Genomic DNA, 144,179 nt, shown 5'->3' on the forward strand with positions numbered 1-144,179 from the left:
TGATGTTATTATTGAAAAATATTATTTTCTTTTAAATGGTCACATTTAAAAGCCCAATAACTTGACTATTGAATCAACACTGCATTTGTTTTGACCATACAGATTGTGAGTTAATATAATTATTTTTCCCCCTTTGATTTACCCAATATTAATTGTTTGTTTTTTACCTTATTTGGCCTTGATTTTTTCAACGTAGTTATCAGTAATGTTGTGTTAGTCCTTATTTATTCGGCCAGCCCAGTCTTACGTATGGTTCTTACGACCCTCGGTCCATCGGTCTGTCAGTACTAGAGCTGATTAAAAAACAGAAATAAAGTTTAGTCACTTGTATATATATAAAGGACTGAACTTTATAAGTTTTGGGATTTATACGGAGGACTGTTCTGGTTCGGAACCAGACTGAAACGGACAGGACTGTAGACTTAAATAAGGACTGACACAACACTACTTATCATTCGTTAATATATCTAAGGAATAAACTTGCATTTCATTAATTATTACTCATAAGTGTAATTTATCTATCGACATTCATTTCTAGGGATGAAAATCGCGTGTATTTGGGGCATGTTAAAAAAAAACCCCGAAAATCTGGACAATTTGATTTTTTTTTTTTTGAAGAAATCATCTTTTAATCAGCTGTGAAAAGGGAGGAGGGATTAAAGGAAATAAACAAGGACATAAGCAAGAATTATTCCGATGTCGATCTCCATTTAACTCTGAGTCTAAGAAAGACTTATAGTTATAACTCCACAACAAATTATCAGTGTTACTCTCCTTCTTTTATGAGCACAAACGAATGTTCAATCATGTTTTCAATATAATTGAATGTAGTAGGAAAAAGAGTTCAATACTCAGGAGTTAAATAATAACTACAGCAGCTCAAGGTAGGAAAATTAGCTATTGATAATACCATCTTCAAAAAACAAGCAAGCTAAAAAATACACCCGATTTTCATCACTACTCATTTATAATTAAAGTATCGGTGTAAAGATAAAACTAATTTTAGTGATTAGAAGAAGAAAAACGGTTGTTGCGAGTGCTGTTTCTTCTTTCTTGGTCATTGTTTAATAGGTCATCGTGGATATTAACTTTTGCCTCTAAATTAAGTGTTCTCGCCTATCTTTTGCTGTAACTTGTTTTAAAAATGAACAATAAAATAAGTTTAATAATATTTGCCCAGCACTAATGTTACTTTAAATGTAGAAGGTTTTCCTGTTTATCGCAGTAATTCCCCCAAAAAAAAAAAAAAGATTTAAGAGGCAGCTGATATGAACAAGGATCTTAATTCAGTAGCACCATATGTTTTAATCACGCCTGCTCCTTGCACTCTTACAAAAATCTAATCTCTACTCCATTGATCATTGACACCGGCTACGACACATGTAATAAAAAAAAAGAAACTTGAGAGTAAATAGTTTTTCTTTCCTTCTTCCCCTCTCCCTAAGTATAAAGTATACATTGGATATAAGAAAAATCCGAATATACTCAACTTCTCGTCCAAAAAATATCAGTTTCATTCATTCAGATTAGACAATATATTAGATTAGAATATAATAATAATAGGTTGGGGAAAAAGTAATTTCGTATTTTTTGATTTATTTTAATGCTTTATAAGAAGTGTTACAATCATCCAATTGAAGGTAAGTATACCCTGTCTAGTTGGATAACTGGTTACCAACAAGAAAATAAATTTAGTAATGCTCTTCTCGTAGAATCCCTCGTCCTCATGGGCAAATAACTCAGACAACCAATTTTCACAGGACTCTACCGAGGCCAAATTTTTACCCCCGAGTGTGTTGGCCATAGATAGAAAATGGTGGTCGTGCCTTAGTGGCAGTGTCCGCTTTTGTTCGATCATCAGCTTCTAACAGCCGAGTTGTTCACAGTAGAGAACATAATTGAGTGGAAAAATAATCTCTCGAACTGCATTTGTGGAATACGAACTGAAAGAGTATCGACCTCGTATATAGTGCAAATTTTCTTGGTCACTTTCGACGCATTTTTCCCTTTCAGGAAGTAAAGATGTAAAATGTACACGAATTAATTTTTTTGAGACCTCCATACTCGACGCACGATAATTCACGACTGAACTGGTCAAGCGTGATACTGTCAAAAGTGTTTGTAGTATATACTCACACCTTTTTAAATTGACCTTAACACTGAATTGAATATGGAAAGTACTCCTTTTTTTGTGCTTAAAGGCATAATAATTTTGTCATGTTAATAAAGTAAATGCAGTAAATTGAAATCTTATACATTAAAAAAAAATGTTTATGTAGAAAGTTTAATAATTCAATAATGACTATGACTTAGGGCTTTTCGATATCTCCTGCTACTAGATATGCAGTATTTTCTTAGAAAATTCTGTAGCTTTCCTTATCATTAATAGGTGGGGATATTTTAATTTCATCTATCCACTGCAGTTGTCTTCAATTTTGAGATAGAAAAAGAAAATACGACGTGCAGGCAACAAACTTATATAATATACCTTATTTACAATATACAATACGAGTATTACACAATAAATGTTCATGCCAATATCGGCAAATGAGCGAGTCCAAATCAATATTAAATCAAAATAGTATGATTTCAAAAATCGTCATGCTGTAATTATCACCATATCATCACTTTTTCCAATCAAATTGCATCAAAATTCTTAATATTTAAGCTACTAATTTCGTTTTCTAAAGATGGCAGATAATTTCATGCAATTTCAAATTTATTTCAAACAATGGTTCAATTGCTATTTTTTTCCAAAAGTTGAATTGAATTGTGAATTACCTCTATCTTATCTTCAGTATTAAAATGTATATTGTTCATAATATATATTTTATTATAAAATTTGAGTTGACTTAAAAATATTTATACATCCATATTCTATATTAATAAAGCAATGTTTATCTATGTGTACAGTCTGGAACTTAAGAATACACTTGTATTCTATTGATTTGAGAGGTTTTGTCTGAGGAAATTAAAACTATCTGTAATTTTATAGGTAGCTATGTATCTCCAGTCCCTGCTGCTTTTTAAATTTTTAAATCACACGAGAAATGACAAGCCAGCAAGAATTAAGGTTTAGGGCATCAACTCTTTTTAGTGCGGGTTACACTCAAACACAGGTGGTCAGGTTGACAGGAATGGCTCGTAAGACCATCTAAAATATTTAGAAGAGGCTATACCACAGCAACACCATAGAGAGGAAGAAGTGCTTAGGAAAAAAGCCTTGTATTAATGCAGATGCCCTCAAGAACACCATCAAAAATAGTTAAACCAAGTCTGTGCGCGCCGATGCATCTTACAGAAAAACGGGCAAAACCCCTAAATATTAATTTTGTTGAATTAGGTTTTTTTAAATAAATAAAAATGTCTCTATATTTTTTGTTCAGGCATTAAAAAAAAATTTAATGAATAGTAATATTGTTTTTTTATAACTTAATTCCCGAGTATATTATAATTATGAGAATATAACAATTATATACTATAATCGAGTTAAAGTTTGAAGGCTATTTAGAGCTTCATACCCAATTTCAAATAAAAATATGTGAATGCATTAATTAGGGGAAACTATTTGAGAATATTTTTTTGTTAGTTTTATATTTATATATAAAAATATATTTTTTTTTGTTTTTTAAACATTTTACTATTTTTAAGATTTAAATGCATAAAATTATTTATATAACTAATGTTTTAGTATAGAAGAACAAGTTTGGACAAAAAAAAAAACTCTCCGAAATTAGTTAGATACATCATTTAAATAAAAAAAACCTGCGTGTATTGGCGCGCTTTGCCAAAATAAAGATTTGGCTTGATAGGGTACTGCAAGAATGAATTATCCAGAGGGTGTAATCCAAAAAAAAATTAAGATAGCAAGGATTTAACCATGGCGAAGTTTGCGTCTTGGCAATAAAAATGAAAGTAGATAAATATATAGGGGATCCCCCGACATCCCCTCTCCTTCCATTTGTCGCTCAAAGGTTTCCCAATGTTGTAATTTTTTTTTTGTTATGCGTCATTTAAAAAAAATCTATTTATATAAAATCTATTTTTATTATGATATAATGAATATTTTATCCTATTAAAAATATCATCTAGGGATTTCCGAAGAGCTTAAGAAGCGAGAAAAACTTGCGTGTCGATATGAAAGGTAGGTGGCCCAAAAATATATATATATCTGTGTTCATTTCTATTGCCAAGACGCAACTTGACACAACTTTCGTCATAGTTAAATCTTTCCTATCTCAATTATTATTTTGGGACGATACCCTTTATAATGAAAACGTTTCCATCCTCTAGTTATTCATCCCATATTTCTATATACGTTATGCCTCCATCTACCAATAAAGTCTTTTTGCATGAAAAATAAGTAATTGAGTCATCTGTGTTTCCGATCGGGCTTTATTCTGAAGAAGCTGGAGAAGCATTTAATTAAGAAATTAGAAATACCAGACTTAATCACTCAAAAAAATCATCAATAATTAACACCCTGACAGATTAGATTCACCATCTGCTGATGAGCAGCGAGCCCTTAATATATCACCTTCGAAAATATCATTTTTAAGGAAATAAACAAAAGTTATTGGCAGATACTAGATCAATATTTATATTGATAAAGTAAACGATGAATCTGATGAGATAGATTAAATCCATGTTTTCGTTTAATTGCCCTGTAGCAACAAATAAATTATATTTCAATTACTTTCATAAACATAAAGATAAATGCTTAAAAAATTATATGAAGTCAGTTGAAGATAATACATTTTTATTAAATAATTTATATATAACTTAAATTACAATTGGAATTGTAAAAAGTTTTTTTAGGGAAATATAGCACTGTGCAATTGCAATAATCTCAACATCAGTTGTATGACCGTGTTTAAAAATGTAAAAAAAATAAATTGATTGAAAGTCCCTGGTAAGGTTGGAGATGATCTTCCTCACAGACACCATCAATATGACACATCTTCAACGTTTTTAGGGACCCCTCAACAACATGAAGAGTGCGGCGTACTAGAAGACTTTTGACGTTGAACCAGTCCACAAACGCTTTAATGACTGTTATGACAGCATCACGGCTAGTACATCTACGTTTTCAAAGCTAATCTGCCCCAGGTCCAGGCAAATTTCCCCTACACCAACGTTGTCATTCAGCAAGGTGGGGCCTCACTCACGCTGCAAAAGTTCTTACCTTCTTAGCTAACCATATTGTTTTCTGGTACAAGAGAATGTGGTGACCATACTGTCCGTATGACAATACCCCCGACTTTTCTTTCTAGCCACAAATCGAGAGGAGGGTCTGTAGAATACTACACTCAAACATTGAAGCTATGAAGGCCCTCGTTGACAAGGAGTTGGCTCCCATACACCCGAACTTCATTTGCAACTTTTTTTACGAGAGGCTTGTCCCCATCTGTGAGGCTAATAGCGCCTGAATATAATAAATATATTTGAAATTGGCTATGTATCAGAAAAATATTTATAAAGATTTTGTTAAATGTATAGTTAAAGAATGGTAGAATGGTTTTTCTTTCCAAGTGTGTAAGTTTCCAGTTTTCTACGTGCCAGTGTTCCCATGAAAAATGAAGAGTCACACCTACGTTGTGGAGGAGTTATCTCATATATGATCAAAACAAAATTTGTATGTTTTTACGACTCCTAATAACTTTGGGCAATGCCAGGTACCACCGCTAGTATTTTTTGTTCAAGTTTATCATCAAAAAATAATCATAAAAATGTCAATTCAAGGGGAAGGGGAAGGGGAGAAAGAAAGCAGTAAAGAAGGGGGAATTCAGAGATTCCCCATTTAATTATCAATGTGAAGATAATGTTTGTTTAATAGTTTCTACAAAGAATATCACACGTTCACAAATTTTTATCCTTTGATTAAGACGTTTGTTTTTGGTTGTTTCTATCTCAAAGACATAAAAATGAGCTTTATAGCCCAAAATATTTATTTTTGTAGCCTAGAAAGAGCAATATTTCATACAAAACATGTGCTGAAAAGTCCCGGACTTAAAAAAGAAAACACGTTGTTTTTCCTCGTTCAAAATTTGATTTTTTAATTAATTATTTTTTATGACTTGCTTTAAGGAGCTTAGTGCCCATAATATTTTTCAAGCCATTACTTAGCTTGAACAGTACTTTTTTCCATAAAGAAGCAGTGTAAAATTAAAACATGAAATCGATTTTGATCTATTGCTTCGGAAATAACCAAAGTAGCGTCACACTTAGCATAATAACCCAAAAACGAAAGAACAAAATTTCATAAAATTTTGACAGTTGCCTTTTGAAAGTTGGTGTCTAACTAAAAATGAGGTGAAAATCTATGTGTGAAGACCGGGACATTTCAGCACGTGTGTGATATTTTTTCAAGATTTTTCAACTTACAAAAAACTATGATTTTTATCATTCTGATCAAAAAGATACATTTAATAGATTTCGAAAGAAAGGGTCAATTTTGTGTAAATTTTGTTTTACTTACAGATCATTTTCTCTGATTTGGAAGAGATACAAAAAAAAAAAATAATAAGAATCTGGAAGCATGTACCTACTATATAAATGGTTAATGTTCTTTACCTTTATTTACATCTTTTAAGGCGAAAAATAAAACAAAATCATATAGATGTTATAAAAAATATTTTTTTCAAAAATCAATATGTAAACCTCAAAAACAGAAATTTGGATTAAGAAGGTTTTTTTTCCTCAATGGTAAAAGTAATCAGGAACACATTATCTCAATCCAATGGCAAATAAGTTGTAATTTCGATTATTAGTGTTATTAATCATAAAGTTATTTGAGCTTCGAATTTGTAATATTTAATTATTTTATTTGCGTGAAATAAAAAATAATTAAAATACGTTCCATACTTGAATTTTATAAATTTAAACTTTTCCCATTATTTATTATCGATATATAAGCTATATTTGATTATGCAATATCAATAAATAAGCCATATTCTGCCTTGAACAATATAGACGGAAAATAATGTTAATAACGATTGATGAATAACATTACGGCATTTTAAAGATGTGTAATAATATTCAAATATAAAAAAAATGTTTTGAACACACAAATATCCCACATAGATAAATATAAACTTGATATCCATGTAAATATCTCTCAATGTATTTCATATGACTCTCCAAGGGTCAGAATGATTTGAAAAAATCATCTTATGAATAATCCCTTGCACCTGTAGTTTCCAACATCAAGGTTGTCAATTCTAACACATTTAGCGTGATATTAAAACAATTTTCCTCTCTGAAGAACGATTTATAATACATTATTTGCAAAGCTTAAATCACAAAAACTTTCAACTGAGTGGTTCTATAATTTTTATACAACATTTAATTTTATGAAATACTAGCTCTAGTACATAGTCTTCGACAGACAAACTTTGTTGTATTAATATAGAAGATAACTCCTTAGCGAATTCTTAGTGTTACTCTTCATTTATCACATTCACCTATAGTTACTCAATGTTATCTCTTCAAGAACAAAAGAACAATGATAATAGCTTTGAAAAGTATAAAACATTTTTCATGTTACCAACGAGATCAAAACTGGACAATAAAATATGCTTAACATTTACCAACCTAAATTACTAATGTTTTCCATTGTTTTTTAATATGACGTGTTGATTGATGAGCTAAAGAGTATTGAAGTCTCTTGTGCGCTTCTTGGTTGAGTTGTTGCTACAAATACTCGTTGCTGAAGCTCATATAAAATCAAATTCATCATTATATACAGTGTTTCCAATTTTCTTTTATCATGAGCATTAGCTACACACGTTCGTTGTTAAAAATGATTCCTTAACTCATATTTTTTACAGCTCTTTTTAGTTTAGTGCTATATCAAATATCAGTTTACCAAAAACCTTCGTTATTTCGTTTCTTCTTACATATACATTTACTCCCTTTTCTTAATATGGCACGCATGCTCAATGGTATTGCTATTTTTTAGATCAAGTATTTGTAGACCTAAGATTAACATAAAAATCCATTTATGGAAAACTTAGATTTATAATCACTTGTGTTGAGACTCTGTCCAACACCAAATTTTTTTCGGTTTGGTCTTAAGTGATTTTTTCTAGACCGATTTGGATCAATTATTCGGTCTGACTTTATGGACCAATTTTTTTTTTTTCGGTCTCAATTTATAGATCTATTATTTTTCGATCTCATATATTATATGAATCCATTTTTTTTTCTAGATACACCGTCATTGATTTTTTGAAAAAAATATCAAAAGTAAAGGGTATTTTCTAGAAGAAATACTGTATAATTATAATATCAATTTAATCATTCGATTTTACAAAAAAAATTAGTTGAGTACTACTTAATAAGTCGTATAAGTAATAAGAATCCGTTTCCTCGAACATTAGTTAATTTATTATCATATTAGTATAGAATTTTTATCCAAAAAAAGCGTCTGCTGATAAGACTATTTTTCTATATTGTTCAAAATCATAAAAAAATACTGGAAGTTCAACATCAACCTGATAAAACATATTCATTCTTGTGGTTTGGATAAAATTTCAAGAGCCAATCAAACCAACCTTCATTCAAGACTTTTCTTTACCAACTCAATATCAAGCATCCAAAAAAGAGGAAAGAAGAGCTCAACATAAAATTAATGACAATGATTTCAATTTAAAGTATATTGGATGTTATGCACATACGCTAGCCTTGTTGTAAGTGCTGCCATCCTGAATGTTGTTGATCTAAAAAATCTAAGGGCTAAGTTATCAAACATAGTTAGAATAAATAAAAAATCAATACCAACTAAACTTGACTTTCAGAGAGCTCAAATTAATTATGGACAACATCAACCATTGAAAGTTTTAAAACAAGATGTACCAACTCGCTTGAATTAAATTTACCTGAGGATGATAATAGTTTTGGCACAAAAATCCGCGATAAATTTTGTTCTTTAGTAACTTTAGAGACAATATAAACTTAGTTTCTGTTTCTTCCAAAGAGTGATTGGACATAGATGATTGTGTAAGATCCCCTTCAATTGTTCATTACGTGACTTTGGAAATATGTGGAGAAAAAGGCGTTACTTCATCTTAAAAAAAAATTCATGACAAAGAAAATGTTGAAGTCATATAACAATATCTGGGAAAACAATTCATTCCCTGAGAATAGTATTGGACTGAATTCAATTAGAACTCTAAAAACTGAATTGTATTCTCGCTTTAAAACATTGAAAATGTTAGCTCATTACTTAGAGCGTCCATTTTAGATCCAAGATCTTTTAAAAAACGCTTGAGGGATATAAACAAAGCGAATGCTATTTATCAGTTAAAACAGGGTTTGATTTCCTTGCAGCCAATTCCTTTAGTTAAATTCGAATATGATACTGATTTTGAAGAGATATATGGCACCGAAAGTGCAAAAAAAAATTGATAGCATTCGGTATTTTTTCTTTGAAAAAACTAATAATTAATGAAAATTTTCAAAAGTTGAAACTATAAAGGGATCCATTCACTTTCAGATTCATATAAAAGGCTCTGGATGTGAAATATAAAATAAAGATATGTTAATTATGTACTACTACAATACAAAATTACAGATACAACAAATGGGACAAATCAGCCATTTCAAGTCTGAGAATCGGTTATAGGAATAGGCACAATACTGGCGATTCTACCAATACCTAGGCATACATATTTAATAATTAGCTACATTATAATTAAGCACCAAACAAAAATATTTCTCTACTTTAATAAATTTTATTATTTTAAGAGGTCAACCAATAAAAGGAGGTGTGGATCATATTATAGACTAACCTATGTTTAAACATTAGGGATTTTATATGAGGGGCCTCAGATAAAATTATCTTTTATTCAATTTATACAATAATATATTAGAAGTTAGCTATAATAATAGACCTAAATTACAAAATTCAAATCATGAGGTTTATATTATTTTTATTATAAGTCGTAAAACACGAAAATGACCTTTAAAACCTTCAACAGATCCAGGTTTGGTATTTAGAGCATTTTTGAAAATACTAGTTTTCAGGATGTTTTTACGATTAAAAACTATATTCTACCGTAAAAAATCAATACAGAAATCAAAGTTAATAACGATTGATGAATAAAATTACACCATTTCAAAGATGTCTAAAAATATTCAAATGTTAAAAAAATCTTTTGAATAAAAGAATTATTACGCTTAGACAAATTTAAACTTGATATCCCTGTAATACCTATCTTAATGTATTTGATATGGCTGCCTAGACTGAATCCATAAATGGGTCAGTAGGATTTGAAAAAACAATCCTATGAATTATAAATGATCCCTTGCACCAGTAATTTCCAACATCAGGTTTGTTAAGCCTAACGCGCCTAGTGTAAGATTCAATCAATTTTCCTCTTTGAAAATTTTTTATTTGATGTTTGTGACCTGGATTATATATTACCCGGTAAGACAAACTCTGATCTTGAGGAAAGAAGATTTGGATTGTACAGATAGCTAAATGGTTCCAACTTCTATGTTTCCATTCGTCAATTCTTCGTGTAAAAAAAAAAAAATACTGTTAAAATCTCTCATAAGATTGAACAATATGGAATCAAAAGAAATACAATTAATGCCTCTCTTCTTGGAAAGATGATTATTTCTTAAATTTTTATGATTTAGAATAAATGAAGAACATCATTTTTTAGTGTACAGGGAATATTTATCGTTCACTTTTATTGAAGAACTAATGTTTCAATTGCAAAAATTTTTTAAAACAAGATAAGGTTGTGGTGTTCCCTGAAGAAATTGATCATTTTAATTTTTTCACAGATTTAAAAAAAAATGGGAGGACTGATTTATCCATCAGATCTTGTATTTTGACTACTCTTGCTTCTGTAAATTAAAAGAAGATATATTTCGGGAAGTAGCCACTAAAGCATTATTTTTTTATTTCCAAAATCCAGGGGATATATTCACAAGGTGTTTCTCAAATAGGATTGAAGAATCTAACGGTTTACATTGTTTACTTTCCACATTTTGTAAAGAAGATAATTATTTTTTTTAATTTATTGAAGAAATCGCTAAGAAAACTATAAAAAAACTTGGTATCTTCTGTGAATGACAATGTAGACGAGAGAAGGAAATACGGAGCAGAAAATGATCCAGTTGCCAAAAGGTGAATAACAAAATCATCTGAATAAACTTTTAAATAAATGGTTGGTGTCTTATATTCTAAATATTTACTTTTCATTCTTAAAATATCTTATCAATAAATATATAAATATTTCAGTATAAGTAGTTGTTTGATTGATAGTTTCATTTCCATTATACTTATTTCGTGAAAAATAAGTATAATAATCTCACCTTCCTGATTCAGGCTCGATTTATTTATTAACATACCTACATGTTAAATCCCTTTTTTTAAATACACAGCGAGGAGAAGCGATAACGATGTTTTTCTTTACTTAATACACATCATCCTTAGATGACATTTATGAGAGCACTCCTTTATTCGAATATAATATACTGCGTTGTAGTGGAATCCCCTTTTTCTGAACTTAAGTTCGTCTTAGTATTCCAGGATTACTCTATAGTCCTTATGCTATCTTGTCCGAGTTGAATGTGATTCATGAGACTTAGAGTGGAAGTCTTTAATAAAACGAGACGAATAGGACAGCTTGAATGTTATCCAACTTGATAAAAATGCATGGAGACAATATCCCTTAACACACACAAAATATCACTTCACTACAATGTAGTCATACCATAAAGGACAAATACTGAGTGAGATATCTGTTACGCCGCTATGATATCGTAATTATCTCCTTATTCACTTAATATATATCTATTCACCCACGAATTGACCACGCACACAATACATCATCCAAGCCATGCACATGTATCTTCAGACGGGTATAGCACATATTTTTCAGAGTCCAATTCCCAATGCTCCGAGTCCGATATGAATCCAAGTCATGATACCTCTGGCCTGATAAAAAATACTAGGATGGAGTAAAATACTCAAAATAGTATAAAAATAAACAACTGAAGTTCTCCTTTTCCCCTCTATTGGTATTAAGTAAAAAAATGTCCCTTCCTCTAACTATAGATTTCCTAGAATATATATTCCTAGAATATCACAATTAAATTTGTGGAGAAAAGTGTACTATCATTACTATCAAACTCTAAGCAAGAAGATAGAAAATTTGGGAATTCAAAAATAAGAGATAAAAGGGATTTAGGAGATATTCTGATCAAAATAAAATTTATCATGAAATACTAAATTCCCCACTTATGACATTTCGGTGCAGTCTAATATTTATCATACCAGCAATGGATCACTCGGCATTACTTGGGTCAAGGAGGAGATTAAAAATCACATTGACCATACAATTGTAAAAACTATGTTTTATATAAATTGTTCAAGAATAATATTGTAATATAGTAGATGAATAAGTTTTTATTAGGGAGTGATTCATACATTTAACAACGTTGAAGAATAATAATATAATATAGTAGACTAGGACGTACTCGTATCCTTTTATATATATATATATATTATATAAAGAAAAAAATGTTTATTTCAAGACAATATAATTGATTCTAGTAGAAATTGAATTTGACTCCCCATAAATTCAATAATAATGACAACAGTTAAGTAAAAGGAAATTCATTCTTCAGATTACAAATTAAAAAAAAACGGGGCTCTAAAAAATACATACAATTTACATCACTATTTAAGCTTTATCAGTAATCATTGTAATACTACAATTTTTACTTAAACTTAATCAGTGCAACTCCATCTAACCATTTTAATAAATTTAAAAAATATATATTTACATCACAGCTTAACACATTAAAAAGAAGAACAAATAAGAGCTACGAATGCTTGTCCATTAGTGAATAGTTCATCTGGTAAATAAGTTTGAATTAGGGGACGAGTATAATGTTAATTAATTAGACACTAATTACAAAGTGGACATATTTTATTTCAAATTATTTTATTAATGATTTAAATAACTCCAGAATTTAGTCAAACTTGTCGATGTACAACATTTGAAGTTATTTAATCCCTTTGGACATTATAATTAGAAATATGTTCCTCCTTCAACCATAATGAAGATACATACAAAGAGCAAGTATCTTATCCTGTTCCTAGTTCCCTTTTTTAATTGGTATTTTTCTGATGTACAATCATTCGTTTGTTGGATTTTGAATTTTTTTTTTTGGTGCATTTTCGAATCAACAGCATACCTTAAAAAATCCGTTTATTAGTGAAAAAAACAAATTTGCCCACCAGTGCCCAGAAATCTGGTCGGCTCAGAATGAAACAAAACTTTAGGTACGTAACTCTGAATCCTGAACAACTTATAACTTATGTCTGAATTCTGTATCTGTCTCTATTTTTGAAACAAATTGCCTACTCGTTTTTATTAGAGGACATATTATATTGATCTTGATCGTCATTTGGTGTGGATGACTCAAAACATTTTATATGTATTTCTATAATTGGCATCAGTACCAACATCTTCCATTAATTTAATGATGGTTCCTCGGGAAGGGATAGGTTTACCCGTGTATTTTTCCATACATTTTTTGAACGTAGATGATTAGCAATGGATCAGGGTATATACATGCAATAAGCATGTTTGTGAGATCAGAGTTAAAGTCTGACTTGATGTATTCATTATTAACTTGATTTTTTAGATGAATATCCATGCTCTTGATATGAAATGAGGATAATGAGTGGCGTGGAATTCTAGACAGGGGACTAAAGGCACATTTATATCGACAAATCCGACAAGCTTTCTGATCCAGTAAGTATTTTCCAAATTTCTGGGCCTCCATTTTCAGAAATCCAGACAGAAGGCGACGTTATTTTAGGCATTTTATTCAGTTCTCTATCAACTATCAGCATCTAATATAATATTAATATTGAATAATAAAGGCGGGAATGACTTTATTTTTTATTTATTTATTCTATTTTTTATGACTTGAACTTATTTTTTAATATTATAGAATAAACAAGGAAAATAACCTTAATATTTAATGTGCGATCTACCTCCCGTCCATAAGTCACTTTTTGTTATGAAACTGCCTTCATACCTCTATGTATTATTTCTGTTTGGATAAGGTATTACCAGATATTAAAATTACAGTTTATAGAATGATTAATCAATGGGATTTTTGATGATTCATCCCATTAATAAACTTCATGATGTTGATGATATGCAAAGTTTTATTTGATCATATACATACCAGGTATGCACCTAAGAAATGAGACTTTTTTGAAAAAAATTGAACTTTTATAGTGAAAAAATGGTTACAAATTTAATTTTCAAGTATGCACCTTCGCTAGCCACACATTTTCCCCATCTTTCAGGCAAATTATGGATGCCTTTCTAAAAAAAAATATTCATCTTTACCTGCAAACCAGCCATCGATAGATTTTTTGGCTTCAGCGTGAGAATTGAAGCATAAATCATTGAGTGCATGGGCCATCAAAGCAAACAAGGGATAATCAGAAGTCGCCAGGTTTGATGAGTAAGCTGCATGAGCAAGAAGTTCCCAGTTGTACGATTTAACTGGCTGTTGGGGGGGTGCAATAGAGCGATGTGGTGGTGGGTTGTAATCAAGGAAAATTACCTTGTGCTGCCTGGCTTTACACTTTGGGCGTTTTTGGCGTATAGCATGATTCAAATCGGCCATTAATTGTTGGTAGCGGTCACCATTAACGGTTTGATCGGGTCGTAGAAGGTCATACCATATGCAAAACTTGCAATTCAGCGTCTTCAAACTTTTTTTCGGTGGCCGGCCGCGCTCTTCATTCTCACGTCAAAATCACCACTTTGGAATTTTTCAAACCACCTTATGGGCTTGAGAAGTGTGTTTCTTCAATTGGTAACAGAAATTTTTTGACATCCAAACATCGAAGTTTGTATGCACAAAATTAGACATTTTCCCACCGAAAAATGTACGATGTTAAATGATACAAACAATTAATAAAATATTGTTGACACATGTCGAAATAAGCATTTAGATTTTTGTACCGGTTTATAATGTCTAACTGGCGACACCTAGGGATCTATAGCCAAAAGTCTCATGCCATAGGCGCATTCCTAGTATATACTAAATCAGCTGAGTGGCGAGAAGGTGAGATTCACCTGAATTAAAAGACTCTTGGTCATATCAGCTGTCTGTTATATGATTTTTTTTTTTTTTGGGGTGGGGGAGAAAAATTCTACATTCAAAATAATGCTAGTGCAGGGAACATATTTAAATTCATATATATTTATTTTATTATGCATTTTTTTTAAATCTACACCAAAGATAGACAACGATTCATACTTCAGAGGGAAAAATTAACACCCCGAAGACCGATTAAATTTTGAGCTAAAAGAAAAAAGAGCAGACACAACTTTTTCTTTGCTAATTTTTGAAGATCACCAACTTATCAACTTCACTTATAGGTATAGAAGAGATGTGCAAAAGAAAAAAAAGTTAACGATTAGAAAATTAAAAACGATTGATGCGTGTGCTTTTAAAGGATATAAGGATTTTTGAGAATAATATGAAAGTTGATCGAACAACAGATCAACGATTGCCGCTTGAATATTTTTTCTTCACTAAAACTTATAATCTCCTTTGAAATTTTTTTGCAAAGATACATAACAACATACAGTGAAAATAATTCTTAAAATTTTATGGTCTTTATTTTTTTTTGTTTGATATAAAGTAGTCGTTTGTTATTCAAATTATTCGTTTTTAGATCAATGCTATTTTAAGGCCAATATGGCCTTGAAAGCCAAAAAAATGTTACTATAACCGTCTCTGGAGCCTTAAAAAGATAAATAAAAAATTTCAGCAAAATCCATTTATTGGTATGGCCACAAATCCCGGACACACAAACACATACATTCTCATTTAATATAAAGATTATATGTTTGATTGACGATGTACCAAGTAGTCCATTAAAATCTTAATCTTATTGTTCGACAATTAATTAAATTATAGAATTTCAACAAAATTAATACAATAATAGATGTGTGTGTTTGAGCCATCTTAAGGTAGCCGCCTTTTGTAGCAATGATGGCTTCCAGGAGGCGGCAGAGGCCTGGCACCCAGCCAAGATGTAGTCTTCTGTCATCGCACACCAATGCTTGCTGAAAGTGGGTTTGAAGGCATCGGTGTTTGGATAACGTACACTGCAGGCACCTTTTGGTTGTATGGGGGAAGGAATCAGAGCATCAGAGCTGTGTGGGGGGGTGTAAAAAGAACTCAAAGGACTAATTCAAAAGAGTCTTACAACGGAAGAGATGGTATTTTTTATTGCTGGTGTCAAAAATGACCTTTTTACCTTCAAAAGGCTCTTTCCTCCCACTTTTTTTATAGCTCTCTGGAAAGTCTGTTATGAAACCCAAATGTTTCTTGTATGGGCTCTTGTGGACTTGAGAAAATTGGCCTGGGGTGGTTTCTTTAAATAATCTGGTTCCATTTTGGCTTTTTAACAAAGCTCTTCTTCCTCTCAAACGTTTCGGACTTTTCTGATAGTGTAAATAGGGGTCCTTGAGAAATACAACGGCCTAGAGTGCGCAAATGGAAATTCGTCAACACGTTCAAGTGTCATTTTTTCGACTTCTATGTAAGCTAGAGAGCTCATTTTTTTCTGTTTTCTTTTGTAAATAGTTTTTTATTTTTTAATATATCGAAATATGTATTAACTTCAATTACTTATCCTTTATTAATTATTGACTAGTAAGGGTTCAGATTTCAATGCACCACCCGGTAAATGGTGTTAATTTTCCTTAGCAATTGTAATTATTATTTAGTTAACTTCCTTTCCTACATAGAAAAATTTCGTATGTGCTCATAAAAGACGGAGAGTAACATTGAGAATTTGTTGCACAGTTATATTTGTAAGTCAGCAATTGGAGTCAGAGTTGATTTGGACATTGGATTTGTTCTTGGCAGTGTCCTTGCTTATTTAATCCTCTCTCTTTTCCCTTATTACTGCTGACTGTAGCTTATCTCCTCCAAAACATTCTTCAAATTGTCAGGGTTACCTTGTTAATTTTTGGTTTAATTTTCTTTAAATGTCCCAAATACACTAAATTTTCATCACTGGAAATGAATATCGATTGTTACATTTATGTGTAATGATTAATGAAATACAAGTTTATTCATTTGATATGTTGATTGAAGTTTTGTGTCAGGCTTATTTAAGACTGGATCCAGTCCAGTCCAGTTCAGTAGAATTCATATAAAACAACTTATAAAGTTCAGTGCTTTATACAGTCATTCAACTTTATACCTTTTTTATCAGCTCTAGTTCTGACAGTCCGAAAACCGACAGTACGAAGGACCGAAGTCTTAAGACCATCCCTAATACTTATTATGATAGTTGACTCACTAAACTCGAATTATACCATATTAAATTGTGAACATATCCATGCCACACAATACAACATAACGCTGGAAAAATATATAAACCGGTATATAAATAAAGTCGAGATCTTTGGTTATCAAACAAAAACAAAATTATAGCCCGGAGCATTAAATATAAATTATAATGTATATTTATGAACTTGTTACGCAATTGCTCCAGTTTATTTATATATGCATGTTCTGTATAATAAATAAACCAAATAAAGAATGTTAAATATATATGTATATAGGTATATCTAATAAATTGTTTTTCTCAAAGGTCGTAATTATCATACATGAAAATACTATAATCTGCAGGTAAAAAAAAATAATGTTAAGAATGTAAACATTGATTAGGAATAGAGCAGCGTAGTTGTCATAATGATACTTTTTTTTTCCCCAAAAATTTAATATTTAAAATTAAATTTTTGATATCTTTAAAAAAATTATACTTATAAGCCTGCAGACTCCCCTGATTCTACAGTGATTCCATGAAGGACTTACACTCATAACTCTACAACAAATCCTCAGTGTTACTTTTGTCGTTCACCCACTAGAAATTACTTTAGCCTTATTTGTTTTCTCTTCAAGAATAATTATAGTAGCTTTGGAACATAAAAAAACATATTCAGGCACAGCTACAAATTATTATTTTAGCCTATGGTAGCTATAATATTGTAAAAATTTAATCTCCACAAAATTATACCTATTTTGAAGTCACACCTCCTTTATATGGAAATTTGACCAAAAAGAAAATTAACAGTTTTTCATGACAATGAAAAAATATTTTAGGATATTCTTACCATTACTAAACAAGTGAAATTTTGAATTTGGTGAACTTGAAAAAATAGGAAACACTCAATATTGCACATTGATTAGTAAATTTGTGAAATAAAAAATGGGAGTTATTTTTTTATAAAAATATAGAACTAACTTCATCGAACTACATTCTTTTTTTCAAACGGGCATCTTTAATTTATTATTATTAGAGGTAATATTTATATTTATATTTTTTTTTTTTGAAAATTCGACTTTACTTCAAATCAAATAATCAAAATAAATTCCCCATCACGTGAGCTTGCAGTTAATCTAATAAAACGTCATGACAGCTAAGCTAATCTCCTGAAAAAAACAAATTAAATTATTAGCATGACCAAATTAATTTTCGGTTTCTTTTATTTTTACATATCGGTGGGAAATATATTATGCATCACTAGCAATGATGTAGGCAGTAGTCACTCTCATTTCGATCCTTAATTTTTCTCTGAGTTCTACAATAACTTACACTAATCACAGTAAAGCTCCGTCATTTATGAACAAGCATCTTAAATAATAGTTTGGGCACATAATAGGATGCCGAAAAGGTGTGAGTTTATAATACAAACACTTTTTAAAAGTATTGGACTCGTGCGTCGAGTATGGAGGTCTCAAAGGAAGAAATTTGCGATATTTTACATGTTTCTAGTGTTGACACTCGATCCAGCACCAATTTTTTCCGGTTCGGTCTTAAGTAATTCTTTGTAGGCCAATTTTGACCGATATTTCGGTTCAGACCTCAGTCTTAGATTGTGGAACAAATTTTTTTGAGGTCTCACTTTATAGATTGATTTTTTTAGGTCTCAATTTATGGACCTTTTTTTTTTGGTCTGACGCTTTAGACCGATTTTTTGTCAAAGTTGATCAAGAATACGGGTCCAATAGAGGTTTTTGGTGGGGGAAAGGTCAAGACTCTGGGCTCTATCAGGTTGTTGGTTTCATTAAATGGTTCTGACCCGGTGGTTCGTAGGTTTATTGTATCTCCTATTGGGCAGCCAATCCTGGGTTTCCGTGATTGCCTAGATTTCGGGTTGGTGAAATTGAGCAATTCCATCAACGCATGTACGGCTGGCGCTTCTACAGAATCCCATGTGGAGATTCTAAAGAAAAAGTATAATATTATATTCGACGACTCCAAAGGAAGTACAATGAAACATACACAAGCAGTGATCCACCTGCAAGATAATGCTCGTCCCCGTTACATCAGAGCACGTTCAGTGCCACTCACACTCCGCGAGAAGGTCGCTGTGGAGATCCGAGAGATGGAGAAGCGCGGTACCATTTCCAAGATTGATTCGTCAGAATGGGCCTCTCCAATCGTTTCAGTCCTTAAACCAGATGGAAGTGTTCGGGTTTGTGCCGACTTTACTCAAACCATATCTCCAGTTGTCAACAAGATGTTGCACCCACTCCCTCATCCAGATGAATTGTTTGCGGACCTTGCTCAGGCCCGGTTCTTCTCCAAATTGGATTTTTCGAGGTGTTATGAACAATATGAATTAGAAGAAAAATCAAAAGAGTTTTTGGTTATAAATACACAGTTAGGACTTTATAGATATAACGTCTTACCTTATGGTCTGGCCTCGGCTCCTGCTATTGTGCAGGCAGCTCAAGAGAGGCTATTAAGTGGTATTCGGGGTGTCAAGATTTATATAGATGATGTCCTCATATTCTCCAGAAGTAAGGAGGAACACTTTCGTATTTTAAATAAAGTGTTCAGTCGAATCTCGAATGCTGGAGGTCGTCTGAAGCCCGGCAAGTGTATCCTGATGGGTGAGGAGTTAACTTATTTAGGGTTTCGCATATCCCAAAGTGGCCGATCCCTGGATCCAGAGTTGATTCGACCGGTCCTGGACTTTCCTGTTCCTGCATCGTGTACTGAGGTGAAATCGTTCTTGGGCCTTGTACAATACTATGGTCATTTTATACCACATCTATCAGAGGAAGCTTCTCCCCTCCACGAACTGTTGAAGAAGGACATTGTCTTCTCGTGGTCTGAAAAAAGACAGGTGAGTTTTCAAAATATAAAGTCTGCTATAGCTAACTCACCTGTTCTCACTCATTATGACCCGTCTCTGCCGTTGGTGTTGTCGACGGATGCCTCCCTATTGGTCTTGGAGCCGTTCTAGCACAGTTGGAAAATGGTATGGAGCGCCCGGTGGCGTTTGCTTCAAGAAAGCTATCAAAGAGCGAAGCTAACTACTCGCAAATTGACAAAGAAGCAACAGGAATTATTTATGGGTTGAAGAAATTTGAAAGATATTTGATTGGTCGTCATTTCAAGATCAAGACGGACCACAAACCACTCCAATATATTCTCAACCCATGTAAAGACTTGCCAAGTGTCGTCTCTGCCCGTCTCGCTAGATTTTCAATGTTGTTGTCGACGTTTGATTACTCAATCGAACATGTGAGAGGCATCGACCATTCCCACGCGGATGCTTTTTCCCGCGTACCAGTCGACGATCCTCCGTGTCTGGATGATCCCACGGAATTATTACAATGTAGAGCTATCTCTAGCTCATGCTCTTCTGAATCGTCCCTCCTGTCTGCGTTACAGGAAGATCAAGAGCTTTGCAGCGCTGTGGAGGCTGCTAGAACGGGTGTATGGGACAGTACCACCCTCAGGGCCTACTCCCAAAGGAAGAATTGTTTGTCCCTCAAGAATGGCTTGTTGTTTTGGGGTATCCGCCTCATCGTCCCTCTTCCCTTGAGAAGAAAGTTTATGCAAGAGTTGCATTTGACGCATCGAGGCGTTGTTAAGATGAAATCTGTTGCTCGAAGTGTGATTTGGTGGCCCGGCTTCGATAATGATGTCGAATATTTTGTATCGGCGTGTCACACATGTCAGGAGAGTGCTCCAGCCCCGGCGTCACAATTCACTCCCTTTTCACCTGCAAATGTATGGGAAAGAGTCCACGTGGATAAAGATAAAGGGCAAAGATTTTTTAATACTAATGGATGCTGGGTCCAAGTGGATAGAAGCGGCGTACATGTCAAATACTTCGTCAGAGGCTACGCTTAGGCAACTTTTTGCGTGGTTTTCGCGTTTTGGATTCCCGAAGAAAATACATTTGGACAATGGCTCACAATTCGCTAGTGATTTTTTCAAAATAAATATGTCCGAATGGGGGGTAGCCCATTCCTTCTCTCCCCCATATCATCCACAGTCCAATGGGCAGGCTGAAAGAGGAGTAAGAATTATTAAAAATGGAATAAAGAAGAACATAGGAGCTTCACTTGAGGAAATCTTGTTTGCCTACAGGGCAACGCCGTTAGAATGTGGGAGCACGCCGGCTGAGCTGTTGGGCGCACACTGCATTCGCACGCAATTGGATGGATACCTTCCGTCTCCTCCAACTCTTCCTCATCCTTCTTCTCCTTCTCCTCCTTCATCACGAAAGAAAGAATTTAAAATCAAAATGACCGTGTGGTGCCGTTGGTACGGCCTTCGCCAGCCCAAGTGGGTAGCTGGAGTGTTACAAAAGAAGATTGTAGATGTGCTGTGGTCTGTTCAGACCCCCCAAGGAATTGTTAAAAGACACATTAATCAACTTTGTCCTCGAGTACAAGTTGAATGAGGGGTGTTGTTATGTATTGTCTTTTATTTACTTTTAAATCATGACGTAGGGATTTGTTTTAAATAGATAGGTAGGTACCTTGTGTTTTACGAGTTTGTTTATTTTAATAGTCAAATGTATGTACATCCTTTTAAATGTTATCCCTTACAGAATATATGTTTTAGTGTATGATTGTACCCCCAATCCAAAGGTGTTCTTATTGACTTTACTCCGGTCCGTTGCTTCCGTCTGTAAGTGGTGTTCGTGGAACATTACAATTTCATAGATATATTATGAGAGACCAAACTTCTTTTTTTCTAGATCGACCGTCATTGATTTATTAATTATATTTAACAGAGAAAAAATATCTGGATAACCTTGAAAACCTCAAAAGTATGATATTTTCTAGAACTACTACAGTATATACATAGATATACTACAAAGTCTGAAAAAAGTCAAAATAACAATTTGAAAAGGGGCTCTTACGTTGGGTATGGAGTGGTTCTTCCCATAACTACCTCAATTATTGAAATTATTGGTTATTTACTGAAAAATCTGGAGATTTGTGGTAAATAATTTTATCCATCTTCTCCTTGAATTGCACGCATTAAGAACTGGTTTCTTAACACTGGCGTATTAAATATGACGCACGGAGTTTGTTATTATAATCTCACTCAAATTATGTTCTTCTACATTTAGGACTGTCGTAGTTTGAATAATGAAACCTACACTTTCCTAGATGTGATGTGTACGAGATTCAGTGGCCGGAAAAGAATGAGTATAACGCAAACATGACACTCCTCTCATAATTTTTTTAGCACCTACAAACTATTTCATCTCATAAAGAATGATGCTCTCAATCAATTTATATATTTTTTTCAATAATAAATAGAAAAATGTTTAAGCTTCCTTACGTTTAAAAAAAAAAATCTATTAGTTAGAAGGGTCATTATTGGCCCAAAATGTCAAAGGCAATTCGGAAATCATTTTAAGTTATTAAATGAAGCTGTAAATTGCGGTTTTTTCTTGAATTTTTGCAATGTCAATATAGTTTAAACCCTCTAAACATTATTAGGGTAAACTTTTTGTAATGCCTTTAAGACAAAGTCCTCAATTTATGATTTAAAAGATGTACATATTTATGGCGTTTTATACGTCACAAAACTTATTATCGATCAGTTGTTCGAGCAACTTAATGCGTCGGGGGAGAAAAAAATATTAGAGCTCTCCCTCTTTTGTAACATATCTACGGTATACATATAACATAAATTTATTCATTCGATTATACAAGCAAATCAGTTGAATTTAAGTAATAAAAATCCGTTGTCATTAGTTTATTTTATTACATTGCGACGGAAGTATGAGTGGAATCATGACGTATCATTCTGATCCAGCGATTATGAATGACGGAGTATATATTGATCAAGAGTCTTCCATTGAAAGTCTACAGAATGATCCATCATCATCGAGTGTTCCATGCCTCCCCTTCGATTTATCCATGAATACATATATTACGGATACATCAAAGAAAAATAGTCAATCTTTAGTATATGATTTTTATAAAAAAAAATAACACCTGGTAACAAGACGGATTTGTCTATGGTATTGTTCAAAATCTTACAAAAATAACAGAGGTTCACTTCAACCATGATGAAACATATTCAGTCTTTTTATTCGGATAAAATTTCAAAATTTGTCAAGAACCAATCAAATCAACCTTCATTGAAGACTTCTCTTCAACTGCCTAATGTCACCCATTCAAAAAGAGGAAAAAAACTTGACATAAAATTAGCGACAATGATTGCAAAAGACTTCAAGCCAGCTGATATGGTCAATTGTGGAGGTTTTTCGGGATTTTTTTATTCCTTGGATTAATTGTATGAAATTCCTTCAAGAAAGACAATCAAGAACTAACTTTTACCTAAACTATTTAAATAGGATCGTGATGCAGTTAAATCAGAAATTTGTATGGCCTAATCTGTTTGTCTAACATCCGATCTATGGGCTAGCAGGGCCAATAATCATGTCTATATAAGTTTAAATACATATTATATACTAAAGGGTAATTCAAAACGAGTGGTTTTTGGATTGTAGAAATAAAACACATAAAATATTATATTATGGTCAAAACTTTATTATGAACCGAAAAAACAATCCTTTACAATTATTTTATTTCTAGAAAATAATACCCTTCATATGTTGGCCGCAACTGGCCTTTATATGGTCCACTCTTTTGCGCCAATATTCGATGACGAGTTCCAGCATTGTGACCGGAATCTCAATAATAACTCGCTCAATATTTGCTTCCAATGCTTCAATCGTCGCTGGTTTATCCCCATAGACTTTTTCTTTTACGTAGTACCAAAGAAAAAAGTCCAAAGGTGTGATATCACACGATCTTGGTGGCCAATTCACCGGGCCAAAACGTAAAATTAATTGCTCACCAAAATGATGTCCCAATAAGTCCATTGTTACGCGTGCTACGTGGCAAGTGGCACCGTTTTGTTGGAATCAAATATCGTGGAGACCATTTGCTTCAATTTGAGGTACCAAAAAGTATGTTACTATGGCGCAATAACGTTCACCGTTGACGGTAACTTGTTGGTCGGCAGCGTTATGTGCGAGCTGTACGTAGCCTACCAGACAACAGGACATCCCAGCAAGTTGCTGCCCCTTGAATTTTTTCGATTATTCTGCGAATTGTGGATTCTGAAGGTCGATTATGTGGACCATTAGTTGGACTTAATTTGCGAAAAACTTATTTCACAGAACGCTGATTTTCATAGTACTATTGAACAATTTGTATACGCTGTTGTGGCGTATATCTAAAGTTGATAATATTGTAGAGAAAACGCGTGCAAGGAGAAGGGGGAAAAAATACATATGGTATCATTGTTTAAAATACTTATGTGATTATCATCTGCCTGCTTTATTATGATTTTTGAGGGTATAACGAAAGTATTTATTAGCAAAATGTTTAATGAAGATATACCCTGTATAATTGACTTCGACGTTTTTTATCTGTTACAGTAGATTTTATAACGTCACACTCCATGAAATTGTAATTCCTTATGAATCTTATTCTCAGAATAATAGCTAATGAAACGACAAAGTAGAGTATTTCGAAATATATTTGAAGTTCCAAGTTTAAAAAAGAAGGCTTTAATTAAATATATTCTACATAATAAAAAATATACCATCATACATTTATGTTAAATATACAAAATTAAACAATTGGAATCATATAACTAATAACAAAAAATTATATATACAGAATATTGAAATAATAGATTGATCCAAATAATATTTTCTTGTTCTGACACCGGAATCCAGTTAAATATGTCATAACTTTAGGTTGCAAAACACAAGCGAGACGTGGAGTTTAATCAAAAAGATAATCACCCCTCTTCTTCATGTGGAAGTTGCTATATACAATTGTGCACAGGATAGGTATATCTCTATCGAGGAAATCTAACTAACTATTAATAATAAAGTAAATGTCAAAATCATAAAATTAGAAAATAAATTTACTAATAAAAAAAATGTTACAAATAAATCCATCTTAAAGATTTAGAGCAAAAGCTAATTATGTAGTAATGTCCGGTGATATTACTCTTTATTAAGAGCATCAAAAGATTTTTTCCCCGTTATTTATGCTTGTATAACAACATACTATTATCATGAAGGATATACACAATTGCTAATTATAATGCTACGCCCAATGTAACTACCCCCGTTGTTGTGACCATTTAAGTAGTTGTTTTTTTCTTTTTATGAGTTTTCTAAACACCATTTCTTGGAGCCTATCAACCATAGCTAAGCCTTAAGTGATAAAAAAAAGTAATATTTATTGACTATGTAATATTGGAAAACCTAATGATCATACCCAAGTCTTTAAGTGAGGAAACTAGTCTCAGACAAACTAGTTGCGAACCATCCAAAGCTACTACCCCCGTTGTTGTGATCATTTAAGCAGTTGTTTTTTCCATTTAATGAGTTGTGTATAATAATTCTTGATATGTTTAGCTAAAATAGAATCATATTTTATGGTTAGATTTTTTAAAAAACGAATACTTACTGTTAGATATTACAAAATTCAGAATTCCATTTCGAAATTAGTAAATATTTTATACTTTTTACTGATAACTTCATCGTCATTTGGTGTGGATGACTCAAAACATTTTTAAATGACATCAGTACCAACATCCTCCATTAATTTAATGATCGTTCCTTGGGAAGGGATAGGTTTACCCGTGTATTTCTCCATAAATTTTTTAAACGTAGATAATTAGCAATGGATAAGGTTATATTACATGCAATAAGCATCTTTGTGAGATCAGAGTTAAAGTTTGACTTGATGTATTCATCATTAACTTGATTTTTTAGATAAATATCCATGCTCTTGATATGAGATGAGGATAATGAGGGGCGTGTAATTCTAGACAGGGGACTAAAGGCACATATATATCGACAAATCCGACAAGCCATCTGTTTCTCAGCCAGTATTTTCCAAATTCCTGGGCCTCCATTTTCAGAAATCTAGACAGAAGGAGAAGTTATTTTAGGCCTTTTATTCAGTTCTCTATCGACTATCACCATCTAATATTATATTAATATTGAATAATAAAGGCGGTAATGATAACGTTCTAGATTGATAGAAGAAGATGTATATTATTTTATCAATGATGCCATAAGTATTTCTTCTCTTCTCCTCGCACGCTTTTCTATTCTTACCAAAATTATCACCCTTACGTATATCTTTCTATGAAGAATTGTAAAACAATATTGAGTAAAAATGACGTATGAATTTGACAGAACTCGCGCACGCCTGTCAAAAAATCCCTCCTAGAAAAAACATTTCGTTTTGAATCACCCTTTAGCTAATGGTTAAGAAAATATTCAATTCCTAAAAAAAAATTGTAAATGCTGTTTTTCTTTTATGCAGAGTCATACTTCTGTCAACATAAATTTTTTCATTGAAAATACTATTCTTGAGTTTCATATACGAGAAAAAGTTATTAATGTAACTGCAGATAATCCCGCTATGAAAATATGAAAATTCATAAGAATTTAGTTTACAGCATATTAAATATAATGCAAATTCACTTAACCAACCTTGCTGTAAGTGTTGTCATCCTAAATGTTATTGAGCTAAAACATCGAAGGGCTAAGTTATCATACATAGCGGGGATCAAATTGTCGCCAAAATATTTTTCTACAAAAAACAACACAAAATATTTTTTAACTTTTTTATTGAAAATCAAAACTATGACGAGCATATAGGTATAGAGTAGCCATTCATTCGATATAATCACCGTTGACATCAATAACGGCCTCTGAACCGTCCGCAGGCTCTTCTGACCATCTCATTGTCCATGTTGCCAAATACCTCCTTGATGGAGTCCATCAGGCTGGCCTTGGTGCTATGGGGATGTCTGTTGGTATGTCTCTCGACATAGAGCCCAGACAAAAAAGTCCAAAGGATTAAGGTCGGTTACGACGGCATAACAGTTCTCGGTTAACCACTGCATGGAGATTTTGGACACATGGCAGGGTGCTGAGTCCTGTTGCCACACCCAGGGCCAGTCTCCGGCCACCCCTTGGATCCAGGGCAGAACCACCATCTCCATAACATCTAGGTAGACCTCTGTATTGACCTTTAGACCCGTTTCAAACATGTGGGGAGGCATAACATGACCTTCACTGCTGACCACCCCGAACACCATGACCGTTGCAGGGAACTTGGTCTTCATTACCTTCCTCACATGGCTGGTGCAGGTGGCTATCCACCTGTTGTTCTCCTTGTTGACCTTCTGATCTTGACAGAAATTCTTTTCATCAGAGAAAAACCACAGCATCCCAGGCTGCTTTGGGTGCTTGAGAATGTTGAGCAATTTTGTTGAGTTCATCAGCCTGTTGTCCTTTGCCTTCTGGCCCACCTGCATCTTGTAGCTCCTGCACCTTAAATCCTCAGATACACAGTCCCTTATTGTTTTCTCATGGCAGCCCAGATCCCTCGCCATGGCCTTCATGGACCTGGTAGGGTCATCCTCAACCATCTTCTTCACCTTGTCGACAAAGTCGGTGTCCCTGACCTTCCTGTCGGCGCCCTCCTCCTTGGGTTCCCTCTTTATGGTGGCATCAACATCCCAGGTGTCCTCTAACTTCTTACAGATACGCTGAACAGTCCGTAAATTCACTCCTAAGGTTGAAGCAATCGTTGAATTGGAGATTTAACCTCCATTATTAACCAATGCCATGACTACGGCGGACCTCGAAAGCTCCTCGTTCCACTTATAGCTCTTTATCTTCTCATATGATGATGGCATGATGCTAACTGAACTACGCATTGTCAGCTGACGAGAATAGCTTTCCTATTTGGTAACCGGTTTTTTATTTGATAATGTCGTCTTCAAGTTATCAAGGTTTAAAGTAGGCGACAATTTAATCCCCGCCCCTGTACATTGTTAGAATAACTAAAAAGTCAATACCAAAAAAGCTTGACTTTCAGAGAGCTCGAATTAATTTTGGACAACGTCAACCATTGAAAGTTTTAAAACAAGATTTACCAATTTGCTTGAATTCCCTTTCCTTGATGATGGAAATAATTTTGGAACAAAAAGACGCTATGTGTAAGATCCCTTTCAATTGTTTATTACGTGACTCTAGGAATATGTGGAGAAAAACGTCATCTAAAATTATACCAATGACAAAGAAAATTTTGAAGTCATATGAAAATATCTTGGAAAACAGTTCATTCCCTGAGAATAGTAATGGACTGATTTCAATTTGAGCTCTAAAAAACTGAATCGTATTCTCACTTTAACAACATTGAAAATGTTAGAACATTATCTAAAGCGTCCATTTTAGATCCAAGATTTTTTTAAAGGCTTTAGGGATATAAACAAATCTAAAGTGCCCATTTATCAGTTAAAACAGGAATTGATTTGCCAGCAGCCAATTCCCTATTATCGTGACCAAATTAATTAATTTAACTCAATAATATAGGTATTTAAAACATTAACTATTGTGAATTTATTCTTTCTGAAAACCTATAAATTTGAAATGTAAAAAAATAAACCATAAAGGTGTCTTACTTTTTTTATGATATTATACATGTTCAATTCAAGCCTGTGGTAAGGTATATGATGCACATATTAGGTCCAAAAACGTATAATTTTTGTAGATTTATCAATATTTGTAAGGAAATGATACCATAGAAATACACAAATGTATGAAAATCACATATCTATTTTTATTTTAAAGTAGGTATATGTAAAAGTTATCAATGATATTTGTAGTATGAATTAATTACGCTGGGAACATAAAATTTATACCAATTAAATGAATACGGAATTCCAAATTTGAACATATTATAAGATGGATGATTAAGTTCAAAGTAGCTTCCTTCGATTCCCTCAATCTTTCCTTTGTCCTAACTCTTGGAGAATCTTGAAGCCAACTTCTTCCTGTCTTAATAAATTAAGAATGTGCTTAGGCCTGGACAAATGTCAAATTAAAAGGATATTTAAATTTTATGATTATAGCTTATCTAGCATATTCATATTTTGACAATAACATGAAATTATAGTATAAGCAACACTCAGTCTCTTATTCTTTTCTATTATAATTGAAGTGTCTGGAAGAGGTATGATTTGACATTGACAAATACAACATATGTATTTACCACTAATTAATAAATGTAACTTTTATAATTATTGATTAATAATTATTTAAGATTTTTTTTTTTAGACAAGTCTGAATCAGATTCAACATAATAACACAATTGTATTATATTTTTTATAGAAATTATATAAATGTTAAAAGCAATACATTTTTCTGGTATTATGTAGAATTTATCAATCATACGGTGATAAGCTATAATAATAAAATTTCAACACATTAAAAATAACAGACAAAAAAATTTGAGTAATTGAACACAAATTTTAAATTTATGTCTTGGTTCTAATTAATAGAAAGAAATTGCCTTGCTCTGTATCTCCAGGCAATATACATTGACCAACATAATTTAGCCCTCATGAACTCATGGTTCATAATGGACTCCCACAACTTAGCTATCTGTCACCAGTATTCACCACATAAGATCATAACCAGTTTTTTCTCGAACTCCCCCGATCACCATCACCCAGAAATCACTATTTTTCCTCATCTTTGTAATCCAATAGAAATTCAGTATTCAGAATTCATCATCATAATCTCTCATAGACAATGGAACAACAACAAACAAACGACACATTCATTGCCGCAAGATGTTGCAGTGATCATGAATCTAGTGAACAAACAACCAAGTAAACAATGATCATAATTAGTCTCTGACATCACAGATTGTATCATAAACTAATGTGACACCATCTTGGGAATCTATACTTTATATTATATTTATAAAATCAAAAGGACCCATTAAAAAAAATAACCTTTAAGAAACTTTTGTCAATTGTTTTAATAAGAAAAACGACTCAAAACCTGTATTGAATACAGACATGGGGACTCGAACCACAGTTACTTGTAATATCATTGATTTTTATTACTTGACTTGAATGAAGTGTAATTTACTTGAGACGACTAGACTTGGACTTGAAATTTGTATACTTGTACCTGTCTTCACTTAAAGACGCACTCAGACCAATTTAAAATACTCGATATGTTATATTAAAATTCCACTTGACTTATACAAAAAAAAAGAAATCTTGTTGACTTACACATAGCTGACTTTGTCCCATGTCTGACTGAAGACTATCTGTTGATGATATTATTTTGATAAATTCAAGTAAATGGTTTTTAAAATCCCGTGATAATAGTAATTTTTTTACTATTTATTTTGTTTTTGATATATTAATGACAAAAAAAGTAAAAAAATATATATACAACAAAGGTCATTTTATTGATTCATTTTGATGTCAAAAATGAATGACATTATTAACTCACAATTTCCCAAATCTTAATGCAAATTAGTCTTATATTTAAATTGAATTAGTTAGACCCGCAAGATGGCGGACATCATCATCACATGAAAACACTATATAATAGGTACATTCAAAATATCAAAATAACTTAAATTAGGGAGCTGTAAATAGATTACTTCGTTGGATATAACTTGTAACATTTCGCTGATAGCAAAGTCACATATATTTGTTGGATAACTCCAAAATTATTGGACTTTTTTAAGCCAAGATTATAGATAGTCTCAGGAAAGAGGATACAGACATATCAATGGAAAAAAATTATCACCTTGAATAGTGAGTGGAATAAAATTGTCTACTTGCACTATGTTCCTCATTTGAATCGCGTAATTGTTGAGGACATAATTTTTGTAGATAAATATTTCAGTTTTATACTCCTTGCATTTTACAAATATCTACCATCCCTAGTTATTTTTGATCGAGCGTGTGGGAAGGAGTCAATAATTGTATAAGGTACATGTTTGTTGATTCGTTATTATTTAATCGAGATGTTGTCTCTTTCCTTGGAGTCTCTTCAGCCAAAAAAAGAAAATAATAATAAATCATCACAAATAAATAATGACATCACACGTTCCATTGAAAGGTATGGTTATAAAAATGGAGCCTCTAATACGTTTCTTCTACTTTTTGTATTCTATCACAGCCTTTCAGTTTTTAAAGACTGAAATTTAAGTGATTTATTCATTAATATATATTATAATTAAAAAAATTATCTAATATATTTTTTTTGGCCCTTTTAACATACCAGCAATAACCTCATTTGTATTTTTTTAGTTTTTGCTAATCATTCATTGTGATTACTGCTTTAAGAGAGAAAAAAAAGTCAATAAATATATTTTGCGGGATATGATTTTATAAAACATTGTCAGCTGATAGACAAAAGACTCAAATTTACCGTAAGTGTCTAGAAATGGACAAAAATCAATTTTGTAAACACAAATTTAAGATAGTGGATTTTGAATGAATGAGAGCTATTGAAATTCAAAGTTTATAACTGACAAAAAAAAATAGAGTATTCGTAGCCATAGATTAATGTATTTTCGTAGCCAACTACATTTTTGATTAAAACAAACATTTTGCAAGTCCAATAACGTATATGTCAGATGATATAATTTTATAATAGACAATAGCGTAAAGTTTTTCTGATTCTACCCAGAGATGTCCGAAAGTTGACAAAAATCAAGTTTTTTTAAAACACGAATTGTAAAAAGTCAATTTTGAATGTATTTGAGGTATTGAAATCTAAAATAACTTATTAGCTTGGTTTATGAATAATAGTTAGCTGAAAAAAATAATTATTAAAATTAGCTGAGTAATTTGCAATAGAAGAAGTGCATATATTTAATTATTTAGGAAGAAACATGAAAAATCTCTGGGGGTAAGTCTAATAACTTTGTAGTGGCAGGTGGGTCTTAAAAGTATTTATGTATAATATAAAGTAGAAATCAATAGGACATCAGAGCAAACAAACAAAAAACTCATAGCCACAGAATGGCACAGATATAATTTGTCTAATAAAAGCAAACAACCAAATAAACATCAATCACATAAGACATAAACTATAGTAACTGTTTGATGTACAAGGATAATCACTGGAGCCCTTTCTATCTATTTTAAAGCCAGGCAGGAACTCAAATTTTAAACACTAAGAGGAATTTATGCAATTCTATCTAAAAATTCAAATGACACAATGCCTTCATTTTCTTTTGAAATAAACTTTGCATTGATCTTGGATTTTTCACATTCATAATGTTTTCACTTAGAATTATTTTTTTAAATCCTATAGTGTTTTGAGGATACTAGTACCATATATCTGCAGACTAGTCGTGTCAGATGTTAAACTGTTCCTATAGAGATAAAATATATAGTGTAATGATGCTGAACAAAACCAAGGGAATTTTTTGGAGTCACTAAAAAGTTAGTGGCCTAAAACAATATAAGGTAGTTATTTACCGCTATAATCTCCAGCGGTTCGTTCAAATTAATTAATTAATTTGCAGATTTTAATGATTAAAATACTAATCCTTTGTATTTTATTTTCAATTGGTATGATATAAATTATATCATGAAATTATTTAAAGAGACATTGACGCAGATGATAATTAAATGCCTCTGGTATAGGTTTACCTATGTAACGTATAGAAACATTTAGCACTGGAGACTAGGGGGGCGAGGGAGGTTCCCTCAGATTTTAAATTACTCCAATTCATCTCCCTCAAAATTACTACATTTACGTATTGGATGCACATCTGTGGGCCACCAACATAAAAGCAAAGTTGAGTGATTAATCCTAATCGCACTTATTAAAGTAACGAAAATTTATTTTCACAATAAAAAATTATATATATATTTTTTATCAATTTATTTATACATAATTAGGAATTGGAATCGGCTGACACTTTAGTCTTGGTGCATTTCTCACAAAAATACATTAGCCTTTCCATATATTAGTTTAAATAATGAAGGGGTTTGAAAATAATTTTCCCTACCATATATTCCATATCAGAAATGGAGCCTGTCTCAGTTCCAGTCGCTTTTAAAAGATGCAAAACATTAATCTCACTTGCTCTTCCCACCAAAATTTTGCCCTCATTAATTGGTTAGAATAATTTGTGGCTTTATTCCTTACCTAATTTTTATATCCCGAGTTTATTTGCAGCTTTAGTAAGGCTATAGTTGGATCAGTTATATTGTTTGATACCATTAATTCCTCGACGGTCCTTATTCATTTTTTACTTAACGTTTCAAAATTCATCTTAGTGATAGGAAAGTCAATTATATCTATATTCTTGGACGGGAATAGCGGCACCTGTTTATTTTTAGTTATGTTCTTTATTGCTTCTGCCCAAGGAGGATGGTCATAATAATTATCATATATTAATTCCCTCCACAAGATCCCATCATTTTTGGACTTTTTTTCTCTTGTCATCGAACATGCCATCAGTATCCATAATTTTTACAACCTTTATGTGCAACTAGCAGAGTATTTGAAGAGTTTATCAAAATAATTTATAAATTGAAATGCAAGATAATTTAGAGGTGGAAATATGAATTGAAAATGCAAAATATGGTATCCAAACTCATTTATGAGAACAATTATGCCAGCTTGTCCTTGATTTGAGTGGCAACATGATTTTTTCCATAAATTTTTTTGTTTTAATTCACCATTACTTTCAGTTCAAAAACCCTTGCTTTGTTCCAAATATGTATATTTATGAAGATTGAAACAAACTAAAATTATGTAAGCAAAGCGTCTCTCTCTCTCTCTCTCTACCCAATATTGAAGTATGTCCATAAATGTTATACATTATACGTAGAAAGAATTACGTAATTCAATATCCCCTTGTTGACATAACTAAAACACCTAAATATTTATATCTTATCATTCAGTGTAACCTCATTTTTAAAGTTATTCCATCCAATTCCTCCTTATTTGGATTTGTAATTCAACTGTACTGGTATTACGAATACGTAGTACCCATGGACTTGTACCCGGAGCATCAATTCGAAAAATACCTGAGACCCATCCATAAGTAAGACTCACTGTTAATCAATGATGAAGATTGAACTATAAAAACCTATGGATATGTGCCTATTAGGGTAGTTTGTTTTTCAACTTTTTTCAAATTTCGATTATGGCTAGTGCAGAAAAGTTGTGATATAGAATGGGAATTACCTATGCAAAAACGCATTGCCCTACAAAGTAGGTTGCACATCTCGATCAATGTATGAAAAAAGACAAACAATTACTCATTAAATATAGATACAAAAAAGACATTTTAGGTTATTTTGCATTCATAATTTTGATACGTTATGTCTCATGTCTATAAGTGTTCAACAAGTTTTTTTCTAAAATTATCCTACGAAACAAAACAAAAAGATATAACTCAGAAAAATTTGATGATTTGTGTATACCTTTCATCATTTTTGTAAATCCTCAGAAAGGAAGGATCAAAACTTTTTTTTGTACTATTCTCTCTTTTTCCTCCATAGAATAGCTTTGGAAAAATACTCTTTATAGGTTAGAATTATTTCTATCATAATTAATATACATAAAGTAACGATTAATGCTGTATCTTTTTTGACGAAATAAAGAATTTTTGCCTCCTTTCAAACATTGAACAAGATGTGCCACCTAAATATGACTATATAGGACTATGAAACTTTGCGTAGACTATTTTCTGACCATATCACAACTTTTCCGGACTAACCGTAATCAAAATATAAATATGTCGAAAAAAAACCCTAATGCTTTATTGTTTCCTTTAAATAATCAGGTTTTATTTAGAATTATTTGCAACATTACATATTGTACAAATAATAATAATTTGCAGTTATGCAGTAGACCCTTTGATACACCTTTTTTTTAATATATTGTATAGTATGTAAACACATAATAATCATTTTTTTCCACGGTACTACATTTTGATCCTATAGCTTGAGGACAAAATTAAATATCCAACTCAAATTTTTATTTGGTTGGATACCAATATTTTGAGGCAAGTGAGTACAAAAATAATACATAAAAAAAACAAGGAAATGAGGATATGTCTCATTTATTCTTTTACATAATAGGTATAAAAGCCCACACATTATAGACATATTTTGATCAATTGCAGGGTTTTTATTTAAAGTTCTGAGATGAGTTCAAGTACTCAAGAATGAAAAATATATTTAAGAAACTTGATTTTTAATTTTGTAACTTAATTTGACAATGATCAAATAAAATATATCATTTATAATTATCCCTTTAACTTATAATTCAACACTTTTATGGGATGTTACTCCAGCCCAGAGACGGAAATATCATTATAATACAGAGTAGAGACCCAAAACTTGAAGGACTATATTTTACAATTTTATTCCCATTATTTTTAATTAAGTCATTACACAATCAAATAACAGCTGAAATACAAATCAATAACATTTGATTTTGTCCCATGTCTCTAAGCGTAAAATGTCAGAGCAAAAAAAAAAAAAGCTTATACTCCATCTGACCAATTATAGGAACATTAAAAAAAGGCAACGTGTGAACCATATCTGCTGCGCCGGTGTCAGTACCGAGAAGGCTTTAAATATCGTTAGTTTCCCCATCCGGACTGCTTACAACATCAAGATGTCCATTGCAGCCCCAAACAGCTAAAAAAAAGCAACATTTTTGCAGAAACAATACGGCTGACTTCTGGCCAGCCTCCATGTTGCATTAACAGAATAAATGATGTTTTCCAGATTTACTTGCTTTGATAAATTAGTCATGAACTCTATTGTTAAGCAAACAAAGTAATTTGACTTAATCCCCACTATATAGCTATTTAGTTAATCTAAATAGATTTTTCAATTAAAAAAACTGCGGATAATAGGTTTTACAAACAGAAGACAGTGTGGTTCTTCTCAATGAAGACCCTTTTTGCTATTAACTACTTTTTGGTTTTTTAGAGGGTAAGAATATGAATTACTAGTATAAAGAGGAGAACCTTCTACATTTGAAATGACATTATTGCATTTCAAAATATTGTTAATATATTCAAGTTCGTAAATATGTATTTTGTTAAACATTTTTGAAATAATTTACATCAAAGATGAGCAAAAATGCTTACATTAAGGAAGAAGTTAACAATAAGATGACCAATTAAATATTGAAGAAAAAGCAAATGCAACAACGTTTTTCCTTTTCTCATTTCTAAACATTATTTTTTTTTCTAACAAAAATGTCAAAATCTACCCATGATAAAGGGAGTGGAAGATGTCTTATTTGATCATAATTTATTAATATGTATGCTCCAAATTGAATATTATTTATAATAAATTTCCCATTTTAAGAGAAAGAATTATATTGGAAAATATAGTTTGTGTGTTGATATAATTTGACAAATGATGTCCATAATCAACTTACCCATGTTTTTTTTTATTTTTTACCTGGAGTTTTTCGGAAAGGTTGTTTTACTCATGAGATTATTTTATATTAGGGAAATTCCTTGCTTTACCAAAACAGGTATCTATGAAATATATAGCTACATTTCCTTTGTATATATTATTTTTGCGACATATTCAATTGTTCTTTGACGTTATTTACAAACACCAAAGTATTGAATCATATGTCAGTCCATAAGCAAGGGATCTGGTACAATGGGAAATAATCATTTTTTCAACTAAATATCATACATATATAGAGTGCGGAAAAAAATTTGTAGTAGCTTTGAATTACGTTTTTACGCCCTTTATTTTTAATTATGATGTGTCATTACACAACTCAATGACAGCTGAAACAAAAATAAACAAGTTTTTATAACATGTATCTATGTGTTAAAATGCCGGAGAAACAACAAAAAAGACAACACCTGCCCAATCTCCTTTTCGCCGGTGTCAGTGCCGAGAAGGCTGCAGATATCATTCCCCTCTTCCTTCATCTGAATGCATACAACACCAAGAAGTCCCATAAAATTGTGCCCCCTCCCATACAGTCAAGAAGAACCAAAACTTCTAAAGTAACAAAAAAGTGAACTTCTGCCCTGCCTCCATCTAGCTCTCCTCAAGCCCTGATCTTTAACTCCGGTACTTTGTAGTTTGGAGAGTCTTGGATCAGAATGTCTACCACAATTCTCATTCAAATTTGGATTCGCTTTGAGCTACCATAATGACAGCTTGGTAAGCCATAGTCACGGTTATTTCGTCAAGAGCTGACAAACTGTTCACCAACGTATCAAGGGTGTTATTGATTGTAAAGGAAGACATATTGAATAAAAAAGTAGCTAAAATTTTGAACATATCTCAAATTGTTTTTGAGTTTTTCTTCTTGACTCGATAAAAATCACGTTTCTTGTAATTTAGTCATGTTACTAAAAGTTTTAAGCCCCCACTTTGCATGTCGTGTACAACTAGGGATTTTGAACAAGTTGTAAGAAGTATACGCAGATCGAATGAGAACCCCCTTTCTTTTATATGCTTTTATTTGTCTGACTGAATCTGTGTGGTGTTAGAATAAATCTTTTACGCTTCAAAGGCTACGTGTATGATTTTACAATGAGCCCCTCCAGCTTCAAATACTACACTTACAGTCACTTCTTATAATATATTTAGAAAAGTCACATCGATTTGGTGTGTTGTTATAGAGAGCCCTTTATGTTAGACATAACTCTTGATATTTTAAAAAATTATATTAGGATGAGCTCTATAAATTTCTAACCCCCACGTATGGTTTTATAATAATCCCTTTAAGTTTCAAATACTACCGCGTCTAGTTTTATAATCCTTGATTGGATGCCAAATTCCCTAAAGGGCATTACTGTTGCCAACAAAACTAATTACCTAGCCATAAAGCCATAACAACTCAAGGTTGCTTCTTGGAAATCCTCGCCAATTTTTACCTCAAAACTTGTAGCCATCCTCATCACCGGATTACTCGCCACTGGACTATGTAATATTGCTTTACGTGTATAACAGGGCCTTCAAAGTCCCTACTGCAATGCTGATTCTCTGAAGGCCTCCGTGGAGAAAGAGTTGGCTGAAATGTACAAAGACTATGTCATCAAGGTAAAGCGAGCCCAGACTGGAGCCCATGGTGACTGCAGAAGGAGGACATTTTAGGAATAATTGTTGATCTTATAAGGTAATATTGTGATTAAAAAAATACTATTGATACTTTGTACAATGTACGAATGTTTTGTTCTTGATGAAGTTTATATAAATCTTACTACCAAAAACAGTATGATTCGCTTAAGCATATATTAATATTGACGCGTAGGTCAGAGCTACTGAGAACTACTGAAACATGGCATTTTAATAGGACTAAATCGTAACTTGGACAATCTGCTAGTACAAGTTACAACTTGTACAAAATCACATTTTGTACAGACCATAACTGTATTTATATTGTACATTGGACACACAGAAAGATTTTACGGCATCTTAATCAGTGACATTATATTCTTAAATTTTCTTTCGTACTAATAGGATTGACAAATAATTGTGAGTATCACAAATATATTAAAATTAAAAAGTAAATTAATATTAATTTTAAATATATATACGTCTAAATAACATATAATTTTAAAACGTCATGTCATAATAAAATCTAGAATGAATGTGTTGTTAAACAAAACATACATGTATTAAATAGAAAATTAGGTCACTGAAATACAATGAATTTCAAAATTGCAACATGGCGTTATCTCACTAACAAAAAAATATAGAATGCATTTGTTTTCAGCTACGGATATTTCTACTTTTCCCTTCTTATCTGTGTTCTGAACGTTGATGGGTTGAATTAAAATTTATTTCTTATAAGCTATAAAAGATTCCCAACAATTATTGAAGAATAATAGTTGGAAAAATTTGGCTCATAATGGGCTAACAAGCAACTGATTTAATTCAACTTTTCATGTTGCCATTTGTATTGAAGGTTGCGTGATACAACATTGATATTGATGTGACAACGATCAAAGGAATACGTTTATGCATTTTATACATTTTATGGCAAATAATTTTATCATGTTTTTTCAAGAATATTCCCCCCTTTAAAGATATTGTGTGCCCGTTGATGGATTACTTTTTATCGGTTCTTTACTCATAATATGAGTCTATAGATAGAACAATAAATAGGTATTTACATTCATATAATAATAGATTGGGGAAAAAGTAATTTCGTATTTTTCTCTATATTTCAATGCTATATAAGAAGTGTTACAACCATCCAATTTAAGCAAAGTATGCCCCGTTCTATTTAATAACTTGTCCTTATTGGCATAAAACTCAGACAACAAACTTTTACATCCCTCTATAGAGGCGAAATTTGTACCTCGAGCGTGTTGGCCATAAACATAAACAGATGATAATCCCTCAGGGCCAGGTCTGGACTGGATGCAGGAGATTCTGGCGTGTGATCGAAGATGTGTGCGGCCTGTCGTTGTCTTAATGACGTCGTGTTGTTTTCTATTCACCAATGCTGGTCGCTTCTATTCAATCGCCAGCTTCCAACGGTCAAGTTGTTCAAATTAGATGGGATAATTAAGTGGAGGGAAAAAATCGCACCAACCACTTATGTACAACACAAACCTAAAGAGTATCGACCCGAATACATCGCAAATTTTCTTGGGCGCGTTCACCCTTTCAGGAAAATGTAAAATATGGCGAATTTCTTCCTTTGAGACCTCCATACTTGACTCACCATAACTCACGACTGAACGGGCCAAGTGCAATACTGTCCAGAAAAACTTTTTGTACTATACACCCAACCTTTACAACAATTTATCGTATGGTCCAATGTGACCAATAATGAACAAGAGTTAAAAAAACAAAAAAAACAGGAAATACGAAATTACTTCTTCCCCTACCTAATATGAATGTGGTTAGTCTAGAACCCATAAAAGAAACACATATCATTTGATTAATCAAACAAAGGGTCAATTTATCACCAGATGGCATTTATCTCATCATTTGGCCGCATGAAAAAGAGTAAATAAAAATGACGTAATTACAATCTAGGTACATAATATGTTTTTCCTAAGATATTACAACATCTATTTTTCAGCTACATATGTATTGCAAATAAAATATTGCGGAAAATCCCTCAAAAACCCCTTCGAGTAAGAATTTATAATCTTGGACTGTAGTGTAATCCATTATGACCACGCATGAAAAAGAAAGAAGCATTTAATGGGCAGTGATTAAAGTATTGTACTTATTATTGGGTTATATTTTTCATGATAAAAGTCATATGTCGAAGACGTCAGTCTTCAATTCTCCCTCAATGGATTAACATCATATGTAAAGGTGAACTTACTATAACCATTATATATATATTTTTTAAAAAGATTAATTGATTAATTCCTATTCATAAATATATATTAAAACTTCTTCTAACAACATTTCAAGCATCAATTTTAGTTATCCAACAAATATGCTCTCTGCAATTGCGAGAAAAGTTGTGACTTATAACAAAGTAAAACAGGCTTTACTCTCTTATGAAGATGTTATTGACAAACTTACTAAGATAACTGATCATTGCTCCTACATTCGTGACCCCAGTGATCCCATCATCACTTTTTACAAGGAATTTATACAACACTACTTCAATAATGTTGGGAATCCATGTTCGACTTCTTGTCTCCATTTATGCACCAAAGAATTTGAATTTGAGGTTATGAAATACTTTGCGAGTCTCTATAAATTAAAGGAGGAAGAAATTGGAGGTTACATTGAATGGGACTTCGAGCGCTGTGAGCTCTTTATTGTAAACACGGGCATTGCTCGTTTCCATAGACGCTGTGTCTTTTTCCTTCCAAGAGATATTAATCGAAGAATTCTTTCACAGCTCAAGCTCTTTGATGTACCACCAGAGCAAATCAAATTTATTAATTCAAATGCCTCTGATAGTGGAATGAATTTGGCTAATTTACGGGAAGAAATGAAAATCCTTGATGAATCTATTCCTATCTTGCTTTGGCTTTCATTGGGTGATGTAAATGGGAATGTGGATAATTTAAACGAAATAAGATCTGTTATAGGAGAAAGAAAAAATGTCCATGTGCACTACTCTTGCTCAACACTAGGGGTTATATTGCCATTTATACAAAATGATTATGGAATTAATTTTGAGAATGGTTTGAGCTCTATTACTTTTCCCCTCTCAGATTTTTTTGGGATCCCAATTTCTGGAGGGATTTCCTTAATTAAAAAGTATTTAACCGAGGAGTGTTGTATGGAAATAGATGTCGTCAAAGAAAAAGATTATACTGTCCCTGGATCCAGAATAGGTCATCTTCAACTGTTATTATGGGTGGCTATTCAGGCCAGAGGATCATCTGGCATTCAAGAAGAAATAAAAAGAATACAAAAGAACTGTGTTTATGTACAAAAGACTCTCGCACTAAATGATAAATTTGTTCAATCCAATGACTTCCATACTTGTATATTTTTTGAAACAATTTCAAGCAGTCTCATTGAGGAATGGAACTTGAAAAGAAATATGGGATTTAAGAACACTTATAAATTTGAAATCCTACCCCATATGACAAGATCTAAGTTAGATATGTTTATGGATCAATTTTTAGGACGCACGGCCAAGAAGTTGACAGATCTTTTAGATGAAGAATCCCCTGATGAATTTTGTAAAGTCTATAGAATATCCAAGTCCGATAGGTTACGTCTAAATAACTTTTCTGAGTTTATTAGTGATTTTAAAAAAAAGTTTGTTGGATACCCCATCAACATTGAGTTCTCAGACATGCATCTGAAAGACGTACTAAAAATATTGGAGTACAATATAAATCCAAAATCAATCAGGGGAATAGAGTCTGATCTATTGAGATACATGGCAGACTTGTTTCGAATTCCTCACGAAGAACTTTATGCCGTAGTTACAACTGGTGGAAGTTTTAGTAACTTGCTTGGCTCACTCATTCCTCGAACTCACTTCCAGAACCCCATTTTATATGTAAGTGATGATGCTCATTACTCTATTCTCAAATATTCCAAAATATTGAATATCGACTACATCATCGTAAAAAGTCAAGACTCGGGAGAGATCGACTATGAAGATCTTGAAAAACAAGTGCTTGACAACATTAATCGCCCAGTTATCATTAATTTGAATATTGGAACGACGTTGAAGGGTGCCATTGACAACATTAAAAAAGCAAAAATAATTTTCAGGAAGTTAAAACTGACCAAATATCACATACACTGTGATGCAGCACTGGATGGGGGTTTTCTACCCCTCATTAACAATGCTCCACAGCACGGTTTTGACCTAGGCATTGACTCTTTATCCATTTCAATGCATAAATACCTTGGGGTTCCAATTCCCTGTAGTATATTTTTGACACGTAAGATCTTTATGACTAATGAAACAACTCAAATAATTGATGATATATTTTCCGTCAAGGATGGCGTTGTAGTTGCCCTCTCTTGGTATGCGATTTATCGACAGAGAACCATACCTCCAGGAACTGAAGCCAAAGATCTACTTCAAAGAGCAAAGTATCTCTTAGAAAAAATGAAAGGAATATCCTATCCCACTTGGAATAACGAATTCAGTAACATAGTTTATTTTAAGAAACCCTCAGATAAAGTTATATCTAAATGGAAGCTTGCTACCGCCAGAGATTTGAGTCACATCATACTAATGCATCACGTTGACTATGATATGATCAACGAATTTTTTTATGACATATCTAGGGATTTCCAATTAAGAGATTAAAATTTACCTAATGTCTAGTCTAATATTTTAAATGTATACGTGTGTTATCATAATTTATTTTCCAATAAGTCAATTTCTACTGGATTCAATATACCTACTTCACCATGGCTATGTTTTTATTTGCGACTCTTTTCCTATGACTTTATTCCACTTAGATAGCGTTATGTTCTTTGTTTTTTTAAACAAAGTGTAAATAAGTGTGACCTGTAGATACAGCCCAAGTATTTTCATTCCTAGTAACTCCATTACAAAATTCAACACAAGACATTTCATTCACATTCTGAAGAGGGGAGAGCAATGAAGAAATTATCTCTACCTCCCCAGTTACCATTAAATGTTAATATCCATCAATTAAATTCCTACTCACTATTAAAGGCTTCATTAAAGACGTCATTTTATGCAGTTTTATTTCATATCCGTCTTCTAATCATCATTTGTCCTTTTCTGGTAAAATATTACACAAAAACTACTAACTGAAATATCAAAATTTCAGTGTATAAGTTACTGTTCTAACTTTCCTTTAATGTGTACTCATTGTCCCAGTTCTTTTTAAAAATAATCTTTGTTTGTTTGTTTTTTTGGACGCAGTTTACTTGACATTGCTGGGAGACTTACCCACCTGAAAACTTTTATTTTTCCATATATTATCAAAAATATGTATTCATATTAATAAGCATCAGTGCCACTAAAACCATATTTGTTTCAAGTTATGGCCAGACTATTGTAAAATATTGATTCATTGACTATATAAACTTTTGAATTATGCTTGTGAAGACGATTCAAATAAGTTAAATTAATTTTTAGATTAATCTGTGCATTATAAGTTACGAAAACGATTGTGTGTGATTATCAGTATCTTAGATTAAATTTATTATAGTACTTCTCGTATAATAGCATTATGTTTATAATAAGATCATTTTATATTTACTTATATAATATATTCAATTACAAATACAGAGTCCCCTGGAGAACTACACAAGTTCATGTTAGTGTTCAGGCAAGGAAGGAGTATTAAAGCGAGTAACAAGTAAATTTTGTAATTTCTCGAGCATTTTTTAGAAAATCGAAAATACTGATGTTATAAAATTCAGCTCGCGGCATAGCAGGAGTTATTTCCAAAACAATAGATGAAAAAAAATCTGTTTTTTTTCATTTTACAGTGCTTCTTCAAGGGGGAAAATACCTTTTATGCTATGCATTGGATGAAAAGTAAAGTGTTATGGGGCCTGTTCCATAAAGGGAATAAAAATCAAAAATAATAATAATTTAAAAAAAGCCTATTTTGAAAGAAAAAACGTAATTTCTTTGTTAAGCCACCAGTCCATGCGTTAGCTTAAAAACATAAACCGTATAATGTCAGAAATGAAAAAAAAGATTAATTGTTACAAAAGCTAAGAAACTATGTTTGAAATATGGTGGTCTAGGGATTAATATAATTGATAACATTATGGAATTCAATCATGGTTTCAAATACTTTGCATATTTTTCCATTTAAACAAGCATTTCAGATGACACTACTAGTGTAATGGAAAAATGTTTTCTTTTAGACACCCAAGTTACTTTTTTATTAGAACGGGCATCTGCAAGTAAAAAGTAGGATGGATTAGGTCTTATTTGCCCAAAAAGGTCTGTGAATAAGCTTGAAATAATGTCCATAAATAAATGAGATATAGTTACAATTATTGATGCTTTGTAGTTGGAAAAACTCGATGTGAGAATTGCATCGAGGAATATTGCAAAAAGTATGGAACAACACCAAAAAATATTCAGCTAGCAGCGGTAAAACATTTTGAAATTATTTTACGTATTATCTTGGAATCTATTGGTGTAAGTTGAAGACTCGGCCTCTCCTAGAGAAGGATATATACATTAGGTCATTTGGAAAAGTTTGAGACCACCTTTGATATTATACCTAATTCAATAATAGTAGTATTCTTCACGTGTATTTACGCATATTATACAAGTGTGGTAGGTTTCATGTTCCACTGGATATAGCGAGTGTTTTTATCGACCTATTGCCTACACTTGGAGGAGAAGGTTGTGGTGCTCACATATGAGCTGTTATTGATATTCTTCAAAAATGGGCAAAAAAACTACCTTTTCTGATGTCGAAAGGTCTAAAATAGTAATGTTACACGAATAAGGTTATTCTGAGTGCAAAATGGCCAGAAAGATGTGCTGTAGCAAGACATGCTGTTCACACTGGCATTAATAATTTTGCAAAATTTGGGATTTATAAAGATATAAAGAGAACAGGGTACCCAAGGAAAACCTCCACGAGAGATGACACCATAATGAAGTTGACTGTTTCAAGATCTCCCACTAGTTCAAAAAAAAAAATGTAGTCCAATTTGATTCGTAAAAGTTTAAAAGTAAGTGCCAGCACTATTTTACATCGTTTGACTGAACTGGTCATATTTTGTTTTATATCTGAATTACATTCCTTTTCTGCTAAAAATAAGACAATATCCCAGATGGTCTTAATCTTTTGCAAAATAATAATTCTAGGTCAGATGGAGTAACTGTAAAATATTTTTACTTATTCTTAATCCGTGCAACTTCATCTGACCAATCAAAGTAACACTAAGCATATTCATTTATATACAAATTTTTAAACTCTTATTATTACCGTTTTATACAAAAGAGAGCCATTTTTATTAAACACAAACTTGACAAGCCTAGGTATTGAATAAACCTTGGCTTAGATTTTTTCTTAATGTAATGTTACCTGTGGAGAAAAACTTTGGGAAGCAATATTTTTAGGAAGTATATAAGTCATAACAGATACTTTCATTCATTCTTCTAAGTGTGAGTACTGAGTATTTAATATGAGGCACTTTTACAATTAATTATTAATAGATGTTACTATTTTGAAAAACAATTTATTTTCCATTTTTCCCTTTTTTCTAAATGCATCATATAAATATCGGAGTAAATATTGAAATTTATACGATTGCATTTTGATATCAATACAATGCTGATATTGAATATTTACCCTATACCTATATCGGTTTCTGATTTCGATCCAATATATCTACCAATGTCTCATTTATCATGAGAAACCAAAAATATTATTGAAAAAATCTCGATATCTTATTTATAACCCCTTCTTTGGTCCTAAAAACACTACCCTGAAAGGCTGAACCCTATCGCTTGGGGGACCAATAAATTGCATCTTACATTTATTCGAGTATGGCATTAAGTTTGGTGGATTTTTTACACCACGTTTTCTTAAATGAAATCCAAATTTTAATGAAATATTTGGCAATATAAATAAGAAGTAAATTAGAAGATTGCACTTTTAACTAACCTGGAATGTAAATTTCACACGTGATCATTTTATACTCCTGTGATTTGTAAATGGTGTACTGTAAGACATTTCATAAAAAATAATCAATGTTATTTTAAGTATCTTCAAGATAATAATAGTAAAGAAACAAAATTGTAGTCATCTTTGAAAAAAAAAATAAGAAATTGTTCAATAAGAAAATGAACAAATAAATAGAGGACTGTTTTTTCTATGTACATAGTTCATTTTTTCGAAGCATGAACGGAGAGAGTGAACGTCGTTTATTTTTTTGTTCAATTTCTAAGCCTGTAAATTAGTGTGTTTGAAAAATTTCAGTGAGGGCACCTTTCAAAAGTGGATGAAACATCAAGGCATACCAGTGTATGATTAAAATATTAAGTACGATTAAAAATGACACAGTATAGCCTAAATACAAATTTCCTGTTTATATAGACGAGACAGTAATGAACAGAGACTAATGTGAACTGTAAGCATTTATAACTTTAATTTTAAAAAACACAGATTTACAAGTTCGCTTGTCCAGCCAGCAATACAACAGCACAATAACACAACAATAAGATCAGAAGTACTAACATAAAGTACCGGGTGCGGCGAAAAAATCCCTACACTTTCAATCTACAATCTGTAGACTTTATCAAGATGTATTTCAGCAAGCAATTGTAATAGGGTATGTCAATAAAAATAACTAATATGATGTCTTGGCTACCCTAATAATTAATTGATTCCCCCCCTCTAGGTATTTATGATGGCTTCCAGGCGAACACAGATGTCCTTGCACCACTATGAATGTAGTCATCAGACATGGCATCCCAGTACTGGTTGACGATGTCCTTGAGGTTTGTTGATATTTGGATGATAGACGGTGCGGGCCTTGAACTCAACATGCACCCAAAAACTGAAGTCCAATGTGTAGGCATCTGGTGAATAGGGGACCACATTTTCTTTGGCCAAAAAGGCAAGTTGTCCTCGAACCTCTCCTGCTTTGGTTTTTTGCCAGTGTCTAAAAGTGTGCACACCGAAATTTGTTGTTCATGTTCAGATTGCATTCTATTGACTTTTAAGATACTTAATTATTTTTAATATTTGACCGGAACAATTTTACCAGATTCACAAAAATCTTGACTTTTTTAGCAAAAACGAAGTGTAAACATTTTTTGGGCTGCACCCGGTAGGCTTAATTTAAAAGTCAATCATGTACAATTCTTATGGGAAATTTATTTTTTGAAAACGATCCATGATTATTTTTTTTGTTCCTTGTTCTTTGTTAAATGTATTTTTGCGATTAAAGGATAAAACAATATAATGTACACTGCAGTCACGCTAACCTCACCAGGCTTTTGGTATGACATGTTGTTGAAAATTAGGAATGAACCCGATTTTTATAGTCAATTTTATATAATTATTTATCTAAAGTGAGTTTAAAATTTTATCTTTCGTATGTAAAAAGAATGTAATGTTTAAATAGATAAAATGCAAAAAAAATTGTATTATTTAAAAAAAAAATTAGATATCCAATTACGTATTTTTTTGGAGGTTGCCCAGAGTAAAACCAGATTGTCAATTTTTTCAAATATTTTACCTATTTGTTTTACCTTGTCACAAAAAAAATAACTTTTGATGATATTAGTGTGACCTTATTGTATTTGAAACAGTCAACTTCATCACGACATCATCTCTCGTGGACGTGTTTCTATGACACCATGTCCGCTTTTTGTATGATTTAAAAAAAATATATAAACTTCAAGTTATACATATATAAATAATATAGTTTGTCTGTATGTATGTCCTTTATGAATGCCCAAAATGTTGGAACTATGATGTTGAAACATTGTATGGGTGATTATTTTGAACTTGTTCAGGCTAAGCAAGAGGTGCCGATTTTTTTTAAGGGGGTGGGGGTTATATAAGGGTGGTTTATTCTATACCAAAAACACACAAAACTGTTTTTTGGAGCTCAAGAAGAATAAATAGTAGATTGAGTTAAAAAACAAGAAGTGATCCATTTATGGTATTGCCATTGATGACAAAACTTTTGAGTAACGTAGTTTGCAATGGTCTTGTTAACAAGTTTTGATAAAATTATTATTTATACTTTTGTATCAAATAAAACGTTATTGAAGTATTTCTAATTTTACTTAGTTTTGTCTTTACACTTTACTCTTTAATTATAACTAACGATGGAATTTGTCTCTGAGCACGAGGAATAAGCGGGTTCGAGAAATTTGGTATTACTGAATTAAGACCATTCTTAATATCAGATGCCTGTTCTATGATTTTGGGGGGGAGAAAATTAATTATTACTATATAGAAGATAAGTTTCTAGATTTAAAATAGCATTAGTACAGGGAATTATAATTACATTTAAATTCATCTTTAAATTAATTTACACCGAAGATAGGTGATAATTCTTCTTTTAAAGGGAGATGACGTATTAAATAATCAATGAAAAGAAAAAAAGAACATGCATCAACTGTTTTTCCGTTTCTAATCGCTATACTTAGTTTTTTTCTTTACATGGATCATATATTTTCTTATAAGCAGAGATAACAAAATAATGCAATCCACTGGTATGTTAAAAAAAAAAAATCAACATGGTAGACCTAAAAATTGGAGAAATGTTTTGGAGAAAAGCAGCTTAGCTGTAATGGCGTTTTATTAGATTAGCTGTGAGCAATGATCAGCCCTTAGAGGATTGGAAATGAAGTAAATATACATCCTACTCTGTATCTAGTTAAAACATTGGCAAGGATTACTTTGATCTTAAACTCTACTTATAGTCAAACAAACACTTTTTAGCATAACTGTTATCATAACTTCCCAACCAAAGTTGTATAGCCCAGAATAGTTAAATATTAATTCATTATCTTACTCAGTTGGAGTCCCAAAGTAAAGTAGTATTTTCAAAGATTAAGTAAGAACTTCTAGGAAATGATAATGTTCTTGTCTTAGACAAAACTACGATACATGACTGCACTATTGAAAGGTTACTCTTATTTAATCAATTTGGAAGATGTTAAGAAGGCTGACAATAGAATAATTACAAGTATTGAAGTGAAAAATCTTAAAAACTTTTGGGCTCCAATTTCTGTGGTGAGAAACGAAAGGTTTTCATTATCGATGGTGCAGCTTATTCTATAAAAGCAGTCAAACCCCTAAAGCAAAATTCCCCAATAATGTTGTATATCACTTGCCTCGCTCATGGTCTCAACAGAATATCTGCACACAGTTCTAATTACTTCAAAAATACAAACATCTTATCTCTGAAGTAAAATTTTTGTTTCTTAATACTGGGGATCGAAAACAATTGATTACTATACCGAATACTTCAATTAAGTCTCAATGGTATGGATGAAAACAATAATGCAGTCGCCAGGATGACAGCGATCACGGCATATAAAACCTTTGTTATAGAGAAATTTGTACGCACAAGTTAAATTTGTACTGATGAATGAGGGCGCCAGACATTTTACTTCAAGTTGTCATGAATAAAACCTACATAGTACAATCAGTATAAGAAGCCAATTATTAAGATATATTTTTCATATTATACTCGTCATTCATAATTCTTATGAAATATTTTGCATCTTCATTACATATCCTCTTCATATTTCATAAATAATTAATAATTATTCATTCAAAGTAATAAATATAGTTAAAGAAAAGAGTAAAGATCCTTTGCATTCAATATTCAGAGCTTTATTTGAGTCCACCTTTTCAGTGTTCAGATCAAGTTCGAAATCTCCGGGTCTATGGGAAAATAATGTCTGGATATAATTGAAGTCTTGTCTAAGACAATATATCTTTCCCACAAGTTCTTCCTTGTTTTTTGACATTACTTATTTCATTCCACGCCATTCATCAAAATGTAAAATTTCTTTTTTTCAAGTAGCAACTGTTTTTTAGTATTTATCCGCGAATCATATCTATTAGTTTTATCGGCAAATAAATTGTTTTGTATAGATAAAAAAGGCAGTCTGAAAATAACACATAAGGGTTTCCCCGAGACACAATATATGCCAAGGTGAAAACTGGGTGTGACCCATATATTCTCCGAATGCATAGGTTTATAAAGGACCTGATGGTCCATAATAAGAAGAGAATCACTGTTCACTATCTTGCTTTTGCTTTCATTGAGTGATGTAAATGTGAATGTGGATAATTTAAACGAAATAAGATCTGTTATAGGAGAAAGAAAAAATGTCCTATGTGCACTACTCTTGCTCAACACTAGGGGTTATATTGCCATTTATACAAAATTATTATAGAACTAATTTCGAGAATGGTTTGAACTCTATTACTTTTCCCCTCTCAGATTTTTTTGGGATCCCAATTTCTGGAGGGATTTCCTTAATTAAAAAGTGTTTAACCAAGGAGTGTTGTATGGAAATAGATGTCGTCAAAGAAAAAGATCAGAATAGGTCATCTTCAACTGTTATTATGGGTGGCTATTCAAGCTAAAGGAACATCTGGGATTCAAGAAGAAATAAGAACAATACGAAAGAACTGTTTATGTACAAAAGACTCTCGCACTAAATCATAAATTTTTTCAATTCAATGAATTCCATAGAAGGAATACAGGCTGATCTATTGAGATACATGGTAAACTTGTTTCGAATTCCTCACGAAGAACTTTATGCCGTAGTTACAACTGGTGGAAGTTTTAGTAACTTGCTTGGCTCACTCATTCCTCGAACTCACTTCCAGAATCCCATTTTATATATAAGTGATGATGCTCATTACTCTATTATCAAATAGTCCAGAATACTAAATATCTACTACATCATCATAAGGAGTCAAGACTCGGGAGAGATCGACTATGAAGATCTTGAAAAACAAGTGATTGGCAACATTAATCGCCCAGTTATCATTAATTTGAATATTGGAACGACGTTGAAGGGTGATGTTGACAACATTAAAAAAGCAAAAATAATTTTCAGGAAGTTAAAACTGACCAAAAATCCTATATACTGGGATGCAGCACTGGATGGGGGTTTTCTACCCCTAATTAACAATGCTCCACTGTACGGTTTTGACCTAGGCATTGACCCTGTATCCATTTCAATGCATAAATACCTTGGAGTTCCAATTCCCTGTAGTATATTTTTGACACGTAAGATCTTTATGACTAATGAAACAACTCAAATAATTGATTATATATTTTCTGTCAAGGATGGCATTGTGGTTGCCCTCTCTGGGTATGCGATTATTGGACAGAGAACTATAACTCCAAGAAAAGAAGCCAATGAGCTACTTCAAAAGGAAAAAATGAAAGGAATATTGCCACTTGAAAAAACGAATTCAGTAAAGCAGTCTACTTTAAGAAACCCTCAAAGAAAGTTATATCTAAATGGAAGCTTGCAACAGTCGGAGATTTGAGTAACATCATACTAATGCATCATGTTGACTATGATATCATTAACGATTTTTTTAATAATATACTTACAGATTTTAAGGATCCCGATCAAAATATATCAATTACCTAGTCTTGGTAATAAGACAAGTTTATTTTTATCAAATATCATCATTAATTAGTTATCGTATTTTATGTTTGCCTTCATTATTTACCTTTTAACTTGTATCTTTAATATTAATTCTGATTGTTATTTAATTTTAAATTGGAACAAATTATGTAAAACCTTGGATGGAATAATATGTAATGATATAATATTAACTTATAGTTTAAAAACAAAAAAACAATTTTGCATATACCAACGGTATTTTAACCTGCCTCTCAAGATCCATGAGGTTTCAGATAATTAATTACTCATATCTTATGGATGTCACGGTATTCATTTTTTACTTGATTAATTATATTGACAAGATAGGTAGATGGGTTTTACGAAGACGCGACGTCTGAAGGATATGTAATATATATATATATATGTACAAAGTTATGTATATATTTCAAGGTCAACTTAGATTGGTATTTATTTTTATTATTTAGAAAAGAAACAAATTTTTTCTCAATACTTTTTTTTTATCTTTCTTTGTCTACATAACTTTTTGCGCACTAGCATAGCGCATACAATGTATTTTTCTTTCAGCTTATTATTAGTTTTCATAAGTTAAGTCTTGTATGATTTAAAGCAGCTCAATTTACATATTATGAACTCAAAAAAGTTTGGATGTATATAGTAATTTAAAACAATAAAGTCCCTTGATTAGAATTTATAATCTGGCATTGATTTTTATTTTGATAAAATTATCAACTCAATGTTTATAACAATTAATAACCTAGACTTAGGATTTTTGAGGCAAAATAAGCAAAAAAAGAGTGCTAAAATGTTAAAAAATAAACACCCAAAATGTTAAAATAGAGCAATTTACATTTTAGGAAAAATACATAAGGTATTATGTATTTTATACATAATACCTTATGTATTAGACATATAAGGATAATTCAAAGTAATAAAAACATAGTAGTTTTAAACTTACTAAAAGACCGTTCTTCCTCCATATTAGTAGTTGTTGTAAATTTGAAATTGGGTTTCTATTTTATTATTAGACGGAGGCATCTCATTAACATCACCATTGACTTTACAACCAAAAATTTTGGATAAATTGAAGACCAGGATTTATTAATTTAGCGAAAAATTATTTCTCTTTATAATGCAAGATTCAAAGGGTGACTTCTGGGCACAAACAATGAAGTCTTGGGATTACATGTAGGTAGGTATCTTTATAAATCTTCTAAATTTATTGTATAATAACAGTATTTTATTATTAAACTTGAAACTTATTTTGTGAAAAACCTCCACATTTTATATATAATTTTTTTTTAAATGAAACCTAAATCCAGATCCTACTTTATTTGGTCCGAACTTCGAGTATATGCTTATAAAATTCGAGACAAGTTTCTGTCTAATTTTGGTTTTGGATTTTTGGGGGGGTATGGGGGGGGCTAGATCCATAAGTTGTGGTATCCGAAATATAAGTCGAATATTTACATCTAAAGATTCCAACAGATCCAGTTCCGAGAAAATATGGCTTTGTCCTATCAATACTTTACTTGGTGTCATATATAGACTTGTAATTGTTCTTAATGGCTGTTTTCTTTTTTAAATCGGGCATTTCGGTTTCTTGCTATGGCTCTTGGAACCAGGAACGTTTAACATTTAAACGAAAAAATAGTAGTCACGCCCCAATTTTCTTTTATTTTGTTTCTGCTCACGAAAACGCTGTGAAAAAAGTTAAAGAGATTATCTGTTATTGAGTTTGTATCATCTTATTTACAAAAATATTTTTCTAAAAGAAACGAAAATATTCGAATCTCCTCGACTTTTTTGGGCACATATTAACGATGTAGTATTATCAATTGAATCTAGCATTTGTGTTGGAGGTAGTATCGATCATGTACACAAGATACACTGTAGATAGGGCTCCTTCATGTATATAATATTAATCCTTTTAGGAAAAAATGGCAGGAGAAAAAAGATAAGTGTCTATGTGGAAAAAATGGCAAAATTCGTTTAAACTGAAATAATACCTGTCACCAATAAAATATATATTTAGATAAAAAATAAACTAACACGACATCGGTTCCAATAGAAGAAGTACTAATCACTTAATTAAATCGTTACTCATGGATTCACAAACAAACCTTAGCATAATATTTTGTCTTTTGAGAAATACAAAAATACAAGGCACCTGAAATTTTTGAGGACAGGAATCACCGTCCCAAGGATGGCGTCCACTCTACTCCCTTATAAAGCCTGGTAGTTTTCCTCGGACTAATTTTCATCTCATCGTCCCTCTTAAAATTTGGAATCGAACATCTCTTGAGATGGATGGTCAGGTTATAACGATTTTTTTTTTTTTTTTTTTTTTGAGAATTTAAAAGTCCACTTCTTCCGGTCTTAATGATAGAAGAATGTTCTCAGGCCGTAGCTATTATCAAATTAAAAGCACGTCTGAATATCAAATTTGTCTCTCAATTGTTCAAATGTGTTGATTTTATATATTTAGTTTTATGGTAAACTTCAAACTATTGTAGTACCTATTAGTATTTGCAATTAACATATCTTATTTTATATCCGGAGCCTTATATCTGAATCTAAAAGTGAATTGATACCGTCATAGTTTCATCCCTTGAATATATCCATTGTTATATACATATATGAATTGATTCCTAACCGAAAAAGTAATTCACTCTACTATCGTATGAAGCTCAGCTTGGTTTGGTTCGCTTCTTCGGATAAATTTGCATCCCATCATCCTCCCGTATATATAAATAATTGAACATCTCTTTTTGCTGATAAATTATCCGAAATCTCTTCTCTTATCCTAATTCTTAGAGAACATGCAAGGATTTCTGTCTCTAATGAATTAAGATTGATCTAAGTATATGAAAAGTACATCTAAATTAAAAATATGTCTCTCCATTTATCCAAATGTTTGAGAGTAATAGAACTGATATATTTCAACATTAAGATAATAACTAATGTATCATGTTGTGATAATCTTAATAAACATATTTTATTCATTTATAATGGCGTATAGAAGAGGGCGTATGACTAGACATTGACCAATCATATCTATTTTTTGAAAAATTCATAGATGTAACTTTTATAATTACATAAATTCTCTTTACAAACTACTTTGATTTTTTCCCCATAGATTTATATTTGATCTAAATTAGTTGAAAATTATACTTTTTTCAAAGATAAATAAGCAGAAAATAACTATCGAAATCACTAATTTGATGATGAATATTTTATTCATAAAAATGACATTTTAAGAGCTTTGAAAGGTTATTAGTATATTTAAGATAACCAGAAATGGACCAATGATCAAAATAAATAAAAAAGATAATATTTTTTCTGTAATTGAGAGATAAAATTTAGGTAGATAGACAAAACAGATTCAAAAACGACAAACTTTTAAAATACAATTCAGTAAGAGAAATATTAGTGACCTCAAATCTTTGAGTTCTTGAAACCTTTCCATAGATATGGCGTCAACCATACGTACCGTAATTAACCAAATTAAATAATTGCATGAGTGTCGAATAATTTTTTAGAGCCGTTTCTGTCTTTGTTAAATATGTATTTACCTTTATTCAATAAATAAATTGATTGATGGAATTAAATATTGATAAAGGAATTTACATTAATATTTGTTTTACAACTTAATGAAGTTGGAGCCGGATTCTGAATGAATCTATAAAGTTGTAATATTCATATTTTTTAACAAATATTAGGAAATACCATTATTATTGTTGATTATAAACGTAGTTACATATTCAAATGTGGTTGTATCATACTAGAAAAATTTACATAACAATTTATAAGCCTATAAGTCATTTGTTATGGTTCTCATAACTTGGCTTGATACATTGGAAGCAGACTTGGACATACAGCATAAAAACGAACGGTATTCACTTTTTCCGTTCATTTTTTGAACGAATGAACGACAAACAGAAAATAAATGAACGATGAACGGAAAAAAATATGAACAGTGTTCATTTTGACGTTCATTATCTTATTGTCCATAAGAGATAGCTTTTGACTATTTTTTCAAAGATTGCTACATCTTTTTTTCTTGATTATGCGTATAATTATAATTATTATCTTTGATGATGGCTAAAATATAGTTTATTTATGTGGTCTAACTTCTTTTTTTTTTTCAATCCGTTGCTTCGTTTAATTGCGCCATTCACTGGAAAGTAAGCCATCTCAAGATAGCCTTCAAGATTAAGACAAAGTACTTTAAACTACTTTCATATTGCACAGTAATAAAGATTGAAGGTGCCAAAGTCGGATTAAAATTCATGTACTTCGCATGGACAGTTTGGATAAAAACTTCATAAGATACTAGATAAATAAATGCATTAACTATGTACAAAAAGAGAACTGTTACAAAATAAAAATACTACATGAGCAAAAATATATGTATAGTGTATACCGTTGATGTGCACTTATTATTTTCATTCTAAGAAATGCAGTTATTAACTGGTTATAGGTCCGGTTGTAGCCAAAAAGTCATTAAGAACTAATTTTATCCTGTCACACGGCAAGCACTCCAAATAATAAAAAACCAGAACCCACCTCTCTGAAGAGGTGAACACTATAGACAAACTGAGAGTGAAGATGAACTCACAGTAATAAATATATGATTAATTTTGACATAGAAGAGTCTCAATGAAATAAAGAATCGTACTGGAAATGAGAATTTAACTTTTTGGAGCTGATGATAGGAGCAAACAACACACGAGAATTATAGCACATCTTTGCAAAGTTGATTATTTTCCGAGGTTCCATGAGTTGAAGTGAAGCGACTTGGACTCCAAAAGACAACATGAATATTTGGCTAGAGTTAGAATCCGAGTAGAAATTTAAGAGTGAATCGGATATTGGAGGTACCCATAAAATACATGGTACCATATCGCAGAACTGAGTTCATTATATTCTTTTCAGAGACGGAGTTGGAAAAACCGACGTGATCCTTTATAAATTTATTAATACGACCAAAAGAGGAATGATAATTTTTCTTTTTCTAATTTATCTACCGTGTGTCTGTTCCTCCCTGTATTCGTTCTCATAAAATAATATGAGATCCTTCATCTCAAGGATTGCCAAATAATCAAGGATTCCCCCACGTACAAGAGTAGGTACGTTGTATTTTGAATTTTATCCACGCAAGAGATAAATATTCAAACAGCATTTTCACTCCTATGTATATTTATCTCCTATATTTTTGATAAAATTATGTCAACTAAATTAATAAATAATTGGAATAGTATAATCTACAGCAAAATTACCTTGCACACAAAACCATAAATCAAAAAGTAAGTGCGTGTAACGAGTGTTTGGAATCCTGAAGATTTGTTTCATATATTAAACTCCTATGCAAATATTGTATAATAATAAGATTTGAATTTTATGATTGAAATCTTTATTTCGAAATAATATCTATGGGACTTTTGCATACATATTATGAGTACAGATCTGGAAGTACTATGCCTAAAAATATATATTGTATATTGTTATATATGGGTATATCGTACTTTCAAAAGCCATTTTCATGGCTTTGGACAGTACAGAATGTGTTCTAGATATGGTATAATAAAATGAAAAAAAGTATATATGACTATTATATAGATTTGAGACTATTGAGAAATGTGTTAGACTGAATGCTTTGTGACATTTTCTTTGGTAGAAGAAAATCCACTTGATCCCGGAGGTTTTTTGTGTAAAAGCATTGTAACAAACTCTTCGTAGTTTACATTCCCATCTCCATCAATATCTGCTTCCCGTATGAGCTCCAAGCTCTCGTCTTCAGTCAATTTATCACCCAGGGTGGTTAGGACTTGTGTTAAATCTGGTACAGTAATAAAGCCATGGCCTTCACGATCAAATACACGAAAAGCTTCACGAATCTCCTCTTCGATATCGCCATCGTCATGTACATTTTTGGTCATTAAATAAATAAACTCATTAAAGCTGATGCATCCGTTTCCGTCCTGATCGATTTCGTTAATCATTTCCTTGAGTTTAAAAAAAAATGTAGTTATAATAAAATGATAATTATTATTTCAATACATTATTCGTATATATATAGAGTTTTCAATGACGCCATCATGGCTGATATTTTATAAAATAAAATTGACAAATTTAAAAGAAATATTGATGAAAACTTGATCAAATTGTTTTTTTTACAAAAAGAAACAACATTCACACTAGCATTGAATACAAAATGATTCCAAAGAAAATAGTAATATTTCAATGAAATCTAATTAATAGATATTAAAAAATACTAATGAAATGGCTAGATTTTTAAAATCTATTTTATTTTGGACCAATTTAGGGATGGGGAAAAATGATAATTGAAGAAAGATGTTGGCAAATTTAATTGAAAGTTTATTTTTGGCTCTAAACTGTGTATATAAGAAAGAAAATTGACTTAAAAGTATTTTAAAATTAATAGACTCTGATATAAATAAACCTAGACGTTACCTTTATTGTATCATGCAACCTTTTTTGTGTTTTGTCCCTACTTTGTTTTTTTCTTTTTTTATTCCAAAATTTTTCACAGCTTAAAAGGAGTTTATTCAACCAATCAACGTTCAAAACAATGATTGAGGGAAAAGAAACCGAAATATTGGTAGCTGACAACAAAATACAATGTAAATTTTGTAGTAAGCGAGGTAACGTATGTTATATGTATGCACATATTTTTGTAAGAGAGTGAAGGTTTAAGACTTTTTATTTGTTGGTCCCATTTTTGCACTCAAATAGACATGAGTAGCTCAAAATATTCATTAATATTAATGAAAAAAGAGTTTTGATTCTTATAAAATTTGATTCCTTATATCACTAAGATGACCAACATCATCAATGATGACGTCACATAAAAACTCTCCTTGTCAAAATAATGTTTCTAAGGGACTTACTTGTAAATCTCCTTCAGTTGGATTCCATCCAAAGGTACGCATGACTTGTCCAAGCTCTACAGAAGTTATTGTTCCTCCCCCATCACGATCAAAGAAAGAAAATACTTCTCGATACTCCTGTAGTGAAAATTTAAATAGTGTTATTATGGTTTGATCCTTCATGTAATCATATTAAAATGAATCATTCAGGGCTCTCAATCTACACATGGTATTTCTCAAGTATTTGTATACATCATCAGCAATCATGAAAACAGTATAATTGGCTGAGTTAGAATAACAATGTTTCAAAAGAGAATTAAGCAACAGTCAACAGGGGTTCAAAATAAGCACATAAATAAGGTATTCTCTAGGAACGGTCGAGACGCGAACCTACGTATATTTAGTTCCAGTGAATAATTTCTTCCGAGAGTGTTGTCTATTGAGATACGTTGTTCCATATAACTTCTGTTAGACTCACACATTTACATTCAATATCACCCTCTCACGCAAAAAAGGTATGTAAGCTGTGAACAATTCCCTAATTATTACAAATGAATCTCTCAACCTTTTCTTCCGAAAGAGGGAAAAGTACTAAACCCAGTAGGAAAAGTCGGATTACCACATCTATCGTGCGTGTGCACTGTACATGTATACGTATATCTATATGAACTTTTCTTAAGGTGAGTTACTACACATATCGTATGTTTATATGATATTGGGAGAAAAGTTACTCTTAAACACCCTTTCTTTAATGAACTAACAAAAGTTAATATAAGACAATGAGTTCTACTAATAGGAGTGGACAAAGGGTCAATCAATTAACCTCTTGTAAGGGGAAGGGTATTTTTTATGCTTAAAAATCAAATGGCAAAACACAATTGACTTTGGACAATATTACTCGCTTTTTATTTCATCAGTATCGGAGAATCTATGAGAAGTCACGTGTACAATTGATATATCTTCCAAGAATACAACATTTTTGAACAAAAATTATCAAAAAAAAACTGTCAGTGTTTCAACGGAGGATAGCTACAGATATTACCTTTAACATTTTTCTAAAAGTCAATTGCAATAAAATTACAAAAAATGATGTTTAGATGGAACATTTTATCCGTTGAAGTTAAGAATCATCTCTTCTAAAAAGTATGTACAATATATAGCCATGCGCATAAGTATTGGTACCCCACATTTTTACTTAGATACTCTATTATTATAACCAAAAAAATGACATAATAGGATAAAACGATAATAATAAGAAACGTTTATTTTAAAGGGAATAATTTAAAAAAATACATAGCAAAAGTATTACTCAATATTGCATTTGGTTTATTTCTGATAACTTCTACTAATATTTTATTATAATTTATAAATTAATTTTAATTAACAATTAAGTTCTATCAAGTTGTAAAATGAATATTTTGACACTTTTCAATACTAAATGACTCGAGTTATTGGATATTTTGGGGTTTTCTGGCATGAACCTGTTCTTTAAACTTACCCCAATGATTTTCTATTGGATTGAGGTCTGAATTGAACGGAATCCAAAATCTTACTCCTTTGAAGCTTCGAGGATCGAATTTACTGGAATGTTTTGGGTCATTGTCTAGTTGGAATAACATCTTACGACCATGGTATATACTTTTTACGGAGGATTTCAAATTTTCGTCTAAAATATTGCCATCATCCTCTTTTTAATTTTTTCATTCAGTCAGATTAACCTTCCAATATCTTTGGAAGAAATGCAGCTCCAAAGCATGATTGATCTACCACCATGCTTTACTGTAGATATCATGTGAGGAGAGAAGGCCTCTCCAGATTTCTTCCAAACGAACTAGGTAAAGTTGTGAGCAAAAATATCGATTTTTGTTTCATCTGACGACAATACTGTTGGCCAGAAAGTCATATCCTTATCCAAGTGTTCTTTGTCAAACATTAAACTTGATCTAAGGTGTCGAGGTTTGAGTAATGGTGTCTTTCTTGGACGTCTCCCATAATAGCCTTCATTGTAAAGCCTTCTAAATATTGTTTTTCGTGAAAAAACAATCCCCTTCTTCTCTAAATCACTTTGGTATTTGCTCCGGTGTTAATTTTGACTTCCCTGACCACTTTTTTTTTTGCAAGTGAAGAGATAGTTTTGATGGTCGACCAGTTCTTTTACGATTACAAACTTCTCCATATTTTTTGATTATATTGCGAACAGTTGATTTAAAAAATCCAATTTCTGGGAAATGGATTTGCTTACAAAAAATGAACAATATTTTCTCTGACTTGAACACAATGTTATTTGATCTTGGCCATACTAGACAATACTGAGGTAGTTCATCCCATCGAAAAAGATTCTCAATGGAGGATTTAAAGTACCCAGATTAAAGAAGATCTCGAGTCTCCTGAAATTCTTGTTTGAGTAAAAGCATATAAAAAGTGATATTCTAGACTTGAATGAAAAAAATACAACAAATATCAAGAACTGACCATGAAAATAGCCGAAACTTTTGAGAGTGCCAATACTTATGCACATATTTAAATAAGCTAATAAATCTTGACGAAAAGCTTTCTAAAAAACATCATTTAGTACTTTTTTAATAAGCAGTTATAATAAGTAGTAATTACTTCGACCCAATTTGGTATTTTAAACTATCAAAATATCATAAGAAAAACAAAAAAAATATATATGGGGTGCCAATACATATGCACAGTACTTTATATAATGTAAATCTTTATTACATAATTAAGAAAGAGAAATAGACGATCGAAGTGATGAATGATTATTAATAATAGAAATATTATATTAGACATTGTAATTATTGTGCAGTGTCATTTTCATTTCATCGGCTGAGAATTATTAATTAATTTTTCTTTATATAATAATAGCATAATTAATTTTTATAGAGAATAAAATACATTATGTCTGTGACAAATGTGAAAAGGTAATTTATAATTTATCCTTTCACATTATCACTAAGATGTAACTAGCGTACTAGTTTCATATTACTCATCTTGCTTACCAAGTTGAATGTGATGCTACCAGGAAGCTTAGTTCTTAAATTATTATCTTCTAATACACTTATTTTTTTATCGAATAATCATTGAAATGTTTGAATATAAAATTAAATTTTACAAAGTAAATTCTAGAAAAGTATTTTGTGAGAGGATGTCCCCCATCATTTTGTTGAACAACCATTGGATTACTATTATTTAACATATAAACATAACAATCCATTTTTGGAACACTTAAATAAACCTTCTGAAATTATAGTATGAGTAATAACACTTATTAAAACAATTTTATATATTAAATCATATGCAAAATGGAGTTGCACCTATAAAAAATCTTATATTTTCTGGTATATCTATGCAGAATGTAATTACAGTGTTATTAATAAGTTTTTAAATGTATTTTTGGGTTATCATTCATTCAAAAAAATATGACTAATACTGTGATGTGAACCTTTCATAATTTAAAATTGTTTAGACTTTGCAATTTGTACACAACATCATGGAATTTTAGAGACATGGTTGACTCACACTCTTTTCGCGTGTTTTTTTTTTCCTTCCACCTCGATTGTTAATATCTATACTTCCATTCAACTACGTGAATCTTCTCTTTCATGTTAATCAAACTTTGTTATTATTCATAATTACTAATTACCAGGCTTGTTGATCAGATTTTTTCCAGATCGGCGGTCAATTGCAATATTCGCAGTATCGCAATCGGTCCCAATCTTAATATTGCTTCAGAAAATAGCAACAAAAAAAAATGGTATAAGATCAATTTGTACAAAATTACATCTCATGTAATAGTACTGTGGTTTTCAAGACCGGTCTTTGTCTTGAGATTACTTTCGAGACTGTTTTCTTATGGTTTTGGTATCATCTAAGCCTTGACACGTCAAGGGTTAGGTTTGCCTCAATTCAAAGTAGCCTTTCTTACTGAGGAGACGCAAGAAAAAACAAAACAGTCCCTCCTTCAGAAGACCACTATATTTGAAGATCAGTTATCCAGCCAGCTGTCTCAGGATGTGCAGAAAGAGAGTATTTTCTTCACCAAACGTCCCAAAAAGATTAATACGGCCAAGTAGGAAGAGGAAAGAAACCTGGTTGATGACATTAAATATCTACGAATGGTCTTGGCCTACCGGAGGGTCAAAAAGATATTTCAAAGATACAATGTCGTGCTTCCCAGTAGTGTGTGTAGCGAGTATTTGTTCTCCAAGGCCAAACAGACCCTGAGTAGGATTAGACAGAGGCTGAGAGTGACAACTTTGAGAAGCAGCTCCTGTTAATGTCAAATAAAGAGCTAGAAGAGAAATAATTTATGCAGATATTTTATTATTCGCCGGCAGACTATATATTTTAGTTTTTTTCTACGCATATATTCTTTATTATCCTACAATATTGTAAATAAATACATTTGAAAAAGGTATATATATATGCATATATAGGTTTAGTTATTAGTTTAAATAAATTGTATATTTGAATATGATTGCAATTAAATTGATTGCATCACTGATCGCATATAGTCCTTATCGTTATATTGCTGCTATATTACGATGAATTATGATCGCATTTTTTTCCTGATCGCCCGAAAGCCTGGTAATTACTCATTAACTTCCCATATTCATAATCTCTTAAACAGAAATATCTAATATCATTGGAGAACTAATAGTTCATTTTGAGGGATTTTGTAAGTAAAAAATTATGTAATTTGATTAAGTGGTCTCTTCAAATACTCCTTGACATCATCTTCTCTCATTATAATAAGGATCCTATTATTATATGAGAATATTATTGATATAATGAAGATACAAAATTTGATGCCATGTTTCAAATGTTGTTTATTTTAAATCATCCCAGCTTGTTGTTGTCCACCCAGTTGTCGTACTGGATATAACAAAGAACTTAAGGATCCTACCGTTTCTCTTCACTCCTTCCCACTTCTTAAAAATTGGCTGTCTTAAAGACATATCTAGGGAAACTGACGGAGCTTAGGCCCTTTCTAAGTATTCAAGAGCTTTTTCTCTACATTTTCAAGATAAGGAATTTGTTACGGGGAGTCAAGTTGATCGTCGAAAGAGTTGAAAGAAACAGTTGTCGTCAATAGATCCTAAACTCCAGAACCGTTATTTAAAACCGTACGTTCTTCCAAGAATGTTCCCTAATCTTCCTAAATGCTTATATACGGAAAAATATGGGAGGAAAAAAATAAAAGCTTCATCATCAAGATGACTTTCTGCTGAAAATTTATGCCTAATTCAGGCAGAAGAAAATTGATTGAAAATGGATCTTCTGGGCAATTTTGAGGACTTATGTTCCAAATTGTTCACTGAACAACTTCCAGAAAATAATTTGCTAAGAAAACAGAGGACTTCATTCAACTTTACTGCTTGAAAGGTTCATCCAAAGCATTCTTTGAAATAAATTTCACTTTAAGTATTACAATGGATCTTTCATTCTCAATTTTTAACAAAAATATCAGAGTGACTCCTAAAATGATTCAGCATATAACGATCGAAAAACTATTACTTTTATAAACAAGCTTCAAAATATACTAGTTTATATGAAATCTCTATGTAATAATAAATTTATAATTCAGTTAATGATATGAATATGCTTCTTCAAAATTCGTCATTATTTTCTTTCGTTGTAGCAACTCTTAGCAACGAAAGAAAATAATGTTCATCTCTGAACAACTCGTCATTCTAAAATCCACTCCAAACATCAGACGCTTTTCTCCTACCTATTTAGCAACTTCTCTCGTTTGGCACAATACAAGTCCTACACTTTATAAACAGATGTTCGCTCATGGGATAGCTTTACCACCACCGTACCACTCGGAAAAACTCTCATCGTCTTTTACTATCTTCTTCATCTAAACACTACTTATCTATAAGAGCCAAGTCACTGTCAGATAATGAAAAAATAGTTCTGCTTTTGGTCGAGGAAGTTTTTACTGCTCAAAGAGTGGAGTTTTTTGGAGGAAGATTAACAGGGCAGGATGTAAGTCAAATTATAAACACTTTATATTGTGTTTATTATTAAATCAATGAGTTCAAGTTATCGGGATACCGTTGTACTTTATCCTATGGTTAACTTCAATTCCGAAACCCTTTATGACTTGCTCATACAGATACACTCAGAGCTTTTGAATATTGGGTTTAATGTAATAGCTATTTCTATGGGCAATACTAGTCCTAGCAGGAAATGTTACCTCAAGCATTTTTTTAATGGATCCTGGAAACCACAAATACCAATTTCAGCAACTACAGATTTACCTCTCTTTCTTTTCTTTGATAATACTCATAATTTTAAAAACTTCTACAACTTTTTCTAAGGAGAAAAATATTGAGATGTCCTAATTTCAGTGATTTCAATGATTTCTCTCATCTCCAAATTTTCAAAATATTATTGACTTATACGAAATGGAAAAGCATAAAACTGTCATAATTGTACAAAAGTTAAATCCAACTTCTGTTAAAAAACCAATGGTTTACTGGCTGACAGCATTTTCCATAAAAGCATAGTTGCAGCTCTTTAGTATTAATCCTCAAAGTACACTGCGTGGAAAGTACTGGAGACCTTGTATCCGTTGTAATAAAATATTGGAATATCGTGAAGTATATGACGCCTTCTGTGGGAGTTCGAAAAAGAGATATTTAATAGGAACCACTCAGCACAGAACACGATAATTTTGATTATCTATGGCAGGAAGAAACAAAAAATCAACAAATGGGACTTAGAATGGAAACCTTTACAGCCTTGAAGTAAACTACAATACCTGGGCAAGTTTTTTTTGCATTCTTTAAAGCTAATATCATTATTGATTAATGCTTGAGAGGTGAAAATCTAAGTCTGTGTGTATTCATCAAAGACAGAGAGTAACAATAAGGTTTTGCTCGAGAGTTATAAGTGTAATTCCTTGTTAGACTTGAAGTAGAATTGAAAGTCAACCTTCCAGGCCATATAACACCCAAAGTAGAATTCCAAGTGTTTTCAGTTTCTTCCTTTCCTTTCATATTGTGACAGTTACAATGAAAATCCCTGACTCACATAAAGAGGTGATTGGATAAAGACGACATAAATTTGATTACTCGTTTTGAGAGCAAGGGATATTGACTGGAAGCCAGTATTCAAAATGAAGTAAAGTCTATACTAGTATGAGCTGAAACTTCAGGCTACTGTCCACTGATATTTAAATCAGTTCGTATTCTAACACAGTGGAGAGAGCTATGTTCACTTTCCTAAATAATAATTTAAAAAATCTATTACTACTGCCCCCACGGCACACTAGTTGTGAAACATTGGTTTATGTTATGATTTATGCAAATATGTTCTACTGGCGTCAATACACTATCCCCATTTATTTTTTTACTTCATATATGTATGGATACAGTAGAGTATTTCATAGACCTATTTGAGTTAAATATAGGCTTTATATCTAAATTTTTGGGATGAATAAAATTAATCGATACTTATCGGTATAGTTTAGAACTTTTATTGGATATAAAAGACTTATATTGCTCCCGATATGGCTTTTTTCAAATAAAACCGATCAATTTGTCATTTTTTTTATTGTGACGATCTATTTTGGCTACTTTACATGGAATTTTTGGCACCTATAATGTCAAAAAGAATCATTTGTTGATTGAAATGTATGATTATTCGTCCTCCATACTCAATTTTGAGATAAATCATTATATCTTGTTTTTGTGTTGACAATGTATATACGATGGACATACCTCGTAATGGCATAGATATGATTTAAGACACACCTTTATAAAATGATTTGCTCCTATTAAGCCTTACTATGTAGAACACTCATGGTATTTGGGGATATACATGATATTGTATCTAATTACATTAAAAAGAAATATATTATTTAAATATACTATTTTCGACACAGTTCAGCCTAATGTAATTAATTCGTCAATCATGACATGACAAGTCCATTTCTCTAGAAGGTGCAAGTAAATGAATAAGAATAATTTTAAGTATGTTAGAGATGGTAAAAATAGGTGTTTTTTTGCGCTTGGAGGCTTCTACAAATAAATTATAAGAACTGTTCTCATGTTTCATATTTACTCCTGTGCACAAACGCCAGTATGCATTTCAAGTTGGGGCAAAATTATAAAATGGTGACGTCATTAGGGGCATCCGCAAGTTTTGTTTTGTTTTCTCAATTTTGACAGAATGCTTACAAACTTTTTTAAAAGAAAAGTCAAAATATTTTTGCAACATTTTAGAGTTAAAATTTATTGGAAGGGATTAAATTTGAGCAATTAAACTTCTTTTTTTTTAAAGTTTATACAAAATTGTTTTTCAATACGTTTCAATTGGATAAAAATGGGATGGTGGGCTATAATTGAGTAGTATAATTTTAAAGTAGAATATTTATTTTCGCATTCCATTTTAACTTTTTTATTATTTTATGATGTTATATATGTTTACTGTATATATTCTTGAGAATAATAAAGACCCACAAAGATGAAATTAAACTTATTTTTAAAAAATGACTGATTGAAAAAAATCCTTAAATTTTGACATATAATTTTTTTTACACAGTACATTTTCCTTTTTTTGATCACAATATCTATTTTCAAACTAAAATGAGCACTCGGTAGTTCTGGTCGATTATACATTTTTTACGGTTACTCTGACCATATATAACCTTCGTACCAAGTTTGATCAAAATCGATCTGTAACTTTTGCTTTAATCTTCGTGACTAATAAATAGAAGCAAAAACATAACCTCTACTTAACTTCGTTGGAAAGGTAATTAGTTGAGTTATTATCAAGAATCCTTTTAGAAATGGGATAAGTCGTTTATTCTGTTATATTGAATTTGAGCATATATGTCATATGGGAGGCCATATAATAATAGATGGATCAACGAAGCACGTAATGTCCCATAGGGATTTAAAAAAAAATAGGGAAGGTAGTTTTTTTTCCTTGTTAGTTCTCTAAGGACTTTGAAAGGATTTTATTGTCGAGGCCTTGAATGAATTAGAATCATTGAAGGTGCTCTCAATCTGTTTATTTTGTACAACAGTATTGACCTTATAGGAGCAGACTTAACTTTCATCTTTCTTTTAACTAATATATGTATGTATATATTTCCAAAAAATAGAAAATAAATGGATATAGTACTTTTCCAATTAATTCCTGCTTATAAAAATATTGCTTTATAGAAAAACAATATATTATGTGATGAAATATAACAAATACAGGTAGGAAAAGTATTGACAATAATTGTCAAGACGTACTTTAGCCTTATTGTATTTGTGCTGCAGAGAAAGGTAATTAATAATAATTAAAGGAATAAATAAATGAAGGCCTCAGAAATTGATTTTTATGCATTTACATACATAACGTAGTCTTTCTGAGTGTTACTACACATGTTGATGTAGAACAGCCCAAGGAGTGTCGTATCTCACAAAAAATACTTCGCTATTTTTTGTCTTCTCCACCAACGAAGTTGAACGGAGGCTATGTCTGTTTTTTATTTTATTCGTTTGTTAGTCGACAGGATTACGGGAAAAGTAACGGATTGCTTTTCATAAAACTTGATAAGGAAAGTTACATATGGTCACAATAAGAGGCCATGAAATTTTGAGAGGTCAAAGTCAATGTGACACAAAAAGGGAAAAAATATATAATGGATCATAAATTTGGAAACATAACTGAGGTGTTTGCCCTCTAAAAAGTATCCATTCTACTTTTATCTCTGTTTATGAGTACTATGACGTAGCCATTATATAGAAAATAACGAGACAGTTGCTTTTGGCTTCCTTACTCAGAGGGATCTCATGTAGACACGATAAAATGTAATAGAAATTACTTAAATGTGTCCGCTATTGTTTGAATATATTTATAGATTTTATCAGTCAGTAGATTTACTACAGATGCAATCTGACAAATCCCTAAACTGTCATTGTAGACAGAAATAGATTGCAATCATTATTTTTAAGAAAATCGAATTTTAGTTAGGAATTATTATAAATGAGGCACCAAGTTAATACTTATTAAAGATTAAATAACTGGAACTTTCTAAATGTAGAATTATTATCTTTCATTATAAAGAGAAGTCTACATAAATTGGGGAAATCTTTAAAGGCTTATAACGAACGAACTAGATAAACCATACACTTTTTGTGATTTGAATGCTACATTTAATGATATTCAATTATTCATAATGAGATACGTATTTCTTTATAATCTCAGCCACACGGCGCCGGAAGCTTTGGCAGGTCCGGCTGACCTCATACGGATCTAGCTGTACCATTGTACTGGCTCTGGTTTCGCACTTTTAATTTACATTCCTTGTATAAATAGAGTAGCCCAAGGAAGAAATTAAACTTTCCAACAAGACAGTGAACCGACCCATGAGGCCAAATAAGTACAAGGTGTCTTGTCCACAAAATTTCCTCACTTTTGGAGGCCAGATTCTTGGCTAGAAAAAAGCACAGACCTGAACTCATGCGATTTCTCTCTCTGGGAGAGGGTCAAGCATAAGGTCTCAGCCAAATATAATTCATATGTGGAGATCCCAAAGAAGTAAATTACCCGTGAAATGGCAAATCTGGATCCACACCAGTTATTAATGATAAATTCACTATTGTAACCTCTTCAGGACTATAAAAATAAGCATTCTTGCTGTAAATCGTAAATATATTTATACAAAATAAATAATTATACACGTAAGATTGTAATACTGGTAGCGACTGTCCCCATTGTAGTGAGCATTAAAATATCTCAAATTAATACTAAATGAGCGAATTTGTAATTTTCATAAATGAAACCAACTGAAAACAAAATAATTAATAATTCAAATGATTAGAGAAAAAGATATGTTTCCTATAATCAGCATTATATTCTACAATTCCAAGTTTAATGACGGTAGCTTTTTAAACATTTTTAGAACAAATACCCTGTTTTCCACTTCCCACTCACCCAAGTCTTGGTTAGAGTACTACATGTTGAGGAGGTTTAGTAAGTAATTTATTTTTAAAAATGCACTGAATATTTTCTTTATTTTCAATATAGGTTCACATTTTCCACAAACTTTTAATAGGGGTTGTTTTTCTATTTGTATCAATGAACTTCTAGATCAAAAAGGGTTCATTTATTCTTAGATAATGTAACATCTTACCTGTAATTTATCTTCAGGTAATAGAACATTGATTTCATCCAATGTCTTGTTGTTTTCGTTCATATCCACCTCCATGCCTATGAATGATTTTTCGCAGACTGAAGGTGAGTTTTTTCATTCGTCATTTAGAATTCTGTTATTTACGAGTATATGCGCGCAAAAAAAATGGTTGAGAGAACTATATGGTTAAGAGCAGAAAGATAGACATGATAAAAAAATCACCATGCAATACTAAAATATTTATCTACAAAAAATGACGTACGTGGATCTTTTTGAATGAAAAAAATGCTTTCTTTTTTACATATTATATAAATGTAAAAGAAATGTCTTCACGTAATAATTACACCAGGTATGGATACTTAAATTACCTCTTATTCACAATAATCGTTTGACTCTCTCTCTCTTCCTCCTTCTCTCTTTCTCTCCTGAATTGGGTCCTTTCCTCTCTTAAAGAACATATATATCTATAAGTATAATAATTCAGTATTGTGTTTGAGACATTAATATTTAGTGTGTTGTTATTGCTTACCTTGTACACGTTATTGAATGTCATAACCTTTTCTCTGAAATAAAAACTCAACTCAAAATCAGGGATATGAGTATTTAGTTTGTCGTTTTTTTACTAAGTATGAGATTATTGTAGAGTTCGAGGAGACGTCGGTAGCGAGACACATGGTACTACGGTTTTCAGACCCTTGTTAACATTGGTTCTAGGACACTTTGCCGAAAACCTCATAGCCAAAAGCCCCCTTGCCGAAAAAAATTATAAATGTATTTGATGATGATTCATGTTGTAGTTCTATTAGACTGACAAAAACATTTTGATATTTATTAGGTAAAAGACAACCTCTGGATAGAGGAATGTCAATCAAGACCTGGCCAAATACATAGTAGCTTCAATAGGTTATAAATAAACGATTGATTAATTCGTATTGTCCATTGAATTTCAGTCATTGATTTCGATTTATTGAATTTTTCTCTTCTTTAAATTTTTTTCTCTTTTGCTAATTTATTTGTTTAATTATTTATTGGAAAGTTGTACTGATTTTTTATTATAAATTTAAGCCAGCTGTTGAAGCATCCTCATAAAGAAAGGAATCAACTATTAACTAAACAATACTTCATCATTGTAATTTGTCGCAAATAATTAAATATTTTATCTTTTAAAATTGGTTTAACATTACAAATAACATAGTATTGCAGCATCATCAAATATATTTCTTATTTTTTTCGTCAAAGTGTACGTTTAGCCAAGTGGGGATTCGTCAAAGTGTCTGTTCGGCAAAGTGGTCATTCAGCAAAGTGTCCCATAGGCAAAATGGTATTCTTCAATAATTTTTTCGCCGAAGGGATCGCGCACGGTTAATATCAGCAGTCAATTATATGATTTTTTTTTTTTCAAGAAGAAACAGATTTGACTAAAATTTAGTCTGTGTTATTGTTGGCAGTAGACAGTAGTTTTAAAAAAAAATTTTATCAAACATATTACATATATGAAAATATAATAAATGAAAAAAAAAAACTTTATAAATGAAGTTATAATTATTATAAATTACACCATTACTCCTAATTCCATGACTTATAGCTTTTTAATGATGTAATATACTTGCTTATCGTTGCTTTGGTTGACGATATATCGCTCATCAAATATTCATCAAAATGCTAATTTCTTCATTTTTAAAGCCTTAGAACTCAAAGTGAGATTGCGTTTCAAACCCAAAATTTAATTTCTGAGATGGTCTACAGTCAACAATATAATATAGTAAATTTTAGTCAAATCCATTTCCTTGCTCCTTTTTCTTATGGAAAGACATATATATTTTATTAGGTTTTTTTTAGAAAATTGAGAATTCTTCTTTCAAGGATAGATAATAACATCAACACGACATTACATAACTAACACAAAATACAGCTACTGATGATTCTGTTTCTTTTCCACTAATTAGTATTTCGAAAGTGAATTGCTTGAATTAGAATGAGTTTTTGTCAAGCTGTGAACAATTATCAGCCTAATAATTGAATATTGAATAGTTTTGAAGAATTGGCTAACTAGCAACAGATTTTGGGATTCTTTTTCTATTTCTTTTTGCATTAAAGGTTGTGTAACGTTAACGAAGTGTACAATGATTTAATTAAGAATGAACAAAAAATGATTATGGAGCACGCACACCAACAGTTTTTCCTTTTTTAGTTGCAATACGGTGTATTTCTGTACAAAAATCCCATTCCTAATTATAGAACTTGGCAAGATTTCCTCCTCCAAAAAAAAACAGAGGGGAAGGCACCAAATCTGCAAATACAGTAGTACTATAATGCATTATGTTAAGACCCGACTATAAATTGAACAAACATACAAGGTTTAGACCACTGATGAGGGAAAAAGATGTGGAAAAATTGTCAGCTGACAGCAAAGTACTAGGTATTTTTTTTATATATATCTGAATAACATAGATAAATATAAATTGATTGAGGATGTTGTAAATGCATTATTTCATGTCAGATATTACAGAAGGACATACTAAAGTTGTCATTTCTTTAATTATAAATTATGAGATCCGTTCGTAAATTGTAAAAATGATAAAGTTTAATTATTTCTTTTTATACAAGGTGCGGCCCTTTTGCATAATGCGTGGCAATCAGGCTTTATAAGTAGTAGCAGAATAGCCGTGGTTTCATTCTAGAAACAAGATTCTATAGTTGTGTATTTTTATAAATACCTCAATTGCTAATATATACAAAATACGATTTTTTCATTTTTTTTTATAATTTAAAATTTTCAAAATTATTTGAACACAAATACTCATCAGATAAAAAATTTAGAGAGCTCAAATTGGTATTTTAAAATTTAATGTAATTCTGAATTGATGCAATTTGTTCAAATCAAGTAATTGAAACCGGATGTATTCGGGAAGCCCCAACATTTTTTTAGACCTTTTCAAAATTTTCAATATTGTATTATCTAATCAACTAATGATCAAATACTTTAAAATAATATATGCTGATTTTTTTAGAAAACAACCATCCCTCTATCCCTTTTTTTATTCATTGAACATATTTAATGGCCCATTGTTGCCGCACACTGTACTTTAAAAAAATAAGCTAGTCTTATTTCGACTCATTTCTCTTTTCGACTAATAGTGCCCGGGGATTTTTTTAAGAGGCTGTGGGTCCAGATATCTAAAATTCCATAAATGGATTTAACCCAGATTACAAAAAAACTTAAATAGTCTTTGAAAAAATGACTAAGAACGTTTATCCTTTTGTAGTCTTTTATATATATATATATATTATTTTTTTTAAAGGATTGTTGTATTAGTAAGGTTTGTCATTCGAAACATTTGAAGGCTTCCTTGAGCCTCATTTATTATATATACAAACTCTGCATCATTTGCATGGTATAAATGGTAAAAAATAGATTCTTTACAAAGGATTTTCGACTAAAGAAATTTTTTAACTGAAAATTTTTAAGACTGAAGGCTGGAAATATAAAAATTATAGATAAAAAATATATTTTTCAACATATTATTGCATAAAACAAACAAATTAATCGACAAAATATAAAAAATATTACTAAAAAGTTGCATTGTTGAATATATTATCTGGTTGATAGGACTAAAATTTCATTAAATCAAGATTTAATGTACTACGTTATTGGTTCCTTTATATTCGATCGTTATATCTGTTACTTAAGTTACTACTTACTCACAGTCTCAAATACGAACAGATAAAAATATTTAGAATTCAGTTATAAATCAAGAACTACTAAAGAGAAAAAATAAAAAGCTTCCAGCGGAAGTTTGTTATAAAATGATTTAAAACTACCCATACTACCAGAAATTATCTCTTAAATGTATAAGGAACATTTCAAAATCACATAACCTACTCACTTTAAAATTCCCTAAATTCCCAAAGTAAAATTTCAGGATACCTTCCACCCTTTTGCTACTCTAGGGATGAGCAAACAAAAAAATATATATTCTCCACAAGTTAGTGTGACATTTTCCAAAGTGCTCTCTATGTGAGTAAAATACCTATATTTTATATCCAATAATTCAGGAAATTCTATTTTTTTTACTTTTCACTTTCTGCTGCTATGTCTACAAACCAATATAAGTAAACAATGCTAATACCAAGTGTTGGATCGATCTAAAAAGACTGCAGCCCTATCAGTCCGGTACTAATAAAAATTTGTCAGTCCTAGGACTGGTCCTTATTAGTCCTTTATTGTAACTACAACAGCTGAAATGATGTCACTACAAAGTCCTTTCAGCTGTTCAACATAACATCTTTCAAAAAGACAAAACAAAGAAAGTTTAAAGCAGGAAATTTGTGGCTAGAACTTATTATACTCTAGCTATAATTAATTATTTCGTTAGTTTTTTATTATTCAATTGTTGCTAGGAGTGAAGAAAATAAAAAAGATAGCTAAGGCCGTAGAACTGAAGGACCGATGTATTTGGGATTGGCTGGGTGTTTCGAACCCCTGGTGAATTTTAACCTCGGGAGGGATGTTTTTGGGTCTTGCCAATGTACCAAAGGCTGCAGGAGTTACTGACTGGGTCGACTGCGAAAAAAAATTTCGTCCCAAAAAATAAAGGTTTCTTCAATTTATTAAGGAAGATCGTCGATCGTTCTAGCCTACTTTGTCTCTGTAAAGCCGGCAAGCCCTAAACTTTTGCAATAACCCAGAACTTGAGACACAAATGATCCTTAAAAATGCACAATTAACAATTAACGTTTCGTGAACCCTGAGGTCCCTGGCCATTTTACAGATGTTGTCACAAAGGTTCGCGTCTATCTTTGCCTTCACATTCTCCTTATGAGGTTTTTTGTGTGGACTGATGTTGGTCTTCCTGATCTGTGACGATCGACAAAGGATTCGGTTTCGTTGTAGAGCTTCTTGGTGTTGTATAAAGTAGTCCTTCTTATCCTGAAGTTACGTAGAATAACAGAAGGATTTTTCATCGGCTTTGATGCGCGAAACGATTTTTGACAAAGTTTTTTCCCATTTCTGTATTTTGCAGCTCCTAAAAGACCTACGGCTGATTTTATTTCATCAACCAACAACTAAACAAAAACCGTTTTTTTTTTATTTCTCCCTTTTTATGAATTTTTGGGAAATTTAAATGTTATTATCTGTATAAAAAGTCTGCAAGGAGTTATGACGCATACAGTATAACGTAAATCATTAATATGGAATTAAGAATGAAAGCTAAAAGATCGAAGGGATGATGGAATGATGATTAATTGATTAACGATACTGATATTATAGTAGATAGTATTGTGTGCGTGCCATTTTCATTTCTTCACTGATTATTATTAATTAATTATGTTTCATATACAAATAGCATAACAGGGGACTGATATTGTACAAAGTGTTCATGTCTTGCCATTTGATTTTTAAGCCCATGTTGTCAGCTCTCGATTGTTTAGTCTCACTCGATACGTAGGGCTATTTGATAATGTATTATTTTCGATAAATAAACGATGTAATAAGTAGTTATAGTTTTGCTCCGTTTCCAAAAGGACAGGAATACAATTTCTTGTTGATCCCTTGTCGAATATATATTCTGGGTTGTGAACAGAACGCAAAATTTAATGGCATTCCATGGAACGTGTGTTCAATTAGCGGAATGCTGAACAGAACTGATTTTTTTTAATGCTGAACAGTAAAAATAAGATTTTAGCGTTCCCTTACAATAGTTCATAGTAATTTTGGAAGGGGTGTAGTTGTCCACGGTGTCAGTATCCTAAAATTACGACTATGCAAATTCAGGGACAATTTTTGAAATTGGGGAGGGGCCTAAAACCTCCTCCCTGCAGACGCCCCGGATATTAATATTAATATAAATATGACCTAACCTCTCTAAAAAGTGCATAATTATTATTAATGTCCCTTGTACGCAGTAATAATTTTATTTATCTTGTACTTAATGAAAAACATTATGACGCTCTTAACGCATACATATCCAAAAATAAAAAACCAAGACACAATATTTTTCTTATGGATTTGAAGTCTTTAAAATTGAGTTGATATTTGAGTTTGATGTTAAGTTTAACGTTACTGTCTGCAATCAAGATTTATAGCATTTCTATTAATCTTGGCTACAGTGTATTTTTTCAATATCGCCTTCATGTCGGGGTTTAGTTAAAAAAACTATTTTTTTAATGAAAAATACACAAATCGTATAATCATTTATTCAAAGGTTCAATCATTTATATTTATATTATGACAAGCAATATTTCAAAGAGATATTATTGTCAATTATAGGATTTGAATTCAAATTTTTGGGATGAATTGAGATACCCGAGAGTGTTAATTGTAGTTTAAAGCCTCCGTTTTATCTATCTAAATAAATTTAGCCCCAATATTTTCTTATAAATTTAATAAGTTTTAAATTTAAATACTAATTTCCTAACTCTATAAATGTTGCGGTGAATTTTGGCAACTTTAAGTACAATTTGTTGTTGTTCCAAAGGATTAATCAGAATCATTTATTCATTGAAATAACAATTTCTGGAAAATGTATTCCAGTTTCAATTTTGAGAAAAATTATTTTAACTTCCTTTTGGGTTGACGTGCTACAAATATGCAATTTTATTACAATGACTCAGTATTATCAAGAGTTCGTCATAAGTAATATATAATATATTTTAATAAATTAATTATGAATTAATTAATCCATAATTATTATGGACATTTGGGATTTAGAGGAGATAGTTATGATTGACAACGGATTCTATTCTACTTCTGTGAAAATGATAAATTGTTTTTTTTAGTCGGCTATTAGTGTTTTGAGCTTTAGTTTGATTTTTTTTTTTTTAAATTCCCAAAGACATTTCAGAAAAAAAAAGTTTTGCCACCCCAATCATACATGAAAGCGTTCTCGTTTTTCTACGTTCAATCTAATTCAGCAATCTCATTTGGAGTATCCAACTTTTTTATGACTCAAAAACTGTTCAGCTTCATTTAACGAGCGCGTTAGTGTATATACTGTACAAACCTGCTACTACCTTATGAGTTATGAATTATGACTCGAACGCTGAACGGAACAAAAAAAATGGCTGAAAAATGAACGCTGAACGAAAAAAAAATTAAACGGAATGCCAAAATAACGGAACACTTACAAACCTGATTATATTTAACATTTTATTATTTCTATGAAGAAATATTGGCTATCATTTAAAAATATGTATAGCTACGCTTTTAATACCGTATTACCGTAAATAGTATCAAAATGATTGTCTAGGAGTACATAATAGATAAATAGTAATTGGTGGAATTGACTTATTTGGCCAACTATCAAATGATTTCAGGCCTTTTTTCTTTCTTTTTCTTTTTTAGGAAAAGTTGCGTTGTACAATAGAGGTAAGTATGTTTTAACACGGCGTTACCTCGCTAACACAAAAATACCCTATGTATTTTGTTGTCAGCTGTTGATTCCCTCTTCTCCCTTGATACATCATGGTCATTTCATAATTTATTCATTTTGATAAATACACAAAGTAATATACTGATGTTCCGTTTCCAAAAGAACAGGAATACAATTTCTTGTTGATCCCTCGTAGCTTATATAATATATATGTACATAGGCCATTTTATTGTTTATACAAAGAAATTTTGGCTATTTCTTCATAGAAATAATATAACAATTACTGATAACTAATCTTTTAATAAAATATTTCTAAGAAATATAGTATCGAATAAAGTACTATGTAGATTTTAATCATATGTAATTCATTTTAAAAATGGTGAAGAAATAATATGACAGTGATAGTCTGGGAGTATGTAAAAAATAAATGGCAGTTGGTATGATTGATTTAACTACCAGATGATTTTGGGCCTTTTTTCTGTTCCCATTAAGTATCGAATAATGCACGATACAATAAAGGTAACGACGTGTACGTTATGTATTTTGTTGTCAACTGTCAATTCCCTCCTCTTACTTGATTTCATAATTTATTCTTTTTGATAAATAAACGAAGTAATAAATTATGCAATACTTATGCTCTGTTTACAAAAGGACAGGTATACAATTTCTTGTTATTCCCTCGTCGTATATTGGACATCTTATTATTTCTATTATTATACACTACGGCTTCAAATAGAGAGTTTGGAATACAAGGCATAACCAGGGGGAAATGAGCTTGTGATGGAGGAATTGAATCATAAGACGGAATCCCTTCCTAGTTTTCTCAATATCTTCAGTTACACCTAGTCAGTATACAAATGAGGAATCATTGGTTATCATAGTAAATACACCTTGATGAGCTACATGAAGTATCGGTAACACCTGAGCACGGAGTTATTTAGGTATAATGATCCTGTCTTGGTCCATAATCACACTTATCACTTTGTAGATAGATTCCAACATATACTTATAGGCCTCTAAGGCATTAAGTAAAGAATCTCTAACATTTATATCCTTGATTATAGACAATAAGTCTTGTGATATATCATCGTCTTTAGTTGCATGCGTTAATCTCGCCCTTGTAATTCTTCCTAGGTGAGATCTATAATTCACCAACGCCATCACTATATCTTCTTCTACTGTTGTTGTGGTATCCGCTTTTTCTCCAGTAGGATATCGAAATGATGTGTCGGCAACTGTATTTATCTTACCCAGGAGATGCATAATTTAGAAATTTACAAGAGAGTCCGTTGTTTTAGTCGAAACAGTCGCATATTCGGAATTTCATCTAAACTTCGATCTCCCGACAACTTAACAAATGGCTTGTGGTCTGAAGTGATAACCAAGACCTCTGCAAGAGCAATCTGTCCTAAGGCAGTTTACTCTGACCTAATATTTGAGTTCCTTCTTTCATTTTTTCTATAACTAGATTTTTGCCTTTTCAAAATCTTCGTTCAGTACACTTTTCCATACAAACAAAGTAAGTCTAAACTGTCATGAAATATTGGTTTTAGATTTGGTAGATGGAAAGGATAGGATGGCATCAATATACTTACACCAGGTTCAACCCAGTTATCAGAAATTCTAAATCCAGCTAAATCAACAAAATTGAAACTTTTTCTAGTTGAGAACAACACCTGATCTTTCTATATGTTCCAAAAATTCAATTATCCTCCACCAATGACTTACTAACAGTTCTTCGTAGAGTGAAGTATCGTCTTCACAACGCATTTTTCTCACCACATCAACCATAGTTTCATCAAGACAGCTATTGTAACCATTTTGACTCGATAAGGATCCCTGTGGGGACTTTGTTTACCGAAATCTTCCCAATAGTAAAATTAGTAATCATGTGTTAGTCAATTCTTCTCGGGATACTATGAAACCCAGTCCAAGCGTCTGTGACAGTCTTTTAGGATCCACAAGGAATTGCTAGAGCCATTTGAAATGGAGATTTCATTGCATGTGCTTCCCTCTTGCTAGGATTATTTAATATCCATATTTAAAAAATTATTTTCTTTCCACTTAGCACCAGTATCTGCAACCACTTCCACTATTACGGGATACATTAAAGTGTACTTAACTCTAGATTTATTTATCCGACTCTACGTTGAACAACTTCACCAGTAACTTTAGTTGATCTTAAGGTTGTCCTTTTACCCAATGCAAGATGCCTCTCTGATGCATGTAGTGTTGAAACTTGAAACTCACTACCTTCAATCGATATATTAAATGCAATTGTATGTTTGTGTGTCCAGGAATCACGGTCAAACTAATGAATTGATTTTACTCAAAACTTTTATATAGTTTTTTAAGGCACAAGATATTGTTCAGGTAACAATTTGTTGTTCTTTAATGGCATGTCGGCCTTTAAATAGAATTTTCCTAAAAACCAACTTTTTGATTTACAATCGTCTATTTTTTTTTTTAACCCAAACATAAAGAGGTCAAATTTTAAGCATGATTCTTGCATGTTATTATGTACCTTTGTGCACTTTTTTTAAAGGAGATTATAAGATTTAGAGAAGAGGAAATAAGATAAAGGATTTTTGGCAATAATATGAAAGATGAGAGAGCAATAGTTCAACTTGAATATTTTTTCTTCTCTAAACCTTATAATCTCCTTTAACACTTGAACGACGGATTGTAACGACCATGTATATAAGGTGTATCGATAAAAGATTTATTTGTTCTTGTTTAAAATTGTATTTGCTATTTTGATTACGTCAAAGCGGAGGAAATATAAAAGGAAATTCAAATTTATAAAACTTCGTTGTATTAATACATCATATAATAGTGTTGTATTTACTTATACGATTCGTATTAGTGTAAATTTTTACCCTTCGACAATTATAATATTTAAATTATTTTTTTTAAATAGATTAAAACTATTTTATTCAAAAAAAATAGTATTTCGTCACCTTGTAATAATTTATAATATTTAGTTTGTAATATTTATTTGATGGGACAAATTATAACTAATTACTAGTAGATACGATTTAATATTTGAAATAAAGATATGACAAAAAAAAAAAGTTGTTATGAATAAAAAATTGTTCAGAACATACATTTTCAAATATATTTATATAATCATCAGTATAACGAAGAAATCAATAGTATATCAAGAATAAGTGGATATTATGCACTTAATTTGAAATGTTCATTTGAAAAACATAAACTAACAATAACATCTTAATTTGTCATTTATTTTGAATATAATAAATATAAATTTAAAAGTCAAATCTTGCTAAAATAACCTAATATGATACCTTGAATAAGACAATTTTGCCTTGTGATTCCTGAGTCAATAACTTTGGAAATTGCAACGACATTCAAATATTCCAATAAAATAATTATCCATATAGACATTTCTACATTATATGCATCAAGGACACTTATCAATGAAGTAGTTTTCTTAGGTTAAAAGACGAAGCAGAGTTGACTTAAGAAGGAAAGAACTCAATAACTTCAATTAAGGAGCAGTAGATTTAAGATGAGAACTATCCCTATTCCTCACTGGATCTTTTATTCGATTATTCTGTCGTTTTATGGAACTCCATAGTTCTTATATGTAGAAGTATACGATGATCTAGTAAAAGATCTGGAATAATTTGTATATTCTGGAGCATACAGGCAATAATTCACGAGGTCAGAAGTATACACCTTGATGTTAAGCACACTTGTACAATGCAGGATTATTCCATAAAAGAAGATGATATCCACCGAGTGGGTCACAAAGACTAAAAGGCAATATCCCTTTGACATGAAATTGAAGAGAGGATCAGAAGACATATTGGATATCCAAATGAGGAAAAATATGAATTCCTAGGAACAGAATGGATGAGTGAACTCTCTCCATTTCCTATTTGTTTGTGCCAGATCGTGTTATCCTTGCCAAGATTTATTGACTCTCCTAATAGTTGGTTGATTAAAGTTTTTTAGAAGGCGGAGTTGATTACAATCCTGGTATTTCTTGAAATGTTAAATGTATCAAGTAGCTGTAAATTAATACATATAACATCTAGCAAAACTAATTATAGTATTCAACAAAATTAATTACCTAAAGGCTTAATAAAGAAACATCAGATCAGAAAACTTGATTGAGGTGGTAGGGCATATTCTTCATCTTCTTGTTCCAATTCGAAATCATCACCTTTTGAATCAGAGATCGATGAAGCCACTAGACAATGCCTTATTTCTTCTGCCCTGAGGTAAAGAGGTTGTCACCCAAGATTTCCCTAAGGATGGTCCAGCCTCCCTTTGATGTGTTAAAGTTATCATCTCCCCTTCGCAGAGAAACACTCCCGAAACATAATGTTTCCACCACCATGCTTGGCGGTACGGATTTTTCTTCCTCCAAACATTTTTTTTTCTTTTTTTCTTGCTGAAAATTATTCTTTTGTGGTTCAAGATGAGGTCCAGAGTTTTCATTGCAACAACCTCATGTATACGCTCCATCCAGTTGTAATTTACTACCGAAATGACTTGTCGTACACCATCATCTCTGATGACAACAAGCATGATGTGCATTATGTGTACAAGGTTTTAGATATTATCATCAATGATCTCAAGGAAAAAAATCCGTTGAGTATGATTTCTGTTTTTCCCAGTTTGTTGTGCTGGACAGAACAAAAATAGAAAAAAACTTTTTAATCTCTGCCAAATTGAACATGAATTTGGTTTGAAAGTTCATTAAAACTTTTTTGTGACATCTCACGGAAAATCTCCATGGGACGGAATCGGCGGGACTGTGACAGGACTCACTGGAGCAGAAAGTCTGACTAGACAACAATCATATTTTGACAAAAAAAGGTATGTTTAAGTTTTGTGAAAGTCATATACCTAATGTGATATTTAAGGTTATTCAGCAGAAGGAAATGACCCAACTCTGCACTCTTTACATGCTGATCGGTATGCAAACATTGAAGATTCTATTCCTGGTACAAGATCTTATCATCATTTCATTCCAATAAGTCGTGACAAAATTGGAGCTAAACGATGCAGTGAAGATGTTGAATTTGCTCACACTCACAATTTTAATGAAGTGTTCTGTCTAGAAGAAGAGATTGTTGTGGGATCATATGCTGCTGTCATGTATGATCATTGTTGGTAGATTGCCTTGATCCTTCAGAAAAATGATGCTGAATGAGATGTTCGAGTAAAATGTATGCACCCTAAAGGTTCATCTTAATTATCTCATTGGCCTCAACGTGAAGATATTTGCTTCATACCAAATGATGTTGTGCTTAAGTTGATTGGTGTACCAAATTTTCAAACTCTTGACGAAACTATTCCATTAATGATAACGAAAAGCAAATAATAATCAATAAATTCAATCTATTTTTAAGGAAACAATAACCTCATTATATTAATCAAATTGTAATTATTCCCTAATTTGTTATATGGTATTAAAAAGTATGAACAAGTTTCATTAAGCTTATACAATACATGCTTGAACTACTTTTTTAGTGTTTTGATTTGACCTTTTTCTTATGAACCCGAACCAAAGATTGCATGAAAGGATAAGTTAAAACTTTTTAACTAACTGATGCTGATCTACTACTATTATTCTCAAAATATGACATGGAGTAACCTTTAACATTATATATATAATATATTTACTAGGCATATATTCATTAAAATAGATAATTTAATATATGTATATCCTATAACAAGCTGTCATTTTAGTCAAATACATAATTTAGGTCTCAAATTCAATCTTGAATTATGTAATAACTACACATTTATCCTTCATAATATTTTCCAGACAGTTACTTATGGCTTTGAAGATAAAAATTTTATAAAAAACTGATTTTTTTTTGGTGGTGTTTTGATATAATGACCACATAAAGGGGTGCAGTCAATAAATTTGAAATCCGTAATAATGTAACTTTTCGAAATCTGCATCAAAAACTGATGAGACATGCTTATTTTTATTTCTTTATGACTATTTCTTGGCACAATAATGTCACTTTTAGTTTTTGGAGTACGGTGTAGTGTATTGGAAACCGGCCCTTAACAAAAACGTCAATATCTCTAGAACTGTTGATGCAAATGAACTAAAAATTTGGCTATGTTATTAGCGCATAATTAACTTGCACATATCTGAAAATGAAGAAAATCGGAGAACCTTGGTTCAAAAAGTTAAAAAAACTTGATTTGACATGGATTTACCCATTTGATCTCCTGTGTTGAGCTTCGTTACCTATATTGAATCTTGCAAACTTTCCCTATAAAGTTAGCATAAAAAAGACATAAAATAACTTTTTAGTTTCATAAATAAAATTTTATAAATTGTTGGCAGCACCTTAACATGAGCTAGTTCGAATTCGACCAATCAACTTTCAGAACACTGCTGAAGTACTTTTCTTTTCGTGTCCGTTCATCCCCTCGACTTGTCATACTTGTATTTCAATTCCGTGAAAAAAATGAACATCTTAATACATTAAATGTACCAATAATAGATGTACAACTAATGATAGAAAGGTTTTTGAAAATTTGAAAATTTTGAAAAATGGTATTTCTTTCGAGCTCAGAGAAGAAAATAAAAGTGATCTAAAAGAAAAATTATTGCCTATCTGTGCTATAAATTGATTTAAAAATGCATAATAAAGTAAATCAATTTCACCTGTAGGTTTTACCTCCTACCTGTAGGGGCCCTTGATAAAATTATTTTTTCTTTAATTTTCATTTTAACATATATTCAGTGCAATAATAATCCATTGATAATAAAAGTCTATTCAGTAGTGCAGTTAAAATACGTCGTTGAGGTAAATTTGGAGCATCTTTAACACATTCTGAACAATAAGGAAAACATTTAACTCGGTGATTTCAATTTTACAGTTAGAAACTGAGTGTTAGCTTTAAGTTCAAACTTTTAATTCAAAACAAGTATTTACGATGGAGGAGATCTGGTGGAACATCATCATCAAACTGGCTTGCACATGGGACAGAGCCTAGTTTATATCAAGAATATGCTCATTTATACAAAGAGCACAGTCTATGACGTCTAAAACCACTGGAAGGAGAAGGGGCATATAAGAGAAAAGCCCACAAGTCTCGGAGGGATAAAAATGAAGTCCCAGATTCTTTGTAGGACTGAAACGGTCCGTAAAGGCCTGGGATTTAGATTAACGTTCTTGCCAAAAAGCTCCAAGTAAGTGGTGCAATAGTCTCCCGGGTCATAAACGCAGACCTGATTATGAATATATACCACCTCTATGTAAGATATATTCTTACATATTAAATGAAAGCCACCCAGGCTTCCCACGGAAGAAAATTGCTGAAATATTTGAAGTCCCATGGTAACAGAATCGTCTTTTATTCGTCTGAGAAACAATGGACTGTTGACAGATCTCATAATTTCCTGAAAAATAGATGGTTGGCCGCAGATAAAGCTAAGCCTTTAAAACGAAGTTTCCCTCTTCTTTGAGCCAAAGGAGAGGGTGGGTTTCGACAGGTACTGTGAACTCCTGTCGGACCAAGTGATACTTAGAGTGAAATATGAAGCCAATGGTATCAATTTGTATTTGGCCATGCTATAATAAGAAGTTGTAAAAATATCCATATAATTGACAACAAACATAATGTAAAATTTTCATTTTAGGTGATTAAAAGATCCATGAGATTAATTCTATGTTGCTTTATTTATACAACGTTGATATTCATTTCATAATCAAGAGACGTAAGTGCGTACATAATTATTAATATATTATTCTAATCATAAAAAAATGACTGTAAAACGTACAATATGTGTTTAGAAATTTGAATATCTTTAGATTCATGATTATTTACAGAATGAATATTGAATATTACATAAACAGGGTGGTCCAGATAAATTGGAAAATGTTTAAAGGCTTTTAACGAACGAAATAGATTAGGTAGAACCATTTTTTTATTATTATTTGAAAGCAACATTTAATTACATTCAATTATTTATAATGAGGTCCACCTTTCTTGATAACCTCCGCCACACGGTGCCAGAAACTTAGGCAGGCCCTTGCAAATCCAGCTTTACCATTGTACGCGTAATGGAGTTCTTCAGGGCATCCACAGACGAATGGTACTTGGCACAGGCTTCATGCTTGGCTTCCCAGAGATAAAAATCTTATGGCTTCAGGTTTGGACTATTTGCAAGCCAAAAATTCGATCTCCAAAAGTGATAAAACTTCGTGACCATACATCCGCACTGTCTTTTTTGGAAGGTCTAATTTCTTCCTTGGCCTACTCCATCTATTCAGGGAAGGTAAATTAAAAATGCAAAACTAGAACCAGTAAAATGGCAATAGGGGGATTTCATAATAAATAATTGAATGTAATTAAATGTAACTTTTAGATAATAAAAAAATATGGTTCTACCCGATCTAGTTCATCCGTCATAACCCTTTAAATATTTTCTAAATTAATCTGGACCACCCTGAATATTGATAGTTTAATTAAATATATTATTTATTGGATAGCTATATGATATCCCTTGATATAATATTTCATAATAATAATAGCTATGCAAAAAAAAAAAACGTAATTGGAAATAAAAATCAAAATCTTTTGTGTAATCCCAAATTTATGTATGTTTTTGTTGAATTATCGTTCGGTCATATTTCATATTGTTATCAAAAATCCTCTGTCTTATCCTCTCTTCTTTTTTCTTCTACCTTATAATTTCTTTTTTTTTATAGTGTGCAAGGAGTATCATTCTTAGAAATTTACGGTTTTTATTTTTTGTTTTATATGAAGTAATTGTTGGTTAGTCAAAATTTCGGAGGGTTAGTGGCCATTATGATCACTCTATCACTGATTTATAGAGTAAATGGTATAATTAAGAATCCTGTATGATCAAGTTTGTTTTTATATCATAAATATATTGTTACATCAACATATATATATATAAGAATTATTCCACAAAAACGTTGAATTTACAAAAAAAAGTGTATACATAATTACTAATTTTCTTCATGCATTTTACGTATTATCTATAATATCTAACAATTACAAAATGTAGATAATATTTATTACACTGTTGGGTATAATAATGTACTATTATTTATGAACACTAAATAGAGAATCAACTATTGAGCCATAACGATTTAGTGGATCGATAGAAGAGACAACTTTTTTCCCAGCTATAGCTCTTTCCATACTGTGAAGATCCTCAGAGTTACTTTGAAGTGGACATTTGCCAGGCTCCGGCTGCTCTTGGCAATTGTAAAAGTGATCTTGGGAAGGGATCACAGGACTTCTACAGATATAACACATTTGTGCCCCACAGTGACACTCAATCCGATTGCAACCCTCATATTTTTGAAAATATTTTTCACATCGATAGCACTTCCTTATCACAGACTCCGACAATTCTTCTTCTACCTCTAAACGAACTTTTTCTTTCTCCTCGTTTTGACAAACCACTCCATAAGGATGAGCACGTTTTCTACACTTTCGGCAAGACATCACTTTACAGTAATCGTATTTGCACTCAATTACTTTGACACTCGGGTCTAATAATAGAGAAATAAAGAGGATATTCGTTCTAAAAATACTCATACCTTCAATATTAACAGCAAAATTACACTCAGGACAAGACTCCAGAACCAGGCTACCACATTTCTTTACTTCATTCATACATATATTTTGTACGTATTTGGAGAACCATTTGGGATTGATGAGAGACTGGAGTAATCCTAAGTCAAATCCTTCAGGGCATTCAGGTAAAAGGCAGCGATAGTCTTCATTGCCCTCGGACTTTTGTATTCCCATCCCCTTCCTAAGACAGAGTACAATTATAAGTGATGAGCGTACACACATTATATTCGACAGTGATTCCCAACCTTTTCATCACTGTGGAACCATTTAGCAGAGGTAATAGTATTATCTAGAGCCCACTTCCCCATCTATTATTATAATAAATTTAAATACCTAAAGTAATCTCCCAAAGATGCTCTAAATGTACCACGGAGCAAATGGCTCAAATGAGCCCCGATTGGAAACCACTGATTTATACATATAGTCGTAACAAGATACTATTTTACCTAGCACAATCTCGGCAGAAAAAGTGGCTATTAACACATGACACAGTGTTTTCGAGAAAATATTCTTCCCAGCAAACCTCACACTTGACTTGTGAATCATTCCCGAGAATAATTTCAATTAAACCTTCAATGTGTTTCCCCGGATATTTCAAAAGATAAGATGATAAAATGTTCACATCTCGATCTGGAAATAATTCCTGTAATAGGTCAATATTTTCCTTTGACGAGAGTTTTCCAGAGTGACCACTTTTGGGTTTCGTACCACTCCCCTCCATGCAAGCCATGATGCCTTTTTAATCGAACTTTACAGTGAAAAAGAATACTTTATCCCTGAGATTCCTTTTTAGGAATAAACGATTTACACACAAAAAAAAAAACAAGTTGATCTAATACAATGAATTTCAAGGCGTGCTTAAAGTACTCTAATGATAATTTTGTAGTTGTTGTTCCCATAGAAGCTTCTATAATTATTAATTACAGGATTGTTTAAAATGATGTCTGTACTCAAAAAAATCAGCTTGGAATACCCAATTTCTACATGCAATTTATTAATAAATATATTTCATTTCAAGAAATTTATGTACAAACTAGATTATTATTCCCTACAAATTCGCGAAGGATGTTCCTGTAGCCCCTAAAGAGGATCTTGCCTCTTCTTCAGCCTTGCGCCGTTCTATCTCGTGTAGGGATACCATGTTCACTGAACTTGAACATTCTCTAGAACGGTTGTTGTGATAGCCTCCTTTTAAGGGTGTTCTACAAATATAGCACATCATTGCCCCACATTCACACTTCACTGAATTGCATCCCTCAAACTTTTGATAGGGTTTCTTACAGGAGTAGCACCTTCGTATGACGGCTTCAGACATTTTGTTCGCTACGAAGTGATTATCTGAATCACTCAAGCTACAGCTTTCTCCGAGTTTATGAGCTCTTTTCTTACATCTACGACAGGATCGAACACCACAAAATTCATATTGACACTCAATTATCATAATTGATTCATCTTCGATCACCACCCCATAGTCGCACTCAGGACAATCTTCTAACTTGAAGCAAGATTTAATTTCTTCTTTACAAATCCCTTGCACATACTTTGAGAACAATTTGGGATTAATTAATTCAGAGAGTGTTTGAGTGTCAAATGCCTCTTCACATTTGGGTTCGAAACATTTATAAACAATTCTTGACCCTTGTACTAAGCCCTCGCATCCTTTTCTACAGTGAAGGAGAGGTGGAAGAGTAGCCGGTAGGAAATACCAAATAAAAGTTCATAAGTGTGTACGTACTCAAATTATAAATGATTTACCTAGCACAGTCCTTACAAAAAAAATGTCCTCCAGGACAGGATACAATTTCGTGAATCAATTTGTCCATTTCAAAACAGATACCACAGGAAAAACCACTTTCATTTAAAATAATCTCAACAAGCCCTTCCAATCTATGTCCAGGATATTGAAGTAAAAAATTACTCAAATCTTCCTCAGTTCGAGTTGGAAACATTTCCTTGAGTGAACTCAAATTAACGGAGGAGTAAAGACCCTCCATCCTTTTCGATAACTAAATAACAACTGAATTAGAAGGAAGGGAGAGATACATTATATAAAAATTGGCGTAAAGGAATATTTTATACTCTTAATACTTAAAACGTTCACAAAGTACCAACATAAAAAAAATTAATAATCCTTCTTTGGTACTTTCCATTGGACAAAGTCATAAGTACTTAGATGGATTGAGTAAAACATTTTAATTAATAAAATGCATCCCCCTTCTACCTTCATGTCCCTAATATTACTTATCCGTATTTGGCTTCTTTATCCAATTTTGAGCTCTTCCATGGGCTCAGTTACAAAGAAATGAAAGTCATTCAATGAAAAAATTAATAATTAAAACATTTATTGCTCTAACGTAAAATAAATAACAGAATAGAAAGAAGTATAAGATTAATTATCTTATTATATTAATAGAATTAAATATAAGATAAGTGCACAAAAAATTGATTATTGTTTTGAATATATTATATAGGTAACAAACAAATTTGTAATTAGTAAGCTCTCCTAATGAGTTGTAAAACTTAGATCCTTTAAGGCAATGTATTAATGAACAACAATTTTAACGATAAAATAATTATTTTGCAAAAAGACTTGAAATGTATCCTTTATTATAATATATTTTTATCTTCGTTGATTCGTTCTTTCTGCAAAATCAACATCAGGCTTGGGAGGATAAGATGAGAGTATTAGTCCTTCCTGTAAATTGCCTTCAGGAGTCATTTTAAAGACTCTAGGTCTATTGAACAAATTTATGACAAGGACAACTGTGATAATGGCAAAAATAATTCCAACAAAGGCACCCATGACAACATCACCGGTATGGTGATGATAGTCCGACACCCTCGTTAGGCATATATAAAAAGCAAGTGAGAAGAATCCAAACTGCAAAAAGGGTCTTAGAATCTTTGCTCCAATAAAAAGTACAAATAGGATTTTTTTAGAGACTTTGAGTCCACCAATTGCTCTTGGAGACGAGTTAGATCTCCCTGTGAAACGTGCATGGAGATATATAATGAGAAAAGTCGCTGAGTAAAATGAAAATGAGGCATGTCCCGAGAGAAAGGATTTACGAGCGTAATTCTCTGCTTTTGGGCTACCAGTGCAATTAAATTCCAATACATACACAGGCATATCATTTTCATCGACGCAGGAAATATTTTCAAAGTTAGGAATACATGCAGCAAGGAAATGTGGTCTGAGACGCCCTATCTTGTACTTGGCCATTTCAGTCGTTAATAATGTGGCAAGAGCTCCAAGACCAAAGTAACCATACATGCGGTACAACTCAATAAATATCCAAGGGATTTTTCCAATTCTGGGAGGATTTGTCATGAAGAGGGAGAGATGTAGCCATTCCACTAATGCAACATATAATAAATGATGTATACTAATAGCATATTATAATTATGTGATATAAACGGAATGGAACCTTACCTATGGGGATTGTGACAATAACAATAACAAACCATATAATAAAGCATTCAACAATGGAAATTGTATTATCTAGTAGAGGATACTTGATGGCCAAATCGTCACAGAAGAACCCTCTTTTATAGGCACTAATGTCGCCTTGTAGTATAACATAAATATGAAGCATGGGATAGGTCATTATAAATATAGCAACTGCTTCTAATACCAGTCGAGCAGCCAGATATCGATTTGAAGGTAGGACAACCATCCCATTCTCCATGTCTCTGCGATTGTTCATGAGGAACTTCACGCCCTAGAACATACAAAGGAATCACAGTATAGAATCAGCAGTTACAAAAACTGTATGTCTGTATTAGAAAAATATATTTAAAATATTATTGATATTCTCGGGAATTAAAATTCTATTCTAACACATATTCATATATATATATATATATAGGTTTAAATAAATACAAACTATAATTAAAAATAAATTTGACGTCTGAAGAAGGAAGCTGTAAATATATATATATAATTAAAGCTAATAAGTATATATATATAATCATAATAAATAATAATACTAAAAATCAACAATTAACAAGAATAGGTACAAATTTTGGAAACGAAAATCATGACAATATGAATATTCATCTTCATTGCGACTTAAATAAATAAGTACAATTAAGTAAAGCCTTTGATAGTATCCACTCAATCGATTTTAAACTTCTTTTGAATCATTGGGCCAATATCCTCAATTTGAGAGTCTTCCAAAGGAATAAACACCCTCTTAACTTCTTTATGGTGAACGATGGCCAAGTTTTTCCTCGTAATGATCCCAACAGCCTCCCCGTCATTATTTATTACAACTAAATGTCTAAGCGCAACAAGTCTAAAAAGCCGATATACGTTCTCTGCTGACATATCGACATTCACAGTGTATGGAGAGTGATTCATGATGCGGCTGAAGTCGAGTTTCTTTGTTTTTATGCACTCTTCCGTGAAAGATATACTATTCTCGCGTGGAAATCTGGGATATAAGGAACGAAGCTTATCCCATGTCATTTCCTCTTGATTATCATCACCTTTGAAAATCCGAAAATGAAGCATGGCAAGTATATGATCTCTTAAAATGATTCCTTCAAATCTTCCTCCTGGTTCAACGACGGGGAATCCATTATGTGACGTCAATTTTAAAACATCCCAAACGTATTCGAGCGAGTTTTCAACTTCAAAAACACATAGAGGACTAGTCATAATATCACGAGCTATCAATGATCGGTAATTGACGGGGGGTTGCCACGGTAAATAAGGTACACCATTCAATTCAGAATGAACATCGTAGAGTCCGTCGTTAAAATAATCGCCCGTGTATTTGGCTATCATGCCTGAAAATCGATAAATTGACAGTGATTTGTAATATAAAACTACTTAATTGTAAGTGTGAGAGGATACATACAAACAATGACGATAGGAAAGCTGTATGTAAGGTTTCCTGTGCTCTCGATGATGATAAGTGTTAAACTGACCATCATTCTCACGTTCCCTATAAAAAAATCTCAAATCAATATGCCGTAGCGAATGGATATTTAATTATAAATATATGAAATTACCCGATAACTGAGCAGCAGCACCAAAGAGTGCAAACTTCCCTACATCCTCACCCCAATCTACAAATGTGACATAGCGTACCAAAAATTCCCCCAAGGCTCTTCCCCATGTACACCCAATAAGAATACTTGGGACAAAAATACCACTGGACACAGACAAGCCATAGGTGGAGACTGCCATAAGAAAATAACAAACCCCAAATACGAGTAAAGTATTGATGTCATATTGTTCAGGTTTGGCGTGAAGCAAGTCTTTTGCTACATCTTCTGGTGTAGCAAACCCTAAAAATTGAGAAGAATTGTGTCACTTTTAAATTGATGTATAATACAGCAGTAACAGTTATTATTTTACATAAATTGGCCATAACATGATATTGTCCTCCAGGACAGGACCTAAGAGTTCAAACAAATGAAAGATATTATTCCAATATTCTTTTTGAAAAAATAAAATATTACAATTGTAGAGGATGACTTGACTTATGTCGTTCAACGGGTAGCTCAATACAATCATTCCAAAGGAGAAACATTGTGGAGCCAATTGCAGCTCCGAGTCCGGATATATAAATTACATCAAATACTTTAACATATCGGTTTTGAAAGAAGGAAAGTCGGACTTTTGTATAGAGCATATTTAATTGTACATAGAGTGCACCCAGTAGTCCTCCAATGACTCCAATCAAAATTAAAACAGGAAACGTTTCCATTCCATAAAGAGCATTCTAGAAAAATTATGTTAAAAATGTAGAATAGATAAATAAAAAATATGTCATGTCCAGTCTTACTTCAAATTTTCCAAAACTAATGAGGCCTCCATTCGACAATTTACCTGGGACGCCCTCTAAAAATGATTTAATGAGATTGAGAGTGAAATAAGATGTTGTAGAAGTAAAGGTCAATTTCCACATTAAATACGGATCAAAATGACTATTTCCTTCCTCAAGAGCAAAAAGAACACCACCAAAAGGTGCTCCAAAGGCGGCAGCAACTCCTGCGGCTGCACCACAAGCAACAAAATCCCTTTTTTCCCCATCATTTCTATAATGCGAAAATATTTTGTAAAATCGTGAATTGACGATGAAATCCATTCCAAGAGAAGATGACTTCCCCTGACAAATCCCAGCGCCTATTGCAGCTCCAGAATGAATCATAGGTCCTTCCTTACCAACTGCAAGTCCAGCTACCACACTAAATACAACACCCACTGACTTTGTGAATAGTGTTTTAAGACGCATGAGTCGTGGAACAGCAATTCCATTAAGATATGCCTTGATTTGAGGTATACCGGATCCAGCAGCCTGTGGTTCACCAAAAGCAACAAGAACTCCCGCAATAGCTCCTGAAATCCAGCTCATAAGAATCCAAACGACGAATGGAATGACCATGGAGCCATGAATAAAATAATGATCCAGCATTTTTCGAATGAATGAGAATTTGGCATTAGAGAGCGTTTCAATAGCGAAATTAATTCCAGTTGCTACTAACGCAGGAAGAATTCCAATGAAAAGAAGTAAGAACCATCGAAGTAGAATAGTGAGGAGGGATCCAGCAGAGACCGTTCTGTGCTTAATATGTTCTTGTCGGAGAAGGGAAGAACCCAAATCATAGTCTAAAGATTCCAGAGTAGCATCAACGCCCTGAGACTCCGTTACGGATAAGGATCCAATCACTTGGCCATAGGCACTGATTTTTTCTCTTCCTCTGGGCCCTAGACACGATGTGCGAATCTCTCTAGACCAAGGAGCAGTGAGTAGGAGCTCTTCCTCACTTACATTAGGAGTAGGAGCACCCCCGCTATCTACTTCATCATCTGAGCTCCCAGAGCAGAGTTGAACTCTATCTTGATTCTCTTGTACGGACATGACGCCTTCTCACTTCTCTTGGATCCGCGAGCACAAGTCAACTCACAACAACTGCAATTAGAGTGGTTCTTGGGATTTGTATTCCAGAGTCAGAGAAGAAACCCTCAATCCACTATCAATTGATTAATTAACTCTAGTCTTTAGGAAGTAGTTACTACTTGGGGGAGGATTTTGAATGACTGAGTCAAGAGATAATTCAGATAATGATGACTAGCTTTTAACACTTTCAAGGGTCATCTCTCACCTCCTCTCGTCTCGGCTTAGGCCCGCTTCATTTCCAATCCATTCAACTTCTTCTTCCCACAGCTGAAGATCCTAAAAATCCATCTGTCAAACAATGTTCATAGATTATTCGACTCATTTTAACACTATTTATTATTTTGCAGGCCCACCCAAATTCTTCCAATCACCTTTGAAGAAGAGAAGAGTAAAAACCCTGTTAATTACAGCTGAGCAACTACCCCCATTTTCTATTTAATTGTACCAATAACAATATCATTTTTTATTACTATTCGTGATTTCCATTTTCATTTTATAGTCAGAAATTCAGGGTTCATGTTTCCATGTCTCACGCAACCCCTACTTTCTCTTTATTTCTCGGCCCACGTACCTCTTTGCTTCATTCTCCTTCATTTTCAATTGCAATCTTAACAGTACTCCACTCCACAAACAATTAACATATACTTGCTAAAATATACCATCTCACTAGTAACTGTGCAATATATAAAGTTCGTACACCCGAACACGTTATATTATTTAAAAATTCTAATTATGTCCTTGAACATATTCCTTCATGACAGCGCATAAGTAACATAGTATTTAGTATTAGTCTTCGTAACTTAAATAGGGATTAAAGTTAGAAAACAATTGACTTCTTATTTATGAATATCGATCCTTCTGTTCGTTTAAGAGTTGTTTTTCTAGGATGTAAAAATACCCATATTCAAAGGGATGATTATTCCTCGGCTCCTGGGAATTTAGAGTCAGTCTTTACTTCAAATAATAATGATTTCACTTCACCACATGCTGAATCGTTCCTCCAACTAAACTAACTTACTTTCTGGATTACATAATAATGACTTCTACTTCTACGTTGTAGCGAGCAATGGCTTCAACCGTCCATTTCTTCTTTGTGGGGGTGGAAAGCCGAATTATCGATAGCAAAGGAACATATGTAATAACTATAAACAACACATACAATTACACTATTGCATTGTCCAAGTGATATTATTTTCAAGTGATAAATGAACTTTGTTCTTTGTTGGACCAATAACGCTCTCAAGAATATTTATAGTTTATCTTTTACAAACTCAATACTGTTTGCATTATTCAGTATCTCCTTCATTCAAATGAGTCATTATGCAATTTTATCTATAGAAAGAATCAAAGATATGCTATTATTGACAGGACTCTCTTTGATAAAGTTAATAATCCGTTATAATATAAGACATAAATGATAAAATAACGTACATTTATTTATTTAGTTTACTCCAATTGAGTAAACCCAAGCAGTAAGTGGAAAATTTGTCAAGCACGGATAATAATTATAGTTGTAAAAAATAATATTTATCTGTCGGTATTTAAAATTAAAACACAAAAATTAATGTGGTAACCCTGACAATTTCAAGAATGTTTGGAAGGAGAGTAGCTATGGCCTATGGCTATGAGTTATCGTTTAGCAGCTATGAAAGGAAGGAAATTTACAAAAATCCCACTCCGTATCTAGCAAGGATTTTTAAGGTAGTTTTGTAAATCCTAAGCATTTTTTTCCGCGTAAAAAAGAATATATCCTTTTTTCGATATGGTGCATAATTTTAAAATTGTCGGAATAATTTTGAAAAGTTAAAAAATCTCAGTTGTCTGGCATTTAAAAATGTATGAAGAGGACATCCGAATTATGCTCTTTTGGAAGATTTATATAACAACGAAATCAATGAAAACATAAAATTTGCTCACAAATTGAATCATACATCTCTTCATTCATCAAATATGGAAAAAAAATATCTGTACAACATGCAGATAAAGTTTTCTATAAATCTACAATCAATGCTTTAATTTATAAATAAAATTAAAAAAATGACTCTTTGATGATGGATACAGTAAAATTTTTGTCAATAATTAGAAAGGTTTTTAATATATGTAATGTCAAAGATAAGTTTTATAAGAATTTTATCATATATTGATCAAAATTATTTCATTTTATCAATTTAAGATTTGGGAAATCAATGTAGTCCAACACTTGAAGGAAGTTTCCTATCGGCTTCAGTTCGACACCCAACATAAACACACTTTTTACCATAATGAATGAATTATTATATTATTACAAGATTAATATCTATTAGATGAAAATAATATCATATGAGTTTACCAACAGGAATTTGTCATAAAAAATAATGTTTATCACTACAACAGGTTGCGCGATTGGAGCTTGTGCTCCTCCAGAGAGTATAAGAACTCATTGGCTTTATTTTAAACTAAAGCATTAAAAGAGACTATAAAAGAAAAAAGAGACAAGATGGTTGAAATAAAAAGTAAACAAAAACTATGTATACGAATTATGTTCAGGATTCACATAACCTCGATAAAAAAATATAGAATATAAATACCCTTCATTGATGATTAGTATTTTTGTTTTAAAATAACATTTTTAATTTTTTATAGCATAATTATGATTCAAATAAGAATATGAATTATTGTTTTAATTAATAATTTGGGTTTCTATTTAAATCTAAAGAAAAATACGTGACCTTATCCGAAACGTTGACTTATTTTAAATTACACTTGATGAATCTTTGTCAAAAGACGTTATAACAATGAACTGTGCAAAAGAAGTTCAAAGCGCATATACTAAATTTTAGACGAATCAGAATTAGAGATAAGAAAAAACATTCTTGATTGTTATAGTCTCTTTATTTTAAACCATATAAATTTTAAATTACAACCTCTTAATAGTTTGAAGTTTGAGTCGTTCAGGCTTGAAGATTATAATATACAAAATTTTTTAGAAATAAATTGTTTATACACATATAAGTAGAATTGTACAAAATGTGATCTGAAATCGTACGATATTATTTTCTAGTTAGTAATATGACCAGGGTCGTCCACAGGATTATATTGGGGAGATGATTTTTTTTGAAAAAATTTAAAAATTAATTAAAATTTTACCCTGTTATCATTTTCCTTCTTAATTCTTGATTGAGAACATATAAATATAAAGTAATCACTACTGCGTTTGATCATCCAAGTTGACTATATATAAGGTGTGTCAATAAGATATTTCTTTGCTTTTGTTTGCAATTGTCCTGGCTGTTTTGATGACGTCACAGGGGAGCCAATTTAGGAGGAAATTCGATAAAACAAATTGTATTAAGGAATAATATAGTATTTTATTTTCTCATCAGACAATCCTAATAGTGTAAATTTATGCCCTCCGACGATTACGGTACTAAAATTATTTAAAAAAATGATTAAAAGTTGTTTTTATTGAAAAGTAGGTCAGAACGTAAATTTTCAAATAAATATACTAAATCAATAATATTTATACACAGTCCTTCACTCATAGGCTTAGTATCTCTAGAAGAATAAATAATTCTTGAAATAATATGATTAACACTGAACATGGCTCTGTTGTGATTTCATCAAAAAAGTTGTTAGCTAACGTCAACTAGACTGCATTGTAAGTTTTTGTCAACACACCCTATTTATAGTCGTCTTGATGATCATCAAAGAAACACAGGGTTTTTTGGGAAGTTATTGGTCTAAGTCCATGTTGGACTCAGAGTAGAATTGGGGATCGGCGTCAAAGTAATTCCCGCATATACGTCCTTGCTATATAAGGAGTTGGATTTGTCTTTATTTCCTTCCAATTATGGCTGCTGAGGATAGCCACTAGCTAATTTAATGAAATGTGACGACAGCTAAGCTGCTGTTCTCCAAAACATTGTTCAAAAAGTCAGTATTACCATGATTTTTAACTCGAGATTTAGACAGAAATTACTAGGATGTGAATCTTCAATTCTACTCCGAGTCAAACAAGGACTTACAATTATAGCTCTCCAACCAATTATTCTGCATCATTCTTGAGTTTTTCTTTCTCATAAATAACAATAATAGCTTTGTAAGGTAAAAACCCCCGTTCAGGTAACAGAACTACAAAAATTATCGTGCTCTTCTAAAGTTTGTTAGGATGTTTGCCTATAACTACTATACGACGTCAAAATCGGTCTGTCTTGCCCAGCAGTTGGTAGGGTATATCAAATTGGAAATTCTGGCAAGCCCAATTACATGACGGCATAACCACCTTGTATTTCTATTAACTTTGGTACTACTAAATTAAGACCCTTGTTAAATAGTTTAATCTGCCTATTATATGAGTATGATATATATTAATTTTTTTATGTGGGGAGTAATGGGGGGGGGGAAATGAATTACTGATATAAAGCTGGTTTTTTTTCATAGCATAATTTGATCGAATGACTTTTTTTTTAGAAAATAAATCCTAAATTTTTTGTTGTCCCTAATAACCTTTTTTATAAAAGAAATAGTACAATTTTTTTCTTAATAACCTTTTTTTTAAAGGAAATATTAATTTGGGTTGGGGGGGACGCCCTTGTAGTCGAGAATTAGCGACGTAAATCGTGTATATTTTTTAGCTGCCCCAACAATTTTGAATTGGTAATCTGAAAAATGAATTTTCTATTCCTCAGCAGTTGTCATTATTATTTAACTCCTGAGTATTGAAATTCTTTTCTATTTCATTTTATTGCAATCAATACCTGATTAAACATTCGTTTGTGATTTTAAAAGACGGAGAGTAACCTTGACGATTCGTTGCGGGGTTATAATTGTAAGTCCTTGTTAGACTCAAAGTAGAATTGAGGATCGACACTCACTGACTAACATAATTAGCGATTTTATGTGAGCGAAAAAAATGACTCTTCCCCTTATAAAAATTTTAAGCTATTATAATGTCCTTTCTAAAAAGGTCAAACAAAAAATAGGAAAATAATGTAAATGAGCGCCCGGTTGATCTAGAGTGCGGTCACAAGGTGTAGTAGTGAGTGGGAGCAAGAGGGTGCAAATTCAGATTTATTGGGAGGCACTAGTTCTTCGTGTTCGATCAATGATCTTCGATGAATACCTGAAAAATTATTAGTAATACTATATAACTATATGATTAATTAAATATTACTAATACATAGTATTAAATCATATAGTATATAAAATAGCCTAATAACCAGTAAGAAGTAATTATTATAACATTGATATTGATATATTTCCCATATTTGTATTTTGTTATTTAATTTGGAAGACATTATTACAAAATTAAATATTACCACATATTTAGTTTAAACATTACATTGATGCTGATTGGAGATTTTTATTTTTCTATTAATCATAGCTTGCTTGTCTGATGGCTTCATTCTACTCTAAACAAAACTGCCATTCAATTTGACTATTATATTCTTGCTCATAATATTGAAGAGCACTTGTGTGTTTTTGCTGGGGAGTGAAGCTCACTTGTAAATTGGATTTAACCCCTAAATTGAAACCTTTTAAGTCAGCTTTACATGGAAGGTTGATTCTTTGTGATATATTTATCTTATATGAGGGGCGTTAGGAACATCGATGGCGATCCTAGGTGGTATATATTGGGACAAACAACTAAAGTAATCCTTTCTCTGGAAACATTTTTTATTTTTGTCGTGTAGATGAGCAATAATTTATTTCTAGAGATTTTGTTCACTTAGATATTTGCTTTCCATTACGCCACAATTTTAGGATCCTTCCTTGGCAATCAATGAAAACTCACATCAAGGTCCTTATCACTGTTATTGTTACCTTGCTTGTAACCAGGGGCACATAACTTGAAACCCATAATTATGAATTAAGTATATGATTATATTTAATTCAATCCAAGTTTCTACTGCACAACTTACTATACCACTTTTTCAAAGTATACTTGGTTATCTTATCTCACATTCATTTACTGGTAGTGATTGATAACTATAGTCAAGGAATCCTAGAACAGTAGCTTTAGATTACTTACTATAGTCTTCTATGTTTCAATTTACCGTCTACATAATAATTATTAATATAATTAAATCAATAAATCACTATAGTCTGACTATAAGTATAATTATTGTGTGTGTTTTTTTTGTTTTTTTTAATTCTTAGCTATGTTTTGTTTATTTTTATAAATTTTAGTATAGATTTTAAAATGGATTTGCTATAAAAATAGAAATAAATATCTGTTAAAAATACATCGTAATAAAATATGTTTTTTATAATTAATGGAGTAGTAATGGATTCATTCCAACACACGAAGACAGTCTGAATGAATGATCAATGAGAAAAGGAACAGATTAATAAGATTTCAAAGAAAGGAGAGGTTTGAATTAGGTTGTCTGTTTTAATCCATCGTGTCCTTGAAGTTTGAAATTGGCCGACTCAACTTCTCAATCAGTTGCTTATTTTCCCGTCGTAGTTGATAGTTTTCATGCATGATACTACCTATGGTATCTGAATCTAATAAAAGAACAGTTGCAATGAATGATAAGACTATATTTTATGTATAGATCAATCTAGATAGATAATCACTTACTCGATAAACACCGCCTCTCAAGACTAGAGAAAGGATCGGAGGAACTCATATCCACTCCTAGATCTGGAGAAGATATATCTGACGTTCCAGACAAATTACCAATGGAACTAAAATGTTTTCCAGTCTCCTTCATCTTGCCAATACTATTAGTACACTCCTCTGCTTCAGAAATAATGCAACTATTACGATTTTGATTCTTTTTGCGTAGACTAGAGCGGGATCCTATTCGATGTAGCCGAAGGGGTGGAGGTGTGACAGGGACAACAATATTATTATTATTGATGTTTGCGTTATTAGACTTTGAGACTGAAAAGCTATTTAAATTTTTAGAGGCGTTTTCGGAAAGAAAGTCAAAACTTGAAGAGGTTTCTGGCGAAGATCTTAAGTTAGATGAGCGTATTTTGGTGTTTTCTATTTAAAAAAAAAAGAAATCTGAAGTATATATTCATATAAATAAATAATTAAACAATATCATACTACTTTGCGGCATACTCCAGCACCCATTCGAATCATTGGTTAGAGGCCTATACGAACTATTCATTTTTTCAAGGGGATACTGCTTCTTACAATGCTCTGGAGAGGATTCTATTTTTTGAAAACAGAGAAGGGACTCTTCAAGCCTCGTTTTTTCTCGAGATAAGCTCAAATTTTCAGAGCTGAGCTGGGCAACAAGATTGTAGTTTTCGTTTAATTTAGTCTTTATATTCTGAGTTTCCTTGTTTTTATATTCTAGTTCCTTCAATTTGACTTCAAGCTGATTACGAAGAAGATTCTCCGTTTCCTCAGATTTATTTCGTACATCCAGAAGTGAAGATTCTAGTTCTGACAAAGTATTCATTGTATAATTCAGCTCATCGCGAGATTTTTCGGAATGGATTTCATGGTGTCGAATGATGCGTTTGAGACGTCGTATAGTAGAAGTTGAATATTTAAGTAGAGTATTTGAGCGACGAAGACTATTTTGTAGCTCTTTGGAGATGCGCTCTGAACAAGAGTAACATACCTTAATATTAATATTCTTTAATTCATTCATTCCGGTAATATTGGAGTGGATCATAAAATTACGGTCCCTTATTTCTCCCTCGATTATGTCATCTTCTTCATCTGTAACGTCAGAGTCAATACTATTAGTTGAATCAATTTCGTAGCTTAGACTATCCATGACAATCTTGATTCGAGCAAGGTTCTCCTTCAGACAATTTCCCATGATACATTCTTCTGTAAAAATATGAGAGAAAATGAGGATTTTGTAAATGATGTCGTAAGTGAGTGTTAATTTAATATACATAATACGAATACATTAAGGCCAAACTTCGTAATAAAAAATATCAATTTGTAAGTAGAAGGTATAGATTTATTCCCTTGTGATCATTCCATTGCTCAAGAAGAAGTAAAAGACAAAAAATGAGATACCCACAATATTATACATACAAATAAAAGCCAAAAAAAGAACAATGAAAGAAAATGAAGGAAGAGATTACGTACTTTGTAAGTCATATAAAGTAGAGTGCAGATCAAATAGCTAGATGTAAAGCCAAATCAAAGAATAATGAAGATATACATACATAATGTGTTAAAGTATAATATTTTTGACCGGGATATAAAATAATCATCTCTTTAAAAATATTATGATTGAACCAGTAGGGTGACCTTATTTTGCTTTCCAAAAGATAAAACATTTGTCTTTTTAATTTATAAATTTTTAAGAACAAAAAAAAAGATATTTGTATTTTTTAAAGGAAATACAGTCAAATCCGAATATAATAAAAATACACTTTGAGTCAACTTTCTCTAAGATATCAATTTTTTAATATATAAAATACTACAAATAGATGTAATATGAATTAAAAAATCCGCATAAAGTCAACTTATTCTTCCCTTAATTAGTATCAACCTTACAAGAATTCATGGGAATGAAGAATTTGGCACTAGATACTTTTGTCTTAAACTATTAGCCTCAAGGATATTTCGCCTTAATACATAAATAAAGGAGGTTTATACGTCGTTATTTTTAACTTTTGGTAGAAATTGACGTTCCCTTTGAATTTTTTAATCAAAATTAGTAATGTTAATTACTAAAAAAACACATTAAGTGGTTATTTACTGAAGGATTAATCCCCCAAAATTCCAATACACAAATACCATCCAAACCTCACTATATAAAAAGTTATAAATAGGAACAATATAATTATTATATTAAGAAAAATAAAATAAACAAACATGACAACAATTCGAATGGAAGGAGTGGTGGTCTTTCCTCCGTTATCTATTACTATAGCATTATTCAATATTGGCAAATACTCATGGATTGACGAACAAGCATAATATGAGGCAAGATCATAATTCCAGCAGAAAACCATTTTTATAGTAATAAACATTACACATTTTGATTAAAGAACTAAAAAAAACATGAATTTCAACCAAAAATAAACTATGACGACCTATAAACCTTATTTTTTCTTATATAAAGGCAAAATAGTTTAAGGCGAAAAATACAGGGCCGAAGAATTCCTAAAAGAATTTTTCCTATTTATAGATGCAAATCATAAACTAGCACCATATTTGTGTTCTGTATGTTTATTTTTAAATTCATACCACATTGCTTTTCAAAAAATATGGATACATATTATGAACCCCCCTAAAAAAACAACTTTGGCTAAAGGTTGAGCTAAAAATCTGGGATGAAACAGGACCTAATCTAACACTGCTTGCCTCGAAATAAGGACTTTCAAAATTAATTATTTACATAAGTATCCAAAAATGGTGTTGTTTTTGTTAAATACTTCGGATGTAAGAAAAATCCGGTTATAGTCAAATATTCCTTCATCCGGATTTGACTGTATCCCCCCTTCTTTAATTGTAAGTATGCTTTCTATTTATGGTAATTCGATTTTTAATGGTAGACCATGTGTCCTTTTTACATTTCATGAAAAGTACTCCCAACACACCGGAGAGGATGTTTGGGGAAAAGAGTACGTTTGGCCAACCTAATTGAACAAATGAAATAAAAGTATATTATGCAATATGAATATGAGTGTTAATGTTTCAAAGCAAAAAGAAAAAAAAGTAAAGAAAAAAAGGGATCTGGACCTGCAACTAATGATTTGGAAGTATCATCATCGACATCATCGTCATCAAGACCCGATTCCATAATAATATGTCGCCGAGTTGTTGACTCATCTGAATACTCTAAATAATATGTGGATGATTCTTCTTTGTCAGAATTGGATAAGTTTTGAGTCGTGTATTCAAGGGCATAAAACGATTTGTCTGAAAATTTGAGGAGGTCCAATTTCAAAAACATGATATTAAATTTAATTTGCAGTTATTTTCAGCTATAAGTATGTACATAAAAAATGGCACCAATGAACTCCCCGGTCCAAATATGTATGTAGGAGAATTGCAGGTCATCATATCATGCTTGTTAAATACTAGATGTATTTGTATTTAGTAAGGCTTTATAAATTATAGTGTCTGCTTAAGTATGGACGGACATACACAATATAAGAAATGATTCTAATTATACTATCAGCTGACTAATTGCAGTCATACTTTAGAAAATGATAAATGGTTATTGTATGTAACATGGATCTAAATATAGCTGGAAAAACTACAACAGAAATTTTGTATACTTCTATGAAGATGAAGAAATTTCATCAATAAAAATAAAATAAAAAAACCGGGAGGAAAATTATTTTCCATATTTGATTTGCATAAAATATTGTACATAAATAATATAATTATGTAGTATATCGATAATTCCTCAAACCCTACTTAAATGAAAATGAATACTTACGATTTGCCGTTCTTTGAGAAATATTTAGATCCGACTCCTTTTCATCATCGAGTCCAAGATGAAGTACAACACTACTGTTATTATTAAATTTACTCAGAGTACAATTATTACTGTTATTCGTCGTTGTTGTTGCAGCAATGGTGAGAGGAGGTATCCCCATTCGATTCCGTGCCTCACTCACATCCGGTTGAGACCATGAATCCTCACTCAGAATGGCTGGCTCATGCATACTTAAACTTTCCATTGACTGATGTAAAGGGGATCCTTCACAGTGTTCATCAACATCTGTGGGTTGGAATTGCTCCAGCATAGAATAGATTGAAAACTTTTTGGGATCATTTAAACGCCCATTGCTTAAGGAGTAGACCCTCTCATCATCTCCATTCCTTCCGCCATCATCAAATTCCAAATATGGCATAATAAGACTCGGATCCGGAAGGCCCCCAGTCCAATCAGACGAACTATCAGAGTAATGAGACTCTCTCCTTTCTCGATGGGCCATATTTAAGTTAGCAGCAATGTTTCTCAAGTCAGATACAATTTTGTCCGTTTCAAGAGAGGATCGTTCAACGTTTCTCAACTTATCTGCGATAGCATAGAGCTGAGCCTTGAGCGTGTTTCTTTCATGAGAGCCGGCAGAAGAAATTTCTTCTGTTTGACAAGATATATTGGTGATCTCCCGGAGTGGAGGAGGAGTATTAGCTTGAAACGTGCTACTTAGACTAGATCTCCTGCTCATGGTAATCCTCTTATTTAACTCTGCAATTTGGCTTAATAGATTTTTCTTTTCGTGGACACGGATCTTCAAAAAATCCCTTAAAATTCTAATGTCCTCTCTTAACTTCTTGACTTCCCAGGTTGGGATAGCATTCTTACTATTCGGTGGAATATGGAGACTCTGAGTGACAACATTCAGACCCCATTTATTTCCACTATTCTCGTTGCCTTCATTCATTGGTTGATGTTGATTTGGTATGATATTAGATGTAGTAGGAGTTACAACACAGGTAGTCAAACCAAAATCATTTCTATCATTGTCAGATTCCTAAAGAGAAAGAAGCATCAACTACTATGAGGAATGTCAGTCTGGGGAATTTAGTTAGTATCTCTCATTTGACGAAGGAGAGTAGATGTAGGAGGATTTTGCGATGTTAAAAAGCATTACTGCCATATTTGTTATTTGTGATACTTATGTTTTATTTTATTTTAACGATTATAATATTTAAACTTATAAAGTAGTAATTGAAGGTTGTTTTCCCCCCGGCCAGAAGAAAAAAGTGAAATAGTCTCAATCATTCACCAAAAAAGAAAAAAAATTATCAAAATTTACGTATACAGCTAAAAAGAGAGTACTAAAAATGAAAACTAATGCAAAAATTAAAATTAATTAATATATAACATTAACAGTAACCAACTTAATACTAAAGAATATAAAAGTAACAACATGTACGATCATGTTGTCATCTCACAAAAAGAGAGAGAAAGATAGATAAAAAGAAAAAGCTGACAAATATAAAATGAAATTATGGTGGTTCCCTGCTTTTCTATATTATTTACGTCATAAGAAGATGCACAATTATCCATTGCATTATTACGATTGTTATAGTTGTCGATTTATCAATAAATCTATAGCCATATAGAGATCGAGTGACTCAACTCCATTTTGATATTAGTTTTATACATGTTGGTACAAGTTGCAATTTCTTTGCCTCAGCCTACTTTATTCAATTACAACATGAGTCACTTCAGTTGGCGATTGATACATTAAAGTATCATTACATTTTGATCTATTAAAACTAATTTTGGTATTTACGAGTAATAGCCTAACTCTGGGCATTTAAAATGATGTACCACAGAATATGTCTTATCAACTACCTGGTAACTTTTATAAAAATACAAGTCAGATTGTATAAGCTGCTACATGTTCCTCCAGCTAGGCTCGCGGCCAGTAGGGGGGAGTGAAAAAGTGAGTCTCCCCCTAGAGAAAAGAGAAGAATAAGGGCGACTATGTTAGGAACATATTTATGTTTTAGATTGAATGGATTATTTTTCCCTTGCCCACTCTTTCCCTAGAGTCCTTTAGACGTGATGACAATGAACTGTGCAAAATAAGTAAGTTCAAAGCACATATACGAAATTTTAGACGAATCAGAATTAGAGAAAAGAAAAAAACATTCTTGATTGATAAAAATGACGCCTCTTTCTCTTATAGTCTCTTTAAGTAAAAAAATCTGCTAATGCTATAAACAAAATACAATCGAATCATAAAATCAATCAATCAATCAATTTATGTTATTTTCTTTCTTTAAATACAATGATAAACGTACTATCTTCCCAAATTAGTATGTACATATTTATGGTGGTACAACACAAAGCAAAACTTGAACAAAAATCAAGAAAAGGAGAAAATCCCAATTATTTTTTATTTATTTAATATATGCATACATCCCAATATTTCGCAGACATATTTGAGTTAATTATAAGCTTTGTATTCAAATATGTGGGATGAGCGTGTATACCCTAAAAGTCCAAAAACTTTATTTGATGTTTATTTATATTGGCCCCCATATTATGTCTCCTTTCAAAATAAACTGTCAATTTCTCATTCTTTTATTGTGAAGATCAACATTCGATACTTTAAGTGGAATTTACAAAGGGTTAATAAGAATAATTTGTTGATATAAACTGAAGATAATTTGTATTCGAAGAATACAAATGTAATCCAGACTCAATTTTGAGAAAAGTCCCTATAGCTTTGCTTTTGTGTTGACATTTACATCATTAATCGAATACGTGATAACATGACGAATGGTGACGACATATTTTTCTTTTTTTCTATGGTGAGTGGATGGTAAAACTGATTAATTAATCATGAATGCTACATTGATTCATACAACATAGGTAATTCAAACAATGTTCTAATATTGCTTTCAAAAGAATTGTTTCTTGAGCACATACAATGTATTAGAATAAAACAACATCACTGAGGAGTTAAGTACGTTATTGACAACTTATCATCATTAAATACTATATATTATATACTTAACTGGAATATAATAATAATTAATAGGAGTAAGAAATAAATAAAGAAGAAAAGGGGTGAAGTAGCGTAGTTACTACATGATAATATTAAATTATTATATTTAAGAGGAACGTGTGAACTAGTGATGAAGAACATTAGCGTCACATCAGCCATTATTCAGAGGAATGAAAGGTCATATCATATTATTTTTATTATATCAACATGACTCTTACCTCATCTTTTGACAATATATCCTTTTCTAAGGCATCAAGACTTCGAATTTTTAGTTTAGTTTGAAGCTCTTGAACTTTTTTATTTTTAATCTCCACTTCATATGAGAGATCCTTTCATATATATAATAATATATACACATTTATAAATATATAATCAATTACTAGGACTCTTATTTTTATATTTAAACAAGAAAAAAAAATGAATCAAAAATTTCTCTTTCCAGTTTCATGAATAAGAAAATGAAAGAAGACAAAAATATACGAGAGAAAGGTGAAGAAGACTTACTTTGATTATCCTCTCTTTCCGCCGAAGTCCCTTATCATATTTCATTATTTCAGACTCTAAATCAACCTTAGCCTTGTCTAAAAGTTCCAACGTCTCGTCTCGTTTTAATTTCAAGTCTTCTATTTCCAACTCTTTTGCCTAAGGATACAAAAATGTGTTGAACATAAGGACTTGTTTATTTACATAGTACTAATAAGTAATCTATAATATAACAATGTAACACTAATCAATTCCCTTACTTACATGATCACTCTTTTGTAGCTTTTCATTCATGATCTTCATATCATGTATTTGAGTATCCCTATCCTGTAACTGAGATTTCAATCCCTCGATCTCCACAACTCGAGCCGCAACAACATTTTGAGCCTATAATAATCAAGAGTATATATATATATATATAAAATTGATTAAGTAATTGATACATGACAGTTAAGTACAAAACAGTATTGTATCAACATAAATTTTTCATTACATTTCTAAGACATTTATCTGTTTCCTTAATAACTTTATTCAATCTCTCCACATTGTCTTCCAATTCCTGTTGCCGTCCCACAACTTCCTCTTTTTCCTTATTTTCTAATACAACAGGGAGTGGAAGGCCTATAGGTCCCTCAAAGTTGACTTTCCTCCTCATCTCAATCTCAACCTCCCTGAGTAGAGAATCATCAGAGTCACCAAACTCCTCACCGCTGCTAACAACTCTTTTATGAACTGGACTATTGAAAAAGGATGGATGATTCGATGGATCACGTTTGGATGGGATGTTATTGTTGTTATTGAGGCGGTATGTTAGGTTACACGCATCCTTTAATTCGCACTCTAATGACTTGAGTTTTTCCTCCATTGACTTTTTTTCCTTTTCACGTTTTTCTGATACATTGTGGAGTTGATTTTCTAGATCCTCAATTGCGAATCTTGCCTCTTGCAAAAGCTCTGATTTTTCATTTATATCATATTTCAAACGCTCACAGGTCATCTAAGTATTGGTATAAATGTAAACATGAAGGTCCTTATATCATTAATTATTTATTTACCTTAAGCTCTATCATAGAGTCCTCACTGTTTTTGTCAGAAGAGAAATTAATTCCGTCCCCATGTCCCATTCGTTCCTCCAAAAAGTATATGCGTAGCTTCAAGTTGAAGTTATCTCTTTGCAAGTCTCGTAGAGTTTCGTCATACTCTCTCACACTCTTCCCAGATAAAATACCACCCAATGACCCCTCCCCTCCTGCACTCCCAGTGGGACGAATCCGTTGTATCCCGCCACTACCCACAGAATGAGATTTCCCTAAAGGGATGAGGGACTGCGTTCGTGGCCGAGATGCACTATTTTGATTCAAATTGGATCTCCGTGACAGAGGAATATCTCCAACTGTACAACCTCCTCCATCGCCCTTCCGTCGATCCATCGGCACTGACACTGATATAATGAGGAAAAAATAATTAGTCAATTTCTTACACAGAATAAATAATAATAATATATTACTCACTTGGGATAATCCCATTTGTTTGTGATAAGAGTTCATTTCCGAATATGTTTAAGCCATCTGGGCCATTAAAGCTGTTGATTCAAAGTAGAAGAATATGATGATGTCAAAGAGAGCTTAAAACAGTTAGAATATCTAGCACAACAACTCACATAATATTTAAATAGAATTTAAAAGAAATTACAAATTTAAAATATAAATGCGCCATTTCGTTTCAATTAACAGAGAGGTCAATTATATATACATATATATAACATGTTATATTTAAATACTAATAAACCGGACGTCTTTCAATAAGTAACATGTTACAAATAAAGACTGATTAGTAATTATTTAGCTTAGCATAGCTATGTATTATGCTGTTTTTCATATATGTAATCACGAATAACATAATTTAAAAAGAATTTCCTGGAGTCAAATGTGTACTATAATCAAGTAATGTAATTAAACTCTTAGGTATATGCAATAATGATACATATTCAAATTATACTTGTTCATCTAAATAATAAAAATTTTATTTGAGACAAAGACTATTCAGCAAAAAAAATAAAAATACTATTTTGTTAAGAAGCTAAACAAACTGCATTTCCTTATCTATTGGATAATTATGAACGTTAACATATATGTGGAACGTCAACAGTAAGTCAAGCTAGCATGATTAGTTTTTTTTTTTTTTTCTAAATTGAGTCTAGATGAGATATTTTGTATTCTTCGACTAATCAACAATAATTATTCTGATTAATCTCTTGGGAGGCGCAACAAATTGCACTAATTAATATAGGAAACATTCATCGACATAATGAAATAATTTGATAGATTTTATTGGAGAATGGGATCAAATAAAGACTATAAACTTAGAGAACATTTTTGGGTATATCAACTCATATCAAAAATTTGAATATATAGCCTATAATTGAGCGAAATATGTCGAGAAAATGTAGGTCTCTATGTATACAGTGTGGTCTAGATGAATTGGGAAAATCTTTAAATGCTTATAACGAATAAACAAGATGGGGTAGAGCCATCATTTTTTTATTATTTGAAAGCTACTTTTAATGAAATTCAATTATTTATTATGAGATCTCCCTTTCTTGATAAATTCGGGCACAGTGCGCCAGAAGCTTTGGCATGCCGTGCCACTTCTTCAGGGTCCCCATAGACGAATTAAACTAGGCACAAGCCTCATGCTCGACCCTTCCCTAGAGATATAAATAGCATGGGTTCAGGTATGGGCTGTTTGCAGGCTAAAAATCTAAGCTCCAAAACTGAAAGTATTTAGGGCCAAGAGATCCTGCACTTTTTGGTCTTGTGGGCCAGTTCACTGTCTTGTTGGAAGGTGTAACTTCTTCCTTGGCTACTCAATCCATCCAGGGAATGTAAATTAAAGCCAAGGCCTGTCAAAGCTTCCGGCACTGTTTGGTCGAGGTTATCAAAGGAGGCGAATCTCATAATAAATAATTGAATTTGATTAAATGTGGCCTTCAAATAAGAAAAAAATTATGGTTCTACCCCGTCTAGTTCGTTCGTTATAAGCCTTTAAAGATTTTCCCAATTTATCTGGACCATCCTGAACATATACAATATAATTATATTATGTAAAAAGATACATTGAACACTATTCCTTTTCTTGATTTTTGATCAAAATTGTTTTTGTGTTAACTCAATACATATGTACTATACATTTTTAATAAAAATATCATTATGAACACATCCCTTAGTTACTTCAGTAATGTGTTTATACAAATCATGACTCTTTACAAAGAAAATGACTGCTATGTAAGATGTATATTGTACAACAGGGTTGCTTATTTTCAAAGACGTACAATAATGAGCAGAGCAGCGATAAAGCTAGTTGTATGTAAGCACTCTTGGTGATTTTCCAACTAAAAAAAAAAAAATACAATAACACGCTCAACTTAAGCAGCGAATAACATATGTGATGATATTATTTTGTGTTTATTACGAAAAAATAAGTAAGATAAAAAAATGATGGTAAATAATTTGTTACAGATATTAAATGATTAGGTATAATAATAGGGTATATTATTAATTAATATAATTATTGGACTGGACTCTAAATTTATATGTACATATGTTGAGTACAAGTTGTAATTTGTATAAGCAAATCCACAAATGAGATGAACAATTTAGAGTAGGACCTGCCATAACGATAATGCAATAGTTGAATATTCTATACATAATCGTGTAATTCATGTATTAATGGTGTAATTGCTGACTATTTTGATGAAAATTAGTAATTGATAATTAAGTATTCTGTGATACATTATAAAGAGTTCAAGTGCCACAGTGAATATTAGTTACAAATACACAATAACCAAGTAATTTTAATATATCAAAATGAAATGATATTATCCATTAATACAATTAATAGATAAAATGACTCATGTTCTAATTAAATAAGGAATTTAATTACGAAGAAGTTGCACCTTGTACACACAGCACATTCATACTCAGATAAATAACACGAGGAATACTACAAACTACGAAGATGTCAATCTTCATTTAAACAAGCTTTTCATAATTTGAATTATGTACTTGAAGTATGCACAATGAACAACATTATACGTCAGGGAACGAATTCTAATTACTAAACCATATGTGTGTTTTTATAACGTCTTAAACCTGTAGGAGGAGGATAGAGGGCTAATCAAGGAGGAGAACACTGAGGGAGGAATGTTGTTTGTTGAATTTAGTTACATACTATATAAGACATATGATATATAAGGAATAACTAACATGAATCTGAATATAAGCATATATTAAGTAACTATATGGATAGTCAGATATGCAATGGAAAGCAAATCATTTGCTATACTTAGGAGGGTGCTACTAGGCTACTCTTGGATTTTTCCCTACTTCTCTTCTTCTTTAAATAAAGCACATATTATTATGTGTTATAATTAATAGGTCAAAACAGTAGTAGAGCGACTGCATGTAGCAAGCTACGATTAAATCATTATAACTACTTTAGCAAGGGGAGTAGGAAGAGTAGAGGTGTTATTACTCCAATTAAAGTAAATAGAGGGGGGGGGGGAGATATCCGTGATGCTTCTTGTTCAGGGGGATTTGCTTATTATATGATTACCATGAAATTAAGCGATAAATTATACATTTGCACGAATGAGGAACAAGGTCACTATGATTAAAAACTCCTCAAGATACATTATTAGTAACAAAATGAGTAGTAATTGAATATTTAAAAGAAAAATGAGTCAATTTGAACTCATTATCATACGGATCACAAAGGAAAGATGATTATTTTTCATTCTTCTTCAGTTCTTCTCTTTCTCACAGAGGAAGAAGAAACAATGGATCCACCAACGAACATCACATGAAATTCGATCACTTTCTACTATGCAGTGTTCTTTATTTTATAAAATAGATTCATTTAGGTCATAAGTCCTATTATTGCTATTTATATATTTATAGAGAGGGAAAGGAACGAATAAGTGTGGAAATACATTACATAATTACTTTTAAAATGAACAAACACAGCTATTATATATATAATATATATCCGGACAGCACAACATTTTACCTAAACGGAGTAACATCAGATGGACTGAGCAAATTCTTTCGAGGACTGCCTTTATTAGATCCGAATGGCCCCTTCCGAGGACTGGAAGAGGGGCTATACATCCTTTAGTCTCTTATTATTAATATTATGTACGAGATCCCGGGAGTACTCTTACTAGGTACTACTATAAAGTCCACATAATTGATTGATGATATTTGTATGTAATTTATAAATATTTATATATCTATAAATTAGTTAAAATAAAATAGTATTCTTTTTCGTCAAAGAATAAAAGCACACTCAAACACAGGGAATATCTTATAATATATGTAAAAAAAATAAAAGCCAAAAGTAGTAAAAACGATGTATAAAAAAATAAAAACTAAGATGCGACGTTCGGAAAATAAAAATAAAACTGATTCGAATGCTGCTGCTAAACAATAAATAGCGGGAGCGCCCCCCAAAAAAAAAAAAAAATGTAGGAGGGAAAATTGATAGATAATTCGGTGGAGAACTGCCGTTCTATCCATAAAAGGGGGAAAATATAAAGGGGGTTCGCTTAAAAAAAAAGAAGAAAAAGATAGAGCGACCTCTATGGAAAATATGATTCCCCAGTTGTTGAGAATTAAGTTTTTCTCACTATTTTCATAGGTGACACTACTGTTAAGTATAATAGCTGAATAATAATGGCAACATCCCCTCGGCATCCCTCCCGCTCTCTCGTTTTTTTCTTTCTTTGGAAATAAAAGCACTCTTTTTCCCCCCTTTCCTTAGCTATGGACGAGAGGGAGAGAGCAATGTGAGGATGTACAGATTTCCCCCCGTCTTATTCTTCCTCTCCTCCCTCACTTGTTCAATCACCTTTTCCGGCGTGTATTTTTTATTCATTAATATTGAAATTTGGAAATTTGTAATCAACATGCATATTATTTAAAACAAAAAAGTACAATTATTGAACTTAAAAAATAGGGTTTAAAATAACTTCTTATTAACATAGTATACCACATACATGTACTTTCTTTTATATAATAAACAACAAAAAGTGTTGTAGAAAGTCTTTGAGCATCTTAGTATAAACTAATAGGGATGCTACGCAGTTTATATCTAATATTATGTTATGTTAAGTGTTCATTTCATAACATCACTCCAATAGACAAAAGGGTACATTTTTTATTTAGAATGGAGATGCATGTTATTTATATATCTATAACTGAATAAATAGCGGTTAGTAGTAGTGTAGAGCCAAGGTTATTAATTAATTAGTGCCCTTGAATGAATAAAGTCAAGGGAGTTCAAAAAAAGAGAGAGAAAGGATTAAAAAGTACGAGACTTTTCTTTTGGATTTTTAGAATGAATAGACATAAGTTTGAAGAAAGTCAGTGGCCGCCGGTATGTTCTCTCTTTCGATAAGAAATAAATGGTTTCTTTGTATTTTGTTTTTTTGCTGTTTCTTAATATAATGTATTATAGATTTGATTAAATTCATAACTATATACAGAACCAAGTGGCGGCATTAAGGGAGGGGGCAGTCAGGGCAATTGCCTCATCAGCGATTGATCGTACAAAATAAAATAACAGTTCTTATTATAAAAAAGTAAGTGAGAGAGGGGTGAAGGGGTTTGAAATTGCAAACAGAAGCTATCCAATGTGCAAACATTCTGTGTATCAAATACGAACATTGGAGAGGGTAAAAAATGTCTAAAACTTGCGTTATTCATACTTTGTACATAGTCTGGTGTTGGTTTGGTCTAAAAAAACTCAAAAGGCTACAGTCATATTAACTTAATTAACTTTATTGTACACAAAAACTTTTAGCAAAAAATAATCAGAAAAATGGTACAAAATCAGGTAGTCATATTAACTGATCCTTATCTCTAAAGTACTCCCTGGGAAATGTTATCACACCCACGACTTATTAAAAAATGAACAAAAAAGAAGAAAGAGCACGTGTATCAACTGTTTTTCCTTTTACAATCGCTTTAATTAGTTTTTTCTTAACACAGTTCCTTTCTTTAGTTATAACTTCGTTTTTTTTAACAAAGATAATATGAAAAAAATATGAAATAGCCATGATATATCAAATGAGACGAAGAATTCGACAACTGACAGCAAAATACACGTTATTGTAATTTTGTGTTAGCGAATTAATTGATTAGTAAACTTGATTAATTTTATCAGTCCTAAGAACAATATTTATTAAATATTTTATTGTAAGTACAACAGCTGAAATAACGTAGTTACTAACTATGTTATTTCAGCTGTTGAAGTTTTATCATAACCTTTTCATAGAGACGAGATACCTGAAGTTCATTCTTTTCTTCATTTTTATATTCTTAAATTCTAGCTAAGAGTGAAGAAAATAAAAAGATAGCTAGAACTTGAGACTGAAATAATCGATCCTTAAGACTCATGATAGATGAAAAAGACTGGACCGATTAAATAAAGACTGAAAGGCGACGCGGCGTTACCTCCCTAACACAAAAAAATATCTCTTTTTTTCTGCTTAAAAATATTTCTTATAGTTTAAAAAAAAATATTTGAAATTTCTCTAATAAAAAAAAATTAAATTAAATTCCAATTTAAAAAAAAGAAGAAAGAAAATGCCCCCGTAATCGTAAGCTCAGAGTAAAACTGGCCCTTGCCCAAGCCTCTGACTACTGGAAGGGGAATACGCCATCCTAACAAATAGATTGTTGACAAATTTATAATGTTTTTTGTGCAAACTTTAAATAAATTTGTCAAAAATAAAAATTATTGCTATCAAAATGCTTAAAATATTTGAAAATAGATTCCAATTTTTTTTGTGGGTTAGTGAGGTAAAGCCGTGTGGAATAACCACAAGGTGTAACTCTTTATGTAGATGTGGCTCCAAGTACTAATAAAGATACTCGTAAATAGAGATGCTACGTTTAGATATGGATCAGATCTTTTTTTATATGAGTAGGATTAAGTATTAATCAATACTATATGCTTTTTAAGATCCAAGAAATCCCTCGCATCTCTTTATGACCCGTAAAAGTTCCAGTAGCTTAAGTTAGTTCTTTTCGGATAGAACAAGTTAATTATATCGTATCTGGGTACTTCGGATTTGACTCCAAAGACCTGTCCTATCTCTAACCTTAGCTCCCAGCCACACTGTTACTGGTCACGGCCTTGATTAAATTTACATAAACTCTTGGCTAGTGTTGGATTGGTCTAAAAAAGTTAAAAAGACTGCAGTCCAATTGGTCTGGTTATAATACAATTTGTCAGTCCTAGAACCGGTCCTTGTTTGGTTACTACAGCAGCTGAAATAACGTAGTTACTAACTACATCATTTCAATGATACAATAAAGCTGAAGCTTGAGGTAGGAGGTGTGTGGCTAGAACTTAGGATTATACGTTGTTGCTTTCATTAATTATTTACCTCGTTTTTATATTCTTTAATCCTAGCTAGAAGTGAGGAGAATAAAAGGATAGCCAAAACCGTAGGACTGAAAGACCGACTAATCAATCCTGAGGGCCATCAGATGTTAAAAAAAGATTGGACCGATTCAACACTACTATTGGCTCACTACACAAATATAGTTGCTTCAATCTCTTTGAATGTAGATAGAAATAAATATACCTAAGTGTACCTATAATATTTAGTACAAAACTAACCCCTTTGGATGAAGAATGTATATATTTTTAAGACACACATGAGTGAGTAGAGATAAGAAAGTGTAAGAAACAAAAAATGTTGTAGGTTGATACTAGATAGTTACACTGAATACATAAACATCATCACACAATATAGAACATGCACTCGTACCAACCTTTGAAACGGGTCAAAAGAATAGTCTTATGCACAAGGGACGTAGACGTTTACCAAACTCTAAGTACCTAACTTTTATTCTCCCACTCATAAATAATTACAATGAAAACATGAGTATAACACTGTAAATAAATTCGTATTTAAGACGCAATTTAGAGGCCAATCAGTAACATAAATAGTGTACATACGAAATTAGTTAATAAGAAAGAGTAGGGGAGACTGGGAAACTTTGTTTCTAGCACAATTATCAGGAGGTGTTTTGAATCCTCCGACATGTCAAAAATTGACGACAAAACATTATAACATATTATATTTGCTACTCTTGCTTAAATCTATTTTTTTTAAATTGCATTTAAATGCTACACATCAAATGTTGCAACTGTTCTCGTAGCCAGGGAAGGTTTTATTTATGGAGAAATAAATATATAAATGCGACAACTTAGGAAGTAAGGTTTATCAAAATTTCAACTGTTAACAAACAAGGATGTAGTAGAGAAGAAACTGAGAAAGAGAAAAGTTGGAAAAGAAAAACGAATCGCAGTATTGACAAGTTCTCATCACTCATGACAATCATCTCAAGAAGATAATTATTTTTTTTCTTCCTTTTTGGGATATTGTTTCTATGGAGTCCACACTTTTTCTTAAAACCAAGGATATCCCTACACAATCTATTTGTATAGCCAATGATGAGAATCGGGAGCATTTTAGGTTTGTTAAAAAAAAAAAAAACTGAAAATCAACATGGGAACCCTGACAATTTAAAGAATCTTCTGGAAGAGAGTAGCTTAGCTGTCAAAATGTTTCATTGGATCAGCTACAAGTAGCTCTTATCAAAGAGAGGGTGAAAGGAAATAAACAAGGCCAGAATGACCCCAATGGCGATCCTCAATTCTACTCTGAGTCCCGAAATGACTTATGTAAAATTACAACTCAGCAACGAATCCTCATTGTCTTTCATGACCACACACAAATCTTCAATATGGTTTTGTATATAATAAAAAAAGAGATTCACTACTCAAGAGTTAAATAATAATGACAAAAGCTTAGGAAAAGAAAATTTACTCTTCAGTTTGACAACTAAAAAAAAACCAAAAAAAAAAAAAAAAAAACGGGTGAGCTAAAAAATGCACCCGATCTTCATCACTATGTATAAGAGCTAAATTCTTCTTCCAAGCTTTATTTTCCTATAGACGTTTACCTCACAATGCCAAACTGCCCTCAGAAATAACTTGTGGACTCTATATACACATTTCTTTCTCAATTAGACTAAGTAATATTTTTTGATGAATAAATAATTAAATCTTTGGATGTGTTGAAGTATAAATGAGATATGATAAGGTAATATATTGCAGTTACGAAATCGGTTTTATAGATACAATAAATATATTCTACATGATCCTGTCCTGTCTAAAAACATGTTTGATGTGAAGCTTAAATGTATAAAATAATAAAAAATAATAAACAAAAGGAAGAAAATTGCAACATTGTTACAACTGACCCCTTTATATGTACTGAGGATTACAATATCAATGAGTGAATTTTGAGTTATGATTAAGTTTTATAAACTGATAGCAAAATAATAATTTAAGTGAAATAAGTTCCTGTAACATCAAAGAATAACTGACTGCATTATTACAAAAAGAATCATTTTTAATCCACAAAATCAGTTTCCTTCCAATATCTTGCAGACAAGTTGACAAAAATGATTAATGATTAATATTTGCCACAACATTTTCAGTATATTATTCATACAGTTGTAATGTAGGTAAATTTCGTAGTGGTACACCTCACTAACACAAAAATATACAATCTCGCTTGTTGTCAGCTGTCGATGCTTCTGCTTCTTTTACACTAATTAGTGTTTTGAACATTGATTGGTTAGTTAGAATGAGCTTTTGTTAAGCTTTGAAGAATTCTCAACAATTATTGAATAACAATTCCCTAGTTGGTAAGAATTGGCTAACTACCAACTGTTTTGGGTCTTTTGTCCTTTCTTTGCGTTTGTAAGGTTGAGTGATACAATAAAGGTAATGTCTCGTATCTACTTACGCTGTTTATGAGTGGGCAAAGCAGTTTTCTCTTTCTCTTCCTCAGGAAATGTGTGCTGCTTTTTTATGTTTGAGAAAAAGTTTAAGTTGCGACTCTCCCGGTCCTTCAAATCTTGTTTGAAAAAATGTTGACATGTCATTACTTTTATTGTATCTCGAAACCTTTCATCTGAAAAAAAAGGATCCAAAATCAGTTGGTATGTAGATAATTTGCCCCAAATACGGAATTATTATTCAATAATTGGTTGTTCATAGCCTAAAAGGAACCAATTGTAATTCAACCAATCAACATTCAGAACACTGATTAGGAAAAAAGAACCAAAACAATTGCCAGCTGGCAAAAAAATCAGTTATACAGTATATATTTTTGTGTTAGCGAGGTAACGCCGAGTTGATCGACCTTCGTAAAAATCAATTCCAATTAGATAGATGTACAATGTATTTTTTTATGTAGATTGTAGATAATAGTTAATATGTATTAAGAGAATTACATCTCACCATTTGCACGATACCATCTCTTACAATTACAACTATCTATCTATTGATTGCATAATATATTTAATTACTCCACATTCGGGTGTATATTTGTAATTATAATTATTTGTCCCAGATCCTATTTTATTTCATTATGTTTCGTTGTTATTATTAGATATTACTGTTATTTCTTCGTGATTTTCTTGTTTTGATTGACAACTTAGTCTCCCACACAAATACACACACTAGTTTATTTGCAAATACTTTATGTATAAACAGATGATATATTAAAGTATGATGACTTCATTCTCAGTCAGAAGAACTCTACTATGCGTCTATGTCTTTTTCCTTCTCCATCTGTGAAATGATAGACAATAAGTTCCATAAATAGATATGTAAATTATAAGCATTTTTTGTATTAAAAAAAAGAAAAAACCAAATACTAACCCTGACAAGAATGTTTTATAGGAGAGCACCTTAGTTGTCATTATGTTTCATTAGACACTTAAAGGATTGATCTATTTTTCAAATCCATGTTAATTTCTTTGGGAAATAAATTCTAAAAATTAACATTTTGTAGTTGTAAAGAAACCACACCTGAGATAATATAAAATAAATAATGTGCCCCCAATTCCTGAGAGAGACCATATCAATATAATTTAATTTTTGGAGAGGGGGAAGGGGGGTGTCATTAATCATAATCAGATTGCTGCGAAAAAATCATGACGAAATTGAAGACTCATAGATCTTAGATCAGGGAATGTATCGATCCTCTGAGAAGGCGAAATCAATTAATTCATTCCGTTCATCCCCGTTGAGGTCTACATGATCATAGTATCACATCGATCAAAGAGTCCCTGAAGTGTACGAAATCCCTTCCTCTTCGTAGTCCCGTCCTAATTTTATCGATCAACTTGATATATTAAAGCACAAATTATTTTACGTAATTCAAACAATACCAATTGGTTATTCTTTGAAACACTAGAATCCCAGCCTTAGCTCGCAAAAATTATTCACATTACCTAATTTTTTCCTTTTAAAACGAGATATCGAGCATACCAGAAAAAAAAAGTAGAAATTGAAAAAGAGCATGAGAGATATCTTGTAAAATCTGTTAAAGGCTTCAATTAGATCTAAGATGAAACAAAATAATACAAGTAGCACAAGGACATAGGAGATAGTTACATCGTTTTCGATACTCAATTCTATTCGCAGTCCAACAGGGACTTACCCTTATAAACAGATGTGGTAATCGTTGACATTTTTTAGCAATCTTTTTTTTTTTTTTTTTTTTTTTTTTTTTTTTTTTTTGAGTTGGCAAACTCATGAGTTTATTTTCTTTTCTAAACTGTTATCATTACTATTTAATTTGTGAGGAGGGATCTTCCCTTTCTACTACATACAATTATATACAAAACAGGATTGAATATTTTTGTGTGTGCTCATAATGGATGGAGGATTTTTTGCAGGGTCATATTTGTATATTTCCTTCTTCACAGCTGCTTGTAGCTGATTTAATGAAACGCTATTAGAGTGAAGCTGCTCTCCTCGAAAACATTTTTCGAATTGTCACGGTTACCATGTTGATTTTCGGTTTCTGTTTTTTAACTCCCCAGAAACTCCTCAGGGCCAAGCAATATTTTGGGATATTAGTAGGGTTCCTTGATGACCAAGGAAGCTGCAGAAAATAAATGTAACTTCTTCGGGGCGCAGTAGTTCACCTGCACTACCCATGAGTCGGGGGTGTATCATGGAATATTAGAAGGGGACCTTGATACTCAGAAACACGACGGCAGTGGAGTTTAAACTACCTTGGCACCCAGAACTTCACTTATATCACCCTAGAGCTCAGGGTGTATTTTAGGACCTTAGAAAGGGTCTTGGATATTCAGTTTTTTATTCCATTCGATACTTTGATTGCCCGAATATAGCATAATTCCCATGAAATTGCACAAGATTATATTGTTTTGCAATGAAATTACTCACAATCATATCGCTTTCAATGATGTTGCTTCACTATGATATTATCAACAACAATTTTTTATCACAATGATAATGTAGACCACGATTTTACCAAACAACGATACTACTCTAACAATTTTGCCTGCAACCTTTTTACGACAATCAGGGTTAATAGAAATACAAGGTAGACCATCATGTAATCGGTATTGCTAGAATTATCAATTTGATGTATCACGCTTTAAGGTATAACGTAGTATTTCTATTAGCCTTCCTAGACACACGATTATATAATGAACAAAGAAGAAGAAAGAGCACATGCAACAACCCCTCGTCTTTTTTTAATTACTAAATTAGTTTTTTCCTAACAAAAATCACATCCTTATTTATGGTTAGGGTGACAATAGATGCTTATACAGTTCATTGGGATATTAATCATAATTACATTATATGAACATAGCCCATCTAGAGAAGCGTTTCCCCAACTGAGCCATACCGCCCCCTGGGAGCTGTGCTTTGATCTTAGGGCGTGGTTATGCGAAAAGGGGCGATTAGGGGGCGGTAGAGCAAAAAAAGGTGACTACATATTATTACATAAACAAACAAATTGATGTACAAAAATAAAAAAAAGTGACTACAAGATAGAAGCAATGAATATCTGGAATATTATCCGGTCAATACGATGAAGATACGATATATCGAGATTGTACAAATGTACTTCATTATTGACGTCTTTATATTTTATTCTATACTCAGTATACTCTTACTCTTAAATGCAAGCATTTTACTTAGCATAAATACTTATAATTTTGTTAAAATCGTTGAACTTTGGAAAAGTAAGACTCAAAAATTCCAACCTAAATTCTACATTCTAAAACTATATCAAGTACTTCAAGGACGTCAGGTAATTATAAAACTGCATTAATATATTTTTTTCCCCAATTAGCGTTTATTTCTTTAACCATTTGGACCATAGATGCGAAAAGTTGAGTAAATATCTTAATCTAAATTTCACATGTTAAACACATAGTAGAGAAAAGAAAAATAACCAGAATTAATAACCAGTTAACCAACACAGAAAGGAATTATTTTTTTTCTTCCCTTTTGGATATTCTTTTGCTCAATGCCAAATTACCATCAGTAATAACTAGTCTCTATATATTTATTTCTCACTTATTTGGACCTTGAGAGTTATCCATCTTCTTACTGCAGCAACATTTCAAACTCGCATAACTTTTTCATTTGAAAATTCCCGATTCCGTAAAAACTTTTAAATTTTGTTTTACACATTTGCAACCCGAAATGACAATCGTTATAGCTGTATCTTATACATTTTTCCAGAATAAAGAATTGCTGCCCATCAACATGCAGAATAGAAGTGTAGGTATTATAGCGTTGAATACATTTTTGAAATATGGATTTGTATCAGGACTACTGAATCAACATCAACCCCTGTGTGAGAAAGTGTTTTTAAACGAAGCCATGTAACCCTCTAGACTTTTGGAACATTTGAGAGCAATACATTATAATAAAATAGACTAAAATATATTCTATTTCCTATCGCTTCGAGAAAAGTTCAATGTAAAAAAAAAAAAAAACTATTAAAAATATGTTTTCGAGCACTTCAGAACACTGACGGTTGGCATTCTTCATACAACATATCTTTGATGACTGCTTGATCTGGTAAGCCTCACACAATTGGAGAGGAGAGAGGTTCTGCACATTATTGCATATAAGTCACCGGACCAAATTAAGAAATTCTGTAATAATTCAGTTCAAAGAAGAATAGATGAAACGGCTGAAAACACAGAAGATAAATTGTGTAACATTCTTGCTGCAACCGAATTTTGTTTGCAATTAGGTGAGTCCACATTACCAGGATATGAATCCTTGCTTCTTTCTTATGTTAGTTTTGTCAAAGATGACAACTTATAACAAACAATAAAGGAGAGTCGGTATTTGATATTGTTGATAATTTCTTCAAAGAGAAAAATATCCCACTTGCTAATATTCTTGCGTGTGCAACAGATGTTCCACCATCCATGATAGGTTGCTATCCTGGCTTCATCAGTTTCTTGAAGAAAGCCGTATCTAGTGTATTAAGAGTGTACTGTGTATTTCACAGGCAGTATCTGGTAGCAAAACACCGCAGTGGTCGACTTCACAAATCAATTAATACTGTTATCATATCAGTAAATAAAATAAAGTCACATTCCCTCAATTCCAGACTGTTTCGATAGATTTGAATTGATAATGATAAAGAGTTTGATCGTTTATTGGTACCTACAGAAGTTAGATAGGGAAACTGGAAATGGGAAACTGCCTCAAACCTTTCTATTCTTTGTTTTATACAGTTGTTGTGGAATTTTTCCTAAAATTCTATCAAATTAATTGCAGGGAAATGATGCCAATCTTATAAAATTCAAATTTTTTTATCTCCACTTTCTTGTCAAGGTGTGAGTTATTCAAACTAAATTTATCACGTCATGAACTTTATGAATCTTTGTGAATTGGATAAAGAAAAAAACATATCAGATGATGACCTTCAAGCGTATTGTGCTCTCCTGGAAGAGTTGCAAAGAGACATGATTGAAAGTTATCAGGATCTCTTATGGGTAAAAGTACCAAACTGTGTAATCAATACATTCCTAGAAGTCAGCAGTGAGGAAACACGAGAGGTAGAAGAAGAATAAGTTTCAATCAAAAACGACATTGACATTATTTGTCAGTTTCAACCTAATGTGGATAAACTAATATCCCTACTCCAAGTACACCCATCCCGTTAGCAGGAATTGTGAAAATGTAAAGTTAATTTATTTTTTCTAACATGTATTTTTTGTTTAATTAATAAGTTTGTTGTTTTAATTTTGGAAGAAAAGCTTATCTGTGTTTATGGCGCTACAAGTTTATATTGAAGCCAATGGGGCGCCAGCTTGAAAAAGTTTGGAAACCCCTGATCTAGTGTATGTAATATGTATGTAAGGATACAAGGGAGACTATTATTTATTAATTACAACGTGATTACATCAATGTTGTTGTATGTTGTACGTACATCAGGATTGGATTTTTTGTTAGTGGAGTCGTAAATGACTTGAAAACACTTGTTACAACCTTATTTCCGCTTTAAAGATCTCTTATCTAATTTTATGAGATTTTATTTTCTATTCCTCTAATTGTATCATATATATATATGTTGTAGTGAAGTTAGATTTATGTATAATTTGGAAAAGTGTTACGTCTTTACCTTAATTATATCAAGCAACCTTTCCTCGAAAAAGAAAAAAGGCCCGAGATCAACTGGTAGTTAGCCAAATAAGTTAATCATACCAACTGCTATTTATCCCTGAGGTACTCCCATACTATCATCGTCATATTATTTATCCACAATTTTTAATACGAGTTAAATATATATATCTCTCTTACGGGTAATGTACAAAATGCCGGGGCAATCTATAAAATTTCCAATAGAATGGTAAGGTGAAGTTCATTTACATTGTATGGTAAAATGATTGTGGGTAATTTGATTATTAAACAATTTATTGCCAGCAATTTCATCATTAAGGATTTGATTATGGGACAATTTCATTCAAAAAAAAAATTTGATAATCCAGTACAGGGATGTCTAAACTGTGAATTGCATACTGCATTGTTTAGGTGTGACCCACAACTCATTCCCACTTCAAGCAGTATTGGTTAGCAAAATTGTCACAATATCATCAAAACATGTAGAACGCTCATAATCTGCACAAACATTGAAAAATATATGAGGGTATCTCGTATTTTCTGAGACTCTAACAGACTTGCCAGATTAGTTTTTTAAGCAGTTTCGCCTTGAAAAATTATATTTGGCTTTTTCTTAATATTTGGTCTGAAATTGAAAGATAATTGTATTCAATAGTTTTGTTTTATATAGCCCTTTTTCAATAAATTTAACTTAATAGGTTCTGCAGTCCATTCAAATATTTCAAGTAGCAATGCGGCCAATAATATTCAAAGTTACAATTAATAACAAAGAACAATTAATTTTCTATTCCCCAGCTTTTGTCATTATTAATTAACACCTGAATAGTGAACTTCATTTTCAATTATATTCAAAACCCTGATTGAACATTCATGTGTGCTCATAAAAGATGAAGCGTAACCCTGAGGATTTGTTACAGACCTATAATTGTTAGTCCATGTTGAACTCAGAGTAGAATTAAGGATCGACATCGGAGTAATTCTTGCCAATGTACCTGTTTATTTCATTTTCTCCCTTCTCCTTCGTCATAGCTGATCTTATATAATGTCAAGACTGTTAAGCCACTCTCTTCCCAAACCATTCTTCAAATGGTAAGGGTGACCACGCTAATTTTCTGTTTCTTTTATTTTTTACATACCGGCAAGACATATATTATGCTTAAAGACGGGTTGTTTGCTAAAATAAATCACTTTTTTTAGATTAGAAAAGGAAAACAGTTGGTAGATTTTCCTTTTTTTTCTTTCTTCTTTTTTCCTTCCTTATTTATTAATATTTTCTTTTACAACATCTCCGTCTAATAAAGACTATAGTTCGCCGCTTACCTCAGTTATATTGAATATAATTAATTTTATGCCTTTAAAAAGTTCCCTCTCCCCCTGGATCGTATTTAAGTGGATCTCAATCTAAACTTTTTCCACCGGAGTTAATATTTTCCCATTTGGATGTCGTAGAAAAAAGCCTTCTGATCCTCTCTTCATTTTCTGTTCAAGATATCTCTTCTCTATGTGCCTCACTCGATGGATCTCATCTTCTTTAATGGAACGATCGTTCATTGTGCAGATGGCCCTTCCCCTTCAAGGTCAGTGATAGTGACTTTTGACCTCGTGAATTGTTGCCTTTATGTTCAAAAATACATAAATTCCTCCAAATCTTCTACGGAATAATCGTATACTGCTATAAGAACTAATGAGTTTAATAAAAAGACAGAATAATCAACTGAAAGCCCAAGTGAGGAACATAAAGAGTTCTCATTGTCCATCCACTGCTCTTTCATTGAAATTCTGAAGTTCAATGATTCAACTCTGCTTCGTCTCTTACTCTAAGAAAAATATTTCATTTATAAGAGTCCTTCAGTTTTCTTGATGTATATAAGGCAGAAATAACTCATCTCAATCACAATTCCATTTATGAGGTGGAGTTTCTGATGTATAACCGGGACCCTTGATTTTTTATTAGATGTATGCCTCTTTTGTCATTGTAAAACGAGTAGAAGATAATTCTAGACTCCTAAAGATAATGTAGCTCTCTTTTCTCGATAGTGTAGTCTGCATTGCCAATGGATATTCTATTCAGCTAATAAGTATATTTAGTTCTGTATAAAAATGTCTCATTTCATTTTGTATATGTATAGTGTTACTAATAATTTGTTGAATCTATTTGTTTTATTTTATATTAATAACTTCGATGTCGTATCATTTGTTCTTTTAAATTTTTCTGATTCTCTGCTTATGACTTCTAGTTATAATTAATATAGTTATTTATTTAGTTGCATTTTTTTTAAATTTACCCATACTTATTTAACTTACTATTTTAAGCATACGTTATAATACTTTATAATAATGCTCACTATTTCAATGTAACGATAAAGACGTCATACTTCGTAATAATTAATATTTCTATGTAATATACCATGCTTCGTACAAATTCAAATAAAGTAAATAATAATTATATTTGAAACATTGAAATTCCCTACTCATCGTGAATGGATCTCTTCAATGTTGCAATCTCTTAATCTCCTTTGCAAGGAAGGAGTCGAATCTGCTCTCTTTCTTCGATTTCCTCTATCTGGCTTTGGTCTTATCTCTTGGAGAACATATCTAAAGAGTTTTCGTATTTTCGTCTCATCAAAAATATAAGCCCTGATTTTCGCAGCTGTAAGTTAAGTTGTATCTGGATTTACGAACAACGAAGAACAACTGCCTGAATAGTCTCACTTGGGTATGCTCCATGGATTCGAACATGTAGATATGGAATTTATTTAAGAAAATTTAAAGTCTTTTAGTTTATTTGAAGTATGAAAGGATGAAGACGGATTTTATTTCTAAGTGTTAGCCATTAGTTTTTGATTACTCATTGTAATAATGTTATCGACTTTAAGGGAAAAAATATAGGAGATCTCAATGTTAATAGATCTATAATATAGAAATATGAAAGTTATTTTTATGAGTTTCATTAAGTAAATCAAGTATTCCTGAAGGTGAAAATTTCGACTACTTTTTATATTAACTGTTCTCGTGTAATTTAAAATATGGATGATTCTCATTTATATAGTAGAATCATGTGATATTCTATCTTCCAAAACCGTAACTTTAATTGATAGTACCATATGTCTCGCTCCCGCTTTTTACACGCACTCGCTCGATGTCCATCACTATTTATGCCTCACTGAGTTCCTTTCTAAAATTTTGAATTTACATTAGTATATGTATGTATAGTTATGTAAATCGTGGTTATTGTTTTGCTAGCCCGGTTTTTTTTTTCTTTTTAAATTTGATAATCAGAATTTTCTATTCCACAGCTGTTTTCATTATTATTTACTGATCAAGGACCTCAATTCGATTCTAAGGCCTTTCAAGAATTCTTAACTAAGTGGAGAGTAACATGGAGACCATCATCACCTCATTATCCACAAAGTAATGGCCACGCGGAGTCTATGGTGAAGGCAATGAAAACACTTCTTGATAAGGTAGGAGGAAGATTAAAGTCATACGAGTTTTATCCATAGAATCCTAGAATTCAGAAATACACTGCGAGCGGACGGAAAGTCACCTAATGATATTTTATATGGTTATCAAATAAGATCATGCGTACCTGCCCATTGGAAATGTTACTTTCCGAAGTCACAAGAAAGGGGAAAAAAATAAAGAACTAATTTAAAAATGATGTGTAGAAGAGAGAATGAGAATATTAGTTATAATAAGAATAGAAGAGATTTACTGGAAATTAATGTTGGACAGAGTGTGGTCGTTCAAAATTATAGGATTAAACGATGGTCAGATCATGGAAGAATTATTGCTAAAGGAAATAATCGAAAATATCAAGTAAAATTGGATTCAGAACAAAGGTTATGGAGAAATAGACGTTTCCTAAGAATTAAAAAGGGGGAAATGGAATGTGGGAGTGAAGATAAAAATGAAAGTGAGCTTGGAGTAAGAAGATATGAGAGAATTTAAAAGAGTTTTGAATTGAGGAAGGAAATGGTGTGATATTAGATATGTATGGAGCTAGTTTATCTAAGATGTATTATCTTCATGTAAATATTAAGTATTTTGTGTGATGTACATATGTATTATTCTAGAATGAAGTTAGTTATATAATGAGAGCTCTTGGGGTCAATTCATTGTAGGTGATCGGAACATAATAAATAGTGAACTTAATTTACAATTAGATTCAAAACCGGATTGAACATTCGTGTGTGCTGCTCATAACATACGGAAAGTAAACTTGAGGATTTGATGCGGGTTTATAATTGTAAGTCTTTGTTGAACTCAGAGTATAATTGAAGGTCGACATCGGAATAGTTCTTGCCAATGTCCTTGTTAATTCCCATCTACCCTCCCCCCTCGTCACATCTGACTATAGTTAATCTATTGAAACGTCATGACAGCAAAACTTCTCTCCTTTAAATGATTTTCAAATTGTCAGTGATACTATGTTGATTTTTGGTTTTTTTATATGCCCAAAATACACACGACTTTCATCACTATGTATGAACGAGTTGGTAAGTTTTTACTAAAATAAATTGATTTATCACTAAGATATTAACAGTTGCTTGACCGTGATTTTTTGTTGTGCATCCTGTGTAAGCAACGTGGACGAAATGAACAAAAATTCATTACCGCAAGAGATCTAAAGAGACAATCAACGAAGTAAATCCTAGTAATGAAACTACGTAAATTGTATTATGTATGCTTATAGTTCTAACGATGTTTGTCTTCTAAAGATTAAGCATTCTTTGTAATAATGGCCTTTTATGCTTGTAAGTCTGTTGTATGTACGATGTAAGCACATAATAATGTATAAACAAAATGAACAAAAACAATGCTTTTAACAAGCTTTATCGTAAAAAAAAATACTTTGATTCATGTTGAAATCTTGCCAAGTTAATCTAATTTCCCTACATTTTCCTTATTAAGAGATTACTATTATCTGACTTACTAAGTCCTCATAATTATCTGACACTATTTACATGTGAAGTTCTGAATATTTGGAGTTGAGAAGATTTATTTTTATTTACATAGATAAATGCTATTTACTTAAAAAAGAACAACACATTTTTGCTTGCTCTTGGAGAATGTATTTAGAATATCTTATAAACGGAGTTTGGCCGGAGAAAGAGGGTTGATATATCTATGATTTAATCATAGAGTCTGTGGTTAAAATAGGCCACATCATACACAATATCTATTGGATCTGATAGCAAACATTGGACACTATTTCATCGTTCTCCAGATATTTTTTATATATGTTTTCTTTAAATTTATTTGATACAAGCGAAGGTACACAGCATTGACTGGAGTTGTTAGTCGTCGATGAATAGAACCCCCTTGCTTTAATAATATAAAAGATAACTTCACATCAAATCATCATTGTTACTCTCCCTTTTTGATGAGCACACTCAATACTTAGATATTCTCTCTTAAAGAATGAAAGAATGATTTTTAACAAATTTTTTAGATATTGAAGCTCTGGGAAGTGTCTGTGGGGAAAATAATTTTGATTCCGATATTGAAAAACAATAATATTTGGGATCCATAATGCTCTGGGAAGTGTCTGTAATGGGGAACAACAATTTTTTAAGTATGTATTATCAATAGTTTGATTCCCAGAATATAATATAATTACAAAGAATATTATAATGTCGTATGCAAACGATAATATTTTCTTGTAACAGGATTCCTCATACTTTTGGTCTCGACCCCTTAAAGTATTTTTCTTGTTATCAAGATCAAGGACAAATAAATGAGATTAAAATTAAATTAATTGCCAACCCCTTTTGTTCTTTTATAAGATGGTCTTGACAACAAAAACATTAGGTAATGACTTATGGCTAACCTTTTTATGATAGATTTGATACTAAGTCATTTTAAGAAAACTTGAATCAAAAATGACCTAAGGACATGACTGCTCACATATTGTCTAATTATGTGGTATTCAATTTCTAATCATCAGAGAAACAACTTTATATACCGGGCTAAACGTTATTACTTATTACTCATTTTAACACATAAAGTATTGAAGTCCATGGCAGGATCCTGGTTGAATTAGGAAACAAATTTTTAAACCATTAATTATACAATTGAAACCTAAAGAACATGTTTTAGTTAATATATCTGCCCTCAGAATTGATGGTGAGCTTCAGGCGGTGGCAGAAGCTACTGCAGCCATTCTGGATGTACTCGGCCATCATGAAGGCAAAAGCCTTCCGGGCACGGTTGCAACTATGGCGTCTCCTGGAGGTCTTGTACTCTACGTGTGCCTAGATGGAATAGTCTAGGGAAGTTGAGGTCTGGGCATGCGTAGAAACGGAGTCCTTTGCCCAAAAGTACATGTTGGCCTGAAGCCATTCTTGGGTTTTCTTTGCGGTGTGGGGAGGTGCTCCACTTGTTGGAAAACCCAGGGAAATTTCTAACGATGAATTGGTTCCTTGTGGGATCTTTGGTGTCCAGAATTTTGATGTACTCATCAGCGGAACGACACGGGATTCAAGGCCTTCCGTTGGATGCAACCAGGCCTAAAATCATCACTGAATCAGCGTGTTTGGTGGTGGAGACATATCGGTGCTCCTCAAGTACATCCCCAAATGTCACTACTCAATCATTCTGCCCCATGAAGACAGGTTCAACAGTAAAGGTCTTCTGATCAGAAAAGAGTCCACAGGTTTCTTGTTTCCTCCTGCCTTTTTAGAGCCCTGAACACCACTGATGAGGACTTGTTAATCTTTGTGCCTATGTTAGTAATATAGGATTTCGGCTTTTTCTTAAAAGCCGACTTCAGGCAGTTCACAGACACAGAGAGTTTCCTGCCTGCTCTTGGAGAGGGTCTGAGGTCATCTCTGACCTTCAAACGCATGAAGACATTGTAAATTGTCTTCTTCGAGGCCCCAGTCTGCTCCCAGATTACCTTTTGAAATTATTTTTTTTATACCGAAGTACAATTATATTTTAACTTATTATTATATCCTGAATAGAGATTGTTTTTTTTTGTAAAAGCAAAAGGAGAAGACGGGGGCTAGTTATATAGTACACCTGGATTAAGAATTTTATTAATATCAGCAGTCTGTTGTATAATTTTGTTGAGGAAAAATGAATTACTACTATAAAGAGGAGAACCTTTTACATTTCAAATAGTAATTGTGCAAGGAAATATCATAATTATATTTAAATTTATGTATATTTATTTTATTATGGATTTTTAAATCAATTTATTTGTGAAAATTCTTCTTTTAGAGGGAGATCTTAACACACCTACACCTTCTTAAATAATGAACAAAAAAGATGAAAACACTCAATCGCTAAACTTAGTCTTTTCTTTACACACATCTCCTGTTTAATCATCAATCCCATACTGGCTGTTAACTTGCACACAAAAAAAAATCACAATCCTATAAAAATATTTTTAAACACGTAACAGACATTCAGACATGCCACATGGGATAAAAAAGGTCCAGGCTTCACACATAGATGGCACTATTTTTAAAAAATTACATCATTTTCAGTTGTCAAAATTGCATGTCCTTTTTTTCTTTAGTTTTTGATTTATAGAACTAAGTATGACCCTACTTTTGTTATTTTCAAAACGATCCAAAACAATTTCGTGTTTTAATTTTACACTACTTCTTGATGGGGAAAAATACCGTTTAAGCTAAGCAATGGCTTGAAAAGTATTATAGAGACTCCATTTAATCAAAAACCACAATTAATCGTAGGTTTTTCTGGCTTTAAATATTGGTGTGGTAGAGACACCAATTGTATTAATTATCTGACAATACCGTTCTATACCGATCTGAAATTGTTTAAGATGATCCTAAAGGTAATTTATTTTTGATTAGCCCCAATATAAAAATATGTAAATATGTTTTTCAGGCCTTTCCCTATATGTATAACTGAAGCATCGAACTCGAACCCAGTTTTTCTTCTTAAGATTTGATTAGAAATGAAATAAGTGTATATATTTTTGAAAAAGTGACAGAAAAGAAACGTCTTTATAAGAAAAGGTTATCATAAAAAAAAAATTTAGACATTATACATCATCAAAAAAAATGATGAGTTATCACAATTACTATCTTGAACAAAAATCAAGAAAATGCCAAATTATTATTTTTTACATCATATACATAATAGTTTCTCGCATACAATACAAATAAACATATTTTGGTCAATTATAGGCTTTGTATTCTTTTTTTTTTTGGGATGAGATGTGACCTACCTAAAAAGAGGGTTAACTTGAATTTGAGTTAAAATTCTCGAGTTTAGTCGAGTTCGATATTTCGATCATTGAAGTCGAGTCGAGTTCGAGTAAAGCAATTATAATCATATTTTAATACGAGTTTCTAAAATTGGGTTTGAGTTTGCTATCAAGAAAAAACATAAGATGTGAGCGGCCTGATGTCTTGTTGTCTCCTATTCAACAAAGCTTGCAGCTTCTGTTCGATCGCCTGCTTCAAACGGTCGATCTGTTCACAGTTGAGGGAAAATTGAGTGGGGAAAAAATTGCTCGACTCACTCTTGTACACACAAACGTAAGAGTATACGAAATTATGTGTATTTGATTTAATACCACTGGCTCACGTTTAGTCACACACAAAGGAAGTAATTTAAAAAAAATGATGCATTAGTTCTACAAATTATTAAATTATATTTACTTTAAAACTATAATAATCGAGGTTACTATGAAGGGTAATGAGCATATCTGCTACATCGTAACGAATCCTGTTTCTCTTCTTAGAAACTATTCCCCAGCAGATGAGAAGCACATCTTACAAGGAACGGAAGTTGTGGGTATTGATAAATACCTAACTGTTATCTTAAATTTTTTTTCACTGTTCCACCACTTTAGTGGATCATTTGATTGATCGATACAGGACAATCCAAAATATTTATTCTTAAATAAAACATAACTTCTATAACATAAAAATATTATGTGACCCTTGGCCTGTACAGTTAAAACTATAAGAGTGTGGTGGGGCTTAGAACTAGTTATAACTTGTAGGTTATGGTGGCTTTTCTGTCCTTTTTTATCAATGATTAGATTTAAAAAAATTGGAAATTTTGGGGTCATCTGTATCCTTTATTTTGAATAGTTATTTATAAATTCACAGGAATAATTAGATATTGCTGGATATCGGAAAATAAACAACAAGATACTTGATTACTCGACCCTCATATAAATATTTTGAGTTTTCAGAGTTCGAGTTCAATGTATATAGAGTTTTTCAAAAGATATTTTGGATGAGTTCGAGTAATTTACAAAATAAAAATATCTTCTTTCTTTGTGGACTACTTTTCGAGCTCCAGTAATACTCGAATGCAACTCTAGTGTTAACTATATTATAGAGCAGGGATTCTCAACAAGTGGACCGCCGAAGTAGGTAAAATTCTGCTATTTCGGCTTCTTTGAGCATCAAGGGACCCTTCTAATAAATAATAAAAAACCACACCAGCCCTGTATAAAGGTAAAGTACTTGGCACCGGCACTTTAACTGTACAACCTGAGGGTCAGGGTGAATTTTTGGCTATTAGAAGGAGTCTATAATGCCCATGGAAAAGACTGCGGTAGAATTTAGTTTATAATTAGATAGTTTGATTGCCCTGATATAATATTAATTGTAACGAAATTGCCCTCAATATTAATGTTTACAATGACATTATTCAACAAAAAAAATTACTTACCTGTATCTTACTTGGGATTACTTTTACCCACAAGAATTTTGTCTCACAATGATAATACACACAGCGATTTAACTTAACAACGATTTTATTCGCAATCTTTTTACCACAATTATTTTGCAAGACATCTTTAATTATTTATTCCTTTTTTAAATACCTAATCTATTTACCATATGACATTTGTACTGTTGAAGTAAAATATTGTTATAAGTATATTTGTTACATTAAAATAATAATATAGATTACAAACTACTGTAGCTAATAGTGATTTCTCCGAACGCAACACTGCATTGCAGATAGGATTGTTAAAGCCGAGTAGCATTGTTTCGCACCGAATAGATTCATAGTAAATTGCAGTTAGCATTTTACCGCTTCTGAAGTACGGAGAAATACTGACTTATTGTAAAAAAAGAAAAAAGAATGCAAAATCTATCTATGGTTACCCACAAAAAGTTATTACACTCATTTTTTTGCCATTTTGTATCTTTTTGCACTGGGTCAACGATAAACGATTATATTGTAATTAAACTGACGGTCATATGATTTTTGATGACAATTTTGGAATGTCACATGATAAGGGGAAATTAATTAATTACTATTCAGGATTTCCCATGAGCGAAGTATCTTTATAAAAAAATTCTTTAAATTATTTGTTCAGCTATTACAGATGTCGCAACTTTACACGGCATATATTCATACATAAATAATATAAGGGTTTGACTAGCTCAGATTTTTTTTATAGAAGATACAATTTTTTTGTTACAGCATTAGACATCGAACTGTTTGAAATAAACAAAGCCACAATGTATTTTCTTTTCAGCTTACGGAGTTACCTCCTTACCACAAAAAATATACAGTATATTTTGTTGTCAGCTGTCGATATTTCTGCTTCTTCTCCTCTAATCTCACTAATTAGAAATATTTGAATGTTGATTCGTTGAATAAGAATTAGCTATTATTCAACTGTGAACTGATTTTGGACCTTTTTGGGTAATAGGTTGCGTGATACAACAAACGTAAAGACATGAGCTGTTTTCATTAATTCTCATGAGTTGACTCTAGTATAATTTTAAGTAGTATTATGAACCCAAAAAAGGTTTAATTTGATTTGTTCTAGGATGGTTCCCGTAAGTCTGAGCAATTTATCCCATAAGAAGTAATTTAAAAATTTAGTTTGAAACAGCTCTCGCCTACTGTTCTAAGTTCTGGATCAGCTCGTATCTAAGCCGAATCATAATTCAATACGGTACTTTTTTAGCCTAAATATATACATATCTAAAATTGAATCCACTACAAAAAAAGGGTAATACCATTTCACAACTTTTTAAATTAGTTTAACTATTTCTAATATATATATATATAGGTACATCTTTGGGGGGGGTAATTTGAGCTGAATGATAAATATAACCCGATAAGGAAGATATATATATATATCTATACTATATACATACCTACTGTACAACATATTTTGTATTATGTTGTTAAATATAAATTATATAAGTTAATACTCAACAATGAGATGAAAATTTTTAAATGAAGAATTTACTGTAGTATTTGTTATAATGATAGTTCAATAATTGAATATTCCGAGAATGATAGATATATTCATGGTGTATTTGCTTAGTTTTACTCATAAATAATAAGTATTATGTTACACATACATAGACCATTTTCACTGACGTCATAAATTGCATCATAATTGAAGGAGACTCCGTCTTTGGGGCTCAAAGTTGATAAGTTTTACTTTATAAAATGGAAAAATTCCCAATAAATCTTAGTAATACTGAAGTGCAGGCTACCAAATATATCGTGTGTATATACGTCTAACTCTATAATTATAAATGATATTTTTGTAAGTGCAACTTATTTAATATGTATATATGTATAATTACAACAATTATTTGTGTTAAGTTCACGACATTGAATTTGATTATAAATTCAGAAAAATATGCATAATTTTCTATCTGCGTTAAATGTCTTTTGATGAATTGTCTAATTATCAATTTTATATACATCACATTATGAAAATGGTTATATTAGAAATTGCAGACGAATATTTTCTGAAAATGAAAATCGGCATGGTTTTACATTCAAGATGGTTCACAATCAAAATTGGTTAATATCAGTCTTATTTGGAATAAATGAACAATGAAAATATATTTGATCATAATCTATTAGACATTTGGTATATAAAAAACAAAATTTGAGTAATAAAAATGAAGAGAAAAATCAAAATAGATGCGCGTAAAACGCGATACAATAAAAGAATATTTATTTATCGGCAGCATATTTAGAGATGTAAAAATGAATTAACTCTTGTAAGCGTTTTGTATATAGAATATGGAAAGGACTGGTTTGTTTTGGTTAGTGAGCACTACAGAGACTAAAGTTCGAATCAGTCATCTCATCATCTTATTATCTTATTTTTTTTTCAAATGTTTTATTCTTAGGGATGGAAACATATGACTTTATTTAAGTATTGAGTAGTTACGTGTGAGTATACCCATTAAAAACGGAGACTAACACTGATGATTTATTGGGAAGTTATCTTTTACACTATTAAAGCAAAATTTGTATCTTAGTCGACGCATAATTACTCTGGGCAATGCCGGGTACTACAGATAGTTGGAATTAAATTAAAATATTTGAATATATTTTATATGAAATTATTCAATTCTACAAAAATACAAGTTAAATAGTAAAAAACTACTTCTCTGAATATCCCTAAAAATGAATAGATTTGTTCTAAGTTTTTGATCGATTAAGGAAGTTAAATTAAGATAGTTAGAGAAAAATATAATATTCCTTACTATAACATGGATATTTGATTTTATAATAATGTAAAACATATTTTAATGTATTTTATGGTCCTATGTATAATAAAACACAACAATTGAGCAATAAAGTTTTATAGATAGTTTAAGTACTTCTTCTTCTTGTTGCCACTTTAACATTCAATTAATATTAATAAAAAAAGGGTTTTCATTGTTATAAAACTTGGTTGTCTAGGTTACCAAAATGGACGGCATCAAAATTGTAAAGTACCGTTAATACGTTCTATTATCTCATTCCAATGATCATAGTTATATTGTTTGTGAATACATAATAACTGAGAGGCTTGAAATGGAAAAGGAAATGATATATTTTGAAATATATACGCGGAATGGTTGTAATTATTAAATCTTTGTTTTTTCTTGACCAGTAGGAGTATCTATATTTCACATTTTAAAACCAAAGCATCAAAAACAACAAAAATATAAATACTTAATAAGAGTTGGACAGCAAAATAAGTACATCTTTAACTAGAAGCCCATAAACATATACAGGGAGCGGGGATCAAATTGTTGCCTACTTTAAACCTTGGTAACTTGAAGACGATATTATCAAATAAAAAACCGGTTACCAAATAGGAAAACTATGCCGTCATCATATGAGGAGATAAAGAGCTATAAGTGGAACGAGGAGCTTTCGAGGTCCGCCGTAGTCATGGCATTGGTTAATAATGGAGATGAAATCTCCAACTCAACGATTGCTTCAACCTTAGGAGTGAATTTACGGACTGTTTAGCGTATCCGTAAGAAGCTAGAGGACACCTGGGATGTTGATGCCACCATAAAGAGGGCACCCCAGGAGGAGGGCGCCGACAGGAAGGTCAGGGACACCGACTTTGTCGACAAGGTGAAGATGCTATGCCGAGTGACATACCAACAGACATCCCCATAGCACCAAGGCCAGCCTGATGGACTCCATCATGGAGATATTCGGCAACATGGACAATGAGATGGTTAGAAGAGCCTGCGGCCAGTTCAGAGGCCGTATTGAGGCAGTTATTGATGCCAAAGGTGATTATATCAAATGAATGGCTACTCTATAGCTATATGCTCGTCATAGTTTTGATTTCCAATAAAAAAGTTAAAAAATGTATATTTTGTGTTGTTTTTTGTAGAAAAATATTTTGGCGACAATTTGATCCCCGCTCCCTGTATATGCTTACAGTAGAATGGGAAAAGAAGAAGGAAATATAGTCAATAACTATATAAAAACAGTTAAAAAAAAATATAGAAGCAATACACAGGATAAAAACATATCTACGAAAAAATTATTGTTGAAATAGAAGCTGATAAAAACATTATATCCTTTTTAAAACATTTATGTCTAGCTCCCCTTTGTATATAAATCTGGTGTACCTTTATGATAAAGGCGTTTTTAAGATTTTCTTCATTTCCGCAGTAAAAGGCTATAAAATGATTATTCAGCAAATTATAAAAGTCGTAATGTTCGTGTAGAAGATTTCCAACGGCTTTGTACAAAGGTCCAAGTGTGGTGCAATCAAATAAAAATGGTCGCATGATTCATCATCGATTCGACAGAAAGAACACTTTCGTTTTTCTCTGACAAAAAATTTGGCACTTGCCTTCAGGGTACAAGAAAGAACCCGGTACTTAAGCCATTTCTGTACTGAAGACAAAAGCAAACTTTGAGAACATTCAGGGAAGGTTAATTTTCCTTTGATCTAAATAGCGGATGAAAGGAAAATGCTGGTATTTGATTGTTTTTCCTCAGTGCAGAAACAGCCGTAGAGGTTAATTGAAAACGATAATGCACCGCAGGTCTCGGAACCTTCCCGAAAATTAATCCGAAACGTTTACTAGACATCTTGTTAAGTAAGCTACTTGAGCAATAAGTTTCTGCAGCAAAATTGACACCAATGGTCGCAACTCCAATGTCGTAAAGGGAATCTCTGGTTGGGAATTCCCACTTAAGATACTTTTCTTGTGAAATTAGTATTTCGCAAACACTCTCTGAGAGTGTTTGTATTCCATCTGAATATTTGGACAACTTATGGAGTACTACTCTGAGGCCGGCTGTGAGGTCATCTGAGTATTTCCTCACTTTGAATCTGGAAGGGAAGAGATTCCAGTAATTATTTTCCGTCCAAATATGTCTGACTCAATATGAATTCAAAGACCTTTTGGGCGAATAATTGATTTTGAAACTCCACAAAGACGATTGGCTAAAACATAAGAACATATTTTATATATACAGTTCTGCACTATTTGAGATTTTTTCAATTTTAGTAAGATAACGACATTTTTCTGCAGCTCGCATAGCTCTCTTTCTTCAAAGTAGGGTCTTGATTTTCAAAAACATTTCTTTCACCTTAATAAATATGTCCGCATATGGTGCTAAATTATAATATATTCTCTAAATAATGTCAATAATTTTATCATTTGTGTCGGAGTCATCCAAAACTACTGAATTTAATTGCCATTGGCCTTTTTGTCTTAATTCATAAGACTTGGGATTAAATTGAATATTGATGGCTTTATGGTCGGATAGGTGAGTATCGATTAGATTATAAGAAATTATTGATTCAGTTAAAAATTCTTTCAATAAAAACAGATCAATTCTTAAAGACTTGTCTTTGTTATGGAAAGTGTGTGATAAGTTTTTATCACACTTCCGCATCAAGGATGCCAAAAGAAGACATAATCGATTTTAATTCTCCAGTCGCTCGAGGATTATCATTGGCAGACCCTGGTTGACAATCCGTATGTATATTAAGCTTTATGTAGAAGTCTCCTCCAATAATGGTGGGTTTCTTTGATATAATTGAAAAGTGGTAATTGTTCAATGAGGATTACAAAAAAACAAGCTTAGTCAATATTAATCGATCAATAAAAATTACTGGGTATACAATTTGTAATCCCAATAAAGTTTTTATTGGGAAAATAAAAATAGTAATTATAAATTGAAGGAAGAAAATAAAATTTGACACTTTTCCTCTTTTCTCTCTCTTTCCTTTTCATTAATTTCAATTGCCACTCTGAGCAACAGGACAAACAAGTCTTGTAATATTATCACTATGATATAAAATTTGGCTAAGGAGAGTAAATAAATACATTTTAATAAAAATAATAAATAAACCATTATGTTTTTATTGGAAAGGACGATCAAACATTCAAAATTTACTGATCTGGAGTATAAAAGATAGGAGTAGACAACAACAGAAAATTATAGCACGTCATTGAAGTGATAATTATTTTTTGTGCAGCGGACATGGAAAGACTCCATAAATCATGGCTGAAGTTAGGAGCAAGGAATAGACCGTAAATGATATATTGAAGGAATCCAAAGAATTGTTATACTATCATGATACTGGAGGCAATCTATTCCTTCCCCAGACAGAATTGATAGTACGGATAACAGATAAGAATCTCTAGATTTTTGTTCCCAGTTTATGGGGAAGTTTCTCTTTCTAATTTATTTTTATATATTTTATACTGGTGAATGTCTAAGGGGTGGTCGTTTACTTATTTTTTATTACTAAATTGAAGATAACTCCCCAATAAACCCTCAGTGCTACTCTTTGTTTTTCATGAGCACACTCATACGGAACTACTCAATACAATAATACTTATATACATTCATACTACGTGTTCTCTCCTAAACAATAATAATCTAAGAAAAAAAAAGTATTTGGGATGACTGATGAGTACTTTAGTCTTAAGAGTACTCACTCACTAATAAAAACAAACAAAAAAAATTTTAACATATGGGTGTTTATTTTTTATTCACCTCTTATAATATACATACTGAAAATGCACATGAATTATGATATATTTATATGAAATACCAATAATAAAAACAAAGAGAACCCGTGCTCTTGTTGTACATTAGGCTGGGTCGTACATTCCATTTTTTTGAAAATCTAAAACCGGTATTGTGTTTTTTCACGTAGATTTCAAAAATGTAACTTTCAAAAAGATAGATTGTCCCTAAGCTACATCAATTTAACTTTGAAAAATTTGAGAAAATGCAGCTTTTTCTATATTTTCCAGTGCCGGTTTTCTTTATGTACTTTATAGATATTTATATTAAGGGAATGTATATGTATTGCCCTTGATGGGAAGAGTTCAAATATGAAGAAATTTTAATCATAACTTAACATTAAGTTAAGTAAATTTACTCTTTGATGATGGTATATTTAGTGTAGATATCAGAGTCTTAATTGAGCCCAATGGGTAATTTAAGTTAACTTTTAAATATTTTATTATTCCAAAGCCAAAATTTATTTCTACATAATTTACATCGACTTTATATTAGTTAACACACATAATAACAGAGTCATGAATTAATTTAATAAAACGTTAACGTAAATCATTCACAAAAATAAGATTAGAAGAGTGCAGGAGAAGTTGATGAAAGAAATGAGATACGAGTTTGAGAAGAGGTGTCGAGAGGGGAGCCAATCTCCTGTAGTCTCTTTGATGGAATAATCGACTTGACTAATGTGGTGACGGAAGGAATGGGCAGTGAAGAGTCATTTATGGGTTGGATCAAGCAAGAGCACTATAGTATTTTTATTGAGCCTGGGAGTAATTACTTGTTCCAATTTATAGCAGAGAAAGCAAACAAGGAATAATCACACGCTACACAAATTGCAAAGCTTATATTTAAACGGTTAAAGGAAAGGGATTTTGATAAAATAGTCATGGTGCTCGGAGGGGACTCAACAAATGTGAACACTGGTGTAAATACTTGAGTTATACGGAAACTTGAAATGAAGTTTGGGAGAAAACTGGTATAGTTGGTGAGTAGTCTGTATATTAATTAATTTCCATTACGCCGTATAATTCCTGAGCTTGATGGCCCAAATCTCTCAGATAATACATTTTTTGGACCAATAGGAAAGCTGCTAGACTCGGATACAGCCTTGGATATCAATACAAACTTTCCCCGAATCTCTAATGGCCCACCACTAGTCAAACTTTGTGATGAACTTATTTAATATTTGTCTACCGATTAACACTATGGCTATATGATAGTGTGTGCTATCAGGGAAGGATTTTTTCCTGGAAGGATGGCTGTCTTGGAGATCGGACCTGTTTACCACAGCCGCTGGCTCACTACTGCTAACATACTTTTAAGACTCATAGTTAAGTTTATAATTCGTGTGTATTATCCATCTTGATTCAATACCAGGCTCAAGTAATAGTGGAATGAATTGCCAAGGCACGTCATATTTCAACTTAATAGTCTCAAGTCCCAGAAGAAATAGGTGCGTGAACTCGTGATCTCAGAAATGAAAAGATATGTTCGGTATACTCACAGATAATCTTACAAAGTCTAGTTTGCTTTAATGACTAGAAGGAGATAATCATAGGGGTAAAATGAATCTTGACTATCAGGGGAGAGAGTTGACTAAACGGAAAGCCGGGTAGCCTATCTGTCAGCATCGGAAAAACGCCTCATATAAACAATGATGCTTCTAGCATTATTGACCTGATCAACTGGTCAGAACGAGTTTCAGAGCCACCTTTTAACTGCTCCTTAACAACTTCCGCGTGGAAGAACTCTATCCAAACACCAATGAAAGTGTTGAAATGACCATGCACGTACAAAGTTGTGAGAGGGTTTGTAAAATGGTCACACCAGCTTCTTCCCAGTATTTCTCACAAGAAAAGAGAGATGGAGTAATTAGGAAACAGGAGGCCAGCAAGAGAGAGATGTCAAAGAATGGCTCCAAGGAATACCTCTATAACCTTCTAAAATTAAATAAATTTTGAGAAAGATATACTGGAAGAAAAAGTTGAAACTCTTTAATTGATTAAAATGTAATCTAAATATTTTCATCATTTAATGAAACAAAATTTTTGTAAATAAATTATTCTGAATTCTAATATTTATTTCCTCTTATTTTATATTTAGAAATCCCATCTCTGTAACCAGTCCAAATAGTACTCGGCGTTTTTCTCTGCAAAATAATTGTTCACTACACAATTTTTTGTATTTGGCTCAATTACTCCAAGGATGATTCTTAGATGCGTAAAATTTTAACACAGCAAGTCCAAGTCTGTTATTGTTTGAATTTATTTAAAAGTTACATTTTCAAAAAAATATTCAATGACAGCTCGATAGTAGATTTTGCCCATTTGTCACAAAACCACTCACTCACATCAACTCACTCAAACGACTGTTACGTAACAGCTGTGCTTCCAAAATGGCTGAAACTTTATTGACTAAGAGTCAACAGATGCTAGATAAATATGACTAGCCTTTATTTTGAGTGTTGTCATCTTCACGTTGAGGTCGAAAACTTTTCAGACCACCTTCGTATATTTACGTATATTCAGAGACGTAGCAATAGTTTTATATCTATACATATATTATGACTTTAACTGACCCCTTCGTCTATTATTCATTATATATACTAGTGTAAAAAAAATATGCACTTCTTTTCCTAATTAAAAAGAATAATTCAAGCTCTAACTGCACTGCAAGGTCAAGAGATGAGTAATACAAAATTTTATTATATGATTATTGTTATTGCCATGAATAGGGAATGTCTTTTTATGAAGAAATTCCATCTAAATTATGCGGATAAAATTGACAAATGTGGCACCTCAACACATAATCAATCTAGAATGGTTTTTCTCTTGATTACTTGAAAGTTTTACTGTCAATTTCTATCAACAAGTTATTCTAATTAATCCTTTGATAGTGCCGAAAATTGCACTACTTAAAGTAGCAAAAATCCTTCCTCAAATTATAAATTGATATATTTTATTAGAAAAGGGACATATTATCGAGGTTAAATTTACGTTGTTATAAATCTCTGATTATTCTGGTTTAATATCTAGGAAGTTCTTAAACTATGTATAGGATGGATTATCTTAACTCTTCAAATTCAAAGCTGACCAAAATATGATTATCTATATTAATAAAACAAGCCTCACTGTAAATAGTGCTCCTTGAAGTAAATATATACCAAATAGGTAAATTAATTAATGTTTTTTCTGCAGAATTTTTTTTTTGTATTAATTATATTTATTTATAATCGTTAAATAAACACAGTAGTATGTGGTTCGAATGTAGTTCGAATGTTTACCGTTCTAGTACTCTAAGTAATAAATGAACATACAGCGATTCCAATGGAAGAAGTGATAATCACTTCTCCGTTATCAAGCAATTATCATTCACGAGCCTAATATCAGGCAAGAGAAGTGATTTCCCTTTTTTATCTTACATAATGTGTCAGAAATAGAGACTGTAGTAAGGCAAATCCATGAGAAGATTCAAGAGGGTACTTAACGGTCGAGTTGTAGGAGAGCACAAGAAAATGAGAGACTGTAAAGCACAGTCAAGTTCGAGCAATCTGGAATCGGGAAAGAAAGAAAAGAACAATGGTCTTCGTTTCTTCATGAACTTTGATTTTTATATAAAAAGTAAAAAAACATTACATAGGCACTTAAGTTACACGAATCCACAGAGTTAGTTGTATATCTAAGACTTTGAATTATGTACCTCATATTATTCCTGTTCGTCAATCCATGAGTATTTTCCAAAATGAATAATCCATCATGTCGAATTATAATTCATTGATAACGGAA

At 31.9% G+C, this 144,179-nt stretch overlaps 7 protein-coding genes and 3 long non-coding RNA genes across 29 annotated transcripts; 5 read left to right on the top strand and 5 right to left on the bottom strand.

Annotated features, from left to right (window-relative positions):
• The first annotated feature begins 21,323 nt into the window (after positions 1 to 21,323).
• Positions 21,324 to 21,785, top strand: LOC121121713 (uncharacterized protein K02A2.6). Its single transcript, XM_040716684.1, has one exon. It carries the CDS (start codon positions 21,324 to 21,326, stop codon positions 21,783 to 21,785), a length of 462 nt encoding a protein of 153 aa, XP_040572618.1.
• An 18,444-nt stretch (positions 21,786 to 40,229) lies between these two features.
• Positions 40,230 to 43,334, top strand: LOC121121568 (uncharacterized). 4 transcript variants are annotated; one of them, XM_071890370.1, is made up of 3 exons: positions 40,230 to 40,513; positions 40,628 to 42,567; positions 42,627 to 43,334. In XM_071890370.1, exons 2-3 carry the CDS (start codon positions 40,641 to 40,643, stop codon positions 42,692 to 42,694), a joined length of 1,995 nt encoding a protein of 664 aa, XP_071746471.1. In that variant the 5' UTR covers positions 40,230 to 40,513; positions 40,628 to 40,640; the 3' UTR covers positions 42,695 to 43,334. The 4 variants fall into 4 exon arrangements, with proteins under 4 accessions (XP_071746471.1, XP_040572460.1, XP_071746470.1 ...); XM_071890369.1 differs by having other exon boundaries at positions 40,352 to 40,513; positions 40,616 to 42,567; XM_040716526.2 differs by having other exon boundaries at positions 40,339 to 40,513; positions 40,616 to 43,334.
• A 7,579-nt stretch (positions 43,335 to 50,913) lies between these two features.
• On the top strand, positions 50,914 to 51,922 carry LOC121121790 (uncharacterized). Its single transcript, XR_005865576.2, has 2 exons — positions 50,914 to 51,361; positions 51,421 to 51,922. It is a non-coding gene; the product is annotated as an uncharacterized lncRNA (long non-coding RNA).
• Positions 51,923 to 57,127: 5,205 nt separating this feature from the next.
• On the bottom strand, positions 57,128 to 70,040 carry LOC121121975 (neo-calmodulin). The gene is made up of 3 exons (XM_040716974.2): positions 69,768 to 70,040; positions 58,643 to 58,759; positions 57,128 to 57,736 (listed from the first exon to the last, which is right to left on the bottom strand). The coding sequence occupies exons 1-3, from the start codon at positions 69,840 to 69,842 to the stop codon at positions 57,374 to 57,376; spliced, it is 555 nt and encodes a 184-aa protein (XP_040572908.1). The 5' UTR covers positions 69,843 to 70,040; the 3' UTR covers positions 57,128 to 57,373.
• A 7,815-nt stretch (positions 70,041 to 77,855) lies between these two features.
• On the top strand, positions 77,856 to 79,947 carry LOC121122262 (uncharacterized). Its single transcript, XR_005865760.2, has 2 exons — positions 77,856 to 78,081; positions 78,275 to 79,947. It is a non-coding gene; the product is annotated as an uncharacterized lncRNA (long non-coding RNA).
• Positions 79,948 to 80,589: 642 nt separating this feature from the next.
• Positions 80,590 to 82,639, top strand: LOC121121900 (uncharacterized). The gene is made up of 2 exons (XR_005865616.2): positions 80,590 to 81,991; positions 82,039 to 82,639. It is a non-coding gene; the product is annotated as an uncharacterized lncRNA (long non-coding RNA).
• A 3,380-nt stretch (positions 82,640 to 86,019) lies between these two features.
• LOC121121788 (E3 ubiquitin-protein ligase RNF216) lies at positions 86,020 to 88,787 on the bottom strand. 2 transcript variants are annotated; one of them, XR_005865575.2, is made up of 4 exons: positions 88,514 to 88,787; positions 87,205 to 88,422; positions 86,722 to 86,939; positions 86,020 to 86,673 (listed from the first exon to the last, which is right to left on the bottom strand). XR_005865575.2 is itself a non-coding variant. In XM_040716764.2 (3 exons), the coding sequence occupies exons 1-3, from the start codon at positions 87,486 to 87,488 to the stop codon at positions 86,219 to 86,221; spliced, it is 957 nt and encodes a 318-aa protein (XP_040572698.1). In that variant the 5' UTR covers positions 87,489 to 87,564; the 3' UTR covers positions 86,020 to 86,218. The 2 variants fall into 2 exon arrangements, 1 of the variants encoding a protein (XP_040572698.1); XM_040716764.2 differs by lacking the exon at positions 88,514 to 88,787 and having other exon boundaries at positions 87,205 to 87,564.
• A 296-nt stretch (positions 88,788 to 89,083) lies between these two features.
• On the bottom strand, positions 89,084 to 90,465 carry LOC121121161 (phospholipid phosphatase 1). Its single transcript, XM_040716027.1, has 2 exons — positions 90,192 to 90,465; positions 89,084 to 90,115 (listed from the first exon to the last, which is right to left on the bottom strand). Exons 1-2 carry the CDS (start codon positions 90,463 to 90,465, stop codon positions 89,379 to 89,381), a joined length of 1,011 nt encoding a protein of 336 aa, XP_040571961.1. The 3' UTR covers positions 89,084 to 89,378.
• A 213-nt stretch (positions 90,466 to 90,678) lies between these two features.
• Positions 90,679 to 94,955, bottom strand: LOC121121160 (H(+)/Cl(-) exchange transporter 7). Of its 3 annotated transcripts, none has more exons than XM_040716024.2 (7): positions 94,244 to 94,955; positions 92,557 to 94,043; positions 92,231 to 92,493; positions 92,127 to 92,167; positions 91,778 to 92,056; positions 91,624 to 91,710; positions 90,679 to 91,552 (listed from the first exon to the last, which is right to left on the bottom strand). In XM_040716024.2, the coding sequence occupies exons 2-7, from the start codon at positions 93,631 to 93,633 to the stop codon at positions 90,876 to 90,878; spliced, it is 2,424 nt and encodes an 807-aa protein (XP_040571958.1). In that variant the 5' UTR covers positions 93,634 to 94,043; positions 94,244 to 94,955; the 3' UTR covers positions 90,679 to 90,875. The 3 variants fall into 3 exon arrangements, with proteins under 3 accessions (XP_040571958.1, XP_040571960.1, XP_040571959.1); XM_040716026.2 differs by having other exon boundaries at positions 92,557 to 93,960; positions 94,044 to 94,955; XM_040716025.2 differs by having other exon boundaries at positions 92,557 to 93,960; positions 94,026 to 94,955.
• Positions 94,956 to 99,815: 4,860 nt separating this feature from the next.
• Positions 99,816 to 116,500, bottom strand: LOC121122081 (uncharacterized). Of its 14 annotated transcripts, XM_040717090.2 has the most exons (13): positions 112,621 to 113,016; positions 110,885 to 110,944; positions 109,065 to 109,135; positions 108,609 to 108,994; positions 108,047 to 108,550; positions 107,818 to 107,940; positions 107,575 to 107,712; positions 107,289 to 107,399; positions 104,034 to 105,078; positions 103,328 to 103,507; positions 100,715 to 101,455; positions 100,238 to 100,648; positions 99,816 to 100,161 (listed from the first exon to the last, which is right to left on the bottom strand). In XM_040717090.2, exons 1-13 carry the CDS (start codon positions 112,719 to 112,721, stop codon positions 100,046 to 100,048), a joined length of 3,987 nt encoding a protein of 1,328 aa, XP_040573024.1. In that variant the 5' UTR covers positions 112,722 to 113,016; the 3' UTR covers positions 99,816 to 100,045. The 14 variants fall into 14 exon arrangements, with proteins under 14 accessions (XP_040573024.1, XP_071746762.1, XP_040573025.1 ...); XM_071890661.1 differs by lacking the exons at positions 110,885 to 110,944; positions 112,621 to 113,016 and adding an exon at positions 116,006 to 116,238; XM_040717091.2 differs by lacking the exon at positions 110,885 to 110,944.
• Between the last annotated feature and the right edge of the window lie 27,679 nt (positions 116,501 to 144,179).

The sequence above is a fragment of the Lepeophtheirus salmonis genome, chromosome 8 (genome assembly GCF_016086655.4).
Source record: "Lepeophtheirus salmonis chromosome 8, UVic_Lsal_1.4, whole genome shotgun sequence".
NCBI lineage: Eukaryota > Metazoa > Arthropoda > Copepoda > Siphonostomatoida > Caligidae > Lepeophtheirus > Lepeophtheirus salmonis.

Coding starts and splice junctions, on each gene's coding strand:
- LOC121121713 (XM_040716684.1), top strand. CDS start 21,324: ATGTCCGAATGGGGGGTAGCCCATTCCTTCTCTCCCCCATATCATCCA.
- LOC121121568 (XM_040716526.2), top strand. CDS start 40,641: ATGCTCTCTGCAATTGCGAGAAAAGTTGTGACTTATAACAAAGTAAAA.
- LOC121121975 (XM_040716974.2), bottom strand. CDS start 69,842: ATGGAGGTGGATATGAACGAAAACAACAAGACATTGGATGAAATCAAT. Junction 58,760..69,767: donor TACCTGAAGATAAATTACAG/GTAAGATGTTAC, acceptor TTTTCACTACAG/GAGTATCGAGAAGTATTTTC. Junction 57,737..58,642: donor CAACTGAAGGAGATTTACAA/GTAAGTCCCTTA, acceptor TTTAAACTCAAG/GAAATGATTAACGAAATCGA.
- LOC121121788 (XM_040716764.2), bottom strand. CDS start 87,488: ATGGCTTGCATGGAGGGGAGTGGTACGAAACCCAAAAGTGGTCACTCT. Junction 86,940..87,204: donor TTCTGCCGAGATTGTGCTAG/GTAAAATAGTAT, acceptor ACTCTGTCTTAG/GAAGGGGATGGGAATACAAA. Junction 86,674..86,721: donor TTTTGCTGTTAATATTGAAG/GTATGAGTATTT, acceptor CTCTATTATTAG/ACCCGAGTGTCAAAGTAATT.
- LOC121121161 (XM_040716027.1), bottom strand. CDS start 90,465: ATGAACAATCGCAGAGACATGGAGAATGGGATGGTTGTCCTACCTTCA. Junction 90,116..90,191: donor TATTGTCACAATCCCCATAG/GTAAGGTTCCAT, acceptor ATGTTGCATTAG/TGGAATGGCTACATCTCTCC.
- LOC121121160 (XM_040716024.2), bottom strand. CDS start 93,633: ATGTCCGTACAAGAGAATCAAGATAGAGTTCAACTCTGCTCTGGGAGC. Junction 92,494..92,556: donor TTAGTTTTGGAAAATTTGAA/GTAAGACTGGAC, acceptor TAATTTTTCTAG/AATGCTCTTTATGGAATGGA. Junction 92,168..92,230: donor TCAAGTCATCCTCTACAATT/GTAATATTTTAT, acceptor TTGAACTCTTAG/GTCCTGTCCTGGAGGACAAT.
- LOC121122081 (XM_040717090.2), bottom strand. CDS start 112,721: ATGTATAGCCCCTCTTCCAGTCCTCGGAAGGGGCCATTCGGATCTAAT. Junction 109,136..110,884: donor TCGCTGCTCTGCTCATTATT/GTACGTCTTTGA, acceptor TTGAATCAACAG/CTTTAATGGCCCAGATGGCT. Junction 107,941..108,046: donor CAGATAAATGTCTTAGAAAT/GTAATGAAAAAT, acceptor TGATTATTATAG/GCTCAAAATGTTGTTGCGGC.